This window comes from Lotus japonicus, chromosome 1 (assembly GCF_012489685.1).
Source record: "Lotus japonicus ecotype B-129 chromosome 1, LjGifu_v1.2".
Lineage (NCBI taxonomy): Eukaryota > Viridiplantae > Streptophyta > Magnoliopsida > Fabales > Fabaceae > Lotus > Lotus japonicus.
The window spans coordinates 49,201,705-49,321,154 of NC_080041.1; the positions used below are offsets into that span (position 1 = coordinate 49,201,705).

The 119,450-nt window shown below is 39.5% G+C and overlaps 5 protein-coding genes and 1 long non-coding RNA gene across 6 annotated transcripts; 1 reads left to right on the forward strand and 5 right to left on the reverse strand.

The window, feature by feature from the left end:
- Positions 1 to 25,094: 25,094 nt before the first annotated feature.
- Positions 25,095 to 26,608, reverse strand: LOC130737486 (protein RKD1-like). Its single transcript, XM_057589271.1, has 4 exons — positions 26,523 to 26,608; positions 26,239 to 26,396; positions 25,807 to 26,150; positions 25,095 to 25,322 (listed from the first exon to the last, which is right to left on the reverse strand). The coding sequence occupies exons 1-4, from the start codon at positions 26,606 to 26,608 to the stop codon at positions 25,095 to 25,097; spliced, it is 816 nt and encodes a 271-aa protein (XP_057445254.1).
- Positions 26,609 to 43,444: 16,836 nt separating this feature from the next.
- LOC130737494 (uncharacterized) lies at positions 43,445 to 44,233 on the forward strand. Its single transcript, XM_057589284.1, has one exon. It carries the CDS (start codon positions 43,445 to 43,447, stop codon positions 44,231 to 44,233), a length of 789 nt encoding a protein of 262 aa, XP_057445267.1.
- A 14,867-nt stretch (positions 44,234 to 59,100) lies between these two features.
- LOC130743632 (uncharacterized) lies at positions 59,101 to 59,819 on the reverse strand. The gene is made up of 2 exons (XR_009021487.1): positions 59,583 to 59,819; positions 59,101 to 59,482 (listed from the first exon to the last, which is right to left on the reverse strand). It is a non-coding gene; the product is annotated as an uncharacterized LOC130743632 (long non-coding RNA).
- Positions 59,820 to 60,765: 946 nt separating this feature from the next.
- On the reverse strand, positions 60,766 to 65,165 carry LOC130743566 (TMV resistance protein N-like). The gene is made up of 6 exons (XM_057595835.1): positions 65,018 to 65,165; positions 64,675 to 64,718; positions 64,312 to 64,358; positions 63,889 to 64,206; positions 62,224 to 63,498; positions 60,766 to 61,902 (listed from the first exon to the last, which is right to left on the reverse strand). Exons 4-6 carry the CDS (start codon positions 64,125 to 64,127, stop codon positions 61,815 to 61,817), a joined length of 1,602 nt encoding a protein of 533 aa, XP_057451818.1. The 5' UTR covers positions 64,128 to 64,206; positions 64,312 to 64,358; positions 64,675 to 64,718; positions 65,018 to 65,165; the 3' UTR covers positions 60,766 to 61,814.
- Positions 65,166 to 72,799: 7,634 nt separating this feature from the next.
- On the reverse strand, positions 72,800 to 74,345 carry LOC130731893 (photosynthetic NDH subunit of subcomplex B 4, chloroplastic). Its single transcript, XM_057584070.1, has 6 exons — positions 74,184 to 74,345; positions 74,047 to 74,091; positions 73,806 to 73,965; positions 73,660 to 73,715; positions 73,401 to 73,472; positions 72,800 to 73,131 (listed from the first exon to the last, which is right to left on the reverse strand). Exons 1-6 carry the CDS (start codon positions 74,280 to 74,282, stop codon positions 73,003 to 73,005), a joined length of 561 nt encoding a protein of 186 aa, XP_057440053.1. The 5' UTR covers positions 74,283 to 74,345; the 3' UTR covers positions 72,800 to 73,002.
- Positions 74,346 to 81,635: 7,290 nt separating this feature from the next.
- Positions 81,636 to 83,708, reverse strand: LOC130731894 (uncharacterized). Its single transcript, XM_057584072.1, has one exon. The coding sequence runs from the start codon at positions 83,135 to 83,137 to the stop codon at positions 81,917 to 81,919; it is 1,221 nt and encodes a 406-aa protein (XP_057440055.1). The 5' UTR covers positions 83,138 to 83,708; the 3' UTR covers positions 81,636 to 81,916.
- Between the last annotated feature and the right edge of the window lie 35,742 nt (positions 83,709 to 119,450).

Below are 119,450 nucleotides of genomic sequence, written 5' to 3' on the forward strand. Positions count from 1 at the left end.
CCTATTTGGAACATGCTAATTGCTATTATTGCGTTTACGTTATTGTGGAACATGCAACCCTAGGAATGACATCTCTAGCTATAAGCCTAAGTGGCTATCTATTACTTGTACCTATTGGGTTTATTATCTACATAGTTCTTTAGAGTTGACCCTCGCGTCTTCTGTGTGTGTTTTGGCGGACAACGCCTTTTGTCAGATGAGTATTGCGGATTGGTTCACCATGGTCCACCCTTCGGGGGGGATCAGATATGAGATGATCGATCAGGACGACCCCGGGTCGTGGGTGGTTGACCCCGTGAGCCACCGAGCGACGTATTCGGGGCGTATCATGGAGGACCACGTGGATAGTGGAGGACTCTTGAGGTCGGGAGTGTTGAGGAGATGCTCTATCAGCTTCAACTTGCCACCGGGCGTTCACTGTGGACCAGGTCTGGGAGGAGCACCGCCGCCACCATCATCTTCAGAGGAGGAGGATCCCTCAGAGGAGATTCCAGTGGGAGTGCCTTCGGCAGGGTCTAGTGCACCCACCGTTGCGATCATCGATGATCAGGGTTCGGGCCCTAAGCCCGTGAGTCCAGCATCGGAGCGCACTGCGGTTGCGAGGGGAGGACGGATAGGGTTAGTAGACTTGGTCGTTCTGGATTCTGATTCAGACGACGATCATGCTAGCACATAGTTTTGAGTGTTGGTATGAGCTCCTCGAGTTAGGATTAGTGTAGGAGTAGAGTTTTAGCTCTGACAGTCTTGCTTCATTTGTTACTTAGGGGACAGGGTAGATCCGCCTATAGCTTTTTGTGTGGTTTCCTTACGGGAATCACAGAGAGTTGGTTGGACTTAGGAGGTCTTATTTTCAGGCCATTGGGTCAGCTTATTCTCAGTTTTGAGGGATAGTGTTGCGGACACTTACCTTTATATTCGGTTTGTACATATTGCCTACGGGCGCTACTCTTCTATTACCCGCCACTGGAGGTTTACTCGTGACGAGGTTGCTACTTACAGCGGGGGCTGTTTATATATATTGTATATTAGTTTATTGCTTTTCGCTTTTGGGTTTTATTTAATTCAGTCTTGTCTTAGTTATTATCAAAAAAAAATATTTACGTTTTTCCGCATTAAGTTTACTTTTGGTTACTAAAGTGACGCCACCGAAATCGGGGTGTTACACCAACGGTAGCATTCCATGCAAACGTCTAAACCCTAATCCTTGGAGTATATAAAGAGGCTGAAGATGAAAGATGCCTCCTAAGAAACTTTGTTCAAGCTCACGCGATATACACATATTCTCTTAGCAATCTTTCTTCACACTGTACTTATTGTGTTTACTTTAGCTTTCTGAGAAGCAATTCTTTGTAAACCCAAACTTTCAAACAGAGGTTTGTTTTTTCCTTAAGGAGACCAAGGTTGGTCAGATCCTTGAGAAGACTAAGAGAGTGAATCTTAGTGATAGCTAAGTCATTGTATTGTTAGTCACTTTGCAGGTTGCAAGTGCAGTTGTAACAAACTCTGATTAGTGGATTCCCTTCATTCTAAGAAGGAAGAAATCACCTTAATGGGTGGACTGGAGTAGCTTGAGGGATTTATCAATTGAACCAGGATAAAATCATTGTGTGCTTTCCTAAACTCTTATCTTAGCACTTTTATCTTCGGTGTTTGAAGAGATTTGTTAAATCTCAAGTGGGAAAAGTTTTAGATTGAAAACGCTATTCAACCCCCCCTCCCTTTCTATCGTTTTTCATACCTTCAATTGGTATCAGAGCGCAAGTTCTGATTACCACACCTAACAGTGTTCAGTGATTTGGGCCGGTGTGAAAAACTGAGATGGCTACCACCATTGAAGCGCAAAAAGATGTTTACAGTGCAAAGCCTCCTATGTTTGATGGACAAAGGTTTGAGTACTGGAAAGATAGAATTGAAAGCTTTTTTCTAGGCTTTGATGCAGATCTCTGGGATATTATAGTGGATGGCTACGAGCGTCTAGTTGATGGTGATGGCAAGAAGATCTCTAGAATAGAGATGACTGCTGAGCAGAAAAAGCTTTACTCACTGCATCACAAAGCTAGAACTATTCTTCTCAGTGCTATTTCTTATGAAGAATACCAAAAGATTACAGATCGTGATTATGCAAAGGGTATCTTTGACTCCTTGAAGATGACCCATGAAGGAAACAAGAAGGTGAAAGAATCAAAGGCGTTGTCTTTGATCAGGAAGTATGAATCCTTCCAAATGGAACCCAGTGAGTCCATTGAGGATATGTTTTCCAGATTTCAGTTGCTCATTGCTGGAATAAGACCCCTCAACAAAAGCTATACCACTGCTGATCATGTCATGAGGATTCTTAGAGGTCTTCCCGAAAGCTGGATGCCTTTGATCACTTCCTTGGAGCTTACAAGAGATGTTGAGCAGATGAGTTTGGAAGAACTCATAAGCATACTGAAGTTTCATGAACTGAAGCGTGCTGAACATCAGGATTAGAAGAAGAAGTCTATAGTCTTGAAATCCAAATCTGAAAAGGCTAAAGCTCTCCAAGCTGAAGAAGAATCATTTGAAGAAAACTCTGAAGATTATGATGAAGATGAGCTAACCTTGATCTCCAGAAAGCTCAACCGCATCTAGAAGCACAAGCAGAGCAAGTACAGAGGCTCTGGAAAGGCTAAAGGAAAGAATGAATCCTCTTCTGGTCAGAAGAAGTCTTCATCAAAGGAAGTCACATGTTTTGAATGCAAATAATCAGGGCACTACAAGAGTGATTGTCCAAAGCTGAAAAAGGACAAGAAGCCAAATAAGCATTTCAAAGCTAAGAAAGGTCTCATGGTGACTTTTGATGAATCAGAGTCAGAGGATGTTGACTCTGATGGAGAAGTTGTTGAAGGACACATGGCTATTGTCAAGAACAAGGAAGCAGAGTCAAAAGAAGCAATTAACTCTGAATCTGCATCAGAGGAAGATCCAGACTCTGACGATGAAAATGAGGTATTCGCTTCTTTCTCAACCTCTGAACTTAAATGTGCTTTGTCTGATATCATGGATAAATATAACTCTCTCCTGACTAAACATAAAAAGTTGAAAAAGGATTTCTCTGCTGTTTCTAAGATTTCTACTGAACATGGGAAAATTATTTCTGAGTTAAAAGAGAATAACCACGCTTTAGTAAACTCTAACTCTGTGCTTAAAAACCAGATTATTAAGTTAGAAGAAGTTGTTGCTTGTGATGTCTCTGATGTTAAGAATGAATCGAAATATGAAAAATATTTTCAAAGATTCCTTGCTAAAAGCGTAGACAGAAACTTGATGGCTTCAATGATCTATGGCGTAAGCAGAAATGGAATGTGTGGCATTGGCTATTCTAGATCCAATAGAAATGAGCCTCCTATGCCTAAGGCTAAACCTCTGTATGAACATTTTGTACCCTCTGGTACTATATTGCCTGAACCATTGCCTGTTAAAGTTGCTAACCCCCCCCCCTCTTAAAAAGGGAAATTTCTCTATGCTTAAATATCATGCTCAAATTTCTTTACATTATCAAGTTGAGAAACTCAAGGTTGTGAGAACCTCTGAGGTAACTAACAAGAAAGGACCCAGAAAATGGGTACCTAAGGATAAGATTATATATGTTGCAGATATCCTTGATCGCTCCACTGAAACACTAATCATGGTATCTGGACAGTGGATGCTCGCGTCACATGACGGGAGAAAGGCGTATGTTCAAAGAGCTAAAACTTAAGCCTGGAGGCGAAGTTGGCTTTGGTGGCAACGAGAAGGGTAAAATTGTTGGTTCTGGTACTATTGGTGTTGATAATAGTCCATGCATTGATAATGTTCTGTTGGTAGATGGTTTAACTCACAACTTATTGTCAATAAGTCAATTAGCTGACAAGGGTTATGATGTTATTTTCAATCAAAAGTCTTGCAGGGCTGTAAGTCAGATCGATGGCTCTGTTCTGTTTAACAACAAGAGGAGGAACAACACTTATAAGATCAGATTATCTGAGTTGAAAACTCAGAATGTAAAGTGCCTTCTTTTTGTTAATGAGGAGCAATGGGTATGGCATAGACGGTTAGGGCATGCCAGTATGAGAAAGATTTCTCAGCTGAGTAAGCTTGACCTTGTTAGGGGCTTACCCACTCTGAAGTTCTCTTCAGACGCTCTTTGTGAAGCATGTCAGAAAGGAAAATTTACAAAAGTCCCTTTCAAGGCAAAGAATGTTGTTTCCACCTCAAGGCCGTTGGAACTTCTGCATATCGACCTTTTTGGACCAGTGAAAACTGAGTCTATAGGTGGCAAGAGATATGGGATGGTCATTGTTGACGACTATAGCTGCTGGACATGGGTAAAATTTCTATCCCGCAAGGATGAGTCTCATTTTAGTGTTCTCTACCTTTATTTCTCAAGTGCAAAATGAGAAGGCTTGCAGGATTGTGCGTGTCAGAAGTGATCATGGTGGAGAGTCTGAGAATGACAAGTTTGAGAGTCTGTTTGATTCCTATGGAATTGCACATGACTTCTTTTGTCCTAGAACTCCTCAACAGAATGGTGTTGTTGAGAGGAAGAATAGAACTCTTCAAGAGATGGCTAGAACCATGCTTCAAGAAACTGACATTGCAAAGCACTTCTGGGCTGAGGCAGTAAACACAACATGTTATATTCAGAACAGGATCTCTATTAGACCAATTCTGAATAAGACTCCTTATGAATTGTGGAAGAAAATAAAGCCCAACATTTCCTACTTTCATCCTTTTGGTTGTGTTTGCTATGTTCTGAATACTAAGGATAGATTTCATAAGTTTGATTCTAAATCTTCTAAATGTCTATTACTTGGTTACTCTGATCGTTCTTAAGGCTTTAGAATTTATAATACTGATGCTAAAACTATTGAGGAATCTATTCATGTTAGATTTGATGATAAGCTTGACTCTGATCAGTCAAAGCTAGTTGAAAAGTTTGCAGATATGAGTATAAATGTTTCTGATAAAGGCAAAGCTCCAGATCTGATTCCTGTGGCTATGGCGGTGCGGCTCCGTTGCTGATCGATGGGTTGGGAGCTTGGGGTTTCTTTCTTTCTTCTGGTTTCCAGTGAATGGGGTTTGAAAAGAAAAAGAGAAGAAATAAAGGTTTCCAGTGAATGGGGTTTGAAAAGAAAAAGAGAAGAAATAAAGGTTTCCAGTGAAGAATCCTGAGTTTGAAGATAATGATTGAATAGAAGGTGGGGGTTGCGATGGGTATAGTGGGTGGGGGTTCTGGAGTTTTTGTTTCTTTCTATATTTCTGGGTGTGAGAGTGAGAAGAAGAACTATATTTCTGGGTTTGGGAATTCTCTATGTTTGCAGCTGGTTTCTTCTTGGAAGGAAGAAGAAAAGGTTGAATCACGTCATAAGGAAAGGAAGAAGAAGAAGATGAAGGTTGACTAAGAATCTGAGTTGTTTAGTCTTTTTCATTTCTAGCTTCTAGCTTCTAGTTTTGTTTTGCTAGGTTAGATTATTAGATTAGTTTATTAGTTAGATTATTAGATTGTTTAGTTAAGGATTATTAGATTAGGTAATTATTAAGTTTTTTAATTTTTTTTTTCTGATTAAATTATTGAGTTGGATTTAAAAATAATTTTTTATTATTTTTTTAATTAAAAAATAAAAATAAAAGCCACGTGAAATTGATGACTGGGACAAAATTGAGGGCTGGCACACTTTGGCTTTAATTGAATTAAAAAAAAAATCTAGGGACCCAATTTGATGCAAAAATTTTCTAGGTCCTGGATTTGATTCCCTTTATAATTACAGGGGCCTTCTGATGTATTAAGCCTTAATTTTATTGGAATATCAAGGAAGATAAACTTATTTAAATAAGTGATTTTATGCATCTTAGGATTATCTGACTGGTTTAGAAATTTTATTGGCAGAAATAATTCATTCTTTGGAAAGCATATGAACTTATAAATTTTCAAACACAATCAGTGTTAATTTTAATGAGTTTTCGTGAAGAAGTGTAATACTCCTTTGATATGTTTTTAAACTCTGATAAACGTTTTTAAATAAAACAATGGGAAAAAGGGGGTGTTACATTAGTGGTATCAGAGCATGGTCGGTGATTAGTAGACTAGGTTTATCAGCATGTTTATTAACGTGTTTAATTCCTTTTGTATTCGATATGTGTTTATGACACAATCGGTACTGTTTTGGAATTCTCAGGACAATGGTCCCGAGTTGTTCGTTTAAGGAAATTTTCGAGGGCGAAAATTCTTAAGTGGGGGAGAGTTGTAACACCCCACTTTTCGTTATTAGGTTATTTATTATTTTATCTTAATTATTATTAGGCTTAAAAGCATTTCATGCCCCTGATGTATTACATTTGTGCAAATGTCGACCCTATTCTTTTTTCGTCTATGTTTGTACCCTTCATGTTTCGTAAACGTGCATCGTTTGCCCCTCCGTTAAAAAAAGGTGTCCTTCCGTTAAAAAAAAGACGACGTGGCTGTTAAATGCCACGTCAGCATCCTACATGTCACTCCATGTCATTAAATAAAAGTTTAGAACTTGAAAAAGGAGGGAGCAAGATTCGAACCCAAGATGTTGGACGGGCAAAACACACACATTACCAGTTGAGCTACCAAATCAATTGGAAAAATAATAACATAATATTATTAATATCATACTTATTCTTCATCTTCTTCAAATTCATCATCTTCAAGTTTCTGGGTTTCCAACTCTAAATCTTGTGTTTTCTTCTCCCCCACTCTCCACAACCTTCCAACTCTCTCCAAACTACAATGAATGAATCAAACCCGTACTATTCTTCAATTCTCTTATCCTTATACACCAATTCCATGTTAACCAAAACAGAGGCCTCTTCTCGCTCCTTTGCTTCCCGCTCTCCCTCGCCGCCGTCGTATCATCCGTCCACGCCACGATCTCATCTTTCAACGGCAAGCACGCCTCTGTTTCCTCCGCCGCCGCTGCTGTTGAGCTTCACAACTACAGGAGGGAAGCGAATGGATTTGAGGAAATATGCAGGGATTTTCGTGGTTCTAGATTCTTTCTATGCTCCTTTGTTCCAGAATCTCAACACCCAAACACCTTCAAATCGATTCGGCGAGGGAGAATCCGGGCGTGATGAAGCACTGTGGCAGTAGCAGCTTATGGGAATTGGGAACAGAGAGTGACTGAGTGAGTGAAGGGTTTGAATGTTGAAGAAGGAATTAGGGTTTCCGGATACGCAATTAAGGGTTAAATACCAAAATCTTGAACCCCGAGAGTTCCTATTCTATGGAAGTGGTGGACTTGCAGCGAGTGGATTGATAGTTGGAGGAGGGATTTGTGGGTTTGGATCTGTGGGTATGGAAAACTGGGGAAGATAATTTTGAAGAAGATGAAAAATAAGTGTGCTATTAATAATATTATGGTCATTAATTTACCAATTGATTTGGTAGCTTAACTGGTAGTGTGTGTGTTTTGCCAGACATGGCGTGACATGTAGGATGCTGACGTGACATTTTTTTTAACGAAAGGGCACCTTTTTTTAACGGAGGGGCAAACGGTGCACGTTTATGAAACATGAAGGGTACAAACATAGACGAAAAAAGAATAGGGTCGACATTTGCACAAACGTAATATATCAGGGGCATGAAATGCTTTTAAGCCTTATTAGTATCCAATATGGTATTTTGATAGTTTATGCGATTTAATTAGATGATTATGTGATTATGTGATTTAATTAGATGATAAGGTCATTAAGTGATTTTATTAGATAATTAAGTTATTATGTGATATAGATAAATAAGAGTTTTAGGTTTTAAGTGAGTAGTTGGGAGTGGGGCCCATTGTAAGATTATTTAAGGGTTATGAGAGAATTAAAAAGAGGGAAATCAGAAAATTAGGATTAGAGAAGCAGCAGAACAGAGAAACACGAGAAAGGTGAAGGAGAGGAGAAAAGGTGGAGAAAACCTAGAATTTGATCTTCCATAAGAAAAGGGTCAAGGAGGCTTTGTACCGGTGTCATAGAAGGTAAGGGTTTGAATTTACCTTGTATAATTATAGTATAACAGAGGTTGAGTTTAACATGAAGGAACCCCCAACTTCTTTGAAAATTAAGAACTGAGAGACTGTGTTGAGTGTAAACATGTGGTGAGCAAAATTGATTTTGAGCGAAATTGAGGTTCTGGGGAAAATTGGGTTCTGTTCTGCCCGCAGATACCCTAACAGGCTGTGGTGTAGAGAGCATAACTCTCTCTAAAGAATTCCAAATTGAGTGAAGCTAATTTTGTATGAAATCTAACTCATAGGGTTATTTTGGGTAATATTTTCATAATTTTTCGATTGCTGATTCAATACCAGAATCATCTGCAAGTTCACTCTATTTCTGCCCGCAGACACCCTAGCAGCCTGTGCTATAGAGAGCATAACTCTCTCTACAAAATTCCGAATTGAGTGAAACCAATTTTGTATGAAAGCTAACTCATATGGATATATTGGGTAATATTTTCATAATTTTTGGATTGCTGGTTCAATACCAGAATTATCTATAATTTCACTCTATTTCTGCTCGCAGACACCCTAATAGCCTGTGCTGTAGAGAGCATAACTCTCTCTATAAAATTCCAAATTGGGTGAAACAAATTTTATATGAAAGCTAACGTATAAGGATATGTTTGGTAAAAGTTTCATAATTTTTGGAGTGCTCGTTTAGTACCAGAATTATCTGCAAGTTTGCTATGTTTCTGCTTATTTCTGTGATTGATTCTGGAACTGGTTCTGGTAATTGATATGAGACATTTGATGATTTTGTGTTGCTAGTTTGTCGGTGGAATAGTGAATGATTTGATAGTTATATTGAAGTGTTATTTTGTGCAATTTTGGTGTGATTTCCGTTATGGAATTTGGTGAGAAAATATGTTATATATTTGGGGCTGGAGTGGTCTCAAATTGCATGTTTTAATTTATGAGTTTTTGCACGAAATACACTTCATTTAGTCAAGAGGCAACGTGTCGGTTTTCATCGGAAAACTGAGGTTTGTCCCAGAACTGGAGTGGTTCTGGAAGTCTGGAGTGGACTTCATTGGTGGTTAACTGTCTGGAGTGGACGCGGTGATACCGCTAAGGTTAACAATTTGTACCACATGCATACATTAGAGTCTCACACACTAAGTTTCACGTTTTCAGTGGTTTTATGTGTTTGGTGATTTGTTGGTGAATTGTTTTGCTGTTGTGGTAAAGTCGAATTATTATTCTTCTTTAAGCTTAAAATTTTCCGAAACTTAAATAAGAATTGTGAAACTGTCTTGAGAGAAAATATTATAATCACTCAGATTTTAAAGAAAAGGTGAAGTGTTTATAAAGCTGAATCTGAATTGTTTACTTGCTTTTTGTTATGCTATATTTTATACAATGTAAGTTCTTACCCTTCTGTTGGAATGATGTTCTATGCGACATCGCTCAGGTACTGGAGGTAGAGATGTGGCTCATGAGGAGTAGCTTCGGAGAGTCTTAGTTTATGTTATTATTATTATTATTATTATTATTATTATTATTATTATTATAAAATAAGTGTCTTGCTCTGTAATGTAACACTGGGTAGATATTTTACGTTACTTTTACACTTCTGTTGAGAGGATTTTATAACTTCTCCTTATGGAAGTTGTTGAATAATTTTCTAAATTATGGTGATGTCGTACTGTTGATGGCCGAAGTGCCTATGAAATTCAGTTTTGAGTATGATTAATTTTATTGGAATATCAAGGAAGATAAACCTATTTAAATAAGTGATTTTATGCATCTTAGGATTATCTGGCTGGTTTAGAAATTTTATTGGCAGAAATAATTCATTCTTTGGAAAGCATATGAACTTATAAATTTTCAAACACAATCAGTGTTAATTTTAATGAGTTTTCGTGAAGAAGTGTAATACTCCCTTGATATGTTTTTAAACTCTGATAAACGTTTTTAAATAAAACAATGGGAAAAAGGGAGTGTTACACGTACCGTAAGGGGGCGGCAACGGTGACATTGCGGTTGGAGTTCTTGGTTCGGCGTCTCGAAGCCATTAGAGGAAAGGGCACAGGAAATGAAAAATACTCTGAAGTTGTAAAGACTAAAGACTCACCGGGAGAAAAGGTGGCGCGTGGGGTGCTGTGTTAACTGAGGCAATGGTGTGTTGAAGGGTTTTCGCTCGTAAAAAGGGTAGCCAGGAGTTGGGGTTGTGAAAGGAGTAAGGGATGGGGAAGCAGCGTCTTTATAGGAGGAGGAGGATGATGATCGAGGGGAAACGTGTGAGGGAGTACTGTGGGCAGTTGAGAAACGTGGGGGAAAGGTGGAAAATCGTGCACCATACCGATGGAGAAATGATTGCAGTTGCGAGATTTCGGGGAGTGGGAATGTCGCAATAAATGGAAACTGCAACAGTCGAAGCTAATTGGTTCAAATTCAAACTGACAGGCTTTTGCGGGGATTTTGAGGGGACGTTTCAAGGAAGGCAATTGGGATTCTGCAGACCTCTCCTGCCACGTGGCATAGGCCTAATGCGCATCAAGCCACCACGACTCATGACACATGCATGACTGCAACTAGGCGAGAAGACCAAGTGTAGATGATGGCTGTCGCCACTAGCCGACTTGTGGACTCGTAGGATTGAAGGAACTTGCTAAGAGAATCAAAATTAGTCTTAGGCTCTAGTTGTCATACCACGTTGGCAATTGTTTTAAGTCATTAGGCTTCGGCGTTAGATAGTTTACTCATGGTCGTCGCCTTAGGTTTTTCTTGAAAGACACACTCAACTCTCATGTTTCGAGCTCGGTGTCTTGTGGACTTGTGGACTGGGCAAGACCCTAGGGTCCCTCGCCCAGGCGCGCCAGCCCGGGGCGACGTACCAGCCAGGAAATTGGGCCTTCTCCCAGGAGGCCCAACTAGCCCATTAAGGGAAATTAGGGGCGCCAAGCCCAACCCCCAAATCTATAAATAGGGGACAGTTACCAATTGTAAAGGACTCTTAGCTCATTTGAGAAATAAAAGCTTGAAATTCAGTTACTTTCTCTCTCTAAGCGGTTACGCTCTAAACTCTCTCTAGATTCTCACATCACGATTCTCTCACTATGGGTACCGTACCTCATCTTTATGTTCTTGGATAGAACATTTGGCGTTGTCTGTGGGGACCGGTAGACTTCAATTCCCGGACTACGTGGATTGTGATTTGTTCGAGAGAAATCTGATTTTTTGTGCAATTCTATTTGGATTTTGGACTTTCGATGGAATTCTAGTCACCCGACTGAACTTGATGGAATCGCGTCGCCGACGGTGCAACGAAGAGCTGGAGCAGAGGCATGGCTCCCCACCGTGTCGCGTAAGAAGGAGGTTGCGCCATGAAGAGGTGCACCGTGCACGGGGTGATGACGTCAGGCTGCAAAACGATTGTTTACAAGAAGAGTTAGAGTATCATCGCCTCAAGCAGTGGGGTGACGAAGTGAGGGAAGCCAAAGCCGTCGCGAAGGTCGAGCCGTTCTCAACGGCGGTGAGAGAGGTGGCTATATCGGATGATATGAGGAGCCTTGGGTTGGTGGCATACAGCGGGCAAACTGATCCAAAGGATCATTTACTTTATTTCAACATGAAGATGGCAACAAGCGCAGCTTCCGATGCGGTGAAGTGCAGGATGTTCCCATCCACGTTTAAGGGCGCGGTGATGCCTTGGTTTATGGCTTTGCCAAGAGGATCTATAGCAAAGATTCGTGACCTCTCGTCAGTTCAGATTGGAGATCAATGAGTTTTGAACAACATAACAAAGTTTCAGCTCGATTCGAAGGTTAATGAGTATGTACCGGTTATTTTACGAAAATAGGTCAAAGCTGTTAATCTCATATATAAGCTAGGTTTTCCGAATTTTTTCACATCTTTTCATTTTGGATCGAATTGAGACTCCAAGGTAAGGGTAACTCGGCCCTAGAATGCCAATATCAAGTCTTTCATGCATATTTATCTTTTGCATGTGTTTGAGATGAAGGTGTTTTAATTTGATGTTGTTTACAAATGTTTTCATCACTTTTGTTCTTGCTGGTCTTTCTATGTTTATAGCATTTTGTGTGATCATAAAATTATGGATATGACTTGTTTTTCCTTGAAGGTTTTTGGCTGATTTTCCTATGAGATTATTGTTAAATTTGATGATGTTTAGGGCATGATTTATAAATCATGTGCTTGCTGGAAAATCGATGTATGTTAAGTTTGAGTAACATGCTTTCGACTTGAAAACTTGTTGGAGATGTGACTATGAGTCATGTTTTTGTTGATTGACTAATTTGAGTATATAAGGATTGAAACTTGAAGTGGCAATGTGATGGTTATTTGTACCATGAGATTATCCCACCTCGCTGAGATGTTTTGAATTATTGAAGTGGCGATGTGGTGGTGATTGTCTCACGTGATTGTCCCGTTTTGAGAGACATATTTGATAAATCCTTTTGGGGTAGGTGCATATAGTTCCACCCTAGGGTACTAACATTGGTATTGTTTGACATCTTGTAAAAATTTTGATGATAAGATAATATTTGTTTGTTATCTCTTTGAATTTGTTAATAATAATGTTATCTCGTTGTTATCTTATCTTATCACAATTTGAATTTGAATTTAATAAATCATGTCTTATCGCTTATGTGATTTGAATTGTTAGAGTTAATCCATTATGTTTACTACTTGTTGTTTTTGAGCTTAACACCATTTAGACGATGGAGGTCTACTTGGTGGTCGAGCGTAGAATTGACAAAAAGCTTGAGGCGGCGAAGATGAGGACCCATGATTTCTCCTTTTATGTGAAGGCAATGAAGATACCTTAATTCATCGTCTTGTTACCTACTCTTTTGGATAATATTTTTGAATTTCCTTTTGAATTTAAAATATTTATGCGATATATTGTTGGGTCTTTATTATTAATTACGATTTGATAACATTTTGGAAGAAAATTAAAAATTTAATGGTTTTATCAAGTGAAGGATAAGCTTGTTTGAACTTGAGTATAAAATTTTGGGTTGTTCTGTCTAAGGAAAATTGGTTTTTACAAACATGGTGGGGTACCTCACTTTCCTGTGTACTTCTAAGATCTATTGCTTGGGTGATGATGGGCTCTTTTCGAAATCGATATCACCTTTTTTGAAAAAAAAATCCGAGTTGGTCCTTAAACTTATTGGGTTACTAATGTGATCCCTAATTTAGAAATTGGGGTGTTACAAGGTCCAGGTCACACCAACTTATATAGTGGAAGTGGGGGATGAACACAAGGTTAAATGTCAGGGCATTAAAATGTGGGAGGTTTTTAGCCCAATTTGTTACTTGAGTAAAATTCCCAGATAAAGCACATGGTAAAAGAGCTAATGCAGATTTTGTTGATTACAACAATTCCCTACTTTTATGGATGGAATATTCTGCATGAATTTTGGAAATTTTACTATACCTAATTAACCTTTAAGTGATATTTTCGTCAAACACTTGAAGATAAAGTCAGATTTGATCCACTTGTCACAAATATTAGAGCTTCATGTCAAATGGTGGTAGTGGAGTCAACCGATCAACTTGAGAAGGGAAACTTACTAGCTAATATAATGGTTTTTGAAGGTTGTGGGAGGATGTTATGATCCTAAGTGATTGTATAAGTGCTTAGTGGCTAGAGAACGTGGTGGACTTCATGGAAGGCAAATAACTTCTCTAATTAGGTGTGACTTACCGATATAAATAGTTGTTTGAGGCTTATATATAGGGACACAACTCATCAATTAATCAAACTACAAATTTTCCGCATTTATCTTTTCCTTTATATTTCAATGACTTTACTTTTCAGCATTTAAGTTTCATTTACAGTCTTTCAGCCATTTACCTTCTAGAACTTATTATATTCAGCTTTATGTCATTTATTTTCAGCCGATTTAAGCCTTTCTTTATCCAATTTTGTCTTACTTTAGTTAATAGTCATCGTTTCAATACAAACTCTTCAATAGTGACCACTAAGAGCTTTATGGAGTATCTTAGGAACCTGCATTTAGGAACATAGTCCCTTCGCTTGATTAGGGAATCGTTATGTTGGTTTCTCAACCGACCTAACGGCTACCTAGTCACCAAAACTATTTGTGAACCAACAAGTTGGCTCGTCCAGTGGAACTTGCTTGCTATTGAAAAGTTTCCAACTCCAAAACATTACCTACATTAGTTCATGCAACTGAAGTCTAGACGTAAAATGGATACTACACGCAATCACATAAGAAGTAAGAATTGTACATCTACATCAGGTACAACTTCTGCTACGACACAACCAATACATTCAAGAACGATACTAGGTGTTGCAAGAAACATCGTCTCCACAGTAACCGCAATTATTGTCCCACCTTATACAGAAGTTGTTCACACGACTAGCGATGGAGGAGAGATGAACACGTCCACATCCACAATTACTACATCCTGCATATGAGATCATGTTGACATGTCAACAACATAATCGCCCAAGTATCTAAAACTTGGTTGAAATATCCAAATCCATGGTTCATGATTAGCTGCACTCTGAAAGGGAAGAGTCATAGAGAAGTCAACATGAATCAACAATTCATGTTGTGCAATATGTTCCTCACTTGTGAGGCACCTTTTCCAGGAGATGCCTGCTTCTATCCCATTTCAATATGGGTAGGTTCAGGTCACTAGGGGTTGAGAACATTAGAAGCATTGACTTCCCAAAGATAAATTTCACTCCTCAGAATAGCTTACACATTGGGGAAAGCTCTTTGACGCAGGCGGTAACTATTAGGAAAGAGGTTGTTAAGGAAATTACGCCATCACGGGTTAATAGAGACTTTGCCCAACTGTGGAGGCCAATGAACCATCAGGTGTACAATGGTATGGTTGAGCATTTATTTTATGAACGACAAATTCCACATAAAGCTAAGTATCAAAAATATCCTCCTCAAGTTAGGCAGGCACAACCAACCGTTATGATCAATTAGTTGCCTAATTTTGGTAACCATAGGGATCCAAACTTAACTGACCCGAACAACATTTTCGATGCCTTCAGGCGATGTCTCGACATTCAGTTACGGCCGATTGATAGAGTTTTTTTATCATAAGTCGTACTCTAAATAGGTTGATAGGACTATGACGAATGCATTGTCATGGGTGCGTGTCAAAGTAATTATGCAATAAAACTGATTAGTGCATTACTAGGTGTAACACGGGGATCGTTCTCTCCAAGGCTCAAGTGGATTATTAAACCGAGTTTAGATATGAAAGCAAGTAAAAAGGTGGTTGGTTGGTTGATTGTCAAGCACTAAAATAAAAGGTTTGATTACTGTTGGTCAATCTGCAAGTGTACAGAATCTACCCGGTTTTAATTTATCGAACCACGGGGAATTGGAATGCGAATTCAATTTAAGAATCAAGTTCAAGGTTGGAAAGCGAGTAAAATTCAGTTTTAAGGATTGATTATTGAGTTCATTAATTATAAAGCTAACAAAGATAAGTGTGTGAAGAACAATGGTGAGCATGCCTTGGGTTCTTGCTTAACTAATTCAGTTTTAGTCAACCTATTCTATCCACAAAACTCTGAGTCTCTCCTTGATGCTTTAGCCTAATCAATCATCTATCGATGCCTCGCATAGACAATCCTCTCAAGTCAAAAGATAGGCACAATTCCTTGACAACCTAAACATTTGCTAAAGGCACTAAGCATGCAATTCAAGCCAACAAACCCCAACCCTTCCTCTATTCCTAGTAGCAAGCATAGAAGGGGTAATCCCACAACAAGTCCCTAATCTATAACAAACTTCCGTTCTATTATAGAAAAGCATGAAGCTAGTTCGCGATCAAGCTTGAAACATAAAGCATGGATATGGGATTCAAGGGTTTAATCAGAGGATTCATGAATAGAAATAGGAATTAAGATTAAAACATCATAAGTCTCACAAAGAACCCAAAGCAAAAGGGGTTTAGCCAAGCATGGCTATAGAACCCATACAAGAAAGAAAGGATAAAACCTGGAACATGGACTCGGAGAAAGCTTCTCCTCAAGCTCCAGAGCCTAACCTTACTTCTAACTTATTTAGGAATGTATAGAAATGACAAAAGTTACAAAAGAAATGACAAAAAAGCCTATTTATAGGCAAACAGGTCGAGTCTGGCGGTAATTGGCACTCAGGCGCTCAATAGGAGCGCTCAGGCGCCAATTCCTTTCTAGCATGACAGAAACTACGAATCAATTGGCGCTCAGGCGCTCTACACGTGTGCCTGAGCGCTCTCTACATGCTAGAAAACTTCTTGGACTTCTTCTTAACTCCTCTTTATGCCTCCCTTCAATTCTCCAAGTCTCTTGACCTTCTTTCTTCATCAGTTTTTAGACCTAGCTGCTTGGGAACAAAGCAAGGAAAATATCTAGGATTTCCAAGAGTTTATTAGCACAAAAGACCCTCAATTCAAGTAGAAAAGATATGCAAGTCCTAAACTTAGTTAAAATGCAAGAAAGGTCCCTATAAAACTATAAAATTACCAAAACAAAGTAAAAACACAAATAAAGATAAAAATGCATGAGAATGCATGAAACACTACATGAGACTCAACAAAAAGACTAACAAAGAAATGACCCTAAAAACACTACTAAAATAGGGTCATCAATTACTAGATGAGAAAAATGTTAGTCCTCAAATTATAATAGTCAAATGCAACAAACATACATCCATCACAAAAGATTAATTCAATAATTATTCAAGTCTCCGAGTATCGAGTAGAAACTCAAGTTAAGATCGTGAGTTAGAATCCTAGATCATCTACCGTGCGATCATCCAGAATTTAATTTGTTCAAGTTAAGAAAGAGTCATCGCCCCCTCAAAGTATAAGAACAATCTTAAGTGTTAGAGATCTACGTACCTGTGAGAACAGTATTCACCACCGCTTCAACTAATTCACTCGCATAGATAAAACAATTAGAACAGAATAAGACTTTGAATTCAGACGTCATGAACAATAAACATATTGAAACATGAGTAAAGACCATAAATAAACTTTTAATAAGAATAATAACTATTATTAAAAACAAAATCTAAGGTATGCAAACACATGAAAATTAAAAACCCTAAGACTAACAGAAAAGTTTAGCAAGCCATAGAAAAAATAATGAGAATACAAATTAAGGAGGTGAGGTCCTAACCAGAGCCTCAATTAACCTATTTATACCGTTAAAAATACTATTTAATAATTAATATAATACTCACTCTGTTCCTATTTATAAAACCAAACTAACATTTCACGCCCCTTAAGAAAGTGGTTGGTAATATTAAATTTGTTCATATTTATCTCAACTTTCCAAAACTACCCCAACTTATTTTTTTTAATTTCTATTTATCATTAATGAGTTGTATAGTGGAAAGAAAGAGAAACATCTATTAAATGAAGGTATTGTTGTCCAAAAATAATTAATGCATCTTGAAATTTGAATTGGTTCTTATAAAAAGGATCAAGCTACACCCTTCATTTGTTTCTCATAAGACCATTTGCAATGGTTGTTGAGAGGGGATGTTGAGAGTTGTTGAGAGGTTGTAATGGTTGTTGAGAGTTTGTTGAGGATGAAGTGGAGGAGTGAGATGTTGAGAGGAGTAAACATTGTTGAGAGGAGAGTCCAGTGCCACGTGTCAACGCGTGAGTGGCCTCAGACAGGCGCGTGTAACTCACGCGCAGACACGGGGCGTGAGTGGCAGGCGAGCATGGAGAGAGAAACGACTTTGTCTGCAAAGGGACGCGTGGCACGCTCGTATTGGTCCGGCGGATTTTAGTTTGATAAAAATTTTAAACTGGATTATCTGGTCGAAAAAAAAAATTAATTTTTTTTTAACCAAAATTCATAACTTTTTTTCCTCTATAAATAGAGACATGGTTCGTTTGATTTGGACACAGAAAAAAAAAACAAGTTTTTCACTCTCTTATTATCTCTCTCACCATCTTATTATCTTTCTATTAACCTTTGTTTTGAAATTGATCCCAACAATCATTATTTCAACACCCAGAATTGTCTATAAATTATTGTCTATATTTAAAAAAAAATTAAATTGTTAAGTGTTTATTGTTTAATTTAATTTAAAACAATAATTGTAATTTTATGTAAATAATAAAAACAAAAATATAACATTAAATAAAAGTATGAAATAAAAAAGTGGTGGGGTAGGGTGAGTGGTGGGGTAGGGTGTTGAGAGAAAATCATTGGAGTGAGTAATTATTGAGAGAGTGTTGAATTGAAGAGAGAAGATGATTTGGAGTGTTGGGAAGAGAAAAAATGGTGTTGAGAGAGGGTAAATTAAACAAACCATTGTACATGATCTAAATAGGAATGTATAGAGTATAATATAATTGTAAACTATCTTCCCCAACACGCAACAATTCAAATCAAATCTGTGTCTCTGCTCTCTGCAATCCCTCTGACACATGAACATGGAAAATTGCCTTCGATTACTGTAACTTATTTTTTTATTTTCTTCAGTCAATTTGTGGCTTGAATCACAATCCCAGTAGAATAACAAGTTCATTATTATCATATATACAATATAAAGCCACACCAAGTCATCAATTAATACTCATCTCTCTGTGAAGCCTGCCACTCCTTGTTCAGGTACAATATTCACTTATCTACAGGGTACATTATACTAAAATTGTAATGTATTTCAAGCATTATCTCTTCATCTTTTGTCTTAGGCTATCAACTACTAAATGCCACACTCAAGCCTCGTTGATTACAGTGGAAAGGCACTCGAATACTATAATGAGAGATGCAGTTGTGGAGAAATTGCTGAACTCCAGATCGGATTGACACCACAAGATGCAGGGGAATTATATTACAAATGTAAGTCCAACACTTGTAGCTTCTTTCAGTGGTGCAACCCAGTGTTTGGTGAGCCTGATCCTGTGGTGGTCGAAAACAATGAGATGAGGTTATTTACGTATGTTCAGATTAAGAATGAAATCGACTTTCAGAGGAAGAAAGCAATGAAGTTGGAACAAGATGTTTGGAGGATGAAGATTGTGTTGGTCATCGTAACTACAGTTAGTGTCTGTTTTCTTGCTATGATCCTGGTGAAGCAGAAGTAGTACCACATTAGTGTCTTGGTTTATGCCTTACTCCCCTGTACTCCCCTGTACTTATGCATAATGCATCATATCCCTTCTGAATTTTGTCTTCAACACCTTCGGTGAGAAGCAGGATTAGCATGTTAGAATGTACTAGCTTTATGATCTTAATGAACCTATTGCTGTTTGGAATTCAGTGAATTTATTTTGGGCTTAATTTCTTTCATCATGCCGAAAATTAATTGCTTACATGTATAAATAAACTTTACATTGATATTATTAAATGTTAACTTAATTGGTAAGAGTATCTCAAATGTTAAGTTCTTAAGTTAAGAACTATGAACTAGATTCTTAAACATTAGAGATGACTAGCGTGGAGCAGAGAATGAGTACAGTGTTAGATGTTGGTATCTCAGGTAATATTAGTTGTTTTATACAATGAAATTTATCGGTTGCTGTTTAATATGAAGGAAAATAAGTTGTTCGTATAAACATTTTTTACTCAACTTGTAAAGGTTTCACCATTTACTAGCGATTGAAATGGGTTGTGCTTGGCTGGCTTTCTAAAAAAGGTATGACTTACTTCTCAAATTGAAGATATGAGCTCTTTTTGTTATATAAACAATTTTGTTTTATGAGTTTTTATAGCATGGGGTTGATTGCACTTAAGCAACATTACTTATTTTGGAACATTATTTGAGCAATATGACATGACAGTCTGGTTGCTTAAATTTAAACAACGGTTGTTTATTCTCTTTTTTTCTTATTTTTTTGACTAAAAAATTATATTTTCTCTTCAATTATTAACTTAAATAGTGTAATGACCTTTAAATAATATAAATATATGACGTATAGTAGGACCCAACAAAAAGTAAAATAAGCAACCGTTATTGGAGAGAATTCTGTTTTGTTTGCTTAAATCATATGTGCTAGTTTAGACTCACTAGAATTGTGTTTAAACAACTCAACTAGCAATCATACATTGAGATGTTCTTAGAATAAAAAAACATTTTTTTCTCTTATCTAAATTGTTTTATTACTTTATGAATTTTGTTTCATTGCTTTATGAAAATAAGAAATATAAATAATGTAATATGGTGAGATCAATGAATAGTGTTAAAAACTCATAGATAAGAACTTCTAGTTGGAACAAAATATACAAAAATTGCTTGAGATTTGAGAGGAAATTCACTACTTTAAGAGTAATTATATCTTCACACCTCATTTTTGAGGTGTGGAGAGGTGGAGGAAGAGAGAGATAAGAAGAAAGCAGAGAGAAAGTAAAGATGTGATAGGTGATTTGATTGATAGAGAGAAATATATATAAATGAAGGTGGAAAATGAGTGGAAAGGAGTGTATATATCATTACTCCTACTTTAATGAATGAATGAATTAATTAATTAATATATAAATATATTATTGTAATCTTCACCAGCACGCCACAGTTCAAATCACGTCAAATCTCTCTCTGCAAAGTGATACACTCGATCACATCAAAACGTCTTTCGTTATTTTATTTAAAATTTAACGTTCCAATTTTTACTTTTACATAATAAAATAATTACAGATTGATAGATAACATAACACTACTAATCAAATTTAAATTCTAATACAATTGGTTGTGTGTATTCCCGGGGTTAACTCAAGTGGTAAGAGTTGGGAGATATAAGGGTGGGGAAGGGAATGTCCAGGGTTCGAATCCTGGAAGGGAACTTTGAAGGGAATTTCTAACTTACTAACAACTAACCACTAATATTTACCTATAAAAAAAACAATTAGCTGTGTGTGTTTGTTTGAGTGAATAATGAACGTTTCACGCCTCTCTATGTCCATCTCCATTTAATGATTAAATTGAGAGATTTAAAGAAAAAAAAATAATAAAATATATGATATGTGATCTAAGAGCATCTCCAATGCTAGTTCTTATTTCTTAGTTCTTAACACTATTCATGTGGGTCCGTATTGCCACATGTGTTTAAGCAACTCTCAAGCAATTTTGCTTCAACCATGAGTTCTTAGTTATTAGTTATTAGTTCTTACCACTATTCATTTGGTCCCACCAACCACATTATTTATACTTTTTATTTTCATAAAATAATAAAACAAAACTCATAAAGTAATAAAGTAATTTGAATGAAAGAGAAATAATTAATATTTTAAGCTAAGAACTCAAAAAACAAAACTCTTTATATAAGAACTAAGTTCTTTTTTTAAAGAACTAAGGAGTCCATGTCAGCACCTCAAATGGTAAAGTTCTTATTTCTTAGTTCTTAACTCCAAAATAAGAACTAAAAACCTTGCATTTGAGATGCTCTAATAAAAAAATATAAAATATGAGAAGACACAATTGAAATGGTACAAAATTGAATTGTGAATACATTATTATTGTATTTGAATAGATGAGTATTTTAGCTAAGAATCTCACTTTCAAAAGCATACATAAAGATCTGGCTTCCATACTAAAATTACAGTAATATATATATACACCTCATTTTTTAAACACTTTATTTCCACCTTTTTTTATTCTATCTCTCTCCTTTTATCATCTATCATATCTCATACTTTCTCTCTCTTACTTTTTATTTTCTTTTTATCTCTCTCTTCCTTCACCCTCTTTCCACCCAAAGAGCTGGGTACATAACATTATTCCTAAAACTATAACACGTTGAGTTTATCATTAATTAGTTAAAAAACAAGCTGTCAAAAAAAACTAATTAACAATTATTTCAACTTCTTTTTTCACCATTATCCGATAAGATGTGATCTCAGTAAAATAAACTTTACCATTTTGCATTTAATTTTTTTTGCATATCTTTTTTTATTATTTTTCATAATTTTTCAAAATATTTAAATATTTGTTTTAATTTTACTTTCTTTTCACACAATTTCCCTTCATATTTTGTTTTTTAAACCCGGTAGGTAGAACAACACCTCTTTACATACTGGTTAAGCATTTTGTCACCCACATCCTGTGAAGCACAGATCGAAAGCTGACACTAGTCCTTTTTCCGTCGTTCAGGTATAATTTTTCTTTTTCACTTATCAGCATCTACAAATGTATTAATTTCACACTTGTTAATTAAATCCCCTTATTGTCTAAAAAGGTTCTCAACCAAATGACATCCTCAAGCTTGATTACCTTAAGAAGAAGGGAACATGGATTTCGCAATGAGAAATGCAGTTGTGGATATGTTGCAGAAGTCAAGGTGACAAACACAGATGGAGATCTAGACAAGTCATTTTACATATGTAAGACTAACACTTGTAACTTCTTCCAATTTTGTAATCCAAGTTTTTGTGAGATTGAAACTGCACTCAACATTGATGAGATGTTTGGAAGGCTTGAGATTGAAGCTCACTATTTGAGGGAGCGAAAAAGGGTGTTGAAAAAGGTTGCTGCCAGATTGGAGATGTTTTTGTTGATCATCATGACTATGACTACTTTATGTTTTGCTAGTATTGTCTTGGTGAAGCATGTATTGCCACAATGACCACTCTTTGTTTATGCCTCTAATTCACCATCTGAACCTCAAAGGCAAAATCCCTTCTGAAATGTATCTTCCAAACCTGCTAGCTTGGAGAAGCAGGATTAGCTTAGCATGTCAGAATTAATGTATGAACTTCATTTCTATTATAATGATCTTCTTTCTATTTAGGAAAAATGTATTTGTAAATTGTAATTCTTATTTTCAGAATTCAATTTTAATTTTTCTCTATCTGAATAAACTTTGTTTCATCAAATAAGATAAAGATGTTTTTTATGATCAACCAATTCCAACTCCACCTCTTGGAATAAGGTAAAAAAGGTAAAAATGAGAGAGAAACATAAAATATAAGAGAGAAGTAAAAAGAAGGCTTAAATAGGTTTTCAGTCTCTCACCTTTACCATATATTTGGTTTTCATCCCTCGCGGGAGCAAAGGTGAATTTTAGTCCCTAACCTTTATCAAAGGTTTGGTTTTTGTCCCTCCGGAGATCTGGGGTAACGCCGGAGCTCCGGCGGCCCATGTGGAATTAATGAGGCCATGTGGAATTTTTTATTTTAAATTATTTAATAAATAATCATTAAAATTGACAAAATAATTAATAATTAAACTATTCCTAATCTGTAAAAAAATTAATTGAAGAAAACATAACAAAAAAAAACTCTTTTAATCACCTTCTTTGTTCTTCCTCTTCATGTTCATCTTCATCAATGAAACCCAAACCCAGAAAGAATCCTAAATACACAGGAAAAAATCTCAACCCAAATTTTTTTTTTAATCAGACCTTAATTTTGATCTTGCAAATCATCAAATCAACTCATTCACACAAGTAGGAGAAAACCACCCATTCAATTAAGAGGAAAACCCAGAATAATCACTAAAAACCCAGAACCAGTGCGGAGGAAAGAACTTAAAATGAGCAAATGGTAGACTTTAGCTAGTTCAATTTGATTTTTTTAAATACACAAACTTATGACAATCAAAATACCATGATAAACAAATGGACATAATTTTCAAGCAAGATAAACAAATGAACTTGTTGCCTCTGTCGTTGTCGAGTTTCAATTTGATAAAATAAGAAAAAAATTAATTAAACCCCACCCGCCCATCACAACCCAGAACCCGCAACCTAAATGAATGGCTTTGTTCTTTCCTCCTTGCACAAATCTGGGTTCATCTTCGATTTGAATGGTACCACAGATCTGAGCATCAACTGTGTGTGTGAGAAAGAAAGGAAGAGAGAGAGAGAGACAGAGCTCACGACGGAGGTCTGGGTGTTGGTCGCGCATGTCGGCGTGGCGGCGCAGGGGCCTGGGTCCGAAGGGTGGCGCGTAGGGGTCGCCGTAGCAGAGGTTTGTTGCTGGAATGGATCGGTGACAGGGCCTGTTGTTGTGTTTGACACACAAGTTCTGTGAAGGGAATGCACAGTAAGAGGAAATGTAGAATGAACGTGAGAATGATGATGTTGAATTGGTTTTTTTTAGATGTGTTAACTAGATTAATTAAGTTTGAGTTAGTTTTATTTAGTTGTGTTAATTAGATTAGTTTATTAGTTTAATTATGTGTTTTTGTTTTCAAAAAAAATTATGTGATTTTTTTATATTTAAATGAAAAAAAAATCCACATCAGATTTATAATCCCACGTGGTCATGCCACATGGGCCACCGGAGCTCCGGCGTTGACCCAGAGCTCCGAAGGGATGAAAACCAAACATTTTGGCAAAGGTTGGGGACTAAAACTCACCTTTACTCCGGCGAGGGACAAAAACCAAACATATGGTAAATGTTAGGGACCAAAAATTTATGTTCGGAAATATAATAGGTTTGTATTTGTAACCTACATAGTTAAGGTTAAGGTTTCAGAAATAAGGGATTAAAGGATTTTTAAAATTTTGACATTTAATTAATAATTTAAATTTATTTATTTAATAATTATGTGCCTTAAATTTATTTATTTAATAATTATAAATGTGCAATTTTAATTTTAATAAATAATTACAATTGGTGTGTCCGATCAAGCTTGGTACTCAAATAAGGCTATAGCCATTTTTTCTCTAATCATAGATGGAAAGCTATAATTCGCTCATTATGGGAATAAAAAACATAATTAACCCCTGAATTCTATATTAATAATTTAAAAGCAATAAAAATATATGATATTTTTTTATTGACTTGATGAGTTAATTGTACAATATGTGCTTGAGCATGGTTCAAAGTTCAAACCCTACACCTCAAGTACATATCCCCAACTCTTAACTAATTTTTTTTAACTTGAGCATGTCGTACCTTGTAGAGGCCCAAGTCTTAGCAACAACTTACAATCTGGGCCAGACCATTTAAGTGCCTAGTTGTTGATTCTGGTCCCTTTTTTACTTGGACAAAAACACAAATCTGTACGACTAACTAAAAAATGAGCTAGTTACCTGATAAATAACAAGCGCAAAAATGCTAAAAGAGGAGTTACTTCTTTCCATTCATCAAAAAAGAAAAGAAAAAAAAAAAAGCAAAGTCAAAGCACATATAGATAGGCAAAATATATTAATCTGCTTCATGATAATTTATTCACTTCTTGCACTTCCACTAATAGAAGAAGATTGAGGTTCCATTAATCCCATGACCATGAGCTTCCTTCTCTTGTAGTTGGCCTTAAAGCAAGCTTGTCTAAGCCTTTTTGTAGTTTCTTCAAGTTCCAAATCTGGCATTTCCTCCACCATCTTCTTCTCCTTCTCTAATATCTCAATGGCACTTCTTATTCTTTCATCATGTCCCTCCAAATCTCCTTGCTCCTGCATAACCCATCAAAATATTGAGAGAAAATAAAAAAAATGTTTCAACTTCATAATTGTTGTGCTGGAAGCATGTGAACCCAAAATAATGGTTGTGGGGTGAGTAAGCCAAAGTTGTTGAAGTAGAAGCCTTAACAAAAATACCTTAAAGCAATTCTAATGCAACTCTCCAACTTATATATATACTAGTACTATTTAATTGTGTGTTTAACTCACTAATGCGAGACTTCTTTTTATATTTTCATCAATATAAACAATTCAACACATGAAGATCATACAATATATATATAGTATCAAAATCTCACACTGTATATAAATAATATTTGCAAGATTTAAATTGCAGGAAATGGCTTTGTAGTCCCCACATCAATATGGCGACTACAATTATACAGTTGCAACAGCATCAATCTTCATTTGTCCGCGATTTCATAACCACAACTAAAAACCTTGAATGTTTTCATGTCATGCTATGAGAAAGACTTACTTGTATGTTTTTTATGAGAGCTTGAAGGCTCATTAGCTTCCGATGGGGCCACCTCTGAATCCCTAACTCTCTGCACCTTTTCTTCAAATGGGTCAGCCCTACGTTAAGCTCTTTTGCTGCTTCTGAAATTGGCATGTAAAAGTACTTAGATACTGTCTTCCATGATAGCATTCTGGTATTGCTGACTTTATGATGATCTTCTATGCAATGCAAATCTTCCTTAATTTCCTTTACACTCTCTCCATCACTGCATGTTAAAAACACAGGCTTATCTGGAAAAATCCCAGCATCAATTTCGCTGTTCCACACCGAAAGTACATTTTTAACATCACAAAATCCATAGTCTGCAATGGCAATTTAGACGTAAAATCATGTCAAAACAAGGGACTAAGTGTGGAGAGTAGAAAAACTCATAATTTATAAAATGATAACCTTGTAGTGTGCTTATTGGTATTGGTTCTGGGGGCAGAGTTTCAAATAGAATATCAGGATAGTACCATTCGATATAAGGATTAGAATCAAAATTGCTATCTTGCATGGGAAACCCATATGGAAAATCAATTGAAACATACCCATCCCGAGCATTACCCCTGGAGAAAAGGAATGAAAATGAGAAATTTGAAACTTTAAAAGGAATTGCTAGACTTTTTCATGTGTGTGAAAATTGGTAAATGAACATGAAAAAGGGAAGTTAATTGTAGCAAAATTTGATTTACCTGCAAATGTCACATGAAGATAATTGGCACGTAGGTGCAAATGGATAATCTCCTATTTCATAGTTAGATTTCTGAGTACTCTCCATGTTGAAAGCTAACAACTAACAAAGTGTGGAATGAACAAAAAAAATTGGAAAATGTTTATATATACTATATATTCGAAAGAAGATAATTTATGATGATTCATGATGAGCATATAGGTAATTAACTTTTGGAGAATGTGCGCGCCGCATGTGTTCATTGTTTAACGTGTGCGCTACTGTGAGTTACAAGATGAATTCAGTTACCAGGATATACTCTACTCATTTAATTTAAAGGTTATCCATTATTATAGACTTTAATTCCATCATATGTGTAATTATGTAACAATTTTCATTATTATAAACAAATTTTCAAGAGATAAAAAGTGTATATAGGTTTGGCATTTCGGATTTAACTTAGTTCAAATCCCTCTTCGTTACGACAATTTCTCAATTGATAGGCAACCTCATCCTCAGAAAAATTCTCTGACGGTCCAACTTATTAGTGAGTCTATCTACTGGTCTCCCTGCGTGTCACTGACGTCATACCCATTAATTTGGAGTTTTTATTCTGGAAAAATAAATTTAAATACAAAATTGTGATGAGAAGTAATTTAAGATGCAAAACTGAATGCTATTAACTTCACATTCATTATTCTCATTAACAACTTATCTAGTGCGGCCCTCGTTTTTATCTCTTTATTTGAGAGAGTTATTGATCATTTATTCTTTAGTGGCTAGTGGATGATTGCTACCCTGAGACTAGAGTGTTGAGGTTCTTTAACCCATTCCCATATCGTAACCAAATAATGCTCCTATCATCAGTTATCAAGTGATAGTCACCTTCATCCAATATTGTGGAAATTTTTATCTACCAACCAAAGAAAAACTTCCTGAGCATTTCTGTAAATTTCTTGGACTTTAATTAATTATTAGTACCATATATAGAAGAAAAGAAGAAAAGTAGAATAGAAGGTGCTTATTACTTTTTCTTGAATTTTAATAATTCCTTTTGTAGATATTAATTTTCTAAGTTAATTTGAACTGAATAGTGAATACATAGGAAATGGATCTGCAAATTTTACTTTCATGTAGTAATTGTAACGTAACAGACTTATCAAATTCTCTAATCAATCACTCTCTTTCGGTTTTGAAGAGCGATGTGATGAACTCTTAATTAAGTTATATAATTATATTTAGTGTTTTGGAGAAATTAATTGAATAGTTATGTCTCATTAATCAAAAGAGCACTGTTAATCATAATCGTAAAAGCTTATAAAAAAAAATCATATTCGTAAAACACATATGAGTACTTAAAAGTTAAAATACATTTACTCAGTGAAAAAGTGAAAAATTAGCAAATAGCACATGGGGAATGAGCTCAAATAACAATGCTCTAAAAGATATGGATTTTTGGTAGATAAGAAGGGACTAAGGTCCGTTAAATAAAAACTAGGCTTAATTTCAGTTTGGGTTTCTGATGTTTCACAAATGTGCAGTCTGCACCCACTGTGTTTAAAATGTGTGGTCAACATCCCTCATGATTCCAGAAGGATCTATTGAGGCTCTTCCGTTAAGTTCCGTCAGTTGACTAAACAGAACTCGCTGACACTGCATTTTTTTAAAACACAATTATTAAATTCATTAATTCTGAAAAAGCAAATTAGTGACGGAAATAATCCGTCACAAACACAGGCCTCTTCCAAATGGAACACAAGGACATCACCTAAAACTCCATGAATTCCCATCACCCAAATCAACATCCCCAATCAAAATTTCTATGGCATTCTCTCTTTGTACTCCCTCTACAACCTCCAATCATTCAACATTCATATCTACATGCATCTGAATCCAACAGCACACCATTTAAAAATTCCAAAACACATCAACTAGTTGCAGACTTGCAGTACTGGTAGAAAATGAAGCCACCACCACGGCCAACCTCGTCCACACCGCCTTTCATCGTTCACGACCTCCAAGAAGGACTATACAAAATAATAGCGAAATATAGGATTCCTGCAAACCAACCCAATGCCTTGGAACCAACGAAGTAGTCAAAGAACACCAGCAGTACTATACCCAACAAGATAGAACAAGCCTACACCATTCCCGTCAACAAATCCTCCATTGAAGCTGCCCTCCAATTGCCCTCCATTCCTCATAAAGCAACAATTTAACATCCACATTCAGCCATCAAAAAGATAACCACAACCATATGTTGTAGTATAAATTGGGAGAGCCACAAATGAAACTCCATTAAGGTCACTGTAGGATCACGCGCTTACCACTACGCCAAAACCAATTGGTGTTAGTGAGGGCGCAACGTTATTTCTTATAGCGTAGCATTGTAAGATCAAGTTTTGATCTAGTAGTACAACTCTATGTTTTGATGATTACAAGTTAACCTTTTGATATGAACAATTGTGGTACTCTAACGTGTTTTTCTGAGTGTGCTATTTACAGGCTCTGACCTCAACTCAATCTCACACAAATCAGAAGCACTGTGTATAAAGAGTGACCCAAGCAACGCTTTCGCATTCACCATGTTCAGTATGAACAGTGGAAAAGCTTCAGAAGTTCTGAAGCTATACAAACTCTGATGTGGACTCAGTCGCTAGAAGCTCTGAAGATCCAGAAGTTCTGATAACCAAGAAACACTGAAGGTTCAGATGTTCTGATGGTGTAGAAGACTCTGAAGATCCAGAAGCTGAATAGTGGAAACTCTGAAGTCCAGAAGCAAGAAACTCTGAAGGCCATGTTCTTCCCTCTGAGTTCAGAATCAGAAGATACAATGGTCAGAGGATCTGTGCTTTCCCTCTGACTCTGATCAACCGGCTTCACAAGTTCCAATATGAAGTATTCCCCTGATCAGAAGTCTCCTAGGTTAAAAGGTCAAGTCGCTATCCAAGTACAAAAGCAAGTGTACCTTCCTAACGACCTACCTAACGTTCTCAGCCACAGCAGAAGCTGGATTTTCCAGAACTGCCCTCCAACGGTAGCATTTCCCATGCAACGCTCAACCCTAATCCTTGGAGTATATATAAAGGCTGAAGATTGAAAGAAGCGGAAAAAGAAACTAAGTAGAAGCAATACACACGCGCAAGACATATTCAAAATATTCTAAGCTTTCTTTCACCTGAAATTCATTGTGTTTACTATAAGCTTTTTAGAAGCAATTTCTTGGTAAACAAGAACTTCATATACAGTTGTATAGTTTGCCTTTAGGAGATCAAGGTTGATCGGATCCTAGAGAAGACTAAGAGAGTGAATCTTAGTGTGAGCTAAGTCAGTGTAATTGTTAGTCACTTGTAGGTTTCAAGTGCAGTTGTAACTCTTACCTGATTAGTGGATTGCCTTCATTCTAAGAAGGAAGAAATCACCTTAACGGGTGGACTGGAGTAGCTTGAGTGATTTATCAAGTGAACCAGGATAAAATCCTTGTGTGCTTTTCTATCTCTTATCTTTAGCACTTAAGTTCTCAAAAGATTTGTCAAAATCTTTAAGGTGAAAGTTTTGTTCTGAAAACGTTATTCAAACCCCCCCCCCCTTTCTACCGTTTTTCATACCTTCAATTGGTATCAGAGCCTGGTTCTGATTACCACACCTAACAGTGTTCAGTGATCCGGGCCGGTGTGAAAAACAATGGCTGCCACCACCAGTGAAACTCAAAGAGATGGTTACAACGCAAAGCCTCCTATGTTCGATGGTCAAAGGTTCGAATATTGGAAAGATAGACTGGAAAGTTTCTTTCTGGGTTTCGATGCAGATCTCTGGGATATTATTGTGGATGGCTATGAGCGTCCAGTTGATGCAGATGGCAAGAAGATCCCAAGGTCAGAGATGACTGCAGAACAAAAGAAGCTGTACTCACAACATCACAAAGCAAGAGCAATTCTTCTAAGTGCTATTTCCTATGAGGAGTACCAGAAGATTACCGATCGTGAGTTTGCTAAAGGCATTTTTGATTCTCTGAAGATGTCTCATGAAGGAAACAAGAAAGTCAAAGAATCAAAGGCATTGTCTTTGATCCAAAAGTATGAATCCTTCATCATGGAGCCAAATGAGTCCATTGAAGAAATGTTCTCCAGATTTCAATTGCTTGTAGCTGGCATACGACCTCTCAACAAGAGCTACACAACAAAAGATCATGTCATAAGGGTCATCAGGTGTCTTCCTGAAAGTTGGATGCCTTTGGTGACTTCAATAGAGCTCACGAGAGACGTTGAGAATATGAGTTTAGAAGAACTCATCAGCATTTTGAAATGCCATGAGCTGAAACGCTCAGAGATGCAAGATCTGAGGAAAAAGTCCATAGCCTTGAAATCCAAATCTGAAAAGGCTAAGGTTGAGAAGTCAAAGGCTCTTCAAGCTGAAGAAGAAGAATCTGAAGAAGCATCAGAAGATTCTGATGAAGATGAGCTGACTCTGATCTCCAAGAGACTCAACCGCATCTGGAAGCACAGGCAGAGCAAGTTCAAAGGCTCTGGAAAGGCAAAAGGCAAGTATGAGTCCTCAGGCCAGAAGAAGTCTTCAATCAAGGAAGTCACATGTTTTGAGTGCAAAGAATCTGGACACTACAAAAGTGATTGTCCAAAGTTGAAGAAAGACAAGAAGCCAAAGAAGCACTTCAAGACCAAGAAGAGTCTGATGGTGACATTCGATGAATCAGAGTCAGAGGATGTTGACTCTGATGGTGAAGTCCAAGGACTCATGGCCATTGTCAAAGACAAAGGAGCAGAGTCAAAGGAAGCTGTTGACTCTGACTCAGAATCAGAAGGAGATCCTAACTCAGACGATGAAAATGAGGTATTCGCTTCCTTCTCTACCTCTGAACTGAAACATGCTTTGTCTGATATCATGGATAAGTATAACTCTTTATTGTCTAAGCATAAAAAGTTGAAAAAGAACTTATCTGCTGTCTCTAAGACTCCTTCTGAACATGAGAAAATTATTTCTGATTTGAAAAATGAAAATCATGCTTTGGTAAATTCTAACTCTGTGCTTAAGAATCAGATTGCTAAGTTAGAAGAAATTGTTGCCTGTGATGCCTCTGATTGTAGAAATGAATCTAAGTATGAAAAGTCTTTTCAAAGATTCCTAGCTAAAAGCGTGGATAGAAGCTTAATGGCTTCAATGATCTATGGCGTAAGCAGAAATGGAATGCATGGCATTGGCTATTCTAAACCAATTAGAAATAAGCCTTCTGTGTCTAAAGCTAAATCCTTGTATGAATGCTTTGTTCCCTCTGGTACCATATTGCCTGATCCTGTACCTGCTAAAGTTGCTAAACATCCTCTTAAAAAGGGATCTTTCTCTATGACTAAATATCATGCAAGTATTCCTTTAAAATATTATGTTGAGACACCCAAGGTGATCAGAACCTCTGGGGTAACTAACAAAAGAGGACCCAGAAAGTGGGTACCTAAGGACAAGATCATCTATGTTGCAGATATCCTTGATAGCTCCACTGAAACACCAATCATGGTATCTGGACAGTGGATGCTCGCGTCACATGACGGGAGAAAAGCGTATGTTCCGAGAGCTGAAACTTAAGCCTGGAGGCGAAGTTGGCTTCGGAGGAAATGAAAAGGGTAAAATTGTTGGTACTGGTACTATTTGTGTAGATAGTAGTCCATGCATTGATAATGTTTTATTGGTAGACGGTTTAACACATAACTTATTGTCTATAAGTCAATTAGCTGACAAGGGTTATGATGTTATATTCAATCAAAAGTCCTGCCGGGCTGTAAGTCAGATCGATGGCTCTGTTCTGTTTAACAGCAAGAGGAAGAACAACATTTATAAGATCAGATTATCTGAATTGGAGGCTCAGAATGTGAAGTGCCTTCTGTCTGTTAATGAAGAGCAGTGGGTATGGCATAGACGGTTAGGGCATGCCAGTATGAGAAAGATTTCTCAGCTGAGCAAGCTAAACCTTGTCAGGGGCTTACCCAATCTGAAGTTCGCTTCAGACGCTCTTTGTGAAGCATGTCAGAAAGGCAAATTCACAAAAGTCCCTTTCAAGGCAAAGAATGTTGTCTCAACCTCAAGGCCGTTGGAACTTCTGCATATCGACCTTTTTGGACCAGTGAAAACTGAGTCTATAGGTGGCAAGAGATATGGGATGGTTATCGTTGATGACTATAGCCGCTGGACATGGGTAAAGTTTCTAACCCGCAAGGATGAGTCTCATGCTGTGTTCTCTACCTTCATTGCTCAAGTGCAAAACGAGAAGGCTTGTAGGATTGTGCGTGTCAGAAGTGACCATGGTGGAGAGTTTGAGAATGACAAGTTTGAGAGTCTGTTTGATTCCTATGGAATTGCACATGATTTCTCTTGTCCCAGAACTCCTCAACAAAATGGTGTTGTTGAGAGGAAGAACAGAACTCTTCAGGAGATGGCTAGAACCATGCTCCAAGAAACTGGCATGGCTAAGCACTTTTGGGCAGAGGCAGTAAATACAGCATGTTACATTCAGAACAGAATCTCTGTGAGACCAATTCTGAATAAGACTCCTTATGAATTGTGGAAGAACATAAAACCCAACATTTCTTATTTTCATCCTTTTGGCTGTGTTTGTTATGTTCTCAATACTAAGGATAGATTGCATAAATTTGATGCTAAGTCTTCTAAGTGTCTATTACTTGGTTATTCTGATAGATCTAAAGGTTTTAGATTTTATAATACTGATGCTAAGACTATTGAAGAATCTATTCATGTTAGATTTGATGATAAGCTTGACTCTGACCAGTCAAAGCTAGTTGAAAAGTTTGCAGATTTAAGCATTAATGTTTCTGACAAAGGCAAAGCTCCAGAGGAAGTTGAGCCAGAGGAAGATGAACCAGAGGAAGAAGCTGGTCCCTCTAACTCACAAACTCTGAAGAAGAGCAGAATCACTGCAGCTCACCCTAAGGAATTGATTCTGGGCAACAAAGATGAACCAGTCAGAACCAGATCTGCCTTCAGACCCTCTGAAGAGACCTTGCTGAGTCTGAAAGGATTGGTGTCCTTAATTGAACCCAAGTCCATAGATGAAGCTCTTCAGGACAAGGATTGGATTCTGGCCATGGAAGAAGAACTTAATCAATTCTCCAAGAACGATGTTTGGAGCTTAGTGAAGAAGCCTGAGAGTGTCCATGTTATTGGAACGAAATGGGTATTCAGAAACAAGCTAAATGAGAAAGGAGAAGTAGTCAGAAACAAGGCAAGGCTAGTTGCTCAAGGCTACAGCCAGCAGGAAGGAATAGACTACACTGAAACATTTGCTCCGGTAGCAAGACTGGAGGCAATTAGACTGTTGATCTCCTTCTCAGTAAATCACAACATAGTTCTACATCAGATGGACGTAAAGAGTGCCTTCCTAAATGATTATATCTCAGAGGAAGTCTATGTTCATCAACCCCCAGGTTTTGAAGATGAAAAGAAACCAGACCATGTGCTCAAATTGAAGAAATCACTCTACGGTCTGAAGCAAGCTCCTAGAGCATGGTATGAGAGACTTAGCTCATTCCTTCTGGAGAATGAGTTTGTAAGGGGTAAAGTAGATACAACTCTTTTTTGCAAGACTTATAAAGATGATATCTTAATTGTGCAAATTTATGTTGATGATATTATATTTGGTTCTGCTAATCAATCTCTATGCAAAGAATTTTCTGAGATGATGCAGGCTGAATTTGAGATGAGTATGATGGGAGAATTAAAGTACTTTCTGGGAATACAAGTTGATCAAACACCAGAAGGAACATATATCCATCAGAGCAAGTACACTAAAGAACTTCTGAAGAAGTTCAATATGCTGGAATCTACAGTGGCCAAGACTCCAATGCATCCTACATGCATTTTGGAGAAAGAAGATAAAAGTGGTAAAGTATGTCAGAAGCTCTATCGTGGAATGATAGGTTCACTTCTATACTTAACTGCATCTAGGCCAGACATATTATTTAGTGTTCACTTATGTGCTCGTTTCCAATCAGATCCAAGGGAAACCCACTTAACTGCTGTTAAGAGGATCCTAAGGTATCTGAAAGGCACCACTAACCTTGGCTTGATGTATAAGAAAACATCAGAGTATAAGCTTTCAGGTTATTGTGATGCTGATTATGCTGGAGATAGAACAGAGAGAAAAAGTACTTCTGGAAATTGTCAATTTCTGGGAAGCAATCTAGTCTCATGGGCAAGCAAGAGGCAATCAACCATTGCACTATCAACTGCAGAGGCAGAATATATCTCAGCAGCAATATGCAGCACTCAGATGCTCTGGATGAAACATCAGCTGGAGGATTATCAGATCCTTGAGAGCAATATCCCAATTTATTGTGATAACACTGCTGCAATCTCGTTGAGCAAGAATCCTATCTTGCATTCAAGGGCAAAGCACATTGAGGTAAAGTATCACTTCATTAGAGATTATGTGCAGAAGGGCGTACTTCTTCTGAAGTTTGTTGATACTGACCATCAATGGGCAGATATCTTTACAAAGCCCTTAGCAGAGGATAGATTTAATTTTATTCTGAAAAATCTAAACATGGACTTTTGTCCAGAGTGAAGATGGATCAGAACCTCTGACTATGATACTTCTTGATCAGAAGATGTCTAGTCCAGAAGGTAACTCAATCAGAGTGTGTGTGCCCACTGGTACTGACTCTGAAGCTGAGACAACAACACGTGTGTCAGAATTTCTGATGCATAATTCCTTGTGCCCGTGTGACAGTCTGTTATGATTGCGTGTAGATATGCTTATCTCCTGTGTGTGATTGTGTATTTTACTGTTACTATCTATCTTTAATTTTCAACCGTTGATCTTACAGTGCTTTTTGAATCAACAACGGTTATTTGATAAAACCCACTATACACACACGTTCTCGTTCACTTCCGGTTTTCACTCTCGCACTCTCTGCTTTTCAAAACCGCCTCTTTCTTGATTTCTCTCTCGATCTCTCTTCATCCTTCAAACTTCATCTTCTACCTCAAACCTTCAACCTCTTCAAAATGGTGAGACAAACCAGAAGATCTACTGCAGATGCACCTCAGTTCCCTCACATGGAAGTTGGTTTGGCAACGGGTCAAAGGGGCTCTGAGAACCCGGCACAAGAACAAGTTCAAGTTCAAGAGCAGATTGTTCCTATTGCAGAACGGGGCTGTGCCGTTCACTGCGTATTTGCTCCTGAGGAACTCCAAGTCCTGGCAGAATGGAGATTCAACCTCGATAACTTGGCTGCAAATGGGTATGATCTTCGTCCTGAAGTTCAAGCTCAAGGTTGGGGAAACTATTTCAATCGACTTCGAGGACCGGTGTATGAGAAATTGGTAAAGGAATTCTGGAAGCTCGCAGACTGCGATGACACTCAGGTGGTCTCTCACATTCTTGGCAGGAAGATCATTATCACTGAGAAGTCATTCGTGAATCTGCTAGGAGCAGAAACTGCTTATGGGTATCGGTTCCAACTGACGGAATCCAAGCTGAAACCCATCACCAAAGACAAAGTCAACAAGGCCCTGTACACCACCTTCAAACCGGGCAAGACGAGTTACAAGGTGATGGATCTTCACCCCAAACTCAGAATCTGGCACAAGATCCTGCTCAACTGCATCAATCAGAGACCGAAGGGCAGTTCCCCAGATTACATCAACTTCAACCAGAAGGCGATGCTGTTCTTCATTCAAGACAAGGAGAAGATCTGCCTTCCCTACTTCCTGTTCTCCTACTTAAAGGAATGCATCCGGAAGTCTCGCACCACCGCCTCCATCAAGTCTGCAATCAAATACATCCCTTTTGGGAGGCTGCTCTCAGACTTTCTCATTGAAAGCAACTTGGTGCAAGATTTGATCGATGCTGGTTGCACAGAGGATTTGAGCACAATTGTCAGTGATGTCTTCACTGCAAACTCCTTGAAGAAGATGGGCTTAATCCAGAAGAAGATTGCTCCTGCTCATGAAGACTCATCTTCTGAGATCAGAGGAAGAAGAATGCCTCTGAATGACTACCCTCTGTGGACTCAAGCAGACCATCCTGAAGCCATCAGATGCTATGTTGAAGACCTCAGGGCTCAAGGATTCGAGATTGACCTTGATGATTTCATCAGCAGACTACCGCCAGCTCCAGAGTTTCCTTCTCCTCCAAAGAAGAAAGCTCAGAGGAAGATGGTTCTGGAAGAATCCTCTGAAGAATCTGATGTCCCTCTGGTCAAGAAGACAAAGAGAAAGCCTGATGATGGTGATGATGATGATAGTGAGGATGGTCCTCCAAAGAAGAAGCAGAAGAAGGTCAGAATCGTGGTGAAGCCTACTCGGGTGGAACCAGCTGCTGCAGTGGTCAGAAGGACTGAACCTCCTGCCAGAGTGACTCGATCATCAGCACATTCAAGTAAGCCTGCACTTGCTTCTGATGATGATTTGAATTTATTTGATGCACTCCCTATTTCTGCCTTGCTTCAACACTCCTCAAATCCCCTCACTCCTATTCCTGAATCCCAACCAGCCGCACAAACCACCTCTCCACCACATTCCCCAAGATCTTCCTTCTTTCAACCTTCTCCTACTGAAGCACCTCTCTGGAATTTGCTTCAGAACCCAACCTCTAGGTCAGAAGAACCAACATCTCTCCTTACCATTCCGTACGACCCATTATCTTCTGAACCAATCGTCCAAGACCAACCCGAGCCCAACCAAACAGAACCACAACCCAGAACGTCTGATCACTCTGCTCTCAGAGCATCAGCACGTCCTGCTGCCAGAACCACGGATACAGACTCTTCAACAGCTTTCACACCTGTATCCTTCCCAACCAATGTTATTGACTCTCCTCCCTCCAATACCTCTGAATCAATTAGAAAATTCATGGAGGTTAGAAAAGAAAAGGTATCTGCCTTGGAAGAGTATTACCTTACCTGTCCAAGCCCTAGGAGATATCCTGGCCCTAGACCTGAACGTCTAGTTGACCCAGATGAACCTATCTTGGCCAATCCTATCCAAGAGGCAGACCCCTTAGTTCAACAAGCTCACCCTGTCCCTGACCAACAAGAGCCCATTCAACCAGACCCTGAACCTGAACAATCAGTGTCTAACCAATCCTCGGTTAGATCACCTCACCCTCTGGTTGAAACTTCAAACCCTCACCTTGGAACCTCTGAACCCAATGCTCCCATGATTAACATTGGTTCTCCACAAGGTGCCTCTGAAGCCCATAGCAGCAATCACCCAGCCTCTCCTGAACCCAACCTCTCCATAATTCCCTATACTCACCTTCAACCCACATCTCTCTCTGAGTGCATCAATATCTTCTATCATGAAGCCTCTTTGAGGCTCCGCAATGTGCACGGTCAGACTGATCTCAGTGAGAATGCTGAAAATGTGGCTGATGAGTGGAACAATCTGAGCACTTGGCTAGTGGCTCAAGTTCCAATTATGATGCAGCTCCTGCATGCAGAGGGCAGTCAGAGCATTGAGGCTGCAAAGCAAAGGCTTGCTAGGAGGGTGGCTCTTCACGAACTCGAACAGAGAAATAAGCTTCTTGAAGCTATTGAAGAAGCCCAGAGAAAGAAAGAACAAGCAGACGAAGCTGCACGTGAAGCAGCAGCTCAGGCTGAACAAGCCAGACTTGAGGCAGAGCGTCTTGAAGCTGAGGCTGAGGCAGAGCGACTTGCACCAGTTGTGTTTACTCCTGCTGCTTCTGCTTCCATTCCAGAACCTCAAGCTGCTCAGAATGTTCCTTCCAGCTCTACTCAGACAAGCTCATCCAGACTCGACATCATGGAACAACGTCTTGACACTCATGAATCCATGCTGATTGAGATGAAGCACATGATGATGGAACTTCTGAGACGCACTGACAAACCTTAGTTTTTAGGATCTCTCTTTTTCTTCTTTTTCGTTAACTTTGTTTTCCTTTTGTTAAACTCTGTTTCTTTTTATTTATTTATTCTCTTTTGTTCGTTTGTGATTATATATGCATATATATCTATATACTTATGTCACATATGTTTGCAAAAGTCTTTTTTATTCATTGTTCTATGTTTACATCATATTTCTTTACATCATATAATCTAGAATGGAGGTTCCCTCCTCATTCTTCTGCACTCCTGGCGCTGCTCTGACCTATCCTTTTCCAGACGATCCAGTACATGCTGGATGTTGTTGAGTCTGACCTTTAGCTCATCTTTCTCCAGAATCTCTTCTGAAGTCCTGAGTTTCTCTTCCAAGATTTCTTTTTCTTCCAGCAGCTTGAGTTCAAGCCGGCTGAGTTCTTGCACCTCCTCCACGAAGGCAAGAAATTCCTTCAGGTCTCTCTCCAACTCTGGACGCAGGTCCTCTTCCAGCAGTGTCCGTGTCAGCTCCGCGATGGTTGTTGCACCCTCTGGATGCCTGATGTTCAGGAACAGGTCCTCTTCAAAGGCCTTCTTCCTCAGCTCTTCTAGTGCTACGTTGTATGATGCCATTTTTTTTCTTACTGAAAATTATTCGAGGTGTGAAGCTTACCTTTCTCTCAAACGCTTTTTATAGGCTTCACTTTCTCTCTGAAAGTTAATGCTATTACAGTTTCTCGAGGTTAAGTTCTTGGTAACTAACCCTTCTATTTACTCACTTGACCGGTGGTAAACGTTCATCCCTTGCATTAACTCTTCTATTTATTTTCGCCTAACTCTGATTCTTGCATCGTTTTCATTTTCTTTAAACCTAGACCTTCTCTAAGGGGGAGTACCTTGTACTTCAAGCTAAGTTTTTCACACCCCAAGCTTTTTGCTTATGACAAAAAGGGGGAGTAAACCCAGTTTTTGATGTGTAAGATGTGTTAGTGTGATTTATTTTTCTTTTGGAGAATTTAAGAGTTCCACCTTCATGACCATAGATGTGTCACTGGGCAAATACAAGGAATACATTTCACTTCTTCTGAAGTGATTCTAAGTTGACTCTGATACCCAAGACTCTGATACCTTGTCCCTGACTCTGATCACTTATGCGCTCTGATTATTCGTTCTTCATCTATGTCATAAGTTTTTCACTCTGAACTCTTACATCATTTAGCTCAGAATCTAGACTTTACTAACGTTTTCAACAAGTATTAGATTCAGGGGGAGCTAAGCTCAGAATCAAGCAGTGACTTGAATTCAGAATGAGCAAGATAAACTATTCACATCAGGATAAGTATTATTCTATATCTCTAAACTCTGAGTGAATTCAGTTTAATGTTTAAGAATTGTTCATCAAAAATCTTAGTTTTGTCATCATCAAAAAGGGGGAGATTGTAAGATCAAGTTTTGATCTAGTAGTACAACTCTATGTTTTGATGATTACAAGTTAACCTTTTGATATGAACAATTGTGGTACTCTAACGTGTTTTTCTGAGTGTGCTATTTACAGGCTCTGACCTCAACTCAATCTCACACAAATCAGAAGCACTGTGTATAAAGAGTGACCCAAGCAACGCTTTCGCATTCACCATGTTCAGTATGAACAGTGGAAAAGCTTCAGAAGTTCTGAAGCTATAAAAACTCTGATGTGGACTCAGTCGCTAGAAGCTCTGAAGATCCAGAAGTTCTGATAACCAAGAAACACTGAAGGTTCAGATGTTCTGATGGTGTAGAAGACTCTGAAGATCCAGAAGCTGAATAGTGGAAACTCTGAAGTCCAGAAGCAAGAAACTCTGAAGGCCATGTTCTTCCCTCTGAGTTCAGAATCAGAAGATACAATGGTCAGAGGATCTGTGCTTTCCCTCTGACTCTGATCAACCGGCTTCACAAGTTCCAATATGAAGTATTCCCCTGATCAGAAGTCTCCTAGGTTAAAAGGTCAAGTCGCTATCCAAGTACAAAAGCAAGTGTACCTTCCTAACGACCTACCTAACGTTCTCAGCCACAGCAGAAGCTGGATTTTCCAGAACTGCCCTCCAACGGTAGCATTTCCCATGCAACGCTCAACCCTAATCCTTGGAGTATATATAAAGGCTGAAGATTGAAAGAAGCGGAAAAAGAAACTAAGTAGAAGCAATACACACGCGCAAGACATATTCAAAATATTCTAAGCTTTCTTTCACCTGAAATTCATTGTGTTTACTATAAGCTTTTTAGAAGCAATTTCTTGGTAAACAAGAACTTCATATACAGTTGTATAGTTTGCCTTTAGGAGATCAAGGTTGATCGGATCCTAGAGAAGACTAAGAGAGTGAATCTTAGTGTGAGCTAAGTCAGTGTAATTGTTAGTCACTTGTAGGTTTCAAGTGCAGTTGTAACTCTTACCTGATTAGTGGATTGCCTTCATTCTAAGAAGGAAGAAATCACCTTAACGGGTGGACTGGAGTAGCTTGAGTGATTTATCAAGTGAACCAGGATAAAATCCTTGTGTGCTTTTCTATCTCTTATCTTTAGCACTTAAGTTCTCAAAAGATTTGTCAAAATCTTTAAGGTGGAAGTTTTGTTCTGAAAACGTTATTCAAACCCCCCCCCCTTTCTACCGTTTTTCATACCTTCAGTCACGAGCCTCCCTATAGCATACAGTAGATGTGGCACCATGAACACCAGCCGAGTCTGTAACACCCCGTTTTTAATTAAAATAATGTTGGTATTTTATTTTAATTAAGATTATATTGTATGGTGGTTTAATAGGTGATATAATAATACTTTAATGAAATAAAATATTTTTTTGTGATGCTGGGTGTGTTTTATGAAATGGAAGAGAGTTAGGGGGTGAAAGTTAGGATTAAAAATAGAGACAAGGACTAGGAGAGATTTTAGGATTTTTAGTTTAGCCCTTGAGGAATTAGGTTTAGATGGTTTAATAAGGATGGGGAAGCAGCTAAAGAAAAGAAAGAAGAGGACGCGTGAAAGAAGAAGAAAAAGAAAGAAGAGGACGCGTGAAAGAAGAAGGAAGAGGAAAGGAAGAGAGCTAGGGTTCATCATCAATCACGGTAAGGGTGTGAGCTTTATCCTATAATTGTAGTATGATGATAGGTTGATGTAGAGCCATGCCTAGGAACCCTGAATTCGGAATTTTCGAAATTTGATTTTGAGGTAGAAGTGTTTCTGTCAGTTTTCTGTGCTGGACAGGGAACTTCTTGGTCCGATATCACCCAATTCTAGCGTTCAAATAAACATTTGGTAAACTAAGAAATTGTAGGATTTTTAATCGGCTTTCCAGGCGTATAAAGAACGTAATTTTTGGTTTAGTAATGAGTTCTAGAGATCGTTTTTAGTGACCGATGTACCTGCTGTTTCTGTCAGTTTCTGTGCTGGACAGCGAACTTCGTGGTCTGATATCACCCAGTTCTAAGGTTCAAATGAAAATTTGGTAAACTAAGAAATTGTAGGGTTTTTAATCCGCTTTCTATGAGTGTAAAGAACGTAATTTGTAGTTTAGTAATGAGTCCTGGAGATCGTTTTTAGTGACCGATGTGCCTGCTGTTTTTCAGAAAACGGATTACTGTACTTGTTTTTCAGAAAATTATTACTGTATCTGTTATTTAATTTGGGTACTCTTTTGAATTTTGGATATATGGATTATGGTGATTTATTTGAATTGGTGAAAATGAATATTTTGAATTCAATAAGATGAATTATTGGAATTGGTTGTTGATGAAGTGAGAATTGTTGTATTGCTGTTTTGCAAATGTGATTATTTGATAACAGGTTGAAGTGTTGTTTGAGCAAATATGATGAGATTTTCATTATGGAAAGCGATGAAGAAATATGTTATATAATGCATGTATAGAGTTGAGATGTTTGCACAAATACACTTCATACAGTCATAGACATGTCTGCTAGTTACTGCGGTGCTAGAGAGTGTTCCAGAACCCGGTGATAGAGGTATGTCTGCTAGTTACTGCGGAGCTAGAGAATGTCCCTAAACCGGGGTAGTTCTGGAAGTCTGATAGACTTTATTTGGTGGTTAACTGTTCTGTGTGAACGCGGTGATACCGCTAAGGTTAACAATTGGTACCACATGCATGTGCATTAGAGTCACACATTGAGTCTCACGTTTTTGAGTGGTCCTATGTGATGGAAGAAATATAAGAACTGTGATAGTTGTTGTTGGTGAATATCTGTGAATGATGTTGTTAGTAAAAGTTTGGATGACGTTTACTTTGTTAAAGATATTTTATTGTGGAACAAAGTTGCTAAGTAGAACTGTCTATGGAAATAATGAGTAAGGAAAGTATTATTGTGAAGAGAAATTTTTTATAATGTAAACTTCTGTATTGTTCTTTCATTACCTGTTATTATGCTTAATTATATGATGAAGTTCTCACCCTTCTGTTGGAACGATGTTCTATGCGACATCGTACAGGTACAGGTGCTAGTGGAGCATCTCATGAGAAGTAGACAGAGAGCTATATACTGTTATTTAGATAGTTATCTAGTAGTATGAGGGTCAATTGCTCTGTATGTAACATTGGGGGACGTGGTTTAATAAATTATTTTGATGAGAGTAATTGACAAGTCTTTTTGGTTCTTTCTTTTGTAAACTTGAGTTACATGGAGTTGACGTTTTTGGATGGCCATAATGCCTATACTTCTTTTACTGAATTTTTTTTATTGAAGTATGTCTGGAAGATGATTTTTTGATGATTCTATTTATTTCCGTTGTGCAATGAATAAAAGATGAAGTATGATTATTTTATGAAATATTTTGATCTAAAGTTTGAAAACGTGACATATGTTATTAAGGATATATGTAGTCTTGGAATATTTTTGTAATGCTCTCTTTGAATATGCGTATAATCACTCTGATGTAAGTTTAAAATAAACAAGGGGATTAGAGGGTGTTACATTAGTGGTATCAGAGCCTGGTTGGTCAGTGACCAAGTTTTTAGTATAATATATATTCTAATACTTGCTGATACTCGATATGTGTAAGTAGCACTATCGAGCTGTTGTTTGATAAGAGGTGTTGGCTGTTTGGAGATTCAGGAAAATGGTTGCCGGAAGGAATGATGAAGCTATCGCTGAGGCATTGGCAATGTTGGCTGGCGCCATTGGGCAAGGTCAGCAAGCGAACCTTGGGAACCATAATCAGGATGAATTCCGTGCTTTGGGAAAGTTTCAGAGGAACAATCCGCCAACCTTTGAAGGAGCATACGACCCTGACAAAGCACAGGCATGGCTGAAAGCAATTGAGAAGATCTTTCGAGTCATGAATTGTACTGATGCGCAGAAGGTGCAGTTTGGCACCCATATGCTTGAGAAAGAAGCTGAAGATTGGTGGGACAACACTGTTCAGAGGTTTGAAGGTGATGGGATGGAGATTACTTGGGATCTTTTCAAGGGTGCATTTCTGGAGAAGTACTATCCAGAAGATGTGCGTGGAAAGAAGGAAATTGAGTTTCCTGAACTGAAGAAGGGTAATGGAACTGTGGCGGAGTATGCTACAAAGTTTGAGGAATTGATTAAGTTTTGTCCCCACTACAATACTGCCGAAGCGGAGAGATCTAAGTGTAACAAGTTTGTGAATGGTTTGAGACCTGAGATCAAGAAGGCTGTGGGATATCAACAGATTATCCGATTTTCTGATCTGGTTAACAGGAGTAGGATATATGATGAGGATAGCAGGGAAAGTGCTGCTCACTACAAGTCTTTGAAAGAGAAGAAAGAAAAGGGGCAATTCAGAGGGAAACCGTATGGGAATCCTGCTGATAAGGGTAAACAAGAAGCTGGTCATGACAAGAAGCTGGTCTATGCGACATCGTACAGGTACAGGTGCTAGTGGAGCATCTCATGAGAAGTAGACAGAGAGCTATATACTGTTATTTAGATAGTTATCTAGTAGTATGAGGGTCAATTGCTCTGTATGTAACATTGGGGGACGTGGTTTAATAAATTATTTTGATGAGAGTAATTGGCAACTCTTTTTGGTTCTTTCTTTTGTAAACTTGAGTTACATGAAGTTGACGTTTTTGGATGGCCATAATGCCTATACTTCTTTTACTGAATTTTTTTTATTGAAGTATGTCTGGAAGATGATTTTTTGATGATTCTATTTATTTCCGTTGTGCAATGCATAAAAGATGAAGTATGATTATTTTATGAAATATTTTGATCTAAAGTTTGAAAACGTGACATATGTTATTGAGGAGATATGTAGTCTTGGAATATTTTTGTAATGCTCTCTTTGAATATGCGTATAATCACTCTGATGTAAGCAAGGGTGATCGAAACACTAAGTTTTATCATCAAAGTGTCATTTGCAAGCAACAAAAAAATAGAGTGGAGGCTTTACTGGATGGTAATAACAATTGGGTTTATGATGAGCATGAGTTAAAAGGCCTCTTTGTCAGCTACTTCAAGGACCTTTTCTCAGAAGAAAATGATTCTGCTATTGCATACTTCACTTCCACAATGGCCCCTCCATTGGATAATGAAGATAAACAGATTCTGAATAGTACAATCTCCTCTGAAGAAATCAAGCAGGATTTATTTAGTATCGGGAACCTCAAGTCCCCAGGACCTGATGGATTCCATGCTATCTTCTTTAAAAGGAACTGGGAAACTGTGAAAGAGAGTGTTTATAACTTCGTAAGGTCAGTGTTTGTGAACCCTGAAACCATAGCTGAAGTAAACCACACCATCCTGGCTTTGATCCCGAAAGTCCACTCCCCTCAAAGGGTTACCCAATTCCGGCCTATTTCCCTTTGTAACACCATTTACAAAGTGGTCACCAAAATTTTGGCTTCAAGAATCTCCACTGTTTTGCCTACTCTAATCTCCCATAACCAAGCTAGCTTTATTAAAGGGAAAAGCACTATGGATAATATTATCATCTTCCAGGAAGTGGTACACTCCATGAAAACTATGTCAGGGAAAAAGGGGATAATGGCCATCAAACTAGATTTGGAAAAAGCCTACGACAGATTAAGGTGGCCCTTTATAATCAATACACTGGAATTTTTTGGCTTTGATAGTAATTTCACTAATCTGATTAGGTGCTGCATCTCTTCATCATCCACGGCTATCTCTTGGAGAGGAGAATACACAGAGACCTTTAAACCCTCTAGGGGCATTAGGCAAGGAGATCCAATATCTCCGTACCTTTTTGTCCTCTGTATAGAAAGACTTGCTCATGCAATCAAAGATGCCTGCTCCAACGGAGATTGGAAACCCCTTAAAATTGGCAGAACAGGTCCTCTGCTATCTCACCTCTTATTCGCTGATGATGTTGTGCTTTTTGCATAAGCCTCACTTGAACAAGCTCATCTTATTCATAATATCCTCCAGAATTTTTGTGAAGCATCAGGCCAGAAAGTGAGCCTCCCCAAGTCAAGAGTATTCTTTTCCAAGAATGTAGGGAGAAGCATGGCAGACCAACTTGTCTCTACCCTTGAAATCCAGGAAACTTCTAATCTCGGAGTCTACCTGGGAGTTCCTCTGCTGCACTCCAGAATTTCAAAAGACAATTTTAACTTCATTGTTGACAAAGTCAGAAAGAAACTCGCTGGATGGAAAGTCAACACTCTTTCTTTTGCAGGTCGAGTTTCTCTAGCTCAAACGTGTCTCCTTAGCTTGCCAGCATATGTTATGCAAACTACCCCCATTCCCATGAGCATTTGCAAAGATATTGAGAAGCTGTGCAGAGACTTCATCTGGGGATCTTCTGTAGATGTGAGACGCTGCCACCTGATTAACTGGGAATCCATTTGTTCCCCCAAAGACCAAGGAGGCTTAGGGTTTCGGGATCTCCACACCCTGAACCAGGCCTACATGGTGAAATTAGCCTGGGGGGTGAACACAGAGGAAAATTCCCTTTGGGCACAGGTCCTTCGAGCCAAATATAAATTCAACTTGAGACTTAGAAGCCCCCCGTCCCCCAAGGCAACAGATTCCCCCACCTGGAAAGGGATTTGCCGAGTCTGGAATTTCGTGGAACAAGGAACTAAGTGGATGCTGGGTAATGGAATCTCTGTTTCCTTTTGGAAAGATTCATGGATCCCGACTTTAGACTCACTCATAGAGTACTTGCCAAATGATCTCTCCGATGATTGGGAAGAGGACCTCCCAGTTTCGTGCTTCATTGTGAATGGTAATTGGAACTGGGATCTGATTAGCCAATCCCTTCCCCCAGTGATTGGAGACAGAATCCGAAGCATCAATCCCCCAAGGCTTGAGCGAGGAGCCGATCAACCATACTCGCGATATAGTGAGAATGGCAAATTCTCCCTCAAATCCTGTTTTGATCTCTTGAATGGCTCTCAGAGGCATGAACCGCATAAACTCTTTGAGGTGGTCTGGAACCATAAAGGCCCACCCCGTATTTAGGCCTTTCTCTGGAAATTGGCCCATAACCGATTGCTCACAAATAGTGAAAGGAAGAAGAGGAAAATGACAGATGTGGCGGGGAAGAAAATCTTTCCTCGGACCGCCCAAAGGACCCTTCCAGCAGCTTTTTCGCCGACCATTTTTCCTTCTTACTTTCTCACCCTTATCTTGAAAAATTGAGGGAAGTTCTCAGCCAAAACCCGCAGGACGTTGCCCAAGAAGCTGTGTCAAATCTTCTCCGCACCGGTTGTCTGTTCGCCCAAGTGGCCTGGCAGGCTCGGACCCTCACCTGAATTGCAGGGCTTCGTCAGGAGGTGGAAAAACTGCATTCTATCAACCTTCAGGCCAACGAGACCTGCTCCAAGTTGTCCAACCAGTTGGCATCTGAGGTGGATAAGACAAAGAAGATGCAGAAGAAACTCGCGGAAGCGAAGCTTGCACAGGTAGCGGCGGACGAGAAAGAGAGGAAGCTTGAAGCCCAGGTTGAGGAGCTCCGTAAGGACCTTGGCGCCAAGGAGGCCATCATTGATTCTTAGGAGGAAACCCTTGCTGCTAAGGACAAGGAGATTGCTGATTTGCGCGAAAGAATGGCGGACAAGGGTAAGATACTTGCTGAGGCTCGGTCGGATTTGGAATCGAAATGCAAACTCTTGGCTGAGAAGGATGCCCAGGCCATTGCCTTGGAGAAGCAGATAAGGAGGGAGGTTGCTCATGCGGCGGCTAATGAGCGTATCCGCGGCTTCCTAATTGCCAAGGCTCAAGTCAAGCACCTCCATCCTACTATTAACCTTGACCTCCTGGGGACTTTTAAGAAGATTACCCCCACCGGACTGGAGGGTCCAGAAGATCCGCCGGAAGTTGCTCTCGTTGACCTTGGAGACGCTGCGGAATAAGAGAAAAAGATATAATGTTAACTCATTTCGAGTTATTGTAACGCTTAGTATCTCTTTACTTCGTTTAAACTTTTTGTTTGTATTTTACTTTCAAGTTAATCGATTCAGCTTTACTTCTTTATGTTTTATGCTTGTTTTAGCGCTTTTTAGAGTTTTTCTCTCTCGCATCCCCCATAGTTCCCTTGTTCTTGAATTACGTCTGACGACATTGATGGTGTGCCTTGTTTAACTAGGACTTTTGCTCAGGTTTTGAGTCGAGGCTTTGTCCACACCGTATTTCCCGTAAGAGCAGGTGCGGCCTCGCCAGTTTTGTCCTGTCGAGGACTTATTGCTGCTGGGGACCCAATGGCCATATAGGTTTACCCAGGCTTATGCCTAGTTAGGTTCGCTCGCCCATATTTCGGAGAGGTTTTTAGGATAAGAAGCTTATCCGCACACACCGCCAACGAGTGACGGCGAGCTGCGTCGGCTTTTCCGGAGCGATCCCCAGACATCAAGGTCGTGTTGGGATCGCCACCTTCAGGGAATTTTTCCCATCTAGCTCTCGCCGCAATTCAGTGTGATTGAAATTATTGGATACAATTTTTGTATTTTCAATCAGACGTGATAGTCAACAAACTCCCGAGATGGAGAACAAGAACATGTCTTTGTTTTTACTATTTAGGCGCTTTGGCCAACAAACTCCCGAAATGGAGAACAAGAATATGCTTCTTCGTTTTTAACCCTTCAATCTTCGCGAGACGCGCCCAGCTGATCATCCTCGCGCCGAAGCATGCTCCCTATCAATCCATTAGCTGTAATAGTATTTCAGGCTCGCTGCGTTCCAGAAGCGCAGCACTCGCCTTCCGTCTAAGCTCTCCACGTGATAAGCCCCATTTCCTAAGGCCTTCAAAATTATGTAGGGGCCTTCCCATATAGGAATCAACTTGTTCCTAGTGTTCCCGGTTCGTTTCTTAAGCACCAGGTCCCCCTTCTGCATCGCCCTCGGACGTACTTTCGAGTCATACTTCGTCGCAGCTTGCTGCTTCATCGCAGCCTCTCTGATGCGAGCCTCATCGTGTGTTTCCGATAACAAATCTAACTCCACCGCCATGTTGGAAGAATTCTCGCCCTCAAACTGCGACGCTATTTGCCAAAAATTGTTGTCTATTTCTACGGGCAACATAGCGTCCACCCCATAGGCCATCCTGAATGGAGTTTCCCTAGTGGTTGAGTGTTGTGTTGTCTTGAAGGACCAGATTACAACCGGGGGTTCGTCCAACCAGGCTCCCTTCGCCTCCGAGAGCCGGCGCTTCATACCCCGCAGGATTACCTTATTTGCTGACTCTGCTTGCCCGTTAGTTTGAGGATGTTCCACTGAAGAGAACCTTCTTTGAATACCCATCTCTTCGCAGAATTCTCTTGTTTGGTTACTTGTGCGTCCCATTATCTGAAACGATCGCCCTTGGTACCCCGAACCGGCATACGATTCTTTTTCAATAAAAACTTACGATCTTGGCTGCAGTAATGCTTGCGAGGGGTTCGGCTTCCACCCATTTGGTGAAGTAGTCCACCGCTACGAGGATGAACTTCATTTGTGACCTGGCGGTGGGGAAAGGTTCGACGAGGTCAACTCCCCACATGGCGAAGGGCCATGGGGAGCTGATCGTGGCAAATTGTTCCGGCGGGGCCCTGGGCAAGTACTTGACACTTTTCGCATTTCTTCACGAATTCCGCACAGTCTTTCCTTATCGTGGGCCAGTAAAAACCCGCTCTGAGGACTTCGCTTGCTAGAGACCTTCCTCCGATGTGGCTAGCGCAAACCCCCCCGTGAACCTCTGCCATAACAGCCTCATACTTCTCAGGTGGAAGACACCTCAAGAGGGGCGAACTAAATCCTCGTCGAAAGAGTATCCCATCGAGTAACGTGTAGTGTCCCGCCTCTCTCCTTTGTTCCTTTGAGTACTTCACTACCTCACTTGGCTCTCCCGCCAAGATATCTACGATGGGGTCCATCCAAGTTTCTTGGCGGTCAACTGAGGCTACCAACTCTCCTTCTATGCTAGGATTGGCGAGCGTCTCTTGGATCACACTTCGATTATTTCCAAGCTTCCGAGTGCTTGCCAATTTTGCTAGGGCGTCCGCCCTTTGATTCTGCGCCCTTGGCACGAACTCAATTATGACCTCTTGCAATCGACCCATCAGTAGCCGTACGCGCTCTAGATATTTTATCAAGGCCGGTTCCTTCACATGGAATTTCCCATTTACTTGGTTTGCCACTAGCAACGAGTCCGTTCTAACCAGCAAACTGTCGATTTGAACCTCAATTGCTAGCTTCAGACCTGCGATCAGAGCCTCATATTCTGCCTTATAATTGCTGGCTTTAAACTAGAATCTGAGGGACTGCTCTAATACTAACTCCCCAGGCCCTTGTAGCGTGACCCCTGCTCCACTTCCGTTGTCGTTCGACGACCCATTGCGTGCTCACCTTATCACCGTCTTCGGGCGTTAAATCCACCACAAAATCAGCTAAAGTCTGCGCTCCGACCTTCCCCCTTTTGTCATATTGCTAGCCGTATTCCGATAACTCAACCAACCACGCGACGAGTCTTTCTGACAAATCTGGCTTCTGCAACACCTGTCCCAGAGGAAGATCAGTCCTTATTTTTACCTGAAAGCTTTGAAAGTAAGGTCTTAAGCTTCTAGCGGTAACGAGGACGGCGAGCGCCGCCTTTTCTATCTTCTGATACCTGATTTCCGCCCCTTGAAGTGTATGGCTTACAAAGTAAACTATTTTATGTTCTCCGTCTACCTCTTGGAGGATTACCGAGCTGATCGTACGATCGCTGACGAAAAAATACAAGTGCAAAGGAAAACCCTGGACAGGCTTCGATAGAATGGGCGGTGCGGACAACATCTCTTTAAGGCGGTAAAAGGCTTCTTCGCACTCTGAACTCCATTCAAACGTCGCGTTCTTCTTGAGGCATTTGAAGAACGGGGCCGATTTTTCGCCCGAATGAGGGAGAAACCTGGATAGGGCCGCAATCCGCCCCGTCAGGTGCTGTACCTCCTTCACACTACTTGGGCTTTTCATTTCCTGGATCGCCTTACACTTATCTGGATTGATCTCAATTCCTCTCGACGTAATCATGAAGCCTAAGAACTTCCCGCCCTGTATACCAAAAGAACACTTCTCCGGATTGAGCCTCATGTTATGCTTTCGGAGCCTGCCGAAAGCTTCTGTTAAATCCTCGTGATGGCTTGATCCCAAAACTGACTTTACGATCATATCATCAACGTAGACCTCCATGTTCCTTCCTACTTGGCCCTCAAATACCCTATCTATCAACCGCTGATACGTCGCCCACGCATTCTTCAGTCCGAAGGGCATGGTCTGATGACAATAGTTTACCCTGGTGGTCATAAAGGTCGTTTTATCTTCATCCGACGGGTGCATCTTGATTTGGTGATATCCCGAATAGGCATCCATCAGACTCAGCAGCTCATTTCCGGATGCCCCATCCACTAACTTGTCTATGCTGGGTAATGGGTAAGAATCTTTTGGACATGCCTTGTTCAGGTCTATGTAGTCCACACACATTCGTCATTTCCCATTCGCTTTCTTTACCATCACCACATTCGCCAGCCAGGAAGGATACTTAATTTCCCGGATAAAGTCTGCCGCCAGTAATTTGTTTACCTCTTGTTGGATTGCTTTCTCCTTTTCATCGCCCATTCGTCGGCGTGTCTGGGTCACTGGTTTAATTCCGGGATTTAGCGCCAGCCTGTGGCAAATGAAGTCCGGGTCTATTCCTGGCATGTCCTTATGACTCCAAGCAAAAAGATCCAAATTCTCGCCCAACAGCTTTGATAATCTCTGTTCTTGGACCTCAGTCAGTCTGGTCCCTATTTTGAGCACTTTCTCGCCAAATTTCAGTTCCTTGGTTTCCTCAACTGGCGTGGGCATGTTGACTCGCCCTCCGCCCCTCGGATCTAGGTTTTCTTTTGGCGCCTCAACCTCGTTGCATCGGTGTCCTACCGAGGCGCTCCTTTTCCCGTACCGATCTACCGCGTTGCAATAGCACTCCCTTGCAGTCTTCTGGTCCACAGCAACTCTCCCAATTCGTCTATTTGGCAAAGGATATTTAACAGTCAAATGTGTCGTCGAGATCACGGCGCACAGTCGGTTTAAGATGTTTCTGCCAATTATCATGTTGTTAGATCCCTCCGCTCCTAGGATTAAGTATCTCACCTTCAGCGTCCTAGCGTTCTCTCGCTCGCCAAATGTGGTGTCAAGGTCAAGGACGCCTCTCACCCATACTTGCTCGCCCGCAAATCCCACCAGAGTCCCTACATAAGGAGTGAGGTCTCCCTCATTCAAACTGAGCCGATCAAACGCTCCGCCGTAAAGGATGTCCGCTGAACTCCCTTGATCCAAAAGTACTCGTTGTACATTGAGTTGGTTGACGCGAAGGAGGATTACAATCGGATCGTCCAGATGCGGCTTTACTCCGAAGAAGTCATCAGATGAAAAGGTAATGTCTGGGTGTGAAAAGCCAAAAGGAATCTCCATGACTGCGTTCACCGCCCCAGCGTAGCGCTTTCTAGCTGCACTGGTGACTCCTCCTCCTCAAAACCCTCCAGCGATCGTGTTTACTCCTTTAGGTATCAAAGCATTACCGCCCTGTGTTCTAACAGGTTCTCCTGCCGCTATCAGCTTTCTCACCTCGCGCTGCAACGTGTGGCATTCCTCGGTGACGTGGCCCATGGCCTGGTGATAAGCGCACCATTCACCTCCCGGTTTGCCGCTCATTCGCGTCACTCGCGGTTCCCGGAGATTCTCTGCTTCGCTCGATCTGTCCAAGCACGCCAGCTTTCCTTTTGGAGACGAATTCCTCCACTCCCTCGAGGATTTCCAATAGCTTTTCCTTTGCAATGTCCAAGGCTCCGCTGCTGTATTTGCCCTTTGGACCTCCGTCTCCTGCTGCTTCAGGCGAGTATTGACGTCGCGAATCAGCCACCTCCAATCCTTGCGAGCATCCAACGACTGAGGTGATGGCGGTCTTTCTCCTGAAGGTTCCAACAAGGAGACTGAGGACTCCGCTTCCTCACCGTGCCTCCTCCCATACGCGCGGCGCGAATCACGCGTGTGTTTCATCCTTCTTTTACTTCGTCGATGTTGCGTTCCATCAAGTGTCACTAACGAATCAAGAATTTAACCGAAAATCAAGAAACCAAAGAGAATTGCACGGAAAATCGAATTTCTTTCAGCCAAATCACTATCCACGTAGTCCAGGAATCGAAATCTACTGTTCCCCACAGACGACGCCAAATGTTCTAACCATGAACATTGAGATGAGGTATAGTACCTAAAGTGTAAGGAACGTAATGCGAGATTCCTAGAGAGAATGAGAGCGTAACCGCTTTAGAGAGAGAAAGTAACTAAATTTCAATCTTGTTATTTCTCCAATGAGCCAAGAGTCTTTTACAATTGGTATTCATCCCCTATTTATAGATGTGGAGTTGGGCTTCGCGCCTTTAACCCTTCCTAATGGGCCGATTGGGCCTCTGGGAGGAGGCCAAAGTCCCTGGTCCGCTCGTCGCTCTATGTTGGCGCTCCTGGGCGAGCGACCCTAGGGTCTCGCCCAGTCCAAAAAGTAACAATATTATGCGTGTTTATTCTCTTTCTAGAAGTTACTTTAAAACAGATGGAGTATTAAAAATTTTAATTGATGTGTAAATAATATTAACTAAACACTAAAAAAAGTCCAAGTGTAAGTGAAAGGGTTAGTAGAAAGTTATTACGACATTCATATCAAATTTAATGTTGAAATCACAAACTTTAATTGCTAAAGAATAGTATTAATATTTATTTATATATTTTATAAATTTGAAAATAATATTTTATGTCCTATGAAATTTTATAATTGATATTATAATTCCAAAAAATTATCATGTCCTATGGAATTCCATAACTGAATTTTTTTTCTTTTATTTGGTGTTTAAATATTATTAACTTTTTTTTTGAAACAGAATATATTATTGAAAGTTAATATAGGGAAAACAACTTAACACCCATCGATCCCACCAAACAAAAAGGCACCCTCACTAAAATGACTTAAAAATGTGCCTCATTAAAACATTACTATGAAAAACCTTGTGGGAAAAACCGTAGTGCAAGAAAAAAAAGTACACATTTTTAAGCTCTCTATAACACAAAAAACCAACATATCCACCACCATGACCCCCTATCACCAACAACAAATACATACCAAAAGAAAAACTAGTACACATCCTAAGCATTACGACAACACAGAACACATTCCAAGCATTACAACAACATACCATCACCAATAACACACTCAAGCCCATTCATGCCTTCACATTCGGTAAATGCTATGGTGTCACCCAAAAAAATGGATGCACCGGTGTCACCTATAAAAAAACTTTCATAAAAAGGGGGACATTGTATGTAAACTAATTTTATACCATAGATATATTAATTAAATATTTAAACTGTTTAGATTAAATCTATAGATTTACTAAATTGCCCCGCCATTCATTAAAAAAAAAGTCCCTCTTCTTCCTGGTTTTGATTGGCCTCATCCAAATCCCTCTTCTTCCTGGTGGAGAGTTTGTGCTGCGCCGGCAACCCAACTTCTCCAGCCCCAACACCAATCCAATATCTCTGTCTTAGCATATATTTTATTTATTGGAGAGAATTTTGATTCCTTCTATTACCCATTTCAAACCCTAACATGTGGAAGAATATGGGTATCTCGATATCAGCTTGTGGCGGATTTTGTCTCACACTCTCACCCAAATCAAGTGCCTCATTCGCCGCCGCTGTCGCACTGTGCTCGCCGTGAGGCTCCACTCAGACGCCATTCGCCACCGATAGAAGATCGCTCACGGGTTCCTCACGACTGGTACATGCACAGAACCACCGCGTTCTGCTCTGTAGTGGAATCGCCGGTGTGCTACATGCACGGAGCACCGGTTCTTTCCTTCCTCTTCCACAGCAATTATTCCAGATTCGTGCTTCATTTTTTATTCCCGATCTCCTCTATATTTTGCCTTTTTTTCCAATGTTCAGATCTAGAAAATGGTGATCGACAGTTTGAGATCAAACAACTATACTAACATGTTAGCACCCATATGGAACTTCACGAATGATGATTGTTTGCCTTATTAATAACCATATCCATATCTCAATCCGGATCTGTTTTCTCTATGGCTGGATTTTATTTTAGTTGATTTTCATTTTTCAATGTTGTATGGGTTCTAGATCAATGACTACTGGGTTTTATTTTTTTGTCAAATTTGATTTTTCTACCAGTGGCTTACTGGCTTTGGTTCCAATCACTCTTCTCTACTTCTGTTACATGACATTGTTGATTTTCATTATGCTGTCTGGGTTCTAGTTCACTCTTCTTTTCGTAGTTCTGTACTTCTGTTAAATGATATTGTTGATCTTCATCTTTCACATACTGAAGGTTATAAACCGCCAGAAATGCTATAGGGGTAAATTAGTAATCTGACTTATAAATAACAGGGGACACCGGTGCATCCACTTTTTTGGGTGACACCATAGCATTTACCTTCACATTCCTACAAAACAATCCTTCACCACCATGTGCCTCAACATTACTCCAACAATATAACCCAAAATGCCACATTTGCTACCATAACCAAAAACCACAAAGGATACATGACAACAAAAAATAACAAAACAGATCAATATCAATCCATTGCCATTACATTGGTAGACATATTACGTAATGCCCTTCTAACCACTTCTCCATCACTATGCCGATCCACGCAGGGGCGGAGCCAGGATTTTGACACCGGGGTGGCTAAATATCAAAGAAAAATATTAATTTTGTTTTCTTTTATCTAGAAAATGTTTATTTTTAATCTATACAAATTTAATTTTTTATCCTTTATTTTATCAAACTTCATTATATTAAACATAATTTTATCAAACAATAATCCAAATAATTCGATATGTTTTTTTTTATAGGCAAATGTTAGTGGTTAGTTGTTAGTAAATCCTTTAAAAAAAGATATGTGTAATTGAATTGAGATGAGAAAGTGACCAATTATGATATTATGTTTGTGTATAAATATATCAAATTTTCAAATATAAGGATAAACTTCTTCTAGTATAGTGGAAAACATGCCTAGTGCCTACTATAAAACTTTTAGCCATGGAGTAGGAGGTTCGATTCCTAGTCCTAGCATTTATCCGTTTTTATAGTTTTTTCGGTCTGAAAATAAAAAAAATGGAGCTAGAAAGATTCGAACCCACAACCTAGAGAGAATCTTTTCATGTGCAGACCGCTACGCCATTGTGGGTTACATAATCTATTTTATGTTGAACATTATATTAATTATTAACGGTGCTAGAAGAAAAATATACATAGTATCGAAATGAATATCGAAAAGACTCGGGGGCGCAGAGCACTGGTAAGCCACCCCTGTGGCTCCGCCCCTGAATCCACGAACATCAACTGTAATTGAGTCCCATCATACCTCAATGATCGCAAATCGGAACTCACCGCTCCCCACCGATTTAGGAGGCTTATCCCTCGGATGCTTTTGAGTATGCTCCTGTACTGGTAATTTGACCTTTCTCTCGGCCTACCCCGTTGTCGACAAACAGTGGATGTCACCTCTTCCACCGCCCGCAGTTTCTCCTCCTATAAGAAAGTCTCCCAATTCATAGCATCCTCCACCCAGGGCCGGTCCCGACATTTTGGAGGCCCTGGGCAAATAATAAAAATGGACCCCTAATAAAGAGAAATATCTCTTGGAGATACAACTGCTAGATACTTTTATATATTTAACGTTCGAAATTTTATCAAAACCATTATGTTGGTTCGTTTGGTAACTGGCCTCTTGCACCGTGAATTGGCATAGTGATGGAGAAGTGCTTAGAAGGGCATTACGTAATATGTCTACCTTTTGCCCACATAAACTTCCAGACTTTGTATAACAATGTTTTCGCATTTTTGAATTTCCTCCCTATCATAACCAAATTCCAATAAATCTTGAACCTGTCCCATAATATCTTCCTCGTTAATTGTTCCCGAAGGATAGCTCAAGTGGTAAGAGCTAGAGACATAAGAGTTGGGTGGAATGAAAGGTGAAGCTCCAGGGTTCGAACCCTGAGGAAGACTAATTTAATAACATTATTAACAACTAACATTTGTCTATAAAAAAAAAAATCTTCCTCCTTAATTTTATCCTTCTCACTAATTTCACGCCCCTCACCAATCCCCTCCACCTCACCACTTCTATAGCCGCTCCATATCTTCAATTCTCCCCTAAAGTAGGGCACATGTTTATTAGCAGTATATTTCAAAATTGCCTCAGATTTTTGAAATACAAATTGAGGGTTATGTTCACCTCTATCGTCAACGAAACCCCATCCTTTGAACCCTTCACCTACTCCTTTTCCGCCTCTCTCATGCCCTCCTCATCAAACTCCGATCCCGACCCCATCCTACTGGTACTCCTAACTGGTGTCGAAGGCATCGTTGGAACGCATCCATAGTCATAGTAGGTGTGGTCTTTCTTGATCAGAAGAACCTGTGATTGCCCTTGCACCTCCAACTAGCATCGCGAAAGGATGTAATAGAAGATGAGTAGTTTCAACTAGAATCCTTGCATAATCTACTCGATATTTCATAGTTGTACACTCATCCATGCATACAAACCGACCCAGCTTATTGCCAATTGCAGAAAAAAAAAATCATGTTCCCAAGCACCCAGAGGCACTTGCCAAACTAACACCTACATGCAATGGGAGACTCCAAAAGTTCCCTCACGGCACGGAGAAATACTATGTAACTATACGCCTCCAGAAGTCTCGGCACTCCGATATTGTCACCTCCATCTCTTGTTGTGTTTCAAACTCCAGAATGACCTCCTTCGCTCCCAACGGGACTAACAAAGTTAAACAGCCCAACCGAACTAAAATAATGTTGTAGGATCTCAACATTTTCAATCTCCCGCACCCCCGCCACAACACACTGTTGCACCCACCTATTATCCTCATCACTGTTTGTAAAATATAGCACCGCCTCGATCTCCTATATTTGTCTTCTCCTCCTGTGCACTTGTCTGCACCTGTTGTCATACCTTGGGCCTCCACAAAGATCCTCTTACTTCATACCTGAACTCCTGCTTACCCATTCGAGGTGGCAACCTCCTTGGTGGTCATTGATACCAAGCTTATTATTGGGGCAACATTTATTACAGGTGCAAAAGTTGGAGATAAAAATCTACATTTCTAGAATGAACTTAAATTCTTTTGACCGTAAGTGAAAGGGTTAGTAAAAAAAAATTTGGCGCATTCATATCAAATTTAATGTAAGAATCCCAAAATATAATTGCTAAAGATTAATATTATTTTATATATATTTTATAAATTCAAAATAATTTAGTATGTCCAATAGAATTCCATATTCATATTTAGTTTTTCAAGATTAAGATTAATATTAATTACTATATTATATAAATCGAAAACAATTTTTCATGTCCCATGGAATTTGATAAATGTTTTTTCTTTAAATTCTGTTTGTTACTAATATTAACTAAACAATTATAAGAAATTTGTTTCCAAATGTTAAAAAAAAACTCTAATAAGAATTTAGTTGTATGTCAAAGGATTAGTAGAAAGTTTATTTTGGCTTTCTATCAAATTTAATGGAAAAATCACAACCTTGAATTTCTAAAGATTAATATAAATATTAATTAATAATTTATCATTTCTTAGAGTTATATTTTAAGTGTCGGAGTGTCTTCTATTAGTACTCCTCTCTGCTCAAGGCTAGCGCCACCATATTCTCAAGTCAACCACGACAGAACACTGGCGGGCACCAAAAAATCTACACTTTAGATTTAGATTTCGAGAAAAACACTTCGTATTAGATATTTCATCACCTTTGTCAAAGTCAGAATTAAAAGACACTTCCCTAGCCTATTAAAAATATTATCTAGAGTGTCGTCCTCCTATAATGGTGCCTAATGGTCACTAATGTTTCTTTTGTGGTGCCATGTTCCTGTATGTTTTGAACACAAAGCATGAAATATAGGACCTCAATCGCGAATTGCATTACATAATTGTATTCCCCATTTCTCCCCTGAAACCACAATTTGGATTTTATGTAAATTTAACAAATAAAATAATGCGACTGATTTTCTCTTTATTGTGATTGGAAACTGGTAATGAAAGGCAGATCTGGGGAGTGGCTACTGATCAGTCATCTATGGGGCGCATACTCTACGATCAGTTGGTATGAGAAAAGAGTGATCCTGAGGGAGGAACTCAGTTTCAACTCAGAATCCATTTACTCTGCTATGCCAAACCAGTTGATTCCCAAGTAAAAGTCAAGGTTGGAGATAGATGGGTAGTAAGAGTTAGTGAGGAATAGTGCAAATGTTCCACAATGACTCTGTTAGTGCGGCCATTTTTCATTTCAATTAAATTAAATTCTTCAACGATGGCTCAGTATTACATCAAATACTTTCACACACAAAATGTACCTTGAAAAGCCTTCCTTTAGCAATTTGAATAAGTACAAACATAGTCACCAAATCTGTACACACAAACTTTCTATCATGTGCTAAATTCTTTTAACTCAGTATATAACCTTCATTGTTTCAGGTAAAACAATGCTTGAGATGGCTTTGAATCCATTGATTGATGGTGTTTCATTCCTTCATACATTTTCATGGACAACGCACTTGGTAGCTACTGACCCAACATTCCTTCAGAGTTTATTGAATTTAAGAATCCACCAAGCAGGGGATTAGTAGCATCGCTGGGATGTAATTTACATTTAAGGATGTGTCAATATGAAAATCCATATAAGATTCAGTTTGCTGCCAATATTTAAAAGAAAAATGAAGAAAGAAAGGCACCTTGTTTCACAATGAGGTCACCTCAATGTAAGGTGCGGCAGGCTCTAAATGTATTAGCTTGTGTCCACTTTCATGCAACCTGCCATGGCATTTGTTCATTTATAGAGACAATGCCCTTTAAAGTAGAAATTTTTTCAATTCCACCTAAAAACCAAACTACCAATGCATGGGCACAAATTCACAATTTCAAAAACTAAATTGTAAAACTCCCCAAAAGATAAATTAATAAAAGGAGTAGCTGACCTCAGTAGGAATGTGGGCGGGCAAGGATAGCATCCAAAGGATCATCTAAGTAGATACACTACAATTCATAGGCTTTCATAGGAAGAATACACTGTCATCTGAAAATGCAAAGCATGGAGCTTGATTTTCCCAAATTCAATACACAAAAGGTAAAAATATGAGGCAACCAATAGTATTAGACTATTCGTAATTCACTAAGCTTGTACAAATGTGCAATTATGTCAACAGAATTAAAGAATCTTCAAAAGAATAATAACAATAAACAAAAAAAAAATGGTCCCCAGCTTAGTGGACGAAAGAGAAAAGAACAATTTACCTCTGGAGACATTAATGGACCTCTTGCAGTTAAAAATAGCACCCTGAATCCCGTTCTGTTGCTCCAGCAGTCCAACGAATCGAAGGGGAAGGAGTCAGAAGACAAAAAGAGAAGCAAAGGGGTGGCGGATTAAAGGAGATGAGATTTTTATGCTTCATGTTTAAAAATGAAGCATAAAAATTTGCTCCTATAATGAACTTTATATACACATTGATGAAGCATCACTTGAGTACTTCCTCTTTCGTGCTTGGTTCTTCAAGTTCTTTCAACCCTCCAACCTTTTGCTATCTCCTCAACCAACTCCTCACGCCACAGAGCTTCTCTGGCTTCTGCTTCCATAATCTCTTGCTGCATAGCCCATAGTAATCTCCACAATGCAGGTTCTGTAGCCTAAGGCAATTGCTTCTATAACCTTGGCCAATACACGACACAAAAAAAAATGATTCTTTATAATCTTTAAGGAAAATATTATTTGTGCATTGCACCAGCATAAGTACTAATAAGAGGATAAATCATTACTCTGCGAAAAATCTCCAAAATAAATTATCACAGTCCATTTATGAGTAGTAACTATTTTCAACCAGTTCTACCTTGAGCTGCACTCATTTGTAACTTTGTAAGAGATGCTGAAGTCTTTCTAGTATTTTTTTTGGAAGGCAAACAATTCATATAAGGAAGCACAAGGGGTGCTAAACCCAAATACAAATTGGAAAAGCATAAAAAGCAACCAAGGTACTTAGCTAACTCAAAGCCAAGAAGCAACAGTTGCAGAAAACAGGAAAATAAAAGAGCAAAACATAAATGACAGCAACATAGCTAAAGACCAATTCAATAAATCCCCTTCCCCTCTACCTTTTCTCTCTTTTGATCCTATTATACATCAACTATCTACATCAGACCTTTTCCCCAAACAGCATAGCAGAAACAGCATTATTTTCTCCACCGAGTTAATTGTCTCGTTCAAAAGCACATGTGGACCAGCCTTCACAAAGTTCCAATGACAATTGCAATCACCCACCAGAATCTCGAATACAAGGTTCTTCTAGCATTTAAGGAGGTCCTTGACATCACAGCATTTCCTTGTAACATAGTTTCATTGTGTTTCCAATGCCCTTCAACTGATCCAGAATATGTAGCCAAACTCTTCTGGATTAAACTTCTAGTTCTCTTTCATTTTCTTTTGCAATCTGCAGAAGATCCTGGTTCCGAGCTGCTCCCCCTGCAACATCCTGAGCCCATTCCAAGTGGTGTTAAATGGTCCCTTTCAGGCATAAGACGGGGTTCATATACCATTCATAGAAGGAGTACAAGAAACCCTTCACTTTATATCGAATCCATTTACAGGATCTGAACTGAATTGAATCAACTACCTTATCCACATCCGCCTCCGCTGACTTAAAAGCTACCTCATTCCTGGCTAGCCAAATGGACAATATGCAAGTGCACCACATTACCCACCAATTCAATTGTTTGCTAATGTTCCCCTCTCGCCACTGTTGTTTAAAGTGACTGCTGCAATGTTGGGGCAAGACAATTTGGATTCCTAGCCAACTATAGCTTTTCATCCAAACTATCCATGCAAATTTGCAATTAAAACGCAAGTGGTTGGTGCTCTCCTCAGCCTCTTTACACATTGCACACGAGCTTGCTTGTCCTGCCTGCCTGAAGTCTTTCTAGTTCATATACATAGATTGTATATGCAGGCGATGTCTATTTTCACAAGAAAATCTTAATATCCTTTTTATAAATTCATCTCTGGCCCTGCAAAGTATATACAACACCTTTCGATTTATTTATTCAAACTCAAACAAAAGAGATTAATTATGAAATCCTACTAAAAACAGAGAGGTTTTTAAAATAAATTTTGTAATTTTGAAGGAGTTGTCTAAATCACTAAAGATAAATTGAAGTTTGGGTTAAATTATCATAGGCTTAGATGGCCTAATAATATTTTGACTTGTTTTAGAAAATTATAAGTCATGACATGTCAAAATATTATTGGACTACCTATGACGGATGGTTTTACCCAACATTTTCTTAGATGATTTAGACAATCCCAATTCTTAAAAGTATATTGCGTACCAGTCGTCAGGTTTTTTGAATCCGGTCAGCTTACAGATATCACGCAAAGCATTCTTCCACTTCTGTAATATCTCAGGATGTTGTTCAAACTTCTTTTCATGTTTTTCCATGGCTTCTCCATAACTATTTTGCAAATACTTTACATGTCCAGGTTCCACATCATAAAATATTGGCAAAACTAATTGCTTCTTCTCCTCCTTATCTTTACAGTCAAGAATTTGAACAAGTTCTCTAAGACACCATTCAGAGTCTGCAAAGTTTGGAGATAAAATAACGATTGAAAACCTTGATTCTTCAATGTCATCAAGAAGTTTCTCAATTGGAACACCACCCTCGAGTGATTTGTCATCCATGAATGTCTTGAATCCCTCCTGGCACAAAGCATCATAGAGATGCTTTGTAAAAACATGACGAGTCTCCCCTCTAAAACTGATAAAAATCTGATAACGAGCGGTTGAGTGGCTTAAACTGATTAATGATTCATTCCACTGGTCAATATTGAGCTTCTTTTTTAAGGAAGACGACACATCTTTAATCAAACCAGGCAAACCATTACATTTGAAAGCAACATTTCGCGCCACATCAAGCAGATCAAGTTGCGAGTTAACACCTGAAAGATGTTGTAGCAACGTCCAAGCTTCATCATTAGACAAGGGTTTCAGAAGAATTGAGTGGTTGCACCCCATAGCGGGGCAGTCTAATTCATCACGTGTGGTCAAAATGACCTTACAGTGCTTGTTATTATAAGGAATACCTAGCTCCTGAGGTGTATACTCCCTTGGAAAATCATCCAAGATGACAAGAGTTGTTCCATCCATCCTTTCTATTTTCGAAAACATTTTCATTATTCTTACAGCATCTCTGTCATTTTTTTCAAAATACACATTCAATGAATTAGCAATTGCATCTTGAATGCTCCTGATATCTTGATTTTTAGAGACATTGGGAAATATAACTCTATCAAAAATCTTTCCGTAGCTGCTTATTTCAGCTTTCACTAATGATGTTTTACCAGAGCCCCTCCTTCCACATACTCCGATAGTATAGCAAGTATCATCTTGCAATGCATCCAGAAGTTTTCTTGAAGCCTCTTTTATAGAGTCGAAATAGTAATAATACTCGTTTCCAGTTCCAGTAGGGAAGGACCGTAAACTTGTAATTCCATAGCTGGTAGTGGAGAGTTGGCATGAAGACTTTGCAGATCTTGTGGTGGACAAGAAACCTATGTGCTCATGGGCTATTTCTACAATCTCTTGAATGAATTCACGTTGATTCCTATAAAAGCATATGCAAGCCAAGGTTTCTCAATTCAGTTTTATATATATGGACACGGTTTTTGTTTCTTTGTACTTTCTATTCAATAAAAAAAACAGTTATAATTTATAACAAGTAAAAAAGTTATCATAAAAAACCCAAAAACTAGCTCAAGAGTTGAGTGCTGCTCTACCCTACCATATTGGAATTCGGGAGGTCTACCTCAACCCTTAAGCTAGCTCAAGAGTTGAAGACTGCTCTACCCTTTATAAACACTTGTTTAGTCATATCTCTAACCAGTGTGGGCTTCTAACAATAATAACAAAACCCGATTTAACAAGTAGTAGACTATAATATATAGCATCAAATCAATTATGGGGAATTACGTAAAATTTATTGCAAGTAACGTACCTGTCTGCCGTGTAACACTTCCCATTTTTTAATTCAGAAATTTGATGCAAAGCAGATCTCCATTTCTTTACCTCCGGAGAGTTTTTTCCATATCTTGATTCCAGTCGTTCCATGGCAAAAGCACAATTATTTTTCTGATACTTTACATCTGTGGGGTTTACTCTATAAAATATTGGCAAAACCCGCTGATCAAATTTCTTCTTATAGTCAAGAATATTGACACCACGGAGACTCTGCATAGTTTTCAGACAAAATCACAATTGAAAGTCTTGTTTTCTCAATTGCTTCAAAAACAGATCGTGAATATTCTGCACCACTCTGTACAATGTTAAATCCTGCATCAGTCAGAGCTCGACCGAGATCAACTTTAAATTGGAAACAATCTGGTCTTGTAGAGCTGATGATAAAAATATGGTTGCAGACCTTAGCAGGGATCTCCATCGGTTATAGTATATATTTTTGCTAACTACCTGGAAAGAAACCATATCTAATTAGACAAATTAAGTTAATAAACCTGAAAAATACTCAATTTAAGACATAATAATCCACACTACCCATCTTAATTTTCTTGAAACAAATAAAAAAAAATGGTTTTGATTAGAAAATAAACATGAATAGTGAAAACAATATCTGATTAATATCCTCACTCACATCTCAAACTCTGGGTATAGTATTTACAATTTTTCAATTAACAATACAATATTGATATTTGAGAGAACCAGTGCTATAATTAACAGAGTCAATAAATGAAATTTAACAAGAGAGGTGAACGGCAGTTTTACTCACTTCAAGAGTTTGTAGATCCCTTGAATCTTTTCTGCAAGCGAGAGCTAGCAACCAGAAAGTCAAAGATCAGATAAACTGTATTCAAATTTAGCACAAGGGGGGCTAAGGCCAAATACAAGAGCAGAAAGGAAGAGTACAATAGGTAAGTAACTGAAAACCAGAGACAGAAAAAAGAACACAAGCTAGAGATCCAGAACTAAAGCTTGTAAGGTACTGGAACTATCCACTAATTAAATGCAAGATGAAGCTGGCATGCACCACAACCCCACCATCTCACTAATATATTATATCATTGCCCACCAAATTGACCAACTGTTGAACCCAATTAAATCCACAGTCATACCTCACCAAGTAGATGGCAGAAGATGAGGTTAAGCAGCCACTAGTAACTCCGTCCCAAACGCAAATTGAAGATAAGTCAGATACTGCAATCTACACTTGCAAGTTGCATATTACCACCATCCCAACTTGTGAATTGATGGAATGCAATGGGTTGAGATGGAATAAAAATATTCTATTGTTTTGGTATTTTATAACGAAGCTGAAAAAAATTATCGTTCTATTGTTTGGATAATAAAAGAAGTGAAGTGAGTTATAATTTTTGTATTCCTTCATTACCTTTTTCTTATAATTTTTATTTCATTTTATTCATTCATAATATTTTTCAAATCATATATCCAAGTACCCAACATGGTAGTAAGTATCGTACGATATGTCGATACGATACGCGATACGATACGTTTTTTTAGCCTAATCATACGTATCGCATCTGTGTATCGAATTGTCTCTGTATCGCACTTGTATCGGCTGTATCGTATCAGGTATCATTGTATCGCGATACGAAAATGTATCGCACCGATTCAGATATTTGTTATTTTAAGCCTTTTTTGCGTTTTTTTTCTTTTAATCTGGGCTAAAGTGGGTCAACCCAACTGACCTAATCAATTTAGAGATTGAAATCACCCTAAAATCCCTAATTTCAACGCATCTTCTATCAGAGTCAAAACCAACGAGTTCAACTTCAAGGTCGTTCACCTCTGTTATTAAGTTGTATGATCAAAGTATAGTTTAACAAGTATGGAAGTGCTTTGCATTTGTCATGTTATTGATGATTTTGAAGGAGATGAAGAGTTGCATTTTGTCATCCTTTGATTAATTATATTATTATATTATGCATTTTTCATTTATAACTTATTTTTGTGTGTGTTTGTATCGTACGATACATAATACGATACGATACACGAGACAAAAAATAGGACTTCCGATACACGATACGATACGTGATTCGAGAAGAGAAAGTAGAGAAGAGAAGTTGAGTAAAAAGAAATATGTGAGAAATAAAGTAGATTTTGAGGTTCTTTGGTATGAGAGAAATAGAAAAGAGATAGAAGAGAAAGATAGTGGTAAATGGTAGTAAAAATACACGTTTGTCCATGTAACACCCCGATTTCGGTGGCGTCACTTTAGTAACCAAAAGAAACTTAATGTGGAAAAACGTGAATTATTTTTTTTTTGATAATATAAACAAGACTGGAATAAATAAAACTCTAATGCGAAAGATAACAGAACTAATATACAATAATAATTACAGCCCCCGCTGTAAGTAGCAACCTCGTCACGAGTAACCTCCAGTGACGGAAAGTAGAAAGTGTAACGCCCGTAGGCAATATGTACAAACTAAAAGTAAAGGTTAAGTGTCCGCAACACAAACCTCAAAAATGAGAATAAGTTAGCCCAATCGGCCTAAAAGAAGACATCCTAAGTCCAACCAACTCTCTGTGATTCCCGTAAAGAAACCACACAAAAAGCTATAGGCGGGAAACTACCCTGTCCCCAAGGAAACAAATGACAGTCAGAGCTAAGACTCTACTCCTACACTAATCCTATCTCGAGGAGCTCACACCAGCACTAAAACCTACATGCTAGCATGATCGTCGTCTGAATCTGAATCCAGAACGACCAAGTCTATGTACACTACCCGTCCTCCTCTCGCAACCGCGATGCGCTCTGGTGCTGGACTCACGGGCTTAGGGCCCGAACCATGATCATCAATGATAGCAACGGTGGGTGTGCTGGACTCTGAAGAATGCACTCCCACAGGCTCCTCCTCTGAGGGGTCCTCATCATCAGAAGATGACGGTGGTGGTGGTGGTTCTAATCCTGGTCCGCAGTGCACTCCGGGTGGCAAGTTGAAACTGACAGTGCACCTCCTCAGCACTCCTTCCATCAAGTGTCCTACTCTGTCTACGCGATCCTCCATGATCCTCCCCGAGTACGTCGCGCGATGACTAGCGGGGTCAATCACCCACGCGCCGGGGTCATCCTGATCTATCATCTCATATCTAGTCCCCCCCGAAGGGTGGACCATTGTGAACCAGTCCGCCAAAGACATATGACAAAGGGCGTAGTCCGCCAAAACACACACAGAAGACGCGAGGGTCAACTCCAAAGAATTATGTAGATAATAATCCCAATAGGTACAGATAAGAGATAGCCGCTTAGGCTTATAAGTCAAAGATAGCATCCTAGGGTTGCATATTCCACAATGAATATAAACGACAGTAATAACAATTAACATGCTTCAAATAGGATTAACAATTATCAATCACACTCAGCAACTAAGTTAGTATGCATGTTGCATGAAATGCAGATGGCGGTTAACCCAGTTAACCAAATGCATTCCGGAAAGGATGGACATCAACGGATCAGCCCTAGCACCAGCCACAGTGGGACCATTTCGGCCCGCGTGCCTCTTATACCAACAACAACGGTAGTCAGATCAGCATAAAACCCGAAGGCCTGCCATTTCGGTCTGCTACTAAGAGTCACCTAACAGCGCTCTTACGCGGAAATCCGGGTCTTATGACCATTTTGGAATCCACCGTGGTCCGGCATCTCACCGTGTTTAAACCACTTAATGAGTGCATGCAATGCAGTGATTAGCCAAACAACGTCTCCGACCTCACTCGACACGTCGCCACGTGTTCTAGCTAAATTAATGTCTCTAAAAGCTTACCCTAAGGTAAAGTCGATTTTGCGACAAAAGACACTTCTTTATAAGAACTCATTATCTCATGATGATCTCCCAATCATCCGACTCATCTCAATCCGATGGTCAAAACTGCTCAACGAGCAAAGAGTATCAACATACTCGGAAACTACCTGTTTCCTGGCTTATCCCTCGGATAGCCCAACAACACAACTGCTCCCAGAGCACAAGAGTATCAACATACTCGAAACTTTATAATTTTCTCAACACTTGGATCCGACGACACTTCTCGTTTTTCCAAAACTAAGATTTGACTCCTAAGCTTTCCTTCGAGATTATTATCATTATTAAAAGATTTAAAGGTTGTTTAAGGTCTTATGAGTTTTTCCTTACAAAATAGTTTCCACTTTTGTCTTATCACAAATCTTATAAGTTCTCGGGATCTCCTAATCCCAAATGACTCCAGAGAATGTCTCGATCCATGAAAAACCATACAAGGCCCGAATCTTCGTTCGTCCTATCAACTTCCTCAAAACTCTCAAAATAAAATCGGCATGACCTGCCCGTTATTCTCACTCTTCAGTATCACAGATATCAGTGAAAAGACATAGTTAAATCAGTACGGTCAACAAACATGTCATATATCAACACATCCTAGAATAATCACGTAGCACTTAGCATATAAAGCATACATCACACATCCTAGATTACCCACTTAGCACATAGCATGTAAGTCAATCTCAAAAGCAGTCAGTAGATGAATCATCTACATTGTCAGCCGAAGCCTCAGAAAACATTTTTCCAATCAACCACAAACAAATGCATAAACAGTAAATCAATGTCGAATGCGTCGACCCTAAGCATTAACTAAGGATTCAGTGAGTAGCCCTCACCTGTAGATTCTCCAGGGTTATCTTCGAAAGTTCCTTCACAATCCGCTCCTTGATCTTCAGGAAATTCTTCGAAAGAACCTTTAGAGTAAAACCACAGAATTCCATCAAAAACTATTAGAAACTCAGTAATCAATACTCACTAAGGCTACACGAAGTAGTATATACTCCGAGGTACAATAATCTAGCGCGAAAGGACAAGTTTTTGAAATAAGAATTTTCTTCCTCCCCCCCTAGGGTGCTCGGCCACTATTGGTAATTAGGTGGGTCGATTTTTCTTCGATCAAACTTGGTTCCTAGGTTATCATTAGTCATAACTAAGGGTATTCTAAACTCGGAAAAATTATCGGATCGAAAACTGTCGCAGGGGTATTTTGGTCAATATTTTTAGCTCAGAATTTCAAAACTGAAATTTCAAAAAGCAAATTGGATGGGGACGTCACCAACGACATTTATGACAACTAATCCTACTAGCACTAAGCTAAGGCGATAGTTTTCAGCCCAAAGGACGAAGCTTTGCCCCAAAATGGGTATTTTAAGCAGAATTGAAACTCAACGGTAGTTTTTCGAGAATCGGCGGAGTATTATTAGCTAAACATGCTCTTGGGTACGTAGGGAAGATGTTTAGATAGAAAAATGGAATTATCAGGATAGTTTTGCAAAAACCTCAAAACTATGAGCACAGAAAGACATAGAGAAAAGCTATGGAAAAGACGATCAGAGGTAAGGATTAGCGACTATACCTCGATACCTTCAAGCAGCAACTGTTGAATCAACGATCAAGCAAGAAATGAAGAAAATCTCTTCTCCTCCTCCCCTTGTGAAACTCGCGGCCTTCTTGGATGAAAATGGTGAAGTTTTGTGATTTTTTTCTCATTTTCATGCTATATATAGAGGTTGGAAAAACGCGGGAAAATGAAAGTTTCGCGATTCCGATTTTTCCGGCTTCATTCTCCGTGAATTCTAAGATATGTTTTGGCGACATAATTCCAAAACTCAAAAGAGGTTTCCTTGTATTTTAGGTGACTAATGCAAAGTCGGTGTAAAACTATTTTACCCGATAAGTTACTTTTTGCATTGAATGTCGGAAGAGAAAACTTCCTTCTAAAGAAAGGTTGAAATCATCAAGAGAAATGGGTGTATGCGTGTGGAATCTTCATTTGAAGCTCCGAATAGAAAAAGTCTTCATCGTCGGTTGATTCTAGGGTTTTGAACTATCAGGGTTTTAGTTTCGGCAAACTTCCGATGATTGGAATCGGACGTTCGTAGATTCTAAGGTTTCGCCTCGAAACGATTGTCGTATAAGGAATAAGAGAAGTTCTAACATTTCTCTGAAGATTTTTGGAATTAATTTCCATCGTGACTTTAAGTGTAAACTAGCTATTTGCTAGGGTTTCTGCCCTAGGTTTAAGCGTATATCGATCGTGCTATCCCTTTTATCGATTTTGATACAATCCTTAGACTTTTCCTGAACTTTCTCCTTCATAAATTTATTTCATTTAGTAAACTCTTGTTCAGGTTTTCCTTTCACGATACATCAACCCTAATCGCGAATAAGAATTTTATTCACTTGGCATAAGCTTAAAAACTTGAGTCTTACAGTCCAAATAAATACAAGAAACCATTTCAAATAGTAATTCAATTTTGTAAAAACACACACTTATGCTTTGTTTGGTAGAGGTGAGTTTGTGAAGAGAGAGATAGGTTGGAGAGAGTTAGAGAAGAGAGAAATCTCATTTTGTGTTTGGTTTGATTTACTGTAGCAGAGAGAGAGAGTATACATGTGGGTCCAATGTGCTTTTAAACCTCTTCTCAAACAGCGAAGAAAGAGGCCAAGGCTGTGCTCTTTTTCTGTTTTCACAATTCTACCCATGAAATGGGGCCATAATGACAGAAAAAGCAACGCCACCAATCTTGCTTTGATGGGGCAAAAGTGTATTTAAATAAAAAAAAAATTTTCTTTTTGTATTATTTATTATCCACCTCATTATTTTTCATCTCTCTCTTCTTTATCTCTATCATACCAAAGAGTAATGATATATACACACCTCATTTTTTAAACACTTCATTTCCACCTCTTTTTATTTCTATCTCTCTCATCTTATCATCTATCAGATCTCATATTTTCTCTCTCTTACTTTTTCTTTTCTTCCTATCTCTCTCACCATTCCACCTCTCCACCTCAAAAGAGAGGTGTGGATAAAACATTATCCCATACGAAACAACCACTTAAATCCACTTTATTTCTTACATATCTCTCTCTACTCAACTTCTCTCTTCTCTACTCTCTCTTCTCTATCTCTCTCTTCACAACCAAACAAAGTGTTAAAGCATGGCCGTACCATTTCTTCTCAAAACGAGATGATGTTAAAAAGTGCAATATTCCTACCTTCATTCCTCTCTCTCCCCTCTCTCTGCCCTATACCAAACAAACACATACTTGTCACCATCCCCTCTAACTCTCTCTTCTTTATCTCTCTCTATTCAAATCTCCTCCACCAAACAAAGTGTTAATGAGGTTCCTTTCCTTTGTCACATTGAGTAATAAAAAAAACTGCAATTGAAAAGGCAATTAAAAAAAACTTCTTTGTTTTTTCACTTTTATTTCAATGTGCATTTCTCACTTCTATTGGATAGAGGAGGGGCCTCCGAAGGTATCTAGCTTTCTGAGGACCGATATATTGACTTCTATGCCGGATTTGATATAATTGATTGTTGAGTTAAAAAAAACAAGTCAAGTAATATCTCATCTTTATACTATAAACAAGTTGATTTTTTTTTTGGTCAATCAAACAAGATGATTATGACTTTCTTGAAACATCACGCAGAGCCTGTCATATTTCAAAAACGAAACAACAATTTGCCAACAAAAGTCCATCGTGAGATAGGCTGCAAGTGTTTTTTTCTAGGGTTAATGGTCAAATTGGTCCCTGTGTTTGTAGTAAATTTTGATTTTAGCCCCTCCCCGAAAAAACTTGTCGATATCTCCTTGCAGTTGCAAGAATTTTGGTATTAGTCCTCGTCGGAGGGCGGAGCTCCGGCGATAGTGCCCAGAGGCAGCCCAGAGCTGACGTGGCTTTATCCACATCATTTTTAATTAAATTTTAATTTTCAGATATTTATTTTCTAATTAAAATAACAAATAGAAACTGAAAAAAATACAAAAACTGAAATTAGTTTCACTAGAAAGAAAGATAAAAAAAACATAAAAACCCCAAAAAACGATAAAAAAATGATGTGGATAAAGCCACGTCAGCTCTGGCATACCACTGGGCACTCTCGCCGAAGCTCCGTCCTTCGGCGATGACTAATACCAAAATGCTTGCAACTGCAGGGAGATATCGGCAATTTTTTTCCGGGGAGGGACTAAAATTAAAATTGACTACAAACACAGGGACCAATTTGACCATTAACCCTTTTTTCTACAACATGATAAATCATTAAAAATTCATATTTTTACGCCAAATGTGCAGTTGCAGGAAGAAGAAAACAACAATTTTTTTGTGTAGAACAAGGAACAACATAATAGAAGAGGGATAGAATTATAGAGTGATACACCTTCCGGTCATATATATATAAGTAAAATACACTTTTTAGATTCATTCATTTAATGAACGTATCTAGTTGTTTTAATGATTAGATACATTCATTAAATGAATGAACCTAAAAAATGTTTTTTGCTTATATATGTGACCGGAGGGTGTAATTTTTTTTTGCTTGTCTAAATGACCCATGTGAAAGTTTGGGTTAAATAACTCATCATCCAATCACATTGGAGATAGGTGAGTTGAAATTTCTATATTTTATTTATTAATTTATTTCCAACTCATTTATCTCCAATGTGATTGGATGATGGGTTATTTAACCAAACTTTCACATGGGTCATTTAAACAACCTTTTAAAAAAAAGTGAAATTATTGTTCCATCCCACACCTCCTAAATTGGGGGAAGCAAAATGATGGAAACGAATAGAATTTGATAGTATACATGCCGCCTCTTTTCATCTCATCTCATCCTTCATTATATACAAATAATGAAACATACAAATATTTCATCTCATCTCACCTGATCCTATCTCACTCCCTACCGTCAATCTAAACATACCCTTAAGGTTATGAATGAAAGATGTCGTGTCTAATTCATTTGTGATTTTCTCGTGTTAACTCAATATGACGATCTTCCAGAATTTTATGTATCTCGCGGCCCAACAATTAGCAGAGAAGATTAAATACTCCAAAGAAGGCAATTTGAGAAATAATCTAAATTTAAAGTATGAAGTTGTACATTTGAATATTTATTTGCAAATTTATCTAATCAATAGGATTAAGGTCCATTCCACCCATCGAATTATATAGCGACCCCATATTTTCAAAGTAATAAACGGTGGTTTAACAATGAAGCATAAAAATTTGCTCCTATAATGAACTTTATATACACATTGATGAAACATCACTTGAATACTTCCTCTTTCGTGCTTACTTCTTCAAGTTCTTTCAACCCTCCAACCTTTTGCTCTATCTCCTCAATCAACTCCTCGCGCCACAGAGCTTCTCTGGCTTCTGCTTCCATAATCTCTTGCTGCATAGCCCATAATAATACCCGCAATGAAGGTTCTGTTTTGCTATGTGTAAGATATATGCGTTTAGCTGTGGTTTTAAATTGCGGTTATGGTTGCGTCTAGATTTTTGAAAATACAGAAAATTAATAGTGGACAAATACGGTTAATGCGTTCACAATAGACTCGAAAAACTTTGATATTGCATTGTAATTGCATTTGAAACCGCAATTTAAAACCATGTATTTAGTGCAACACTATTACATTAATAAAATTCATTGAAGTTACTTACCTTCTCATAGATCCAGTTGCCAGTACCATCTCCTCCATCTCCCCTATATGTTTCTGAGTCGTAGTATGGATCCTAAATCATATCAAATATACACAATGGCTAATAGCATGTTTGGATGACATTTACTTTATCAGGATCAATTTTAAAACTCCGAAGCTACTCATAAAAGTTTCTCTAATAATCGATTCTGTTTTCAGAATTAATTTTAGAAAGATTTCCAAACATGGACTAAATTTGAATAGAAGGATAAGTGCTTTACCTTCATGGAACCAAAGACCAAGCATCCCCACACAGTGAACATTATGTACCAAGAATCTGCAACAGAAAGGGTACCAATGAGTAGTCAAATTGAAATTCCAAGGAGAGAAAATAGAGACATAAAGAAGGGAGTATTTTAAGACTTACAGACATTCTTAATTTGGCCATCACTAAGATGCCAAATTGTTTTCTCAGTGATCATATCTCTCTGCCCTTCCATTTGCTCTACTAGAATTGCCATCAGTGGCCAATCTGGCAAGGCATTCACTTTACACAAAGATGCTCTCTTGCATTTACTCTCAAAGACCTTTTTACAAACACACATGTGTTATCAAGATTTAAGAGTTTAAACTGAACCTGGTTTCCATTTTTAATTCAAACTACTTACCTGCCACGATCTGTGAAAGAGGGTGGAGTTTGAATGCAGCTTAGGCTGCAAAAAGATTGTCAAATTCATTTTTATGCTTTGAAACTAACTTGGGAAACTCAAGAGATAAAATGTACAACAAATTAGGAATACTTTACCAGTCTTGAAGACGGGTTCACATCAAATCTCTTTGTTTGTAGACATGAGCAATGAATATGTGACTTGAAAACGGTGAAACCCATGATAGCTTCAGCCATTGCCTTGAACAGTGTGGAACTGTAAAGTGTTTGCTATATGCTGGTCCTTACATATATGGGATAGAGTGGATAAGAAGATAGTGAAGAACCACCCTTCAAGTAACATGTTTCCAACAATTTGGACTATAGTGGAATTACACAAACTAATTCATCAAAATTATCTCCGTATTCTCTCCGATATTTATATATATAATTATCCTTTTGCTTAAAAAAAAAAGACATTGTTAACTTTTTTTTTTATGCTTCGGAAAACATTGTTAACTATTATTTACTGATTACATTCTTTTTTTTCCCTGAAGAAAAAATACTAAGCATCAGACTAAAAAGGACAAGGAGACAAATCCTCACACAAATCTATCCTAAGCAGATGATGGCACTCGCCAAATGGGTAAGAAAAAACATGATTCCCAAACAGGAATTGTAAAGCAGCTCTAGCAAGTCAATCAGATACCAAATTGAATTTTTCTAGGCACAAAGGAAAAGCTGATGCCACCATGAATAGCGACTCCATGAGCAATCTACTCCAATATTGCATTCTATTTTTATCATATCTCCTTTAGAGCATCTCCAATAGTGAGTATTTTATCAAATAGTTACTCGGAATTACTTATCAAAAACCAATTGCATAAAACAACTTGAGGAACATGAGTAATGACTTTCATTCCATGATAACAAAATTGAGTAACCGAACTAACGACATAAAACAAAATTGAGGAACATGAGTAACAACCACAAATTCATTCCCTGGTAACAATTGAATAACGCCACCACTAACAATAAAGAAAAGAAAACATTCATTTCCTGGTAACAATTGAATACGCCCCAACTAACAAAAAAAAGAAAAGAAAACACGTAACAGCAAATGACAAATGCTAATGTCTTCTAACTAGAACATTAATTTCTTTTTCTTTTTCCTTTTTTAGTCCTCTGTGCGTGCAATTCATCAATGGTACAGGACTCAACTTCTCATCTCCTTTTTTCTAGCCTTGTAGAGTATTCCTCCAAAGAAGTGCCATTTGGATTCATATCTCATTTTTTGAAAGGGTCATGCTTGTAAGTATCGAAAAATCGGGACTGCAAATGAATATTTGTGTGAATAAAAACCAATTTATCAGCCCTTTCAAAGTTGAGCCTATTCCTCTTGACGTTGTGAATGTAAGCATAAGTACTCCAATTTCTTTTAGCTTAAGAGCTACTTATAGGTTGAGATAAATCTCTTTTTACAACCTCTGCTAGTTCAGGAGTTTCAAAACCATAAGTAGACGCCAATCAATAGCATCCATGGTCACAACATCTACTTGGGCAGCTTCCATTGCACATATGCATTTTTCATGTGAAAAGTTGCAAATTGATCTTTTAAAAGCTTCCGCTCCTTTGCATTTTCAGATATTTTTTCAAAAGCTTGCATTACTGGCAGTGATCACTTCTTTATTCTTGTTTGGAGCCTTTCTACCTATACCTCCTGTCTCAACGTATCCAATGTCATGAAATCTAGGGGTTAATGCAAAACCAAGGCAGTGAATAGTGTAATTCATTTTTGTCCACCTTTCAGTAATTAGGCTTTCCATTTTGGAATAGGAATCTGCATATTTGTTTATGATCATTACCTCATTTATTTCTCCAAGCATGATATCCATCTTTTCATTAAACTCTCCCATTTTTTGACATTCACCATCAGCAAACTTAATCAACAAATAAATTGGTTTTGTTATGTTGATCACATTTTCAACTTCCTCCCAAAAGCTGTCATTGCGAATAGTTTCAACAACTAAAACACCCATATTTCTAGTATTCTCATATCCCTTTTTTACCCATTCTCTCCAAGAATTCAAAACAACGGTAGTAGAAAGAGCCTCTCTACATTCATAAAGCCTCCTCAGTAAAATATAGTGTGATGTAAATCTAGTCTTTGCAACTTTTAGCAATTCAAGATCTGAATTTGCTCTAAAAATTGCTAAGGCCTGACTGTGATTAATTATGTACTTTACTATGTTCTTTCCCTGTTTGTAAGTGTTTCTCAGCCAATCAAAATTTTCAGCAAAATCTTTGTATATTAAATTCAAACTGTGAACACAAAGAGACAAAAAAATGTACGTGTGTGTACCTTTTGTATTTCTCTCCAATAGCCTTGCAATTTGCGGCGTTATCAATCACCACTTGTAGAACATTAGATGACCCAACTTCTCCAATGGCTCTGAGTAGATATTGAGCAATAGCAACCCCAGTTTTTTCAACTCCACAAAAGTCCTCTGCATACATAAACATTGCTGCTCTACTATTCACAACAAGAACATTAATCAACGACATCTGCTTCACGTTGCTCCACCCATTTGAAACAATAGAAACTCCTTGATGATACCAAGTGTCTTTGATAGGAGCTAAATCTTTCTCAACACTTCTCTTGCATCCAACAAAATAGTTCTTGCCTTTTCAAAAGAAGGCGGTTTGTAACCTTTAGGCCCCTTATTTATGACTTCTAACATTTGAACAAATTGTGGATTTCTTAAGACATTGAATGGAATCTCATTAGCACAAAGACCTCTCATCCTTTTCATATCAACATCTGTCCTTTCCATATGGTGGAAAGAAGCTTCAACAGGCTTGGATGGTCCATATTGTTTCTTGCTAATTGTAGAACTCTTCAAAGATAAAGATTGTCGCAACCAGAATTGCAGCGGGACGGCGCTACAAACATTAAAATTCAGAAGAGTCGCCATCAACATTTTTAAAGAGGGAAAACGTTAGAAAACCCATATGAATACAGTCTTCGAAACCAAAAGCGGGTCCGAGAGTCAGTTACGCGTAGGGAAGGTACTAGCACCCTAAGAGTCAATTTATAAATGGTTACCCTAATTAATTGTGTGAAAGAAAATAGCTTTTTATTTATTTCACCCCAAAAAAATGATTTTGATTAAAGATTAGTTTATATTTTATTAAGAAAACAAAAGATTATTTATAAATTTGGCTTGACGGTTGTTGATGCCCGCTCCTACGTATCCCCAAAGTATGATGGAGATTTCAAAACCACGTAATTCTTGAAACATTTTTATTTGGTTTGTGTTTTTTTATTTTGAAAAGATTTGGCATATTAATATGTCTTATTTGTGTAGAAAAGAGATCATTTTAAATTGGTGGGTGTATTTTATTTAAAAAAAAAACAGCCATCAACGTTTTTTATCATGTTACTTTAAATTCAGATTCAAAATATTGTGTTTTGATTATCTACGGGAGAGTAAGAAATTTCACAGCATCTAATATATACTTGAAAGAAATTTATAACTTTTAAGTAAGAAACAAATCCCTTATAGAAAGAACAAATCCTAAGTTGCCAAGAAAAAATAAAAACGTATCTTTTGTTAAAACAGAAATCAGCAAGGAAAAAAGAAAAAGCACAACACATACAAATAACATGTCTTCCAAGAGGGTGTATCCTCATCTTCCAGTGGAGGTAATCTTCATCCTTCGTTATGGAAAAAGTTCTGGAGGTCTGAGGCCTTGCCTCGGTGCAAGGAGCTTGCCTGGCGAGCAATCAAAGGGATTCTTCCTGTTCGAGTGAGCCTCAGGATTCGTGGAATGGATGTTGATGTTCGGTGCCCCTTGTGTGGTTGTGAAGAGGAAACGAATGATCATGTGTTTGTGTGCTGTCCGGCGGTGCAACCGTTGTGGTTTGCTTCGCCGCTGGCAATTCGGGTGGCTTCTTTTTCGTCCTTGAATGAGTTGGCGGTGGCGTCTTGTCTACGGCGGAGGAGGACTTCATACCGGTTTTCCAGGCTTGGTTGTATACATTGTGGGAGGCTAGGAATGCTTTGATTTTCAACAACAAACCTGTTTCCATGGAGTCCCTGTTGCAGAGGTTGTCGACGCTTTTGGAGATGCCCACACCAGTTCATGCACCTGTGGGGCGAGCGCAACGGGACATGGCTTCTTCCTGGTCGTGGCCTCAACGAGGAACGACAAAGGTTAATGTTGATGCGTCTTTTCGTGCGGATGGAGGAGCCAGTTATGGTTTGGTGGCTCGGAATTATCTAGGGGAGGTACTTGCGGTGGAGACCTCCCATACAGCTCCGGCTTTGTCCGCGACGCTCGCTGAGGCACAAGGAATTCGTTGGGCAATGGTGATGGCACGAGATCTTGGGTTCATGAAACTGTGCCTTGAGACTGATAATTTGCAGGTCTTTAATGGTTGGAGAAGCTCTTCTCCAGGCAGCTCTTATTTATTTTCTATTTTAGCGGATTGTCATAGATTAGTTTCTCAATTTACTTCTGTTTCTATTTCTTTTATACGCCGGAATGGCAACGCAGTTGCAGACTATTTAGCACGGCATGCTTCTTCTTATCCGGGGGCTGTCTGGATTGAAGAAGCTCCGCCTGAAGTGATTCCACTTGTGGATGCTGATGTTATGGCTTCTATGCCCCACTCTAATTAATATATCTATCCTTTATTTCAAAAAAAAAAAAAATGTCTTCCAAAGAGGCATTTAGATTTTGGAGGAAAGAGAAACCCATCAAACGTGGTGATATTAATTTTGACACAATGAAATCATATTATCTAGCAAGAGAAGGTTGAGCGTAAACCAAACCTTTTCAATCACCTGGTTGATGATTTTGTTGCTGGAAATTAGCACTCACACTCACACTTAATATCTTGTATTTTAAAGTTGCTGTTCAAAGTCGGAACTACAACTCAGAAATGAACACTCAGTTTTTTCTCACTTTCTACCTCTCTCTGAACATGATCACCACACAAAACCCCCCTCTCTGTTTATAGCATGTCTAGGGTTTCTTTCTCACCACTCCTAAAATATTCTTGGGAATCATCCTTCACCATTCTTGGAGAGGAAGAAAAGCTCATCTAGAACAATCTAGTTTATTTTTGGTATTTATTATTTATTTTCGTATTTATTTATTTAATTAATATTATAATTCTGAAATCATTTAAATAATTACTATTAATTAAATTAATTTTATTAAAAGTAGGACAAAATTAGGTGTTCACAATTGCCCCTCTTTACTTGTTATTTTTCATAGGCAATATGAGTAACAATTGTTATCAAATTGCTATGATAAATAAAAGTAAAGATATGAACTTTTATTTTGTCCCGCAACTCTATCGTCAAAGTGACTAAGCGCACATGAGACCGAGAAACAAAAACTCAAATAAATGGCGGAACCACTACGTGGTCTTCCGAAAAAAGAAAAGTGAGATAGGTCACCATTACGTGGTCTCTTGAGAAAAAGAAAAGATTTGCGGAACCACTACGTGGTCTTCCGAAAAATTAGAAATGAAGTTAGGAACCACTACGTGGTCTTCCTAAAGAAGAAGAGCGAGATAGGGGACCACTGCGTGGTCTCTTGAGAAAAGAGTTGCGGAACCACTACGTGGTCTTCCGAAAAAGAAAAGAGAAGCGAAACCACTAAGTGGTCTCTGAGCGGGGTACACTACGTGTACCCTGGATAGACATTGACTCACTACTTGCGCCATTGGACGGGTGCACTACGTGGACCCTTGACTTGATGCGTAACCACTATGTGGTCTTCCGAAAGAAAAGAGATGTGAAACCACTACTTGGTTTTTTAGCGAGTGCATTACGTGCTTGACGAACGCACTGTCGCGGGTGCGTGTCAAAGTATTTTTGCTTTGAATGCAGTACAAGGTGTTAACACCAGGATCGTTCTCACAAGGACTTGATAAATTATTAATTGATATTAGAATAAAACAAAAAACCTAAAAGGGGTTGATTGATTGGATTGAAAAGTAACAAAGCAATAACTAAATAGACTAGACAGAAGAGAGAAAGCGTTAGTCATCGGATTATAACATTCAAGTGCAACAAACCTTCATTGGTTACAAAAGATTAATTCTTCCTTATTGTTTCCCTAATTCGTGAGAGTTGATTAACTAAGCGAAAATCAATTTACAGTTTCCTAAACTAAGCGATTAAGGAACAGTTACGAACTAACATGAACTAAGCGAACATGCATCAACTCTTATTTCTAAAACTACGGAATTAAGCTCTTTTCTATGAATAATCCAAATAAGCACTAATGGTCAAAACATGGCTAAGTCATAACAATTAAGCACAAAAATGTATATAATGAAGCTTAGAAAGACACACGTAAAGTGCATCAATTATGCGCTTATCAAATACCCCCACACTTAACCTTTTGCACTCCTGGGCAAAACTTAACTTCAAAGAAGATTCAGAAAATCAATTATGATAACAAGTACTTCCTAAAACATAAAAACTCAGCTCACACTTATCTTTGAGAAGTATAAATTCAGGTTTATGAGCAAGAAAACAACCACTTCATTTTCCACAAAGATTAGACAAATTAGATTCCATCACCTACATTCCAAGCCAACAAGAAATTTCAAATTGAACATCAAAGTTGGATGCAAGTGTTATACTCTCTACTCTCAAGTGTTTGGGCTTGTGTTTAATCATGCTTAAGCAACTCTCATCATCTCATGAAAACATGCATCTATCATAGGCTTGACAAGATTCTAACACACCAATTAAATTGAACAAATGCATACAAAGATCAAAGGACTTTTGAAGGTTGTAATGAGGCTAAGGTCAAGGAAGGATTTATGAAAGATATTCAGAGTTAAGACCTTAGGAAAAATAAGAGCAATGGGGAATAATTCAAAGTAAACTTACTCACAACCCTAAGAATTAACACATTCTTCATTTTCACAACTTTATTTACAACTTTCACTTCCTTTTCTTTCTTGAGTACCTTCCTTCACTCTGTAACTTCTCTTCTTCTTCTTTTTTTCCTTTCTTTCTTGCATTTTTTCCTTTTCAGCATTTCCATTTTTTTTCTTTCAACTTTTTTTCAGCTTGCTTACAATTTATCCACAAGGAAGATACCTCTTTTGAGCAACTTAGACCATGCATTCAAATAATTCACCCCCACACTTATTGAATACTCATTCCCAAGACAATTCCAAAGCTCTTACATTCCCTAAGGTAAGGTATCATCATTGTTTTTCACTTAGGCTTGTAATGAGCTACAAAAGAATAGAGATATTAGGCTCAAAGGGGTTAACACAAAGGTTAAAACAAGCAAGGTAAGCTTTTTAGGACAATAGCTTATTGAAAAAGAATGCCTTATCACATCAAAGTATGAAAATGAACAACAATTTGAGTCATAATCAAGTCAAGTTCTGCAGTGCATATAAACATGAGGAAATCACACAAGAAAGAAGAGAATCATGGCAAAGATATTACCATTCAAGTGTTTGGTCCAAAATCTCACAAGGTAATCTCACATGACAAGCATATAACACAACAAATCCAACATATCAATTCTCAGTGCAAATCATGATGAACTCAAAATGCAAGCAACTTCATCCAAAAAAAACATGAAACTTAACAGAAAAGTGGTTACATTGCTCACAAACTCAGCATCTCTAAAACTCAATGTAAAAGTGTGTACTCTTTTATTGAAAACAATAATAAAAAAACAAATAAATTGAAATTGCAAACTATCCTAACTGAGGTTCTACTACTCCTAAATACGATTCCCACCCCCACACTTAAATCACACATTGTCCTCAATGTGAGGCACAAATCATCAAATAAATTAGACAAGTGTAATAAAAGAGAAAGGTTAGGAAAAACCAGGGATCAAGGGAGTTGGCGAGGCATGAAACCGGGTAATGCTCTGAATCTGCTATCACCCGGGTCCGGTGGAGGCCTTGCATTAAGAGGAAGCTCATAGTCTTGAGGCACAACAACAACAATCCACAAGTCAGGTGGCTTTGGAGGGATCTCATCTGCAACAATCTTAACAAACCCAAACTGTTTTCTAGCACCTTCAGCATGACTCATGACAATGTTCAGTTTGAGTGAAAACTTTTTTCGAGCATGTGTCCAACCTGAAATAAGAGTAAATGAAAAATCAGTACATTCAACAATCAACTCTTTGTCTGGAGGTTTCGGTAGAGGTTTCAAAAAGTATTCCTCCATTGAGGTTGGCTTCTTGCAATCAACAAACTCTCCAATAAGCACGACTTTTTCAAAAATATCTAGATTAATTAACAGCGGCTCATGTGGAAAAATTGCTAATTTAGATCCACGTTCTACATCCATCTTCTTAACTTCATCCACTGCAAAACACTTCTTGAAATCATCCAACACTTCACCATGATACATCTTCTCATTCTCATAAGTTCTTTGTGGAAGAGGGAGATGTATTTCTTGTTGGTTGGCTTCATCATTAGAATCAGCATCAGAAGCAAAATCAACTTCAAACTCACTAACATCACTAGAACCATTAGTCTTAGCATCAAGATGAGTATCATCACAAGGATTAACTTCATCATCAATCTCTGCATCAGCTTCATGTTGCAATGTGGGAGCGCGTGCAACAAGCTCGTTAACTGGAGCTTGTAAATTTGCAGTATCTTGCAGGTGTTGATCAGCATTTGCATTGAGATTTGCAGACATTTGGTTCAACATGTCTTGAATTTCTTGCAATATGGAAGGTTCCTCGTGTCGAGGTTGTTGAAACTGGGCTTGGTTTGCTTCATATTGCTTTGAAAGGTCTTCCAAAAATTGGGGTGGATCATTCCAAGGTTGATGAAATTCCTCTTGTGAATGATGTGGATCATGAAATGGATATTGAAATTCCTCTTGCGGATAGTAGCATGGTGGTGCATAAATAGACTGTTGGAATTGCCCTTGTGGATGATAGCAAGGTGGGTCACACCAAATATTTTCATAATTCTCTTGTGGATAGCATTGAGGTGACTCAAACTGTTGTTGATAGCTCTTGAGCAACATTTGTGTAACAGAAAATTGTATCTCGTCGAGTTTGGCTTCTAGCTTATCAAGTTTAGCTTCCATCACTGCAAAAGCTCCACAAAGTAACACTTGTGTTCCGTTTTTTTTTTCACCACAGCAAAAATAAAACAAAAAAAAAGTTATTGGAAAAGAAAAAAAAACAAGAAAAACACGTTAGTAAAAAAAAAGAATAATAAAAGAAAAAAAAAAGAAAGAGTTAGTAAAAACGAAACCTGAAACAATAAAAAAAAAGTTAGTAAAAAAAATCTAGTAATAATAATAAGAAGAATAATAAAGAAGGGAAAGAAGATAGAAAAGATAGCAAAATAAAATAAAAGAGAGAAAAGATAGAGAAATAAGAAAGAGATAGTGATATAAAAATAAAAGATAGGAAAGAGAATTAGAAGATATGAGATAGAGATAAAAGATATGAGATAGATATATAAGATATAGATATAAAATAAAAACAACCAACAATCTATTAAATAAAAAAAATCTAATATATAAAAAAATCTAATCCTAACCGCTAGCCCTTTTTTTTTTTTTTTTTATAAAAACGAAAATAAAATAAATAAAACAAAAAAAATAAATAAAAATACTCTAAAAACAATTAATAATCACCGAAGTCACCGGCAACGGCGCCAATTTGACGAACGCACTGTCGCGGGTGCGTGTCAAAGTATTTTTGCTTTGAATGCAGTACAAGGTGTTAACACCAGGATCGTTATCACAAGGACTTGATAAATTATTAATTGATATTAGAATAAAACAAAAAACCTAAAAGGGGTTGATTGATTGGATTGAAAAGTAACAAAGCAATAACTAAATAGACTAGACAGAAGAGAGAAAGCGTTAGTCATCGGATTATAACATTCAAGTGCAACAAACCTTCATTTATTACAAAAGATTAATTCTTCCTTATTGTTTCCCTAATTCGTGAGAGTTGATTAACTAAGCGAAAATCAATTTACAGTTTCCTAAACTAAGCGATTAAGGAACAGTTACGAACTAACATGAACTAAGCGAACATGCATCAACTCTTATTTCTAAAACTACGGAATTAAGCTCTTTTCCATGAATAATCCAAATAAGCACTAATGGTCAAAACATGGCTAAGTCATAACAATCAAGCACAAAAATGTATATAATGAAGCTTAGAAAGACACACGTAAAGTGCATCAATTATGCGCTTATCAGTGCTCCCTGACTGGATGATGGCTCACTACGTGTGCCTTTGAGCGGGTTCACTATGTGTACCCTTGACTTGATGATGGCCCACTACGTGCGCCTTTGAGCGAATGCACTACGTGCATCCTGATTGGACGCGAAACAACTATGTGGTCTTTCGACAAAGAGAACAAGCTACGGAACCACTACGTGGTCTTCCGAAAACGAAAAGAGATGTGAAACCACTACGTGGTCTTTGAATGGGTCCACTACGTGTACTCTGGAGAGATTTTGGCTCACTGCGTGCGCCATTGAGCGAGTTCGCTACGTGTACCCTAACAGGCAGATGACCCACTGCGTGTGCCTTTGGTAACCCATTACCGTCATTTACCTGACCTTTGGTTTTTTTATTTTTGATTTTTTATAATATTTTTTTATATATATATTTTTTGAACCGGCATCAGGCATTCAAGGATCCCAGGATGAGCAAGAACGCAGCATTTGCCCCTGTTTTCCTCTTCTACATGTCACTTGTTGCTGTTGGACTTTGAATCAAACAACCTTGGCAATATGTCATTGGTAAAATTTCCTGTGGTCTAATCGTCTGTCTTCTTGACTCAGACTTTGCCAAGCTTACAAGGCTCACATAATTTTTCCAAAATGATGCATTTATATGCTACAACATGCTTCCCTTTAATGCATAGTAATAATGAAATACAAAATGAATACAAGGGTTATTAGATGAAAATGAGTTTATTAGTATTCAAAAGGTAAATCATGTTGGAAAAAGCCAATTTATTCATCAAATGAATGAAAGGTACAAGAGGAAAGACATGTGAGCGATGGTAGAGTACTAAGAAGACACCCCCTTGGATGAGAAGTCCTAGCTTTACTTCGTCTCATTTTGCTCGTCCATCAACCAGCCGCGTTAATCTTCTTAATTGCCCCAGATGACCCTCTTTACAAGCATCTCCTTTGCCCTAACCAAGACTTCTACCTTCGCAGGAGTTATCCCACCAAGATCAAAACCACGCCCCCGTTTTTTTTTTATCCTAATTTTTGCGTGGGTTGCTCGTTTTTTAGTTTTCAGTCCACAGGGTGGCTCTAACTTTTGCCCAGACCATCTTTCGATCTAGCGAGCTCTTCAAACATAATACTTTTTTACCGCATTATAATTTGTTGGGTGTGGCAGATCTTGGTTATCCATGTCACTAAGGATAAGGGCTCCTCCAAGAGAAGACTCTTTTGACTACATATGGACCTTCATAATTTGGGGTCCATTTACCTCGGCGATCCTTTTGAGTGGGCAAAATATTCTTAAAGACTAAATCCCGTTCTTGAAATTCCCTTGGACGTACCTTCTTTTCGTAGGCTCTTTTCATCGTTTTATGATTAAGCTGACCATGATACAAAGCGGCTAACCTTCTACCATCGATGAGATTCAATTGGTCAAATCGGGTTTGGTCTCATTCAGCTTCCTCCAGTTTGGCTTCCATCAAAACTCTTAGTGATGAGATCTCAACTTCAGTTGGTAAGACAACCTTCATCCTATAAACAAGAGAAAATGGTGTTGCCCTAGTTGAAGTGCGAATGCAAGGCGAAAAGAAACATTGTTCTATCCTAGAACATAGAGATGTGGTACAGTACCTCGAGTGAAAGGATTGCAACGTGAGAATCTAGAGAGAATTAGATCGTAACCGCTTAGAGAGAGAAAGTAACTGAATTTCAAGATTATTATTTCTCAAATGAGCTAAGAGTCATTTGCAATTGGTAACCATCCCCCATTTATAGACTTGGGGCTGGGTCTAGCGTCCTTAACTATCCTTAGTGGGCCAGTTGGGCTTCCCGGGAGAAGGCCCAACTTCCCAGTGCGCGCGTCGCCCTGGACAAGCGTCCCTGGGCGATAGCCCCTGGGGCTCGCTCAATCCACAAGTCCACAAGACACCGAGCTCGAAGCATGAGAGCTGAGAGTGTCTTAAAGAAAAGATAGGGCGACGATCACGAGAAAAAACTTACTAATGCTAAAGTCTAGTGACCAAGAGCAATTGCCAACATGGCATGGTAAGTAAAGCCTAGGATTAATATCTTGATCTTTCTAGCAAGTTCCTCTTAGCCTACTTAGTCCACAAGCGGTCTTGTGGCGACAGTGCTTGGTTTCCTCGCCCTGCTCCAGTTGTTATCACCACGAACTATGGTGGCTTGACGCGTGTCGGCTTCATGTAATGTAAGACCCGTGATAGTTAAGAGAAATAAACTCGGTCAATTTCTCGGTTTAGTGCTTTAATGTTCGGTTAATGTGATCTTTATGGGTGTGACCTTGCATGATGAATTTTATCGAAGTTATTTTCCAAGCGTTTCATTCTTCGTTCGTCGGAGAATTCGGCTACACTACGAAAAACGGTCGAACCGACGGGTTTCGCCGAGAGCGCCCTTTTGTCCTTGAATTATTATTCGAATGTGAAATAAATATTTTCATTATCATTCCGATGATCTACGCGTAATTACGAGAATTTTGACTGTAATATCGATATAAGGTCAAAAATCTCGCCAGGTAGTGTTTTCGGCTCAAAAACGAGTCGAGTTCGACTCGTAAACGAGCCAACCACGAAACTGACCAGATTAGGTCTAATTTTGGGGTTGAGTGCTCAGATGTTGAGTGTTAGAGGGAAAGGCTAAGAGGGTAGGCTCATGAACCAAGACTAGAAAAGTTAGTATCATGGTTGCTTTGCCATAAGTGGTGTGCATGGGAAAATGAGTCAAAGCCAAAAGTGCAAGCTATCATTTCACCTTGGGAGCTGACCACCACCTTATCATAGAAGCTTCCCATTAGATTTCTGAACCAAAGGGAAGGAAAGGATAGGATTTTAGAGAGATAAGTGAGAGAGAGAGTCTAGAGAGAAGGTTCATCATCTTCTTCATCTTCAAGAAAAACTCTAACACAAATCTTCCACAAACACCACCAAGAAATCATCTTTTTTCTTCCATTCCTTCACTAAGGAGCTAGCATTAAAGGCGAGGATCATGGTGATGGTCTCCAAATTCAAAAAGGAGCTATCTTTCTCTTCATCTTTTCTAAAAACCGAGTTGATGTTGTTGTTGTGCTTGTGGTGAGCTTGTGATCTCCTTGGCTTCATGTTTGTGAAAAGTGTTTTGAAAAAGGTTGAAGCTGGATGTTAGGGCTTCATGCTCTTGTGTTCTGAACCTTAGATTTCGAAAATGGAGAGCCAAGGAAGAAAACTACTCATCATAAAACATTTTCTTGTTCAAAAGGTTGAATCTTGATGTTTCAATGTTCTCATGAAGTAAAGACTTCAAGAGATGACTTGTGAGCCTTGTTTCTCAGGCCTTGAAGGCTGAAAGTTTAAGTATTTAACTCCTAAAACTGTTTCAAGTGTGGTTTCAAAACTCAAAACCCATGAACTCTTAAAGCTAAGCCAATCCATGAAAAGTTCTAGGCATAGTTAAGTATATATGTGATTACTAGGTGATTTGAGTGATTAATGGTTGTATTTATTGTGTGATTGTGTGAAGGTGAGGAGCACCTTGGGAGAACTTAGATCAAAGAAGCTAAGGAGAAAGACAAGGATCGAGGTAAGGACACTTCGGGTCTTCGACTTTAGCGTGCAAAATTGCTTGGTAGGAATTGCATGAGATTTGTATGGTGATGATGAACATGTTAAGACCTTCAAAGACTAATGAAAACGAGCTTGATGTGATGTATGAACTTTGTAAACATATTAGAAAACTAAAAGGTTAAGACTTGGACAAAATAAATGAATGAAGTTTGAAATGTTTAGAGGAACCTTGATCTGGCAGAGTAAGCTGGGCAGTCTGTACTATTTTGGGCATAACTCCTTGAATATGAGTCCAAATTGGGTGAAACCAATTTTATTTGAAAGCTAACTTAACTTGATTCAATATGTAAAAGTTTCATGATTTGTGGATTTCTATTTTAATACAGTTTACAATTTTATTTCACCCATTTTCTGCTGCCGAGTAAGCTGGACAGTCTGTACTATTTTGGGCATATCTCCGTGAGCATGACTCAAAATGGTGTGAAACCAATTTTTTTTGAAATATAATTTATATTTCTTCAATATGTAAAAGTTTCATGATTTTTGAATTGCTAGTTTAGTACAGTTTTCAATTTCATCTCACCATTTTTCTGCTGCCGAGTAAGCTGGACAGTCTGTATTGTTTGGGGCAGAACTCCTTGGATATGAATCCAAATCGGGTGAAACCAATTTTATTTGAAGCTAAATTAAAGTGCTTCAATCTGTGAAAGTTTCATAATGTTTAGATTGCTAGTTTAATACATTTGTCAATTTTAATTCAACCATTTTTATGCTGTTTTGTTGCCTAGAATAATATGCATGATATACATGAAGTCTATGAGTTAAGAATGCTTGATTAACATGATATATTGCTTATGAACATGATGAATGATAACATGCTTGAGTGCCTTGATGTTTGAGAACATGATTACTTGTTGAGAACATGCTTACTTGTTGAGTACATGACTACTTGTTGAATATGATATGATGAACTCTTAGGATGTTTATGATGAATGTAAGTCTTGAATTATGTTCCTATGATGCATGATATAGTATGCCCTGATATTTATCGAATTGTATGCGTTGTATGGGCGATGTTGATCGAATGAGATCGAAGGTGGAACCTACGATGGTTGGGCTACCGTGGTGACGGAAAGCTTGTGACGCCTATGAGTTGGTGACCCCGACCACTCATGTCAAGGTGTGGTGAAGTCGTCATCGAACGACCAAAATACTATAACTACGTTGTATGACTAATCATGAAGCATATCATTGCATTGACCGAGGGTACCACTTGGATAGGGTACACCGACGTGTTGGCTAATGACTGCATGGGAAGGGTCATTAGATAAGTGTCAAGTGACTGCATGGGAAGGGTCCTTGTCCCGCCTGCCTGGTATGGAGTTTGCGTTTATCCGGATCATGGTGTGCATTGAGCATCATGCATATTGCATACGCTAACAATATAGAGACACATAGGTTCCCTTGAACGTCGTTGACGTTAGAACATTGGTTGTTGCCTTGTGAGCTGCGTTTGATGAATGGATGCCCTATAAGGTGCGTCGTGCGGTTGTGGACCTTATGCCTTGCTTGTAAAGGTGTCTTCCTTATCTTATGTTACATCTAGAATTCCTTAGGGTTGTATTAGTATGTCGTTGGTAAGATTCTTGATAGGTGATTATATATGTGAATATGCATGCTCTTACTTGCTCGTATGTGTGCACGTTCTAATAATGGCCTTGTGGTATAAGAAGTTGACCCTTGCACTTTTTCTCTCTTATGAATGCTCGACGACGCCACACTAAAGGATGCGCAAGAGACCGATGGACGCATGCGAGGAGACGCCGCAAGGAAATGATGAGACGACGAGCTACTTCTTCGGAGATTAGTCGGGTGGAGGTTTGCGGGAGCTTGTCGGGCATAGGAGGCTCGTTTATATTTCTTTGAAGTATATGTTGTAATTATATACATTTGATGTAAGGCTATTTATTATGATGGGTATTATGTATGCATTTGTTAGAGCATGTTTTGGAAAGTATTACAAGGTATTATGTTTCAAAAGAAAAAAAAAATATACCTGCATTTTTATGTTTTCGAAAGATCATTAGCATGATTAGTTTACTTTTGAATCACTAAGTAACCCTTGGAAATCGGGGCGTTACATGTAACATCGTAAGAAATGCAAGGGCCAGTGAATCTACAGAATCTCAACCGCTGTCCTCGAACCGTCCCCTCTAATAATCATGATAAAGCCTGCCAATTTGAATTTAAACCAATCCAACCGTCGTGATCCATCGTGATTTTTATTTAATGCGCTACCCCCACTTTTTCGAAATATGCGTCCTCTCCTCTAGTAATCATCTCACTTTGTCGTTGTAGGTCACAATTCCTCACAATTCCTTATTTAACTGTACACATTCCCCTTCCCCTCTTTCTTCATTAATTCATCCCTTATTACCAACTACCCTCATATCCGCTCCTGACTCTCACACCGGCTTCCCTTGACACCCTGCGAACTCCGACCCTTCTTGTTCCCCTTCACACAGCTTCTTTCCGGTTAGTCTTTTCGTCTCTTTCTTTTTTCTCTTTCCCTTTTCTTCATGATGCCTCCAACAGGAGCCCTCTCCTCCGTGGAGGAGATCAAAGCTCATCGCTTGGAGACCTTCGCCACTCTCCCCTCCTCGGTCCGGGATGCTCCTGACCAAGGGATTCTTGACCAACCGTCGGAACTTTCCCCCGACGACTCTATTTCCGACCTTGTCTGCAGGGTTGGCGGTCTCTGCAGCACCCCGCTGTTGGAAAGCCTCCTTCGCACCACCGGTTGTCGGGGCCAAGACCGCCCTTGGCAACACCGCGCATTTAATAACCCCAAGTATTCCCATTTCTTTTTCGTATACGAGTATCTATTCCTTGACCTTGGCATCAAACTCCCTTTTTACCCATTTCTTACCCAAGTGATGCGCGATGTCAACGTTTCCCCTTGCCAACTTCATCCCCACTCATGGGCCTATCTGAAGTGTTTTGAAATTCTCTGTAACAGTGTCGATGTAGTGCCTTCCATTGCCCTCTTCTCCTTTTTCTTTAAAGTGGATCCTCGATCCCTGGGATCCCATGGCTAGGTTGTACTGGCGCCCCGCCCGAGTCGAGAACGACTCATCCCTTACCAGGATAGCCCCGCACCACATTTAGCCCACCGATACTTCCAGGTTGTCGTTCACCCCACTTACCCTTCGTTATTTACGCGGAAAGAAGAAAAAGCCCTCTTCCTGTTTTATTGGACCAAGTGTCCTAAGCCCATGACCGACCCTCCTAAAGCATTTCCATCCACCAGAGAGAATTTTGCCCTTAGGATCCTATCCCAACTTTCCCTCTTTAGTTGCACTGAATTGCTCGGCGCTCCCCCGGGTTCCAAACTATTCCTGCGATTAGGTTTTACCACTAAGCGCCTCCTTCATGCCTTCCTCTTGACCTTTCCGTTACTGACGATATCTCCTTTTGTATTTCAGGGAATATGAAGTTTTCTACCGCCGACCTCCTGAAGGCTTTCACCTCTGGGAATGTGAAGGTATCCTCCTCGGCTCAGGTGGGGGAAAAGAGGCAAAGCTGTTGGGGAGCTCCTGCTCGCCCAAGAGGAGAAATTTTGGCGGGCCAAACCCTCAAGCTACTCCTTTGATTAGCGCAGACGGAGGGCCCGTCGCGCCTGATTCTACCGTTGCGGATGGCGCTCGTGATCCCTTGGTGTCTGCTCATCTTGGCAAGACGAGCACTTCCCCGCCTTCAGATGCCCCTCGCACCGTGAATTCAACGGAAGGGCAACAACCACCTTCATCCATCTGCCCGTCGTCTCCCTCGCCCGTCCAGACGAACCTCGGCCTATCAACCCCTAACTCTCCCGGGGCTGGTGGCGAAGGAGAGAATCTCTTCGCGGACCGCCCGAAGGGTCCTTCCAGCAGCTCCTCCTCATATCCTTTTTCTTTCCTTATTTCTCACCCCTACCTTGAGAAATTGAGGGAAGCTCCCAACCAGGATCCGCAAGATGTCGCCCAGGAAGCTGTGTCGAGTCTTCTCCGCGCCGGATGTCTGTTCGCCCAAGTGGCCTAGCAGGCGCGGCACCTGACCGGAATTGCCGGGCTCCGCCAAGAGGTGGAAAAGCTGCGCTCTGATAACCTTCGGGCTTATGATACTTGCTCCAAGTTGTCCAATCAATTGGCAGCGAAGGAGAGTAAGGAAAAGAAGATGTTGTAGAAGCTCAAGGAGGCGAACCTGGCGCTGGTAACGGCGAACGAGAAGGAGGAAAAACTTGAGACCCAGATCGAGGAGTTCCAACTGGACTTTGACGCCAAAGAGGTCATTGATGCTTCTTAGGAGGAAACCCTTGCTGCTAGAGATAAAGAGATCGCTGCTTTAAGCGAGGAACTGGCGAGCAAGGGTAAGACACTTGCTGAGGCCCAGTCGGACCTGGCATCTAAGTGCAAGCTTGTGGCTGAGAAGGAGGCCCAAGCCACGACCCTGGAAGAGAAAATAAGGGAGGAAGTTGCCCAAGCGGCGGCCATAGAGCACGTTCACGGCTTCCTTATCGCCAAAGCCCAAGTCAAATACCTTCATCCCTCTATCAACCTTAACTCCTAGGGAATCTTTAAAAGGGTTACCTCAACCGGGTTGGAGGGTCCATAAGATCCACCGGAGGCCGCTCATGTTGATCTTGGGGATGCTGTGGAACAAGAGAAAGAGATATGATGTTAACTTATTTTGAATAATTGTAATGCTAGTACTTCTTTTACTTTATTTAATCATTGTATTTTTGACTATAAATTAACCAGTTCAGTTTTATTTCCTACGTCTGTTTTAACGCTTTCCGAGATTTTCCCTCGCTCCCCTCTTAGCCCCCTTTGTTTCTGAATTACTTTTGACGACATTGATGGTGTGTTGGGTTTAACTAGAACTTTTGCTCAGTTTTTGAACTGAGGCTTTGCTCACACGCTTTTCCTGTAAGATCAGGTGCGACCTTGCTAGTTTTGCTTGGCGAGGACTTATAGTGGCTCGGGTCCCAATGACCATATGGGTTGCCCAAGACTTAGCCTAGTTAGGCTCGCTCGCCCATATTTCGGGGAGGTTGTCTAGATCAGAAGCTTATCCGCACACGTCGCCAACGAGTGACGGCTAGCAGCGTCGGCGTTTCCGGAGCAATCCCCAAACATCAAGGTCGTGTTGGGATCGCCACCTTCAGGGAATTTTTTTATTTTCAATCAGACGTTATAGTCAACAAACTCCCGAGATGGAGAACAAGAACGTGTCTTTGTTTTTACAATTTATGCGTTTTAGCCAACAAACTCTCGTGATGGAGAACAAGAAAGTTACTTCATTTTTATTCCTACAGTCTCCATGAGCCGCGCTTAGTCGATCGTCCTCGTGCCAAACCGGTCTCTTCCTCAATCCTTAGGTGTAATAGTACCTCAAGCTTGACGCATTCCAAGATTGTGGCACTTGTAACACCCCCTTCTTCCCATTGTTTTATTTAAAAACGTTTATTAGAGTTTAAAAACATATCAAGGGAGTATTACACTTCTTCACGAAAACTCATAAAAATTAACACTGATTGTGTTTGAAAATTTATAAGTTCATATGTTTTCAAAGAATGAATTATTCCTGCCAATAAAATTTCTAAACCAGCTAGATAATCCTAAGATGCTTAAAATCACTTATTTAAATAGGTTTATCTTCCATGATATTCCAATAAAATTCATCATACTCAGAACTGAATTTCATAAGCACTTCGGCCATCAACAGTACGACATCGCCATAATTTAGAAAATTATTCAACAACTTCCATAAGGAGAGGTTATAAAATCCTCTCAACAGAAATGTAAAGGTAACGTAAAATATATACTCAGTGTTACAATACAGAGCAAGACACTTATTTTATTATTATAATAATAATAATAATAATAACATAAACTAAGACTCTCCGAAGCTACTCCTCATGAGCCACATCTCTACCTCCAGCACCTGTACGATGTCGCATAGAACATCATTCCAACTGAAGGGTAAGAACTTACATTGTATAAAATATAGCATAATAAAGAGCAAGTAAACAATTTAGATTCTGCTTTATAAACTCTTCACCTTTTCTTTAAAATCTGAGTGATTATAATATTTGCTCTCAAGACAGTTTCACAATTCTTATTAATGTTTCGGAAAATTATAAGCTTTAAGAAGAAGAATAATTCGACTTTACTACAACAGCAAAACAATTCACCAACAAATCACCAAACACATAAAACCACTGAAAACGTGAAACTTAGTGTGTGAGACTCTAATGCATGCATGTGGTACCAATTGTTAACCTTAGCGGTATCACCGCGTCCACACCAGACAGTTAACCACTAATGAAGTCCGCTCCAGACTTCCAGAACCACTCCAGTTCTGGGACAAGTCCCAGTTTTCCGAGGAAAACCGACACGTTGCCTCTTGACTAAATGAAGTGTATTTCGTGCAAAAACTCATAAATTAAAACATGCAATTTGAGACAACTCCAGCCTTAAATATATAACATATTTTCTCACCAAATTTCATAACGGGAATCACACCAAAATTGCACAAAATAACACTTCAATATAATTATCAAATCATTCACTATTCCACCGACAAACTAGCAACACAAAATCATCAAATGTCTCACATCAATTACCAGAACCAGTTCCAGAATCAATCCCAGAAATAAGCAGAAACATAGCAAACTTGCAAATTATTCTGGTACTAAACGAGCAGTCCAAAAATTATGAAAATTTTACCAAACATAGCCTTATACGTTAGATTTCATATAAAATTGGTTTCACCCAATTTGGAATTCTGTAGAGAGAGTTATGCACTCTACAGCACAGGCTGTTAGGGTTTCTGCGAGCAGAAACAGAGTGAACTTTCAGATAATTCTGGTATTGGACCAGCAATCCAAAAATTATGAAAATATTATCCAACATAAACCTATGAGTTAGATTTCATAAAAAATTGGTTTCACTCAATTCGGAATTCTTTAGAGAGAGTTATGCTATCTACAGCACAACATGTCAGGGTGTCTGTGGGCAGAAACAGAGTGAACTTGAAGATAATTATGGTACTCAACCAGCAATCCAAAAATTATGAAAATATTACCCAACATAACCCTATGAGTTAGCTTTCATACGGTTTCACTCAATTTGGAATTCTGTAGAGAGAGTTATGCTCTCTTCAACACAGACTGTTAGGGTATCTACGGGCATAACAAAACTCAATTTTCCCCAGAACCTCAATTTCGCCCAAAATCAATTTTTCCCACCACAATTTAACAGTCAACACAGTATCTCAGTTCTGAATTTTCAAAGAAGTTGGGGTTTCCTTCATGTTAAACTCAATCTCCATTATACTACAATTATACAAGGTAAATTCAAACCCTTACCTCTTGAAGATCAAAGTCTAGGTTTTCTTCTCTTTTCTCCTCTCCTTGCTTTTCACGTGTTTTCTTTGTCTGCTAACTTCTCCAATTCTCAAATTCAGATTTCTCTCTTTCTAATTCACTCCTAACCCTTAAATAGTCTTACAATGGGCCCCACTCCCAACTTCTCACTTAAAACCTAAAACTCTTATTATTTATATCACATAATCACTTAATTATCTAATAAGATCACTTAATCACCTTATTATATAATAAAATCTCATAATCACCTTATTATATAGTTAACTCACCTATTTATTCAAATCATTACAGAACCTAATAATAAATAACCTAATAACGAAAAATGGGGTGTTATAGCACTCGCCTCCCGTCCAAGCTCTCGAGGTGGTAGGCCCCTTTCCCCAAGGGTTTCAAATTTCTGTAAGGGCCTTCCCAGATCGAGCTCAACTTGTTCCCCGCATTCCCAGATTGTTTCTTAAGAACTAAATCTCCCTCCTGCATCGCCCTCGGCCGGACCTTGGTGTCATACTTCGCCGCAGCTCGCTGCTTCATTGCAGCCTCCCTGACATGAGCCTGGTCTCACGTTTCAGATAACAAGTCCAGTTCCACCGCCATGTTGGAGGAATTCTCACCTTCGAACTATGGTGTCGTCCGCCAAGAGCTGTTGTCTATCTCTACGGGCAGCATGGCGTCCGCCCCATAGGTCATCCTGAAAGGAGTCTCCCCTGTGGTTGAATGTGGCGTCGTGTTGTAGGACCAGATCACAACTGGGAGTTCATCCAGCCATGCTCCATTCGCTTCAAAGAGTCGGTGTTTTAAACCCCGCAGGAACACCTTATTCGCTGACTCTGCTTGTCCATTGGTTTGAGGGTGTTCTACTGAAGAGAATCTTCTCTAAATACCCATTTCCTCACAGAATTCTCTTGCTTGATTACTCGCAAACTGTGTTCCGTTGTCTGAGACGATCGCCTTTGGGACTCCAAACCGGCACACAATTCTTTTTCAGTAGAAATTTACGATTTTCCCTGCAGTGATTCTTGCAAGGGGCTCGACCTCTACCCATTTGGTGAAGTAGTCCATTGCCACGAGGATGAACTTCATTTGTGATCTTGCGGTCGGGAAAGGTCCCACAAGGTCAACTCCCCACATGGCGAAGGGCCACGACGCGCTGATCGTACCCAACTGCTCTGGCGGAGCTCTAGGCAAGTCCGCGAACATTTGACATATCTCGCATTTCTTCACAAATTCCGCACAATCTTTTCTTATCGTGGGCCAGTAAAAACCCGCCATGAGGACTTTGCTCGCCAAGGACCTTCCTCCGAGGTGGTTGGCGTAAACCCCCTCGTGGACCTCCGCCATTACGACCTCATACTTTCCGGGCGGTAGACACCTTAGGAGGGGCGAGCTAAATCCCCTTCGAAAAAGTGTGCCATCGAGTAGTGTGTAGTGCCCCGCCTCCCGCCTTTGCTCCTTTGTATATTTCACGACCCCACTTGACTCTCCCGCGAAGATGTCCACGATGGGGTCCATCCAAGTCTCTTGGTGGTCAACAGAGGCTACCAGCTCCCCTCTATGCTCGGATGGGCAAGTGTTTCCTGAATGACACTCCGATTATTTCCAGGGTGTCTGCCCTCTGATTCTGCGTTCTCGGCACGATCTCAACCACTACCTCCCGCAATCGACCCATCAAGAGCCGCACACGTTCCAGATACTTAATCAAAGCTGGCTCTTTGACCTGAAATACCTCGTTCACCTGATTCGCCACCAACAGCTAATCTGTCAAACCCGAAATTAAAGCTTCGTACTCCGCCTGATTATTGCTTGCTTTGAACTGGAATCTTAAAGACTACTCTAGTATCAATTCCCTCGGTCCTTGCAACGTTACCCCCGCTCCGCTCCCATTCTCATTCGACGACCCATCGACAAACAGCATCCATTGCGTACTCACTCGCTCGCTGGCTTGCGGTGTTAACTCTACCACGAAATCTGCTAAAGCCTGCGCTACGACCTTTCCTCTCTTGTCGTAATGCAACCCGTACTCCGAGAGCTCCACCGACCACGCAACGAGTCTTCCCGATAAGTCTGGCTTCTGCAACACCTGTCTCAAAGGCAGATCAGTTCTTACCTTTACCTGAAAACTTTGGAAGTAAGGCCTCAAGCGTCTGGCGGTCACGAGCACGATGAGTGCCGCCTTCTCGATCTTTTGGTACCTGGTCTCCGACCCCTGTAATGTGTGGCTCACAAAGTAGACTATTTTTTGTTCGCCATCTACTTCTTGAAAAAATACTGAGCTAATTTAGTGGTCGCCGACAGAGAAATACAAATGTAAGGGAAGGTCTTGGACAGGTTTCGATAGAACGGGCGGTGCGGACATGTATTCCTTAAGGCGATTGAAAGCTTCCTCGCACTCTGGACTCCATTCAAAAGCCACATTTATCTTGAGGCATTTGTAGAACGGGGCTGACTTGTCGCCCGAATGAGGGAGGAATCTGAAAGGGCCACAATCCGCCCCGTCAGGCGTTGCACTTCTTACACACTGCTCGGACTTTTCATTTCCTGAATCGCTTTACACTTGTTCGAGTTGATCTCTATTCCTCTCGATGTTATCATGAAGCCCAAAAACTTTCCTCCTTGTATCCCAAAAGAACACTTTTCCGAATTGAGTCTCACGTTGTGCTTTTAGAGCCTGTCAAAAGCTTCCGATAATTCTTCATGGTGATTCAATCCCAAAACGGACTTCACGATCATGTGATCGACGTAGACCTCCATGTTTCTTCCTACTTCATGTGCGAAGACCCTATCCATCAGTCGTTGGTATGTCGCCCCTGCGTTTTTCAATCCAAAGGGAATTGTTTGATAGCAGCAATTCACTCTGGCGGTCATGAAGGCCGTTTTGTCCTCGTTTGACGGGTGCATCTTGATTTAGTGATACCCTGAGTAGGCGTCCATCAGACTCAACAATTCTTTTCCGGATGCTCCATCCACTAGTTTATCTATGCTCGGAAATGGGTAAGAGTCCTTCAGACACGCCTTGTTCAGATCCGTACAGTCCAGACACATGCGCCATTTCCCATTTTCCTGATTTCCCGGATAAAATCCGCCGCCAGCAATTTGTTTACCTGTTGTTGAATCGCTTTCTCCTTTTCATCGCCCATGCGTCGTTGCGTCTGGGTTATTGGCTTGATCCCGAGATTCAATGCTAGCCTATGGAAAATGAAGTTTGGATCTATTCCCGGCATGTCTTTGTGACTCCACGCAAAAAGATCCAGATTCTCTCACAACAGTTTCAACAACCTCTGCTCTTGGATCTTAGTCAGTCTAGTCCCAATTTTGAGGACTTTGTCGCCAAATTTCGGCTCCTTGGTTTCTTCGATATGTGTGGGCTTATTGACGCGCCCATCGCCTCTCGGGTCCAGATTTTCGTCTGGCACATCAACCTCATTGCATCGGTGTCCTGCCGAGGCATTCTTCCTCCCGTATGATCCACCGCATTGCAGTAGCACTCTCTTGCGCTCTTTTGGTCCACATTAACTCTGCTAATACGCCCATCCGTTAATGGATACTTGACCGCCAGATGTCCCGTTGAGATCACGGTGCACAACCGGTTCAAGGTATTTAGACCGATTATCATGTTGTAAGATCCCACCGCTCCTAGGATTAAGTATCTGACCTTCAGAGTCTTAGCTTCTCAAAGTCGCCAAATGTAGTATCAAGGTCGAGGACGCCCCTCACCCACACTTGTTCGCCCGCAAACCCCATAAGAGATCCTGTGTAGGGAGTTAGGTCTCTCTCATCCAAACCAAACCGATCAAACGCGTCACCATAAATGATGTAAGTCGAAATCCCCTGGTATCAAAGCACTCGTTGTACATTGAGCTGGTTGACGCGGAGTAGGACTACAATCGGGTCATCCAGATGTGGATTAATTCCAAAGAAGTCAGCAGACAAAAATGCAATGTCTGGGTGTGAAAATCCAATAGGAACTTCCGTGACCGCGTTCACCGCTCTGGCGTATCGCTTCCTAGCTGCACTTGTGACTCCACCTCCGCCAAACCCTCTGGCGATCGTGCTCATTTCTTTAGACGTTGAAGCTTTACCACCCTGAGCAGTCACGGGCCCCCTCGCTGCCACCAGCTTCTCGATCTCGCGTTGCAACGCGTGGCATTCCTCTGTAACGTGGCCTGTTGCCCGGTGGTATGTGCACCATTTACTCCTTGGCTCTCCGGACATTTGTGTAGCCCGCATTTCTTGAAAAAATTCCGTTTGGCGCAGAATATTCACGGACATCGGCCTTCCCTCCTGAAGGGAAAGTTGCCACTCCCGTGGCGATTTCTGGTAGTTTTCCTCCCTGGACGTCTGAAGCTCCACCACAGTCTCCGCCTTTTGGATCTCGCTACCCTACTGCTCCAGACGGCTATAGACGTCACGAATTAACCGTCTCCAATCCCTATGAGCATCTGGCGCCTAATGTCAAACAACCACTTATCCCAAAAGCTTAAGCTGTTGGGTAAGGGCTACTTTAATGGTTTTATATTATACTCTAACATGCCCCCTCACGCAAGAGCCCTTTGGGCTTGAAGCGTGGATAAGTGCACAGGCCCACCTACCATGTGCTTAATTAAATTCCACTTTTAACTTAGAAAGTGAGGGGAGCAAGGATCGAACTCTAGACCTCTTGGTCATAGAGGCTCTGATACCATGTCAAACAACTACTTATCCCAAAAGCTTAAGCTGTTGGGTAAGGGCTACTTTAATAGTTTTATATTATACTCTAACACCTAAGGCGATTGTAATTCACCTTCAGAGACCTCCAGCGAGGGGACTGAAGACTCTTGCCCCGCACTGCGCGGCCTTCACCATATGCGACGTGGTGGCGGGCCGCGCGTGTATTCTAGCTTTCCGTCGCGTCGTCAACGACGTGTTTCCATCAAATTCCACTAGCAAACTAGGAATTCAACTGAAAATCCAAAAACCGAAGAAAATTGCAAAGAAAATCAAACTTTTCTCAACCAAATCACAATCCACGTAGTCCAGGAATTGAAATCTACCGATCCCCACAGACGGCGCTCCAATTATTGAGATTTTCATTTGGTGCACATGAAGGTATGAAAAACGGTAGAAAGGGGGGTTGAATAGCGTTTTCAATATAAAAACTTTCCCCTTAAGATTTAAAGTAAATCTTTTCGGTTTCTCTAAGATAGATGGTGCAGCGGATAAAGATAGAGAGAAGAGAGAAGCACACAAGTATTTTATCCTGGTTCACTTGATAAATCCCTCAAGCTAATCCAGTCCACCCGTTAAGGTGATTTCTTCCTTCTTAGAATGAAGGCAATCCACTAATCAGATAATTGTTACAACTGCACTTGAAACCTACAAGTGACTAACAATACACTAACTTAGCTATCACTAAGATTCACTCTCTTAGTCTTCTCTAGGATCCGATCAACCTTGATCTCCTAAAGGAATCACCACTAAGATTCACTCTCTTAGTCTTCTTAAGGATACTGACCTACCCGGTCCCTTAAGGAAAATCAAACAACTGTTTGAGGTTGGTGTTTACAAAGGTTTGCTTCTAAATAAGCTGAGTGTAAACTAAATAAGAACAGATGAAGAAAGTAAAGGCTTGACTCTTTTCTTGTATTGCAGCTCTTGGTTTCTCTCCTCCTAGCTTTCTTCTTTTCTTCAGCCTTTTATAGTCCAAGGTGCAAAGGATATTTCTGTTGAGAGAATATGACCGTTGGAGGGCATTTCTGGAACTTCCAGAACCTGCTGTGGCTGAACCTTGGTAGGTAGGCTTGTCAGAATAGTACACTGCTCTTGTACTTCTTGATAGAGACATTTGCCTTTAACCAATGACATCTGATTAGAGTTATGCTTCGTGTTGGAACTTGTGAAGCTTGGTGATCAGAGTCAGAGGGAAGCTTGGATCCTCTGACCTTCGTAGCTTCAGATCTTCTGGACCTTCAGAGCCTCTGGACCTTCAGAGCCTCTGATCCTTCATATCTTCTGATCCTTCAGAGCTTCTGTTCCTTCAGATCTTCTGGTCCTCAGATCTTCTGATCTTCTGATTTTCAGATCCTCTGATCTTCAGATCCTCTGATCCTCAGATCCTCTGATCTTCAGATCTTCTGATCCTCAGATCTTCTGATCCTCAGAACTTCTGACGAATATATCTTCTGGTGTCAGAATCAGAACCTGTTTGTCAAAACACTCAAGACAAACATTAGAGTATCATAGTTGTTCATCCACAAATAAATACTTGTTATCATCAAAACATAGAGTTGTACCACATGACCAAATCTTGATCTTATAATCTCCCCCTTTTTGATGATGACAAAACCATGTATTTTGATGAACAACTCTAAACAGATAAACTGAATACACTCAGAGTATAAGGTATCAGAGTTAAAACTTATCCTGATGTGTATAGTTTATCTTGCTCCTTCTGAATCCAAGACTCGTGCTTGATTCTGAGCTAAGCTCCCCCTGAATCTAATACTTAATATCAATGTTAGTAATATCTAGATTCTGAGCTAAATAAAATAGGAGTTGTCAAGATACTATAAGTTCTCCCCCTTTTTGTCATTAGCAAAAAGAATGAAGGTGGAAAAAAAATAGTAAGAGCAAAAGACGAAATACTCCCCCTCAGAAGGAATACCAATGGATACTTGGCTGCTGATTAGTATATCTTCTTATGAGAGCAGAAGTGTCAAAGTCCAGAAGTTCTGGTGACATCTCCATTCTGGAAAAAATTCCATCTTCAGATGCTTCAGAATGACAAGCTATGAAACTACTCTTCTTCTGATGACGCAAGTCAGAAGTTGTAGTAGCATCTTCTGATGTTGTTGCTTCTGGTTTGACAAGTTCTGAGTCTTTGTTTCTATCTGAAACAGTCATGCTCATCTCTACAAGCTTTTTCAGCTAGCTTTGACTTGACCAAATCTTACTCTACTGATGCCTCCAAGATCAACTTCACCTTCAGGTTCAAGTTTTGGATCTTGGGACATATGCCTTTCTCCCGTCATGTGTTGCCTGCATCCACTGTCCAGGTTCCATGGTTGGAGTTTCGATGGACCTATTGAAGATATCTGCAACATATATAATCTTATCCCTAGGTACCCACTTTCTGGGTCCTTTCTTGTTAGTTAGCCCAGAAGTTCTGACAACTTTGGGTCTTTCAACAGGATAATATAAAGGAATATTTGCATGATATTTAGACATGGAGAAAGATCCCTTTATAAGAGGAGGTTTAGCAGCTTCAGCAGGTACAGGGTCAGGCAATATGGTACCAGAGGGAACAAAGCATTCATACAAAGATTTAGCTTTAGGCACAGAGGGCTCATTTCTAATTGGTTTAGAATACCCAATGCCACGCATTCCATTTCTGCTCACGCCATAGATCAATGAAGCCATCAAGCTTCTATCTACGCTTTTAGCCAGGAATCTTTGAAAAGATTTTTCATACTTAGATTCATGCTTACTATCAGAGGCATCGCAGGCAATAACTTCTTCTAACTTAGCAATTTGATTCTTAAGCACAGAGTTAGAATTAACTAAAGCATGGTTATCATTTTTCAAATCAGATATGATTTTCTCATGTTCAACAGAAGTTTCAGAGGCAGCAGAGAAATTCTTTTTCAACCTTTTATGCTTAGTCAAGAGAGAGTTATATTTATCCATAATTTCAGACAAAGCATCTTTAAGTTCAGAGGTTGAGAAAGAATCAAATACCTCATTTTCATCGTCAGAGTCTGGATTTCCTTCTGATGCTGAGTCAGAGTCAACAACATCCTTTGACTCTGCTCCTTTGTCTTTGACAATAGCCATGAGTCCTTGAACTTCACCATCAGAGTCAACATCCTCTGACTCTGATTCATCAAAAGTCACCATCAGACTCTTCTTGGTCTTGAAATGCTTCTTTGACTTTTTGTCCTTTGATGAGCCTTTGAATTTGCTCTGCCTGTGCTTCCAGATGCAGTTGGGCTTTCTGGATATCAGAGTCAGCTCATCTTCATCAGAATCTTCAGAGGCTTCTTCAGATTCTTCTGCTTCTGCTTGGAGAGCCTTAGCCTTTTCAGATTTGGATTTCAAGGCTATAGACTTCTTCTTCTGATCCTGATGTTCAGCACGCTTTAGTTCATGACACTTCAGTATGCTTATGAGTTCTTCCAAACTCATCTGCTCAACATCTCTAGTTAGCTCCAAGGAAGTTATCAAAGGCATCCAGCTTTCAGGAAGACCTCTAAGGATCCTCATGACATGATCCGCAGTAGTGTAGCTATTGCTGAGGGGTCTTATTCCAGCAATAATCAACCGGAATCTGGAAAACATATCCTCAATGGATTCGTCAGGTTCCATTTGGAAGGATTCATATTTCTGGATAAAAGACAGTGCCTTTGATTCTTTCACTTTCTTGTTTCCTTCATGAGACATCTTCAAGGATTCAAATATGCCCTTGGCGGAATCACGATCAGTAATTTTCTCATATTCTTCATATGAAATGGCACTTTGCAGAATAGCTCTTGATCTGTGATGATCTCTGAACTCCTTCTTTTGATCTTCACTCATCTTCTTCCTTGGGATCTTTACACCATGTACATCAACAGGAGGGGTGTAGCCATCAACAACAAAATCCCAAAGATCAGGATCAAAGCCAAGAAAGAAGCTTTTGATTCTGTCTTTCCAGAAATCAAATCTCTGACCATCAAAGATAGGTGGTCTTGCACTGTATTGATATTTGCTTGTAGTAGTGGTGGAATCCATGAGTTTTTCACACTGGCCCGGATCTACTGAACACTGTTAAGTGTGGTAATCAGAACTTGCGCTCTGATACCAATTGAAGGTGTGAAAAACGACTAGAAGGGGGGTTGAATAGCGTTTTCAATATAAAAACTTTCCCCTTAAGATTTAAAGTAAATCTTTTCGGTTTCTCTAAGATAGATGGTGCAGCGGATAAAGATAGAGAGAAGAGAGAAGCACACAAGTATTTTATCCTGGTTCACTTGATAAATCCCTCAAGCTAATCCAGTCCACCCGTTAAGGTGATTTCTTCCTTCTTAGAATGAAGGCAATCCACTAATCAGATAATTGTTACAACTGCACTTGAAACCTACAAGTGACTAACAATACACTGACTTAGCTATCACTAAGATTCACTCTCTTAGTCTTCTCTAGGATCCGATCAACCTTGATCTCCTAAAGGAATCACCACTAAGATTCACTCTCTTAGTCTTCTTAAGGATACTGACCTACCCGGTCCCTTAAGGAAAATCAAACAACTGTTTGAGGTTGGTGTTTACAAAGGTTTGCTTCTAAATAAGCTGAGTGTAAACTAAATAAGAACAGATGAAGAAAGTAGAGGCTTGACTCTTTTCTTGTATTGCAGCTCTTGGTTTCTCTCCTCCTAGCTTTCTTCTTTTCTTCAGCCTTTTATAGTCCAAGGTGCAAAGGATATTTCTGTTGAGAGAATATGACCGTTGGAGGGCATTTCTGGAACTTCCAGAACCTGCTGTGGCTGAACCTTGGTAGGTAGGCTTGTCAGAATAGTACACTGCTCTTGTACTTCTTGATAGAGACATTTGCCTTTAACCAATGACATCTGATCAGAGTTATGCTTCGTGTTGGAACTTGTGAAGCTTGGTGATCAGAGTCAGAGGGAAGCTTGGATCCTCTGACCTTCGTAGCTTCAGATCTTCTGGACCTTTAGAGCCTCTGGACCTTCAGAGCCTCTGATCCTTCATATCTTCTGATCCTTCAGAGCTTCTGTTCCTTCAGATCTTCTGGTCCTCAGATCTTCTGATCTTCTGATTTTCAGATCCTCTGATCTTCAGATCCTCTGATCCTCAGATCCTCTGATCTTCAGATCTTCTGATCCTCAGATCTTCTGATCCTCAGAACTTCTGACGAATATATCTTCTGGTGTCAGAATCAGAACCTGTTTGTCAAAACACTCAAGACAAACATTAGAGTATCATAGTTGTTCATCCACAAATAAATACTTGTTATCATCAAAACATAGAGTTGTACCACATGACCAAATCTTGATCTTACAGCACATGGGCGGATTAGATCAGCATGCTGGATTCCTGGAACATCTTCTTCTGCCGCAGCTATCGGGCCGAGAAATTCAAAACCAGCACTTTGAAATTTCTCGAACAGATTGCAGATGGTGAGTATCTCAGTCTTGGGTTCCTGATTTTCCAACCTGGCTAATCTCCTTTCCCTTTTGTTAGCAGCCATCATTTTCTTGTCATTCTTAGTGGGTTTGTAGCCTAGCTCATATCGATACTTATTTTCAAATGGAGTTAGAACTTCAACAATCCATTTTTCACTTGTTCCAATCCCTCCTCCTTCGAGCATTACTTTAGCGACCATCAAAGAAGCATATGGCAATTGTACTTTCGGGCCAAACATTTCTTCATTCGCGCACATTGCACCGGCAATTTCCAGTGCTTGAAATGAGGTCTCTAATGCCTCTTCTAGTGCAGTAACACGCCCGCTTCGAGTCACTCCCATGGTGTCAGGAATATTTGTAATAGTTGGAGCAATAGAACTGTCATTTTCGATCTTAAAATCATATTTCCATGGTACTGCCTTACTATCTTTGAATGGAAATGGAGCTGGTAGTTTGATGGTGATCGACATGGGATCGGTAGAAACCAGAGCAACTGCAGAGATTCCAAACAACATCTCTTGTAGCGGGGCTTTGCTAGTCTTTTCCACTTCCACAATAATGGTCTTTTGTTCACCGGAAATAGGAGTGGTTATACTCCTTGTGTAATGGATAACCAGCGGCTTTGGAAAGACCGGGATCTGCCCACATTCATTGCCCCAGATTGGTCTATCCGCACTAGCTTATGATCCATAAGGTCTTGCAATATCCCTCTGAACTCATTGCATTTCTGGATGTGATGAGGAGGACCAGGGTGGAAACCACATATTTGCACCTCATCGAGACTCCCCTTGATTATTTCTCTTTTGCACATTTCAATAAAGATGAGCTTCAACGGAGTCTGTTGGACAATCTGCAAGTGCACAAATATCTCCGGGTTTTAATATCGAATCCACATGGACCGTGAGTGAGAATTATGGTTTAAGCTTGAAGCTTGTCAGTTTTGAAAGCAAGTAAAATTTAAAGTTTTGATTTGATTGTTTGTAACAAAGAGTTTGCAAATATAACAATAGTAAAGAGATGAGAATATCAATTGATAAAGATGCTATGGGTTAATTTTCATCCAATCCTCCCTAATCAACCTACCCTATGCAATTTAAACCTTGAATCAATCCCTTGTTGTTATAGCCTAGTTACTCACTCATTGATTCCTCACATGAGCAATTCTCCCATACTAAAAGCTAAGCCCAATTCCTTGTGTACTTAGTCATTTATATGAGGGTTAAAAGCATGCAATTTCAGGCCAACAAAACCAATCCCCCACTCTATTCCTAGAAGCAAGCATAGAGAGATCAATTTCAACCCAAGTCCCTAAACCACAACAATCTTCCGATATGATTGTAATTCAGCCTTTAGCAAGAGTGCACCCAAGCTAATCATGCAATATAGAATTGAAATACAAGGTAGATTCAAGAACAAGAGCATAGGGATAGGAATTACAACTTGAAATTCATGAATGTTGGTACATGTTGTGTTGCATTTTGTCAAAACAACCGATTGTCGAAGCAGATGTCGTGGCATCTGATTCTACGAAGCTAGGGCATCAGTCCTCAGTTTGAGTTTCTGTTGTGCGCCCTCTGAAGATTAATTGAAGATATGTTTTCGTGTTACTTGAGGAGCAAGTAGCTATTCCATAAGGGTTTTAATTGTGGGTTGTTATTTGTTGAAACAATCTTTGTTAAAAGATTGGTTTCTATCTTTACTTGTGCAATAAGTAAACAAAATCTATTAAGATTGTGTTTTGAATTGCTGTTGCTGCAATCTGTTACTTCAGCCCATGCTAACCCTAGAGCCCATGCTACCGCTGCTGAAGTCTATAAAAGGATGAAGACCTAAAACCTGAAGACCACCAAAGCTATTGAGAGAGCTCAAGTGTTTTGGGATTTGTGTTTTGTGCTTTGTCCTTTGTTAGTTGTGAATCCTCTTTGCAAAGTAGGGTTCTGTGTGTTTGTTTGCGTTCAAACTTTGATTGTTCATTGTGCTTACCAATCACTGTGGCAGTGATTGAGAGAAAGTGAGAGGGGCTCTCATACTTAGGTTGAGGATATAAGTAGAAATACACTGGGTAGATTAGGAAGTGAACTATGAACTGAGGTGTTCATGAGTGTCTGTAATTCCTGAATCTTGAGATAGTGGATTTCCTTTCTTTGGGTGCAAACCCTCCAGACGTAGGTGAAAGTTTTTCACTGAACTGGGTTAACAATTGCTGTGTGTTGTTGTTACTGTTTTAAGTTTTGTTTTACTGTTAAGCGATTGTCGAACCTATTGTCCCAGCATCGTGCAAGACAATCGTATCGCAGGGAACCTGAATTACAATGAAATCACATTAAACCCAAAGCATAAAGAGTACTAGCCACTCATGGCTGGGAAATCCATACAAGAAATGTAAAGGAAACCTGGAAAATATAAAGTGGAAGCCTCACACAAGCCCCAAAAGCACCTCCTAAGCTTCAATACTTGGTAAAATTATAAGAAAAAGGCATATGTTTTGAACAAAATGGCCTAAGGCCTTATTTATAGACATTCTAGTCGAGCAAGGGCGCTCAAGCGCTGGCCTGGGGCGCTCGAGCGCCCATGAGGCAGAAGCTTCACTTTTCCTTCTGGCAGGCTGGCGCTCAGGAGCCAGGCAAGGGCGCTTGGGCGCCAGACACACGGATTTGGGGACTTTTCAGCTTTTGTAACCCCCCCCCCTTGAATGATCTCATCAATTGTTCACCCTTTTGGCCTTCTTCCTTCAAGAGTTACCTGCTGAAGCACTAAATGACCAAGACAAGTTATACAATCAAGAAATTCAAAGGATTTTTAATCACCTTAGTCCTCACAAAACCATGGCAACACTAATGCAAGTCCTAAACTCTATAAAAATGCAAAAATGACCCTCATAAAACCATTAAATTACTAAAACTAAACTTAAACTCAAATAAACATAAAAATGCATGATAATGCATGAAACACTACATGAGACAAAGAAAAATACTTAAAACACTCAAAGAAATGACCCTAAAAACACTACTAAAATAGGGTCATCACACCGCTCTACTCAACGACAGCTCGCCCTCGAGCGTAAAAAAAAACTCGCTTGCCCTCAAGCGCAAGAAATGCTCCCAAAACAAGCGCCCAACAAAGGATACTAACCACAAAATTAGGGGATAGAATAACTACAGCTGGTTCCAAAAGAAAGATCCAACAACCTACTTCATGCAACTTTCGAAAAGAGGAGAGTGTAGAGTCCATTCATGGCAAGCATATAGAACTAAAAATCCTAGGATGAGATGTTAATTTAGTGCACTGAGCACACAAGCGAGTTCATAGGTTCTGAGTGTCATTCACAAAATAGCAACAAAGATCAAACATGCAAAAATTCAAAGAGACTTTTAAAAGGTTGAAATGTTGGCTTGGTTAACCTTGATGGTGGTTGGTTCCTAAGGAAATCTAGGCTTCAAAGCACAATGAGTGTGGTCCCAACTAAGTAACCCCTGAGCTTTCATTAATACACTTTTTAGCACAAGTCTCTTGACCCTCTTTTCAACTTTTCTCTTTTTTTCTTTACCAACTCCAACTTTTGATTTAGGAGTTTTTTTTTTTAACAACAATTTTTCTTGGGCCAAGAGACTACCTTACAATTTTTCAGCTCCATATCAAACATATCATGGACCAACACTCCCCCAATATTCCAACTAAACATCCGCCCCAATCATTTGGCTACAAAAAATTCTCCAATAAAGCTCAAATGGAGCAACTAAGGGTAATGTTCAACCAACAAATTCAGAATTTCAAGAAATCCAACAAGTCTCAAGAATTAAGCAAGAATCACTAAACATGCTTTGAGTGAAATCAACACAGAACCAAGAATCGCAAGTGAGTCAGGATCCTCTAGGGAATTTTTATGGTGAAGGGTCAAAGATAGACCCTTAACAGACTCACACCAACTCCTTTCTCAAGAAACACCCGGAAGACCGAAGTTTTGTCCTCTCTTCCCCAAACATATAATCACTCATCCCCAAAACAACTTGAGTACCCAAAAAGAAACAAAATTTCAAAAACGGCACAAGCATAAGAGCAAAACTCGCGGGCAACAAACATGTGAGTATAGGGAAGTAAAAGACCCAAAACAAAAACTAACTTAACAATGCATGATAAAAAGGAAAACAAAATTTATAAATAGAAAAATATGCTAAAGATGCATGACCTAAACTAAGGATAGAAATACCTCAACAAAATCACTCCATGGGGTCATGGTCACCCCTTTCATCACCATAATCCGGATGAACACTGTAACACCCCGATTTCCGGGTGTCACTTAGGAAATTGAAAATAAAATAAAGCGGAAAATGCAGGTATTTTTTTTTCGTTTTCTTTTAGAATAAAGAACATTTTAAACTAAAGACTCAACCCCAAAATGCGATAAACATAAACTAATATACAATACTATTACAGTCCTGCTGTAACTAAAAACATCGTCACGAGTATCCTCAAGTGACGGCAAGGTTTACAAGTTTTCAGAAAGCATAATTAGTTCGAAATATTATACAAGTGACAGAAGGGAATAGTCAGCCCCAGATGGCCTCCTCTAGACCTCTACAACCGACTACTCCATGTGATTCCCAACTACGGAGAACCACACGAAAGTAACGTGTCGGGGACCTACCCTGCCCCAAAATATGAATGACGAATCAGAGCTATGACAGTAACAACCAACTCAAAGACTCTAACCACCCATATCCCACACTACTATCATCGACCCTCCCTCGATTAGGCATGAAGTCCGGGTCCTCGTCGAAAGCTTCAGTAATAGTCATTTCGCTCCGGGTCTTTCCCGCACAACGCATCATCACGAACCGGCTGACGGACGCCTGGCAGCAGGCCGACCGCCCAAACATAAACATACAAACAAAGCCAAGGCGCTAGGGTCAACTTACAGAATACAATAGATATACAATCAACATGCGATAAAGGGGGTATATATATATGTTGTATATATACATATAAGTTATGTATTGCCTACCCTAAGGTATATACATAGCATGTTATCGAATCTCTAACACAATTCAATCATCAAAACACATAACGATGTTTATCAACATCAAATCATCAGATCTCAACAACTATAGTTAGAGTGCATGATATGTCATGCAACGTCAATCATAATAAGATGCATGGTGTGCCAATGTAGGATATGTTGACACAAATCCGAATAACGTCACTCTGCTTGGCGACGGGACAAACCAACGGTATTGCCACTTAAAGGCTGGGCACCTCGAGACGGTCGTAACACTGGCCTCGTGTTTAACCATTTCTGCTCGGGCGTCAGTAATCACCTTTGGCTATAGTCAAGATGATCCAACTCTACACGGTTCGACCATTTCTGCTTGCTATGCCGGACCTCAACAGGAGCGATACAACTCTACACGGGTGATTGTTACTTCCTGTTGTGCCAGGTATAATCAGGACCGATTCAACTCTACACGGCTGATCGTTGCTTCCTGCTATACCGAAGTACTCCGCTTGGTACTTCATCGCGTGTATGCATGTGTGCAATATGATTAGCAAACAACGATTCGTCCTCACAGGTAAAAATTGGTTCATTGACCAAAGGCTTCTACAACGAGAAACCTAGGCTATAGTCAAGTCGGTTGTGACCCTACGGGTTTAACCATCCTGCTTGCTATGCCAGACATCAACAGGAACGATACAACTTTACGCGGCTGACCGTCACTTCCTGTTGTGCCAAGAGTACTCTACTAGGTACCTTACCAACGCCCAGACCCTTGGCTAAAGCCCGTCCACAAATTCTTTCCCATAACATGAGTTCCCTTAAAAATAGTTCTCTTATTAGGTAAAATGTTCCATCGTAAGTTAGTCCATTATGTCGTTAATTCCAAAGTTCAGTTTTCATTTCCAACACCTTTCAAAATAAAGTCCCCAAAGCTAGGATCACCGACCCATTCCCGTTTTCCAAACTCACTTTCATTCCTAAGTCTTTTCCATCAAATCATCGTCATTAATTAAAAGCATTATATTCCTAATAAATATATTATGGATTTATTTACATAAAACAAATTATGATTATTTTCGGTCCTTCAACTGAACCTCGGAGAAAACAAAGCAGAAATCCATACAAAATCGATTAGCTCGATCACAACACAACTAATTAACGATAGACAAAGCATTCAAAGCTTCAGAATACAAAAATCGAGTACGAAAGGACAAGTTTTCGCAGACGAAAAACTCCCCCCCCCCCACACAAACATGCTCTCGGCCACAAGAGGAAAAAGGCTCCGGCTCTTTTTCTTCGATCTAATTTAATTACAAGGTAGTTTTAGGGTAAAACTAGAGTAAAGAAACTGTCGGAAAAATTTTCGGACGATCGGATCAAAATACGGCTATTCAGGGGCGTTTTGGTCCAAAATAAAAACTCAAAAACTCAAAGTTAACATTTCGGAAAACTAATTTGATGGGAACGTTCACAACGGTATTTGTAGCAACTAATCCTAAAGGCACTAAGTCGGATTGCGACTTTTCGACATTAAAGTTTCGATATGTGCACAAAAGGGTTTTTATACAGTTTTTCATATCTTGGACAACTCGATTGAAATCGGCGAACAACGGCGAGTGTTCTAGGTTGTTGGGAAAGTATAGAAGATATCCCAACAGAAAAATCAGGAAAAACGGATAGTTTTACGAAAAGCTCGAAACTTTGAGCACAGAAATAGCTAAGGAAACGCAGTAAAAAGAACGATCAGAGGTAAGAATCAAGCTAGTTACCTCGATACCTTTAAGTAGGGACAAACAGCTCGAAGATCGGTCAAGTTTCGGCGAAGTTCTCCTCTCTTCCTTTATCTCCTCAACTCGCGGCCACAAATGAGAAGAATGAGAGATATTTTGATTTTTTTACTATTTATAGGAAGGTGAAATCGCGGGAAAATGAAAATTTCGCGATTCCGATTTTTGCAGCACGTTCATCGGTGCATTCTAAGCGAGATTCTGGCGACAGAATTCCAGAATTCAAAACAAATCTCTAGGATTAGGGAAAAACGATCTCTAAAACCCCAAAAGCAGTGTAAGTTAATCTGTCCCGAAAAACTACTTTTTGCTGTGAAGGTCAGACGACAAAACTCCGTTCTGAAGAAAGATTGGAAACGTCGAAACAAATCTGGCAACGCGGATGGAAACTTCGTTAAAAGCTCCGAATAGAAAAAGTCTTCATTCAGTGATTGAATTTAGGGTTTTTGAAGCAAAGAAATTAGCGTCGTCGGACTTCCGAGAAGTGAATACTATCGTGCGTACAGTCCAGGGTTCCGAAATGAAACACTGGTCGAAGGAAAAATAAAGAGAACTTCTTATTTTTCCAAGAATTTAGAATTTCGCTTAAACGTTGCTTTAAGAGCGGAATTAGCCTATTCTGGACACTCTCGCCATAAGGCAGGTGTGCAGACGACTCGTACTAACTCCTAAAACGACTATGAAACATTCCTCAAGCAATTCCTGAACTTTCTTCTTCATTAATCTTTCTCAAACAGCAAACTCCTGTCACGCTTACACTGATTCTACACGTGAGTCGGAAAAGTAACTAGTTCTGTAAATCCAGGTCTTACAATACTCCCCTCGAAAAAGAAAGTTTCGTCCTCGAAACTCAGAGTTCTGCGAAAAGTCCGGGATACTGTTCCTTGATCTTGTCTTCTAATTCCCATGTAGCGTCTCCCGTATCGTCGTTCCATATCACCTTCACAAATGCAATCTGCTTCCCTCTCAGCTGTTTCACTCTTCTGTCCCCAATGCTGACAGGCGGTGCCTCAAAAGTCAAATCATCCTTCAGTTCAACGTTGTCTGGCTCGATTACTTGCGTCGGATCTCGGCTTGAAATGATACCGGTTGGCACTCTGTGCAGTCGCACAATCTTAGCCACTTGCTTCTTTACTTTCGGTCGTCCGAAATTCTTCTTAAACTCGGTGCCTCTCTGTCATTTCAAAGTAAATACTCAACTTGTCCTCGTGATCTTCATCCACAGTCCAAAACTCCACTTGATCGTTCGATAACTCCTAGACGAATCATCCCCTTGGAAACTGCTAGTCCATTAAAACTCCTCCAACTTCGTAACTATCTTTACACACACCAAGAAATCAAACTTCTACTTAGTCACTATTCGAATTAAAACTCGACTTATGTCCTTATTTCTTGTCCTTCACTAATTTTTATCCCCTTCAACATCAATTTATCGACAACTTATAAGATAATCCTCATCTTAATATCTAACAATCCATTATTATCGTCTTCTTCCTCAAAACTTCCCTCACTCAAACCTATTTACACTTACTGAAATCCCTAACACTTCGCACAAATCGAGACTTATCCTCTAGAAGATGAAATCATAACTATACCTCAAGGGACATAACTAGTCATTTTATCATCCGATCCTTCAACTTTCCGAGGTTTTACTACAATCGTAAATGCTAACCCTAGCATGCGTCACCGAAAACCATAACAAAGTTCCATTGACTCTTAAACTCTACGAAACTCGTCCAGATATACAACCTCAGGTATTCATCTTAATACTAACATTTTCCTTTCTGTAACTTGATCATCCTCCAATCAATCCAATACTTAGTCTCTCGATCAGAACCTGACAAGACTTCATGTCTCACGCATTTGGGATAAAATCAATTGGCTTAAAATCTAAACCTTCACTAAGTTTGGACCACTAATATCCTTTAACTCTCCAACACTTCTTAAATGAATATTCATTTCTTAAAGCTACAACTCCTTCCCAAAGAAAATCAATTACTTAACACGAACTTTCCTCTCAAATCCGACTAATCCTCGATCAATTCAAATTCATCTTACACATCCTTCTATCAAAGTCCATGACCAGCTGTGATTCCGAATATCACCCCCTCAATATTAAGTTGATCAGGCCTAATACATCGAAGGTGGAAATTTAGAAAAACCCACTGGAACAGTCAATGAGTTCTTAACATCCAGTTACCACAAATAACCTGATATCAAGTCCCTAACGATTCCGCTACGGAACCACACACCCTCAACATAACACGTATACTGCCCATAAGGAATTTCTCTAGGATTCATTCTTCAACTTCTAGCTTCCTTATAAACGCATCGGTGCAAGACTACTTTCTAGGCTTAGCGTGTCATTCTAAACCTCGTGTAACTTCTATAGTTAAAACACGAGCAACAGTCAAATAAAGTCTTAATAGGTGTAATAACTATAAGGTCAAAGCTCAAACGGTATAAGTAAGTTAGGTGTGTTGCACATTCTACGAGAGTAATGAAGAGCATGTTGTACTAGAATGAGAAAGAATAGTTAGAAGGTTACCATCGTTCTTGCGCTCTCCTCTGGTTAACCCCTCAGCTCCTTCACCGTCCATGATATAAACCCTTCCTTTAGCAGCAGGGCGCTTTCCCCTTACGGTGTTAACAAATGGCTCAACCTTGGGTGTCTTGCAGTTGTTGGCTAGATGTCCTGGTAGATCACACTTGAAACACCTCGGCTTCCCCTTCGGGCATTTCGTGGAGTAGTGCCCAATCTCCCCGCATTTGAAACATGTTATCTCACGGCTCCCAGCTTGGCTTCCTGCTCCTCCCGCAGCAGCAATCGTAAGCCTGTACGGTCCTGGGGTAAACCCTTCCCCCGTAGGACGCTGATAAGGCTTCTTCATCTGAAACTTTCCTTTTCCCTGAAAATTATGGGAACCCGACCTCATCGGTCCCCTAACTCCAGCTCTGTTCAACCTCTTGTTCTTCATCAATTCTACCTCTGTAGCCTTCTCAACCAAAGCCTGAAACCGCACAATCCCTAACGGTCTCACTGAGTCCTCAATGTCAGCTCTCAGTCCCCTCACAAAGAGCTTGCACATATAGGGTTCATCAACCTGATCACGGAAAAATCGGAAGTGTTTGGCCAAAGATTCCAACTTAGCAGCATATTCCGGAATAGTCATGCTCCCTTGATGAAGAGTCAGAAACTGCGACTCACGCTCGTCACGAGCACTATCAGGAAAATACTTCTCCAGAAAAGCAGCACGAAAAGAATTCCAGTTCACCTCAACATGGTTTGCCTCCATCATCCCTCTGGCGCCCCTCCACCAGTACTCAGCATCGCCCAACAGTAGATAAGTTGCCAGGCCCACCTTGGCCCCTTCAGCAGTCCGCAGTACCTCGAAAATCTTCTCTATCTCTTGGATCCAGAGATCCGCCTCGTCCGGGTCAGTCCCACCCGTGAACTTGGGTGGATTCTGTCTTCTGAAATTATTCAATCCCCTGTTCTGGTCCAGTGATGCTTCTCTCTGACGCAGGTGTAGCTCGCGTGCGTTCTCAGTAGCACGTCTCTGTGCATTGTCATTCGTTTGTACAGTCATCGCTTGGACCAAAGTGGCTACCATCTCAGCAAGTTGGTTCGTGTTCACCATGTTCTGTATTCGTTTAGCAAACAGTCAGTACCAATCATAAGATAGTATTATGCATAGCTATTCAATAAGATTAGGTAGCAACTTCAATCAATTAAAGCGAAAATCTCTTGGCAGACAGACAATCAAGGTTTTACTCTTTGCAGAGTCACACAACTTAGCATAGAAGACCTATTCCCCAAAGACTCCCGAAAGACTCAACCAGGCTCTGATACCACAATGTAACACCCCGATTTCCGGGTGTCACTTAGGAACTTGAAAATAAAATAAAGCGGAAAATGCAGGTATTTTTTTTTCGTTTTCTTTTAGAATAAAGAACATTTTAAACTAAAGACTCAACCCCAAAATGCGATAAACATAAACTAATATACAATACTATTACAGTCCTGCTGTAACTAAAAACATCGTCACGAGTATCCTCAAGTGACGGCAAGGTTTACAAGTTTTCAGAAAGCATAATTAGTTCGAAATATTATACAAGTGACAGAAGGGAATAGTCATCCCCAGATGGCCTCCTCTAGACCTCTACAACCGACTACTCCATGTGATTCCCAACTACGGAGAACCACACGAAAGTAACGTGCGGGGACCTACCCTGCCCCAAAATATGAATGACGAATCAGAGCTATGATAGTAACAACCAACTCAAAGACTCTAACCACCCATATCCCACACTACTATCATCGACCCTCCCTCGATTAGGCATGAAGTTCGGGTCCCCGTCGAAAGCTTCAGTAATAGTCATTTCGCTCCGGGTCTTTCCCGCACAACGCATCATCACGAACCGGCTGACGGACGCCTGACAGCAGGCCGACCGCCCAAACACAAACATACAAACAAAGCCAAGGCGCTAGGGTCAACTTATAGAATACAATAGATATACAATCAACATGCGATAAATGGGGTATATATATATGTTGTATATATACATATAAGTTATGTATTGCCTACCCTAAGGTATATACATAGCATGTTATCGAATCTCTAACACAATTCAATCATCAAAACACATAACGATGTTTATCAACATCAAATCATCAGATCTCAACAACTATAGTTAGAGTGCATGATATGTCATGCAACGTCAATCATAATAAGATGCATGGTGTGCCAATGCAGGATATGCTGACACAAATCCGAATAACGTCACTTAGCTTGGCGATGGGACAAACCAACGGTATTGCCACTTAAAGGTTGGGCACCTCGAGACGGTCGTAACACTGGCTTCTGATATGTAAATAAGTAACACAAGAAAGGGGGGGTTTGAATTGTGTTCTTAAAAATTACTTGTTAAAACTTTAGTTTATGAAAAGAAGATAAGTTCTTAAGAAAATTGTTCTGGTGACTTTTCAAAAACTGTTTAGTGCAGCGGAAGTAAGTAAATAAAGCAGAACGATCAGCACACAGGAATTTATACTGGTTCACCCTAAACGATTGGGCTACGTCCAGTACTTGGCCACCACCAAGATTTTCACTAGCAAGTATCAAGGACTTCTCCAATACAAGTATTAGACAGGACTTCTCCAAGTATTATCACGGACTTCTCCAAGTATTGTACAGGACTCCTCCTAGTATTATCACGGACTTCTCCAAGTATTGTACAGGACTCCTCCTACAATCAACAAGATTGTTTGGCTCTACAAGAAATCTCTTCTCAAAAGAGTTGGTGTAGACAATTTATGGCACTGGAACTCTCAAGTGTTTTGGGTTCTGAAAGGACGTTGGACCACACAAGAGTTCAGAATCTAAGAGAGAAGTTAGAGAAGAGGTTTGACTCTTTTAAGGTTTGGTATTCTCTCTTGATTTAGCAGAGGTATGAGATCGGATTTGACTCTTAGGAAATCTGCTGTGAGCTTTTAATGCTTTGAAGAATGTTTTGATTAACTGCTCTGAGTTCTTTCTTTTCTCGCAATAAATTTCTCTTCTTGTCCTCTTCAATCTTCAGATATGTCCTTTATATATGATCTTGCTAGTTGTGTAGCCGTTGAGACACAAAATCTGGCCGTTGTTTGTAGCCGTTGTGAGTGTCATCTAACCATTGATTCAAATCTCCGGTTGGTAGCTTCATTAAATGCATGCTGCTGTTCAAAGCTATCCTTTAGCCAAAAAGGTGTACTTTGTCAGCTAGTAGGTGGTGATAGCTTTGGGCTACTTTGCAGAAGAGAGACATTTTGGAAAAGTGATGTTGACGTGTTGTCCTTTTTCCTCTTCATTGGTCATCGAGACTTCTCTCTTCAAAGATAAATCAGTTTGCACGTGACCAGATTAGTTTCCTTCTGACTAAAGCATGGGGCAAATAGTTGAGATACAATTTTGACTTTCCCGCTCAAAGACTTCTTCTGAAATTCTGAGGTATGACGTGGCATAGAACGATACAGAATAAGTGTCTTCCTTGTTTACTGGACGATGCGATCATATCTTGCGTAAACTTCTTTTTCCTTATAAGGCTTAGGCATATTCGTTGAAGCATGCGACCTTATAATATATATTTCCTGAAAAATGTCATTAACATCTGGAATTAGATTTTAGTATAGAAAGGTATTTATAAAAATTGTTAGGATCAAAATAAGATTGAAACACGTTGTAACACGTTTGAACTTAACAGCTTCGTGTTTAACCATTTCTGTTCGGGCGTCGCTTATCACCTTTGGCTATAGTCAAGACGATCCAACTCTACACGGTTCGACCATTTCTGCTTGCTATGCCGGACCTCAACAGGAGCGATACAACTCTACACGGATGATCGTTACTTCCTGTTGTGCCAGGTATAATCAGGACCGATTCAACTCTACACGGCTGATCGTTGCTTCCTGCTATACCGAAGTACTCCGCTTGGCACTTCATCGCGTGTATGCATGTGTGCAATATGATTAGCAAACAACGATTCGTCCTCACAGGTAAAAATTGGTTCATTGACCAAAGGCTTCTACAACGAGAAACCTAGGCTATAGTCAAGTCGGTTGTGACCCTACGGGTTTAACCATCCTGCTTGCTATGCCAGACATCAACAGGAACGATACAACTCTACGCGGCTGACCGTCACTTCCTGTTGTGCCAAGAGTACTCTACTAGGTACCTTACCAACGCCCAGACCCTTGGCTAAAGCCCGTCCACAAATTCTTTCCCATAAAATGAGTTCCCTTAAAAATATTTCTCTTATTAGGTAAAATGTTCCATCGTAAGTTAGTCCATTATGTCGTTAATTCCAAAGTTCAGTTTTCATTTCCAACACCTTTCAAAAATAAAGTCCCCAAAGCTAGGATCACCGACCCATTCCCGTTTTCCAAACTCACTTTCATTCCTAAGTCTTTTCCATCAAATCATCGTCATTAATTAAAAGCATTATATTCCTAATAAATATATTATGGATTTATTTACATAAAACAAATTATGATTATTTTCGGTCCAAAACTCTATAAGTTCAAAGTTCCCATCAAACCCAAACAACTCCCCGAGAAAACACTAGATCCCCTAAAACAATAAAGGTTCGAACCTTGGTTCGACCTAACAAACATTCCCAAAACAAACCCGTCATTGTCATGACGAAGGTAAGTGTATTCTACACTCCAGAAGTGGCATCAAAATGCACGAATATAGTCAGCACATTTAATCATAAACGCAAATACACCAAGCT

What these genes read in the sequence shown, in the direction of transcription:
- LOC130737486 (XM_057589271.1), bottom strand. Translation starts at nt 26,608, where the DNA reads ATGGAGAGTACTCAGAAATCTAACTATGAAATAGGAGATTATCCATTT. An exon ending in ACCAATAAGCACACTACAAG is followed by an intron (nt 26,151 to 26,238) that starts GTTATCATTTTA and finishes TTGCCATTGCAG; the next exon opens with ACTATGGATTTTGTGATGTT. An exon ending in CTCTCATAAAAAACATACAA is followed by an intron (nt 25,323 to 25,806) that starts GTAAGTCTTTCT and finishes TGGGTTATGCAG; the next exon opens with GAGCAAGGAGATTTGGAGGG.
- LOC130737494 (XM_057589284.1), top strand. Translation starts at nt 43,445, where the DNA reads ATGGTTGCCGGAAGGAATGATGAAGCTATCGCTGAGGCATTGGCAATG.
- LOC130743566 (XM_057595835.1), bottom strand. Translation starts at nt 64,127, where the DNA reads ATGCAGAGTCTCCGTGGTGTCAATATTCTTGACTATAAGAAGAAATTT. An exon ending in AAGTGTTACACGGCAGACAG is followed by an intron (nt 63,499 to 63,888) that starts GTACGTTACTTG and finishes ATGCTTTTATAG; the next exon opens with GAATCAACGTGAATTCATTC. An exon ending in TTCAAAAAACCTGACGACTG is followed by an intron (nt 61,903 to 62,223) that starts GTACGCAATATA and finishes TATACTTTGCAG; the next exon opens with GGCCAGAGATGAATTTATAA.
- LOC130731893 (XM_057584070.1), bottom strand. Translation starts at nt 74,282, where the DNA reads ATGGCTGAAGCTATCATGGGTTTCACCGTTTTCAAGTCACATATTCAT. An exon ending in TGAACCCGTCTTCAAGACTG is followed by an intron (nt 74,092 to 74,183) that starts GTAAAGTATTCC and finishes ATCTTTTTGCAG; the next exon opens with CCTAAGCTGCATTCAAACTC. An exon ending in TCTTTCACAGATCGTGGCAG is followed by an intron (nt 73,966 to 74,046) that starts GTAAGTAGTTTG and finishes GTTTGTAAAAAG; the next exon opens with GTCTTTGAGAGTAAATGCAA.
- LOC130731894 (XM_057584072.1), bottom strand. Translation starts at nt 83,137, where the DNA reads ATGGAAGCTAAACTTGATAAGCTAGAAGCCAAACTCGACGAGATACAA.